The 134,785-nt window shown below is 38.0% G+C and overlaps 6 protein-coding genes across 11 annotated transcripts; 2 read left to right on the top strand and 4 right to left on the bottom strand.

Annotated features, from left to right (window-relative positions):
- Nucleotides 1-19,324: 19,324 nt before the first annotated feature.
- Nucleotides 19,325-24,328, bottom strand: LOC149814529 (umecyanin-like). Its single transcript, XM_089990378.1, has 2 exons — nucleotides 24,151-24,328; nucleotides 19,325-19,692 (listed from the first exon to the last, which is right to left on the bottom strand). The coding sequence occupies exons 1-2, from the start codon at nucleotides 24,326-24,328 to the stop codon at nucleotides 19,325-19,327; spliced, it is 546 nt and encodes a 181-aa protein (XP_089846504.1).
- An 8,521-nt stretch (nucleotides 24,329-32,849) lies between these two features.
- Nucleotides 32,850-61,447, top strand: ZEU1 (P-loop containing nucleoside triphosphate hydrolases superfamily protein). The gene is made up of 6 exons (XM_089989348.1): nucleotides 32,850-32,924; nucleotides 33,055-33,378; nucleotides 40,979-41,090; nucleotides 41,169-41,228; nucleotides 60,854-60,958; nucleotides 61,051-61,447. The coding sequence occupies exons 1-6, from the start codon at nucleotides 32,875-32,877 to the stop codon at nucleotides 61,168-61,170; spliced, it is 771 nt and encodes a 256-aa protein (XP_089845474.1). The 5' UTR covers nucleotides 32,850-32,874; the 3' UTR covers nucleotides 61,171-61,447.
- Nucleotides 61,448-67,157: 5,710 nt separating this feature from the next.
- Nucleotides 67,158-70,132, top strand: LOC149814527 (protein trichome birefringence-like 38). Its single transcript, XM_089990377.1, has 5 exons — nucleotides 67,158-67,546; nucleotides 68,025-68,289; nucleotides 69,020-69,210; nucleotides 69,546-69,704; nucleotides 69,796-70,132. The coding sequence occupies exons 1-5, from the start codon at nucleotides 67,158-67,160 to the stop codon at nucleotides 70,130-70,132; spliced, it is 1,341 nt and encodes a 446-aa protein (XP_089846503.1).
- A 322-nt stretch (nucleotides 70,133-70,454) lies between these two features.
- Nucleotides 70,455-77,222, bottom strand: LOC149814526 (uncharacterized). Of its 5 annotated transcripts, none has more exons than XM_089988567.1 (6): nucleotides 77,166-77,222; nucleotides 75,447-75,622; nucleotides 74,521-75,061; nucleotides 74,302-74,412; nucleotides 71,009-71,184; nucleotides 70,455-70,911 (listed from the first exon to the last, which is right to left on the bottom strand). In XM_089988567.1, the coding sequence occupies exons 2-6, from the start codon at nucleotides 75,603-75,605 to the stop codon at nucleotides 70,744-70,746; spliced, it is 1,155 nt and encodes a 384-aa protein (XP_089844693.1). In that variant the 5' UTR covers nucleotides 75,606-75,622; nucleotides 77,166-77,222; the 3' UTR covers nucleotides 70,455-70,743. The 5 variants fall into 5 exon arrangements, with proteins under 5 accessions (XP_089844693.1, XP_089844695.1, XP_089844694.1 ...); XM_089988569.1 differs by having other exon boundaries at nucleotides 70,455-70,908; XM_089988568.1 differs by lacking the exon at nucleotides 77,166-77,222 and adding an exon at nucleotides 77,006-77,156 and having other exon boundaries at nucleotides 70,455-70,908.
- Nucleotides 77,223-87,365: 10,143 nt separating this feature from the next.
- Nucleotides 87,366-101,019, bottom strand: LOC149814525 (UBP1-associated protein 2C-like). Of its 2 annotated transcripts, none has more exons than XM_089988387.1 (2): nucleotides 99,547-101,013; nucleotides 87,366-87,703 (listed from the first exon to the last, which is right to left on the bottom strand). In XM_089988387.1, the coding sequence occupies exon 1, from the start codon at nucleotides 100,816-100,818 to the stop codon at nucleotides 99,547-99,549; it is 1,272 nt and encodes a 423-aa protein (XP_089844513.1). In that variant the 5' UTR covers nucleotides 100,819-101,013; the 3' UTR covers nucleotides 87,366-87,703. The 2 variants fall into 2 exon arrangements, with proteins under 2 accessions (XP_089844513.1, XP_089844512.1); XM_089988386.1 differs by lacking the exon at nucleotides 87,366-87,703 and adding an exon at nucleotides 88,419-88,676 and having other exon boundaries at nucleotides 99,547-101,019.
- Nucleotides 101,020-116,997: 15,978 nt separating this feature from the next.
- LOC149814524 (U-box domain-containing protein 45-like) lies at nucleotides 116,998-126,744 on the bottom strand. Its single transcript, XM_089990376.1, has 2 exons — nucleotides 126,341-126,744; nucleotides 116,998-118,171 (listed from the first exon to the last, which is right to left on the bottom strand). The coding sequence occupies exons 1-2, from the start codon at nucleotides 126,742-126,744 to the stop codon at nucleotides 117,304-117,306; spliced, it is 1,272 nt and encodes a 423-aa protein (XP_089846502.1). The 3' UTR covers nucleotides 116,998-117,303.
- Between the last annotated feature and the right edge of the window lie 8,041 nt (nucleotides 126,745-134,785).

The following is a 134,785-nucleotide window of genomic DNA, read 5'->3' as shown; positions in this document are numbered from 1 at the left end:
ACTTGTTATTTTTAATCCCCACCATCTTACTTCTCCTTGTCAAGTTGTGACATAATCCCACAAATTGAAGGTATGGTTTTATGGTGGACCTGCTCTAGGCTCACACAAAAATTGGAAGATTGGGGCTGCATTAATATGAAAAAGTATATAGATGCATTGCAAGTGGAAGATGGCAAAGCCCCAAGGGATTTGGCCTAGTGGGTTGGGGTCTAGGCTACTAGGCGGGTGGTCTAGGTTCAAATCCCACGACCATCACTTCCTGCACAAGCCAAAGTGTGACGACTCCCAAGGGGCAAGCTCTTGGAGTTTTACGCTGCTAGGACAACGACAGTAAGTATGGCAGACAGAGCCAGCACAATTAGGTCAATGATCCTGGGGCGGTTTTCTGATAAAAAAAAATGTGGAAGATGGCAAGATGCTGTGAATTTCCTATAGAAGACTTTTTAATAAAACTTTGAAAAAATAGTCTTTTTCAAAATATCAGCAAAATGACTTTCTTCTGAGACAAAAAAGTTTAAAACAAAAAATTTTATGTTTAGAATAAGTACTTTTAAAAAAAGAAGAAGGTATGGATCTAATTTTATCTGATCTCAGGCACATTGACTTTTGAATTTAAATCCTGAAGTTCCTATACCCTACCTTGATTTTCAAGGGAATACATATATATTCTTTCTTTGACTTGTTTGATAAAATGAAAGCTAATTAAACCTGTATATTCTATTTTCTATTTTTTCTAACTTATTATGTACCCGTCTCTTTGAATGGAAAAGCTTTTTAGTCATGTGTTTTTACTTAACAAATTTTCCATTTTACGTGTTGCAAACTAAAAAAGCTCCATATATCTGTTAATTATTAAGAAGTTTTAAAACTAAGGAATTTAATAAAAATAGTTTTTGAAATGAAAATAAAAAACAAGAGGCAAGTTGTGGCAATCTTTACCAAGTTGAAACGCATAATTAATGTTGTGGTTAGATAATGTGGGGCCATGCGTGCATTATTGGACTTGGACAATTTGTCTTCAAGTGAACAGTAGCTTGAAAACATATTTTATGTTGAATAATGAAGCAACTTTCATCATTTTGTAAGGATCGTGACATCATAATGATAAGATATTCGAGACATGTGGGACCCGTTTTACTTAATTATCCAATCAAATAATTCAGCAAAAAAGTCTCCTTTTGTTTAAGATATTGACATGATTGTTCATTTTCATCCACCCAACGCGTGAGAACAAAGAGAAGCCACATTTTCTATTTTTCAGTTTTGTCCCGATTCAATTGATTATAAAGATAGGAGAATCCTTTTCTTCGAGTGACATAGCCTCCTCAGATCCATTTTTCTTATATCTATCTATCTATATATATATATATATATAAAAGGTGCTCCGGGAGAACCTACTCCCGCCTGCTAAATATCATAGTTTTATGTTGCATCTTCTCAATCAAACTTTATAGATGTATTTAATATAGATTTAATCATGGTTTGGATCATGTTTTTGTACATAAAAATGGGATTTTTTAAGTCAGAGAATTTTGGTACGAGATATATATTTTGAAGATCTTGAAAAACCTACATGTATAATAATAATTGTAGATCATATCTATAAGGTCTTGTCAACAAAAAAGCTCAAAAATTTTAAAAAATTGATGCTCCTATTAAATGGGACTAGGTACTATGGAAGCACCCTATCATTATGATAATTGCCTACCACTTTTTTACCCTAATGCCAGACTATGAGGATTTTGAAAATTTCATGCTTGATTTTATATCAACTATTAGATCATCCGATTTCAATGCACATGTAGGTTTTTATAAGGTTTAAAATTTGATGGTCTAAGATTTTTATAAATATTTACCTTTAAAATTTATATTTTTATCAAAAAAACATGATCCAAATGTTGTTTCCTAGCAAATCAGCCATGCTAAACACATATGCAGGGTCAAATTTGTAAAAAACAACTTAAAAACACTTGTTTGACAGCATTACTTAGGCTAGAAAAGTGATAGGCGGCTACCACTTTTTCCATATATATATATATATATTTATTGTACATGCAATCTAACAAATATCATTGTTTTCACTCATTTTTTATTTTTTCAAATATTAGTAATGTGATCAACATAGTTTTTATATATAAAATAGGTTTTTATTATGTTTTGCAACATGTAAGTCAGTTTTTTAAAAGCTTCAAAAATCAATGGCCCAGAATGTACTAAAAGCTTATGATTTAAAAAACCGTATTTTTGCATGATGATCCAAAGTGTTACCCATAGCAAATAAATGATGATAACACATCTATGAGGTCAAATTGAACCGAAAAGACTTGCACTAGCACTCATGATTTTCCTACATACAATAGGTATAAGTATATAAATATAGAGTAAAGTGCTTGAACATTATTTGCTTGTGATACCTGCTTGATGGGTTTTTCTACTCTTTAGTTGTTTTTTGTAGTTCTTACCCTATAAATGTGTTGCATGGTTGATTTAAGAGGAATCCACACCTGGATCATGTGTTTTTGATGAAAAAATTGATATTTAGAGCCTCAAAAATTACAAAGATTTTGTGCCATTGATTTTTTGAACCTTATAAAAACCCACCCATGTGTTGGAATCAAATACTTCAAGAGTTAGATCCCTATAAAATCAAGTACATAGATCATATTTGTACTGTCAAAAATTTAAAAATAAAGATGAAAAAACCCTTAAAGCCCCCATCAAGCACATATCCCAAGCACCTACACTCTACTCTTTATATATAGAGTAAGTGCTTGAACATTAGGTACTTGGGATACTTGCTGGATGGGTTTTTTTGCTCTTTCAGTATGTTTTCGCAATTCTGATCCCATAAATGATCCATTTATGAGGAATCCATACCTAGATCATGTGTTTTCAATAAAAAAATGATATTTGGAGCCTCAAAATTTATAAAGATTTTGGACCGTTGTTTTTTTCAAACCTTTAAAAAAACCCACCCATGTGTGCGAATCCAACACTTGAATCAAACACTTCAAGAGTTGATCCCTATAAAATCAAGTACATAGATCACATCTGTATGGTCAGAATTAAAAAAAACGAAAAAAAAAACATGAAAACCCATCAAGCACATATATATATAGTGTGTGTGCACTGAGGTGAGCAATGTCTTAACTTCTTCAGTCAGACTTCAAAAATGCGTTTTAACATGGTTTGTTAGTTTATCACACTTGGATCATATTTTTTGGAAATAAAATCATCACCTTTATATTAAAAAAATTTGTTATTGAGCCATTTATAAAACCCTTATTCTTTTGCATCACAATCACATGATAATAAATTATGTTCGGACAACATACATGTAGTATAATCGCACATTGTGGATGATCGGGTCGGAAGATCTCTTACATTTAGCTCCCTATCTTTTTGGTTGTAAAAATCATTGGTATATTTTAATTAGGAGTAATATTTGGTCATGTTGACCTGACCATATGAATGAGCCAGAAATCATAGGTGCTGGTTATGTCAACCAAATCGGACTTCGTAGATGGATTCAGCATGGTCCAAATGCTAGGAACCAGCTTTGCATCATGTTTCTTTGACGAAAAAATATGATTTTATGAGCTGAGAAAATATCACACATTTTAGGGTAATGATTTTTTCAAGGCTCATAAAATGGTGCATACATACCCGTAATTAAGCAATTCAAGAGCCAATTTTTACTAACCAAACCATGCTGATCACATCTGTAAGGTTAGTTTTATGAAAAACAACTAAAAAAGAGAGAGAGAGAGAGAAAAAAAAAACTCATTTGTACGTATGGTGATCTGACCATATGTTAACCCGTTAGATTTATGTGTAATGAGTTGAAATAAAAATTTGATTGGAACAAGTAAAAATGGATTAGATTTGGCCACACGTATGACCCTAGCTTGTAGCATTTGCATCACTATATGAATGGATAACTCTTGTTATATACCATACTACTGTAGCATGTTTCATTAGCTGATATAGTTCCCTTCTATTGCAGCATCTGCAGTCCCTTTTTTCTGTTTTTGAGTTTTCTTAGTATTTGATTTTGAGTTTTGGATCAATTTTTTTTTATATTTACACAGAGAAACCACCCTCAAGATCAGAGACCTAGTCGCACTGGCTTTGCCTGCCGTAGTTACAGTTACGGTCGCTATAAAACTCCGTGGGCTTTCCCTTTGCCCCAAGAGTGTCGCCATGCTTCAACTTGCACAAGGGGTGACGCCCATGAGGTCCACCTATAGATACGGCAGGTCAAGAGCAGCGCGGCTAGGTCTCCAATCCCTAGTGTGATTTCTCCATGTGATAAACGAAAAAAATGACTGACCATTGAAACTTTGGACTAGTAAGTTATGTTTGCATCTTGTTTTGACATTCTAAGATTAGGGAAACTTGGAGAGAGGAACAGGTTCAATGAATCTTGATCAGAAAACTGTCCCAAGGCACCTTGGATGCCATTAGTCATCAGGACAAATGGCATCCAAAATCCATCATAATGGTCCCCACAAGAATTTATGATGCTATTGAATTTTAAGATGAATGGCATCAGCAGTTGAGAAATGAATGGTAGAGATTCAATCAAATCATGAAGTTGTTGATGTCGTTCAGCTTGATGGCTAATGTCACCCAAAGTTTTCTGGGACAAGTTTCTGTTCAAGGCTCCTTGGACCTGATTGTCTTTCAAAAACTTCGGAACAATCTTGGGTATCCATCATAAAGACACCAAATAATTCCAAAATCCTAATGACAGTCCCCAGTGAAAGAATACTAGATACCCATGACACATCCCAATTCTTTTTGGGGAGAGGGAGTGAAAATGTATTATATGTATGATCATGCTAGATCCAAATTCAAATCCAAATTATCTGGAGTAGCCTATCCATTTAAGTGAGGTTATTTCTAGCCCAAGATGATTTAATAGTTAATATACTTAGTTAACCTTCCAAAAACTCCTTTCCTTATTTTAGATGTTCAAATAAAAAATAATTGTATTGTCCTTGGAAAATGGTGCATTCTCTGAAATGCCTCACAATTTGCCGAAATTCTCCTCATATCCAAAATATCTGATTATCAACTTTTTTAGAACATTTTTTCCCTCCATAAATATGGTACGGCATTTACAAATCATGTCACCCAAAATATACGAACCTCAGTTAATTAAATACTCTCAATGTGCATTCGCAAATATAATACGACATTCACAAATAATTTGTGCGAATCTCCCCAAAATATGTGAAGCTCCTTTAACTATATTTTTTGAAGTACGTATGCAAATACAATACGAACTTCATAAACATAGTTTGTGAATGTTTACAAATTGTGTGAACCTCCTTTGACTAAATTCTCCTAAGGCACGTCTACAAATACAATATGACCTTCACCAATAATTTGTACGAATGTCTCAAAAATCTGTGAACCTCCTTTAACTAAATACTTACATCCAAAAATATAGTATGACCTTCACAAATAATTTGTGTGAATGGCACCCAAAATATACGAACCACCTTTAACTATATTTTTTAAGGTACGTCCGCAAATATAGTATAACTTTCTCAAATATCCTCAAAATGTGTAAACCTTCTTTAACTAAATACTCTCAATGTATGTCTGCAAATATATATATATAACTTTCACAAATCATGTTTGCGCACATCCTCAAAATTTGTGAAGCTCTTTTAATTAAATACTCTCAATGTATGTTCACAAATATAGTACAACCTTCGCAAATATTTTTTGTGAATGCCACAAAAAATGTGCAAACCTCTTTCAACTATATTTTTCAATGTATATCCACAAATATAATACGACATTTGCAAATCATATTTATGAATATCACCCAAAATGTATGAACCTCTTTTAACTAAATACTCTCAACGTACATCCATAAATATAGTACGCCATTTGCAAATCATTTTTGTGAATATCACCCAAAATGTGTAAACCTTCTTTAACTAAATACTTATGTTTGTAAATATAGTATGACTTTCACAAATAATGTTTTTGAATGTCTTTATAATCTGTGAATCTTCTTTAACTAAATACTCATGTCTGCAAATATTGTGCGACCTTTGCAAAAACAATTTGTGAATGACCCCAAAGTCTATGAACCTTTGTATGCTTATTAAATGTGACGCTTTGTATGTTCAAAGGGTTAGGTTCGCATTTGAGGATAATTTTTGCATAAAATTTGAGTTTTTATGGTCCCCAATCTATTTTCTCCAATAATATTTTTGATGAATCTCTGACGAGTTTATCTCTGTCACATGGCGGCACATCATCGGTGATGAGATATTATAGTAAGCACATGTTTCACTCCCTGTAACAGTTGAATCAATGACATGGATTAGTTACTTTTTTAAACATTGGCATAAAACTATTGTTTGTGAAACAATTTCATGGTTCTCAAGTTATCTTTGAATGTTCAATAGCTTATTATATTTTTTTGTTTAATTCATTTTCATATGAGTCTCCTTTGCTTGCTTTTTCTCTTAATTTGGTATGCCTATATCCTCAAATTTGGCTATTTATTTATTGTTTATCTTGTATTATAAAGATGACTAACGAACACTTTCACGATTTTTAAGTTATTTTTGCATTTTCAATAGCCTATGTTGTTTATTTTCTATAATTCAATTTCATGTGAAATATCCTATTTCAATAGCCTATTTTGCTTACCTCTAACATCGGATTTTGTTTTTTAAAGAATTATTCATTTATTTATTATACAGAGACTATCATGGAGGCATCAATACCTACAAAGAAATAAAACAATGAAAAAACTATGTATTAGATGCATGATTCATCCTACTATGAAGTACGAAAGAAGCTTGACATGTGGATAGAAAATGAACCTACTCTCTGGCCAAGAGTATGGGTGGCCAACATATTCCACAAAAAAATGTAATATTAATTTGCAGAGGACGAGAATGCTGAGTAGTCAATGATAAAGAAGTGCAAGGAGTCATTGACATCTGAGTCTTCAAGAGTTGCTAACCTGTGTGCCCAGGTAGAAAAGCTGGAGATGTAGCCACCTACTGTGGTGAGATGGAGGGGGACAATATGGACACTATGAGGATGAAAAGGGTGGAGGAGGAACCTCAATAAAAAGAGGATGTCAATGCAAAGGTAGAGAAAACTGTGAAGAAGTGAGAAGAACTATCTCCATCCAACAAAGTGGTTGATGAGTGAAAAGAGAAAAAACATTATCAAATGGAGGAGTCGAAGGGTAAGGTGGAGTGTCAGAGTGTGGTCGACCAGAGGGCAAAGGAGGATACTCAGTAAAAGAAAGAGGTTGAAGTGGACATGATGAAGGATTCTTAAGGAGCAGAGGTAGACATGGCGAAGAAAAGTCAGGTGGAAAATCATCCCTTAAATGAGGAACTACATGCTTTGACGAAGAGGTCACAACGGCAAAGAAGGTTCAGTGCTCGTGGACAGGTACTTTCTTAATTTGTTAGTGTATGCAATATGTTTGTCAAATATTTGCAATCAATTTTAATGTTACATTTAAATACTGATTAAATTGTGATGTGTATGAAGCACATTTGTAAGATAACTAGTTTGAATATTATAATTCAATGATTAAATTGTGATGTGTGTGTAAAGTATGTTTGTAAGATAATCAATTTAAATATTGCAATTCAATAATTAAATTATGATATATATGTGAAGCATGTTTCTAAGATAATTAATTTGATTATTATAATTCATGTTATTATGATATTTTAGAAATGTATGTTATTTCCATAGGTGTTGTATGCCATGATAATATTTAAGCGTCACATATGATATTTGTGATAATTTTTCATGCATAGTGGATGCTCTCGGTCTGTTGCCCCCATCAAGGCTGGTTTTGTTGCTCGTGTTGCTCGCCGCAAAGCTGGAACTTAGGTGCATTATAAGGATGTCAATGTCAAGGCCAAAGCTTCGAGTTATATGAGCATTTTTGGTTTTGTATCTTATTTGTGAGGAATTTAATTAACACAGTAGATTTGGTAAATGACCGGTTCTAATTAAGTCTTTTAATGGTATGTTCCAGTTTTTTTTTTTACGTTCTTTTTATGGGTTTGCATGAATTCCAGTGTTGTCCACTTCAACTAGGTAGTTTCCATGTCATATTAGATTGTATACAAGATGTACCGAGGCTTCACTAAATCTTTCCATGTCATATTAGATTGTATACTTGTGCAAATTATTGATATTTTTGGATTGTGAAAAATATTGATTTATGTGTCAAAAATGATACATTAGCCTTGACAAATGTATTCGTGTGTGTGTGTGTGTGTGTGTGTGTGTGTGTGTGAGAGAGAGAGAGAGAGAGAGAGAGAGAGAGAGAGAGAGAGAGAGAGAGAGACTTTTCTGTCTATGGCTGCACATTTAGATGGAATTATTGAACTGTTGGATGGATGCCTGAATTACAGAGAGAGACTCGTCTCCATTATCGTAACTAGTGGTGGGCATCGGCCCGGTTTGGGCTGGCCCGTTGGAAAAAACCTGTCCCACAGCCCGCCGTTAGGCCCATGGGCCTAATCAGGCTGGGCCAGGCCTATTATATAATATATATTACATTAGATATAAAATATAACATATATTATTTATATAATGTATTATATTATATATAATATACGGGGTGGACCGGGTCAGGCCAGACCAGAGGCCCCGTTCAGGCTGAGCCAAGGACAAATATACTGGCGCAGGCCTGGCCCATGGCGGGCTGCCCGGCCCAGTGCCCATCTCTAATCGTAACAATCTTGAATAGAAATTCCATAGTTTCACATTATCAACTTTGTGTGCAGAAATGACAGTAATGGGGGCATGATGGCCTTAGATTCAAACAAAAAGGACGAAAAGGAAAACAAAAACCTCAATGCCATTTCAGGTCTCTTTTTATTTTTATCGTTAGGCAAGCTGGGGTTAGGCAGACCCCTACCAGTGTATTTCATGATAAAAAATCTGTACGTAGTCTTTACAAATTTCCAGTGAGGGGTGCCAGTCCGGAGGCTGGTCTTTCCAACAGCTCTTCAAGGAGCTGGCTGCTAAATCAGCAAGAATTTTCACTATGTTCCATTGTTTAGGAAGCTACTTGATTCTAAACTCCTGAAATCTACAACAAAAATTCAAAACATTCACAGGGAATATGTTTGTCCAATCTCTGCCCTCCTGCCCCATTTGAATCAGCTTGACAGTCTGCGTGAAAGATTCAAGGATGATATTGGAACTCGCAGAAATCTGTTCTGCTAACTTGCACGAATGCTCTCATTCCCTTTTGTTTAGGATGGATGAGCCCATGAACCATCCCACTTGCAGGAAACTACCCTCATGGTCTCTGATTGAGTAGCCGATATGCCAGCATTGTTGGAACACACTTAGCACATTGATCTTTGTCCATTGTCTTCTTCAATGTTCAAATGTGTGAATGTGAGAGTGCGTGCACGTTTCTTGATTAGGTGCTTGTGATATGTAACAAGAGATAGTCACAAAGATCCGTCATTTTTTATTATTAATTTTGCAATTTTATTGTGATGTTCAAAAGCTGTTATAATCTAGAAAAAAATCAATATTTTGGAAATATCACCTTTTATTGTGATATTATTGGGTTATTGATATGATATTTATATTTGGATGCTTCTATGATGGTATTGTACCAACATAGCTTCTGGTGGTACACACTTGATTTTTCATAGATCTAAGCTTCAAAAGCAAAATCTAAACATTGAATCATTTTAGCATATTTTATCTATTATTTTCATGTGTTAAAAACGACCCAAAAATGATGTTTTATATTAATTTTAAACCACCCTTATTTTCATGAATTGTGGGTCATTGATTTTCACCAACTCAAAAATGAAATCTTATAGTATATTAAACATGATAAAACCTTCTAATATACTAAATAAATCTTGTTAAATACATCTGTATGGTTAGATTTACCATTTGGTGGTTAGATCTATGCAAACAAGAGCGTGCGCCACCGTATGGTATCATAGTACATAACCACCATATATTTTTCTTGTATATTTTTGCCAAATTTTCTTTTAATTTTTTATATATTTTAAAATTTACATATGTAACTCCGCCTGTGTAGTTATACACTGCCGGTCCCAAGCCCGGATAAAGGAGGAGGGTTGCGGTAGGCCTGTGACAGCCAGCATAAAAACTTTGTCATATCCTATGAAAATGAACCAATATGAGAATTTTGTTGGGGCGTTCCCTACTGAGCGACGCGCTGTACTCTCTAGGCCCGGAGGCAGTGATAAATGTGCAAGGGTTGCTAGGTCGTCGCCCAGAAGCGACGCGTCACACCGGCGCCCGGGTGTGGTGTCAAATAGGCAAGGGTTCCCTCACTTTGTTGGACGGGTGGGGGTAAATAAGTTAGTCCAAGACCATAAAATTAGGTTAGCCACTTGGAACATAGGGTCTTTAACTGGTAAGTTGGTAGAGTTAGTAGATGTTATGTGTAGGAGAAAGATTGATATTTTATGTCTTCAAGAGACCAAATGGGTAGGTGAGAAAGCTAAAGTGATAGAACCTTGGGGATATAAGATTTGGTATACAGGAATAAATAGAAATAGAAATGGAGTAGGGATTGTTATGAGTCGTCAGTTTATAGATAATGTAGTTGAGGTCCGTAGGAAGGGTGATAGAATTTTACTTATTAAATTAGTATTAGGTACGGATATTATTAATATTATTAGTGTTTATGCACCTCTAGTAGGTTTAGATGATTTCATTAAGCATCAATTTTGGGAAGATTTAGATGGAGTAGTACAAGAGACATCTTATGGAGAAAAGCTTTTCATCGGCGGTGACCTTAATGGACATGTATGCATTAGTAGGGATGGATTTGAGAATATCCATGGAGGCTATGGTATAGGAGAAAGAAATGAAAGTGGAGAAAGGATTTTAGATTTTTGTTTGTCCTATGATATGATCTTAGCAAACACTTGGTTTAGGAAGAGGGAGTCTCACCTAGTAACATTTAAAAGTGGGGTTAATACGAGTCAGATAGATTTTTTCCTACTTAGAAAGAGAGATAGGGGTTGTTGCATCGATTGTAAGGTTATACCAGGAGAAAGTGTAGCTACACAACATAGAGTCTTAATTTTAGATCTTAGAATTAGACAATGCCGCAAAAGGGATAGACATAGGATAGATCCTAGAATTAAGTGGTGGGCACTGAAAGGAGCTAAACAAGGAATGTTTGTAGAGCAGGTAGTTAAGGAAGTTGATTGGTGTCTCGAGGAGGATTCAGAATCAATGTGGAATAAGATAGCGGGTGGTATGAGAAAAGTAGCTAAGGAGGTATTGGGTGAGTCTAAAGGCGGTGCACCACTAGGTAAGGATACATCATGGTGGAACGAGGATGTCAAATTAGCTATTAAGGTTAAAAGAGAGTGTTATAGAAATCTAAGTAAGAGTCGTGATAGTGAGAATTTGGAGAAGTATATGATAGCAAAGAAGGAAGCTAAAAAAGTTGTTCGAAACGCGAGGGCTAAGGTATATAAGGAGGTTTATGACAAGTTGGATACCAAAGAAGGCGAGAAGGATATTTATAGGCTTGCAAAGATGAGAGATAGGAAATCGAAGGATTTGGGTATGGTTAGATGTATCAAAGATGAAACGCAAAGGGTTTTAGTCAAAGATGAGGAGATTAAGGAGAGATGGAAAGATTATTTTGATAAGCTATTTAATGATAGTCATGCTCAAGATCTTGGAGACTTCTCCATTCCTTTTCATGAGATAAATCGTGACTTCATGCGCAAGATTCAAAAGAAAGAAATTGCAGAGGCTTTGAAGAAAATGAAATCAAGAAGGGCAGTTGGCCCAGATGGTATACCTATCGAGGCTTGGAAATGCTTGGGAGAGAAAGGTTTAGAATGGTTGACAAATCTTTTTAACTTGATTTGGCAAACAAATAAGATGCCTAATGAGTGGAGGAAGAGTACTTTGGTGCCTTTATATAAGAATAAGGGTGATATACAAGATTGCACAAACTATCGTGGTATAAAACTCATGAGTCATACTATGAAACTTTGGGAGAGGGTGATTGAGTCTAGGTTGAGGAAGGTTGTCATGATATCGGAGAATCAATTTGGTTTTATGCCTGGAAGATCAACTATGGAAGCTATACATCTTCTTAGACAACTTATTGAAAGATATAGAGAGAGGAACAAAGATTTGCATATGGTTTTTATTGATTTAGAGAAGGCATACGATAGAGTACCTAGGGACGTTCTCTGGTGGACAATGATGAAGAAAGGTGTTTCTCTCAAGTACATTAGTATAATTAAAGATATGTATGAAGGAGTAGTAACCAATGTCCGCACTTGTGGAGGGGTGACAACCAATTTTCCGATAACGGTTGGGTTACATCAAGGATCTGCTTTAAGCCCTTTCCTATTTGCGATAGTGATGGATGAGCTTACGAGATCAATTCAAGAAAATGTACCGTGGTGTATGTTGTTTGCTGATGATATTGTTTTGATTGATGAGTCTAGAGCTGGGGTTAATGCTAAGTTAGAATTATGGAGACAGACATTGGAAGCTAGAGGTTTTAAGTTGAGTAAGAGTAAGACTGAATATATGGAATGTCGGTTTAGTAAGCAACGAAGTAGTGATGGGAGTGTAGTGAAGCTTGGTGAGCAAGATATACCGGTGAATGATTATTTCAAATATTTGGGATCCATCATTCAAAAGTATGGAGAAATTGATGGAGATGTAAATCATAGGATAAAGGTTGGGTGGATGAAATGGAAAAGTGCTACTGGAGTGCTGTGCGATCGTAGAATGCCATTGCGGTTGAAGGGAAAGTTTTATAGGACGACTATTAGACCCGCTTTACTATATGGTACGGAATGTTGGGCTGCCAAGAGACATCATATTCAAAAAATGAGTGTAGCTGAGATGCGGATGCTTAGATGGATGTGTGGAAATACAATAAAAGATAAGATTCGGAACGAAGAGATACGTAAGAAGGTAGGTGTTGCACCCATTGAAAATAAGATGCGAGAGAATCGTTTACGGTGGTTTGGACATATTCGGCGAAGGCCTAATGATGCTCCAGTTAGAAGGTTGGAGAAATGGGAAAATATATTAGTTAAAAGAGGTCGGGGTAGGCCTAGGAAGACTTGGATGGAGATGATAGGAAAGGATATGAATGCTTTGAACCTCACCAAGGACATGGCGTTAGATAGAAATGATTGGAGGAAAAGGATTCATGTGGAAGACCCAAAATGAATTTCTTTTTTGGTTCATATCGCTGACCCCAATTGTTTTGGGATGAAGGCGTAGTTGTTGTTGTTTGTTGTTAAAATTTACATATGTGGGTATTTTCCCAAGACTTTATTGAGAAAAAAATTATCATGAGATTTTCCTTTGCTGACAAAATCCTGAAATCAAGATTTGTGACTATGGGATTGCCATGGTTGACACCAAACCTATTCAATGCTTAGGTCGTAAACTAGGCATTTATTGGGGATAGAGGGTACTTTCTAAAGGAACATGGCTTAAGAGTTCCCTTTGTTCGTTCTCAGAAGCATGTAGATGCTTCTAATTTGCTACAAATGAATCACATGTTGAAGTAATTCAGGCTCAACTTCCACAAACAAAAACAACTCTTCAAGTGCTACATTCGACGCTAATTTTCCATTCCAAATTGTGGACCAGCCATCTCCATCTATCGACCAACGCAATCTTACAAGATAGTGAAGTGTCACCATTGTCTAAGGGCGTAATTTTGGATATGGGGTTAACTGTAAAATTAGGTGGTTAATATTAAACGAAAAATAATTGTACTGTATGGTAAATTTGATGAATTTTCCTAAATGCCCTACAAATTTCAAAATCCGCTAAATGTTCAAATTTGCAGGTTCTTTACTTTTTTAGGACCGTTTTACCCCTAGAACATGCAGATCTTCTGAGTTTTGCTCGTTACGTCGCAATGCTCCTGACCCTGCTAAATATCACTAAAAAAGAATTTTGCATGATATTTATGCAAAAATTATAAATTTCACACACTATACTTGTAGAATTCACTCCTCACTTTCACAAAATCTCCACGATTTTTGAAGCTATGTTACGATAATCGCTACAACTCTTGTGAAAATCCCTTACATGCGAAATTCATCAAGATTTTTTCATGTATAGTTGCAAAAGTCAACTTTCAATATGAAATTCATGAAAAGTTGCAGAATTCAAGGAATTTCATATAATATCGACTTTAAGAGATGCGAGATTCCATTTTACTGTGCGAATTTCGTCAAGAGTTTCGTATTGGTAGTTGAAAAAGTTGACTTTTTATGCGAAATTCATGAAAAGTTTGAATAATTCAAAGAATTTCGCATGATAGGCACTTTAAGATATGCAAGATTATGTTTTACCTTGGAAATTTCTTTGTATATATATATAGGCAATTTTGGAAAGTGTGGTAACCCTTTTTTCCTCTAAAACCCTAATCCTTTTGTTTTGTATCTTTGCGGTGATTAATATGAAAGTTTTCTCGCTCCAATCCGATGCCCATCGACTTCTCTGGTTAGTTTTTTCGTTCAATTCCAGTGATTACCATTGTTGATGAAATATTTTAATTTTTTATAGACATGAGCAGTTAATATCCTTGTAGTGTTTTTGTTTATTTGTTGTTGTAGATGTATTTTTTTAGATGTATTATGTATCTTTTGGACGATGATGATGTAAAATCAATATTATATAGTGGTGATGTTTATGTACTTGCTAGTAAAAGTATATATGCTAGTAAAGGTAATCGACATGACTATTTGCGAAGTTAAGCACGAAGTTGTTGGTTGCAACGTTACACAAGAACTAGTCAGAAGTGATGTAAAAGAAGCAGGCATAAGCGATATACATGAAGCAGTTGATGAATGAAATGATGAGAATCTTATGGATAATGTCCAACTATCTCAAGTAGATTTATGTATCGACCTCACTCTTTTGTGTACATCTCACAGTCCCAAACAACTAACTATAAGAGGATCACTGCAGAAGATGTAGAACCACATGGGCAAACCAATACGGCTGATCTTCATCGCAGTAAGTTAAATGACATTTAGCCATCCAATGTAGATGACAAATCTTGGTAAAGGTGGTTGAACTTTCTAATTTATGCTTGAGCTTGAGGTGTTATATTTTATGTTAATCTTAAAAGTTGGAAATACAAGAATGATGCATGCATGAAAGCAAAGAAAGCGATAAATACGACAAATTTTGATTTAGTTTGTGCAGCTCATCAATCTATTTGGGGTAGTAGCAACGACAACCACAATGGAGAATCAATTGATAGCAATCATGATGACTATACCATGTCGGCTGAACATGAATCACAAATGATAGGAGAGGATCAAGCCAGTGATGAAACATTGAGACAAATAATGGTAGTTGAGAATGATGCATAAAAGATATTTGAGAAGCCAAACCCTTGGTTCTCATTTAATGGTTTCTCATTCAATGAATTGAAACCCATTGAGGCAAAAGATATTTGAGTTATATGACAAGTTGTGCAACAAAAAACTCAACAATGTACAAAGATGCATGGAGCATCATTCTTTGTAGTGATGAGGTATCAAAGAGAGCATACATGTGGCTCGTTGTAAAAAAGTGTCTTTCAAGTGGATTTCATGTGTTATTCACAGACACTTGCATGATAACTCAAAGATGACTCCAAAAGAAATCATGAATGACATAAGTCACAAACAAGGTATTAAGGTTAGTTACAAACAAACATGGTGTGGATGAAAATTGATTAGGGAGACAATATATGATTCATTCGAAGAGTCGTTTAGGATGCTTCTCCCTATTGCAATCATTTGATGACCGCTAACCCAGAATCACTAGGTTTCATTAAGACCGATCAGAGAGATCGATTTAAGTACTTGTTCTTATCCTTCTGTTCATGCATCAATGGATTTTTTAAAAGGATGTCATCTAGTTCTTTTGTTAGATGATACATTTCTAAAAGAAAAATACATGAGTATATTGTTGTCAACCCATAGTATTGATCCTAGACGGGACATGTTTCTTGTAGCATTTGCAAGGGACATGTTTCTTGTAGCATTTGCAATTGTAGATAAGGAGTCAAAGTATTTTTGGGCATGGATTCCCGAGCAGCCATGAGAGAATAATGTAATTATTTATCTTTAAGATTCGAGAGCAAGATGAAGTCACATACAAGTATGTGACTGAGGATGTGATCGAGAAACATTGGACTAACAATCAATTTACACAGGAAGGTATGGGTGCTTAACCTCTAATATAGTGGAGAGCTTCAATTCATGGATTCTCCTCATACATGACAAGCCTCTAGTGCCTATTATTGAGAAGCTTTGTCTCATGCTTATAAAACTTTATGAGAAAAGAAAGATTAGAAGGGAGAAGATGTCAGGTGTTATTGTGCATGAGGTAAAAGAAAAATTAGATATTCTTAAGAGAAAAGCACAACTACTAAGTGTGCAGGTAGTGCATTGCCTCCGACATCTATACAAAGGTAGCGATCGATCTCACGACTATTGTGTTTATCTTGAGAAGCAGACATGCTCTTGTGAAGAGTGGCAGGTTAACGAGATTCCATGCTCACATATGATCTCATGCATTTTGTACGAGGGCAAGCTACCAAAGGATTACTGCGATAAGTTTTTCACAGTTGAATCATATCGAGTTGCATATAGTATATATCCATTCTTTCCAATAGCAGATAACGTCCCACTTGTTGCTCCTTTGACCCTTATTCATGTGTATCCAATAAAAGTGAGACGTAAAGCAGGACGACATAAGGTTAAGGGACAAATAATAGAAAACAAAGATGATGTGTTCTACAAGTATAGTGTATGTGAGATTGAATACTACAAGCGAAAATACTAATAAAAGTATCTATGAGTATTCTATGCATTGGAAAAATATTTAGCTGCTTTTTTTAATGAATTGCTTCTTTATTAGTTGTATATTGTTTTTTAATGAACTGCTCCAATGTCTTATATATGTTGTGTATATCTTAGGCATCTTGTGATGTCTACTGTGTATAGACGTGACATAAGAAAGTCCAACAATCGCAGTTCACTGGCCCCAACGTCACCCTCATCCTTACCCCCAAGCAAAGACACAATTGAGGTAACTAATGTATAATTATTAATGTCTCAAGTTATGTGTGTATACAACTAATGATATTTGATATATGTGTTGATATTTAATTTCAATTGGCGATGAAACCAGTGTGATACGAATGAAGCAGGTATTCAGCAGCCAAAATATAGTAAAGTTCTTATGTTAAAAAAAATATTGTTGGTCAATGAAGTGAGTATATCATATGTACTTTTGTTGTTTGGTTGTTATGTTTGTATACGAACTCATTTAAATATAATATTAATGTATCACTTATCTTGATAATGCAGCACCTAGAAAGATTCATAGAGAGACTCTGAAAGTACCACATACAGCAAGAACAAACATGATGCAAAGTGCCAAAGACCATTCATTGTACCCTGTATGTCTCTGTGAGTCTTGAAGGCGATGTTTCTATTGTTTTTCTATCGTCTAATACAAACCAATCGATAAACATTGAAATTCTCAACAAATGCTCCATTTGCCAAAATATCAAGAAGGGACTCGCAATTGCTTGAAGATCAACCATTTATCTTATTCGTTTTGTGAATGTGATAAGGTATGCTTAACATTTATGTTTATATAACATAAATTTGTAGCTGCACAACAACCTTAAACTTTCATTTATGTTGCAGATCTTGATTCTTCTTAACTGGGCAATTAACATTGGGTTCTTTGGGTAATGAATATGAATGCAAAGGTGTTTATGTTGTAAAATGGTATGTGGTCTACAAAGCTTGCTAATCAAAACATTGTAGATATTATACGATAACATTGCTTATTCATTTGAAATGTTTATTTTTCTCAGGTACTCATTAATTTAAATGTTGTATTGCAGGTTCATTTTTTCACAAGGTGGTTTGGCTACAATGTTTACACTGATTGGAAGACCGTTATTGTGCAAGATATTCTTAAGCAAATGATTGAGTAATTACTTTGTTTCTGTTGGTTTTTTTTAATTCGTACATGTACCTATTCTTGACTTGGTATATGGTTGTTGCAGTTATGATTGCGAGATATTTGTCCAAATATACATGTAATATTTGGGCTTAGGCAAAAAAATAAATTTCACTTAGGTATGTTATATGAATTATGTTTTTTTTATGTAAGCTATTGTTAATTGTTTACTAATCCCTTTTTCAAGAAAATGTATTTATTTACAAAAAGCATTTGATAAAATTTTATAAATGTGAGAGGATGGTGAAAACACGTGTGGGCAGGAGACATTTTGTCCTGGTCCCACGTGTCTCTCTCTTGGCATCAGAAACAAAGAGGGGATCAGGTCCAAGGCAAATGGGTTTCACTCATCCCCTATGTCATCCCTAACTTCATAGATGTATGTTGTTTTGATCAAATGGGACTCTACATCATTCATTTAGTGAAGATTGACATTTAAATCGTCTAAATCCAACTTGGGTGCTGGATTTTTTGGTGAATAAAAAATCAACGGTTGGCAAAACAAAAAAAAATGTAACATAAAAAATCTTATTTTTTGTTAGAAAAATACGATTCAAGGACTGATTCTTATTAAATCGACCAAATCCATGTATATATAAGGTCAGATTTAATCAAAACAACTTGCATTTAAGGTTCAAGGGGCCTCGGAGAGAAAAGCGTCTAAGGTTCCTTTGGATTCATTCATCTCTGTGATGAGCGGCAGCTGTAAACCCTTAAAATGAATGGTCTCAAGCTGGATGGGCCCCCAACACCATTCAGTTTCTAGATCAACGGCATCCACAGTTGTAGCTGGGTTTTTTAGTATCCTTCATCCTGGAGATGAACGGCATCTAAGAAACCTTGGATGCTGCTTCCGTTCAAGGTTTTGGACTTGATCTGCTCTATATATCAGAAACATGCCTTGTGGAATCTCTCTCTCTCTCTCTCTCTCTCTCTCTCTCTCTCTCTCTCTCTCTCTATGATAGGGATTGTGTGATTCCAGTTTTCAGCATTTCATATAATTTAACTGTATTGTGGATTGTGTCTTTAACTAAATACAATTGGTCTGGACTCTGGATTCCAAGCTAACATAACAAGCAAAATTCGACCATAAACTCTTATCATTCAGAAACTTTGTTCTCAAAATGAAACTGCAAGTCTTTTCAGATATTATTATTCAATCAAAGACTAGCATTGTGAGATGGGTACACGGGTATCAAAGCAAGCATCTTTTCGGATCCTGAGACCCATCACGTGCCCAAGATCCAAGAGCCCGTTACACAAACAGGTGAGGCAGCAGCACCAAACCCAGAATGCCACCAAAGTAATTCAGCATACTTGCAGAAGATGAATCGGTTGGTGGTGATGGTGGAGATGCTATGCTTGACACGGAGCCGTCGTCGGGAAAACCGGGTCCGGGAGCAGTGGTGGATCCGGCTGTCTGGCCCACATTGATGGTGAGCTTCTGGCCTTGTTCACAGTGGGTTCCAATGCCACAGAAGAAGTAATGGGATCCTTCATTTGTAAGTGGGATGGTAGTGGGGCCTAAGTGGTGCATGCCGATCACATTATCCTGAGTGCAGGCAGCGAAGTCAGCTTCCGAGACTTCGATCACATTTTGCATAGCAGAGGTGAACAAGAACACTGGAGTTCAACATGCAAAAGTTTCATGAAAAATTATTAGAATTTGAGCCTGTACAGGGAACGTGGCAACAAGGGTTTTAAAGGTTCAACTTCAAATAAGGGTATCAAAGGCTCGGGTTTGATCTGGACCCGACCCGGTCCATATCAAACCCTATATGGTCAGGGTTTGGTGATAAAGAAGGAGGTCCGATTAAAAACTGGGTTGGATCAAAAGTTTCATGTAAAATACCAACAGGGGCTCCGCGTGGTTGGTAGGAGCTGTCTCCTTGTGGCGGGATGTTGCAGGTTCAAAACCCAGTGGTACATTGAATAGTAACTGGTGGGGGTCTGCCTAACATCAGCATGCCTTTCCGAAAAAAAAAAAGTTTCATGTGAAATGATTAGAATTTGAGTCTAGAGGGAACATGCCTTTGAAGGTTTCAAAGGTTAGAATAGGGGTGTCAAAGGGTTGGGTTTGACCTGGACCTGACCCATACCAAACCCTATCAGGTCAGGATTTGGTGATAAAGAAGGAGGTCCGATTAAAAACTGAGTTGGATCAAAAGTTTAATGTAAAATGATTAGAATTTGTGTCTCTAATGGGAACATGCCAACAAGGGTTTTAAAGGTTCGAATAGGGGTGTCAAAGGGTTGGGTTTGACCTGGACCCAATCCATACCAAACCTACAGGGTTAGGGTTAGGGTTAGGGTTTGGTTGGTGATAAAGAAGGCGGTCCAATTAAAAATCGGTTCAGATTCGAAGGGTCTGATTAGTATATAGAGCTGAGTATGGTTTGGGAAATTTCATACCAGACCGGCCGGAGTCTGACTCGAGTTCCAATTAAGACCCGTGATTTTTCAATAACAAAAAAAAAAGACAAAAAATATTATTTTACCAGGTATGGACTGGTCTGGTTCATGTAATCCTTACAGGACTAAGCTGTGTTTTTTATTACGGTGGACCTGATGGGACCTGGGTTCGGATTTGGTACCTGCACCTCAAAGTTAGATTCGGGTTTGGACTCACCTGGATCCGACCCATTGACACCCATCAGTTCAAAGATGGGGGACGGATCAGCCATCTTGCATTCCAACTAGGAAGAACAAGGATTAGTAGTCCTAGGGGTGTCAACTGGTCAGAACCCTGGTGGAGATGGGTGGGTAATTCAGACCTGGATCTGACTAGTAGGTGTCAGCATTGAATCTGGATGTGGGTCCAACAGACCTACCATAGGTAAAACTAAGGGTGTCAATGGGTCGGACTTCCATCAGAAATGTGTGGCTCCGACCCTGGGACCGATTAAGAGGTGCTGGCACTGAATCCAGAGCAGAGACCAATCGGATCTTTCATAGGAAAAACCACACCCAGGTCCAATTAGGATTACGTAAGCCAGACCTGGTCCATGCACGGTGAAAGAACATTATTTATACTTTTTACATTGAAAATTTATGGATCTTAATCAGAAGTTCAGAACTCAGGTCGGACCTGGGCTTGATATGAAAATTGATAAACCATACCCTGGTCTGTATGTTATTTGAATTTCATGGGTCCGAACCAGATAGCTATTTGGGCCGTTTTCTTTGTTACAAGGCCCTGACTCGAATGGATCCACAGGTTGGCAATGGGTCATATCCAACCCGTTTACACCCCAAGGTAAAACCATACCCAGGTCCAATTAGCATTAAATAAACCAGATCTGGCATATACCCAGTATTTTCAGTGTTTTATACATTGAAAAACTGTGGATCGTGATCAGAACTAGGGTCGGATCTGGGTCTGGTATGAAATCTTATAAACCATACCCAGCCCATATATTAATCAAACCCTATAGGTCCGACCCGAATTCTTAATCAGATGTGCTTCTTCCATACCAAACCCAGATCTTATCGGGCCATGTACAGGTTGGGATCGGGTCATGTCTGATCCGTTGACACCCCTAATCAGTGACCATCAGCCACAACAACTACGGTTGTAATCTGTTTGGGTACGGAGATGAAACCTGCCTGATCCAAATATAAATCTAAGTTTCAGTCAATCCAGATCCAGTCCGGATATAAATAAGATTTGATGATATCAGATTGAACCTGGATCCAAATATATATGATGACACAGAATCCAATAAAACAAGGCCGAAATCAAGTTTTCTACAAGTAAAATGTGCAAAGGGATTGGATTAGATCTGATATAAATCCAAATGTGGAAATCTGAATCTGGTCCAACTATCCGTTTGGATCTTACTTTAATGACCGCTCTCTGGAAATAGTGTTAGATTCAGATCAGGGTCCAACCAGTTGTAGAAAAAGAAGTAGAGGGTGGGCATTAGGTAGCTTTTATGCTCACAATTACAATATCCTAGGAAATAAGGAGATCATATATATATATGGGTCAGGAGACTGGGGACAAGGCTGATCCACATCCAAAATAAATTTTAAATGGTAATTTTAAATCCAAATCCGAACTAGATCTGCTGTAAGAAACTTTTAGTCAGAATTAAATTTTTAAGGCAATACTTGATCTGGTGAAAGAAGAGATTGAAACATGTCTACATGTAAAAGTCACAAACTAATTAAAATTGATCCGTATTTGGATACAGATCATATAGAATTTGTGTTCTATCAGGAAAGATTATGTTTTTTATTGCAACAGATAGGATTGTGCTGGATGGACTAGCAACGAGCTGATATGATTTCCAGCTAGGGATGCAAATGGATCTGGATTATTTTTTTATCCAGATAAATATTGTAAGATGGATCAAAATCCAATCCATTTGCATTTTCTACATGCAAATAACATGCTTTTCACTTTATTTTTTTTATGGGATCCAGTATTACCACATATAGTTCTGATTCAGATCCAACTTAATCGCATTAAATCTGATTCGGGTCTAAATGATCCTAACTGAATCCCAGCCAGACCTGATACACCATTTTTGCATTCATATCTAAAAGCAATAAAATTAGACCCAATAGAATAGAAATCCATCATAATCCTACTTTTAACAGCATCTATGTATTGCAAAAATATATGAATGAACATGGGAAAATTGGTTGCACCATGTTGTCCCCATTAATTTGTGGGTTTCCCCTACTAAAATAAGAAAGGATAAGAGAAAGTCCAGTTTGCAAAGCCCCTCTGACATATAGTATACAAAACAATGCTTATCAGAAAAAATTGGCTCATGTACTCTTACTCATAAAAGTACAGCAAAAGATTTTTTTCACAGTTTCAAATAAAAGCTTGAAATATTCTCTATGTTTTTTTCTATTTATAACCCGACGAAACCACAGTCGGCACGACGACCTGACCGCACTGGCTTAGCCTGCCATACTTACATTCGTCGTGCCAGCAGTGTAAAATTCCGAGGCTAGGACCCCTGCCCCTGGGGCCTATGCTATGCATTGGCTTGTGCAGAGGGGCGACGGCCATGAAAATCAAACCTTGACTGCCCGTCTAGCAGCCAAAGCCCCACCCCACTAAGCCAACCCCTCTTGGGCCTAAATATTCTCTATGTTGCGTTTTAACTATTAGAGTTGGTTCATGAACACAAAGGTGATTATTGGATTCACACTTATATATATATATATATATATATTGTTTTTTTATAGTATCAGATGGTACAAATCTTGTTCATGGACAAATATCTGAGAAAAATCTCGTGATATGTTAAAACTTTGAAAAAAAAGTCAGGAAAATATCGGATATATATATATGGGGTTTTCAGGATTTTTTTATGTTTTATTTTCAAATTTTAGCGGTAACGTGCTTGATTTTATACCCATCAGCACTTGGAGTGTTTAATTTTACACACGATTTGAAAAAATCAGTGGCTCAAAATCTTCTTAAAATTTTAAGGCTCCAAATATCGTTTTTTTTCATCTAAAAAGTATGGTTTGTGTGTCTGTTCTTGTAAATCAATCATACTGAACACATCTATTGGTTTAGAATTGCTAAAAAAACCATTTAGCATGTTTTTATCACTATACATAATGTGTGTGTATGCAGAAAAGTGCTTTTATTGCATAAGTAGTGTGTTATTTTTTAAAATAAGTGATATTTTGAATATATCGGAAAGTTTGTGCCAATCCATGTGTTATGGTTCATAGGGAGATCATGTAACATGAAATATATAATCCATACAACTTCTAGCTCCAAAAAATGACCAGATGCTATCTACTATGCAAAGGGCCGTGCATTTACTTTTCTTTTCTTTTTATGTCAAGGAACACTTGCTGAGAACCGGGTCACTTAATGGGCTCGCCCCTGCAAGTTAAACCCCGGTGGGATCATTGACACAGAAGCCCTTACGGAGCCTACCAATTAAAGGCATGCACCCACACATCTAGTGGGAGTTGAACTAGGAGAAAAAGGTCAGCACCTTCTCCCCAAGCCCGCTGCCACTCGAATGACCCGGGAGCGACCCCGGGCGGGTCTAAAGGGTCATTCAAATACAACCTTTGGAAATTTGAAGTGATACATACCTAATTTGTCGTTTAAATCAAAGGTTTTAGTTTTAGCCCATTCTTGGTAGAAGGTAGAATTTGGGGGTATTTTCCAGCCATAGCTCCCTCCAACAATGTGATCCATGGCAGAGGCATGCCCAAGAACAAGAGCAAAGGTGGCCATGATCAGCAATGGTGCTGCTATAGATGCTGCCATCTCTGGGCCTATGATGAAGAATCAGTGGATGATGGTAGTGGTAGGATTCTAGCAATTACATGTGCATCATCACCATCATCAATTCATTCATTTGTCCACCATGCACTATAATAGGTTTGGATGGCCTGAATTGTTGAGAAAAAAGTGGAGATTAACTTGAATTGATTGGCTTTGAATGGGTCGTGTGGTAAGTGTTGTTTGTCTTCTCATCATGACAACGACCTTTCTTTAATAAGCATGCCATGTATGGAAAGAGCCTGCATCTATGTCACAAAGACTACCAACCGCGAGTGCTGAGACTAGGTGCACAAACTTTTTAAGAAAGAGGACATGAGGACATGAATTTTTTATTATTAATTGAATTTGTTGATATTTTAATATGCAAAGATACGTTTACAATTAAAACATTATTAAAATTTAGGGTATTTTGCGAATTGGTCCCAGCCTTATTGGTGATTTGCAAAGTAGACTCTGCATGATCCCAATTTGCAAATCGGCCCTCGCCTTTTTCGCCATTAGTGCAAAATAGCCCTTCTGTTAGAATAGTGTCAAACTAACCATGGTCAGATTTTGTGGAAAATGATGATCTACTACGTCTCTTTGTTTTACACTCATGTTTTCTCTAACCCTCTCTTTTTTCCCATATTTAAATTGTGGAAACCTCCCATCGGTGCGGAGGCATAGTCGGCGTCCAGCTGCAGGAAAGGCTAGGGTTAGTACCTTGACCCCAGGTCAAATACTTGCTTCAGCTTATGCAGGAGGGATAACACCTGCGGGAATCGAAACCCAACTCTATGCTGTGGATCTCCAAATTTTGAAAACAAAAAGAGGATTTTTCAAAACAAGTTTTTAATTTGGATAAAAAACTAGATTTGAACATAAGAATAGTAGAAGTTGTGGGCTCCGCTCTTCAAGTTGTGTGTCTTTCCTCCTTTGTTGAATAGGGATCAGTCAGACTAAAAGCTCAAAATCTTCAATACAGGCTTCAACTTGTTGGTTCTCATACCTCATACTTAGGTCATAAAAAAAAGTGAGCTTGATGGTGTGGGGTACACACAAACAATATACAAACATTAGTAAAATCCACACTTATAAAATAAATAAAATGAACATAAAAAGAAAACTAAATCTTACCTCGGTCTTAGGTAGCCCTTTCACATGTTGTGATGAGTGCGGTGAAACTTGGATAGCACTCCGACTAGGCACGAGTTTCGAAGGTAGGTGAGATAGGGGGGTTTGGGTCCTAGGCTAAGCAAAGTAGGTTCAGTTAGGCTAAGAGGCTAAGTCTAGATAGGTATGAATTTCAATAAAGTGTAGACACAATCAGATCTCAAAAAAGATGAATTCTAGAATATCTCTAAAAAGGATAGAGAAATAGACTCAAAGACTTTACTCATCGAAAAACAATCAAAGGCTGATAAGATACCACCTGTTACAATTGTTCTAAGATATTTTCTAGCTACAAGCATCGAAAATAAAATCAAACAACAACAAAAATATATAAATATTGAGAAGCCAACTTTTCAATACCAGAATCACCTTGATCTGATGATCAGTCAGAAAGAAATGACTTCCGAAAGACAGATTGTCTGGCAGCTATCACTTGTAGGCCTGATTTTTATCCAAGATTTGTGACTCAGAAAAGAGGACCCTAGATTGGTTTTTGGTTCTGACAAAAAATAAAAAACTTTTAGATCTATGACTCAGCTTTCCAAGGACTATAAAAATACTTGTTTTTTATATTGGAGTGTTGAGATAAGATCTAAGAATTAGAAATGGGTCTCTAGAAAATAGTAAGAAAAGTGACAATATTCCCTATTTTTATGCATTTTTAAAGGCCTTAAAGGCATAATTCAAACTCATACAAAAAATTAGAATTGTAAATTCAATTTTCTATTTTTCAACGAGTTTTAGAATGTAAAAATATGACTTACGGATAGACAGATACGGCTCTGCCAACATGAAAAGGTCAAATAGAAAAGGAAGCAAATTAAAACATGGGTTTTGGGTTTGGGGTGGATCCAATACATAAAAATAAAAAAATTGTACAAACATCGCAGTGCTAAAGTTCTCAAAAATGTCAATTTTGAAGTCTAAACAAGCGGTCCCACCGTGATCGTCATTTTGTGGATCACCAATTTTTGAAAAGAACAAAAAGAGGGTTTTCCAAAAAAAGTTTTAAATTTGGATAAAAAATTGGATTTGAACTTAAGATTGATAGAAGTTGTGGGGGTACACTCTTCAAGTTTCATGCCTTTCCTTCTTCGTTAAACAAGAATCAAATGCACTAGGAATTGATATTCTTAAACATGAGCTTTAGCTTGCAAATTCTTATACCTCGTACATTGGTCCTAAAAAAGGCAAGCTCAATGGTGTGGGGTACCACCGAAGCTTGAAAAAGGCAAGAAACACAAACAATATATAAATGTTAGGAAAATCTATACTTATAAAATAAATAAAATGAACATAAAAAAAAACAAATCTCACATGAGGCTTAGGTAGCCTTTTCCTATGATGCAACACTCTGTCTAGGCACGAGCTCTAAAGGTGGGTGAAATAAGGGATCTGGGTCCTAAGCTAATCTAAGTAGGCTCAAGTAGGCTAGAAGGCTAAGTCTAGATAGGTAAGGATTTCAACATAGTGTAGCTGCAACTAGATCTCGAACTTCAGATGCTAGAATAAGGGGTGAGCCCATATTTATGGGATTTTTAGGTGGATTCTGGTGCAAATTTAGCAAATTTGTATCCGTCCAAGGATGGGTTGGCGGGATCCTATTGGTCGAAGTTTGAAAGGGCTTCTCTTATTGGTCAAGGGTTTTTATAGCCTAATATCTAGGGATTAGGTAGGGCAGATAGGATTTAGGGATTTAGGATTGGGCTAGATCCTATATCATGGTTTTGTGATATAGGGATAAGTCAATGGATGGTTTATCTCCAATATGGTGTGCATTTTTTAACAAAATGAGCTGCTAACGACACATGTTGCTAATGACATATGCTGCTAATGATATATTATAATTTGCTAACAATAATTCATCATTTTTTGACCTCTCTAATGACACATCAAAAGCGGCTAAGAACACTTCAAAATCTACTAATGACAATCCATATGTCGTTAGAAGTTTCCTAACAACAATCCAACTGTCATTAGCAAAACGGGCTAAAATAGGCCCAACATGTTAACTTATTTTGGCAATAAGTTTCTATTCGGATGTCCTTTTGAGGTTATTTTTAATGCATAAGAAAGTTAACATCCTCTACTTTAATTTATCTTTTAAGTGAGATCAAATTTGATCATTTTGGTAGTAAAAAATATATTCAAAGTGTGCTCTACTTGAAAAAGAAGATTTTTATTGAACAAGTCACCTTGTTTTGGTCATAATTTTTTACTTTGATGTTAGATTGACCTTATTTTTTGTTTGTTTGAAAGCTAAAATCCTCTAGTTTAATTTTTTTTTTTAAAGTTAAGAATATTGTTTTTGAGGCTAAAATTAAAGTTAAAGTTGACATAACTTTAAAATAAGCCAAAAACACTAGATTTTGGTATATGACTCATGATGTAGAATGCCTTAATCAAAATTAGGGTATTTATAGATGCCTCACTTTATTATTGAGTGTGCAAAGCTCAATCAATAAAAAAGAAAGTATACACACCAGTTTTAGAAATACCAAAGGATTTACTCTGATACTATGCTTTTCGAAAAAGACTTGTGAAAGACAATGACATTGAGGGAAAGTTGTGCGCTCCATAGCTAACGGTATATACATAACTCAACACGAGGGTCTTTGTATGATGCTTGTTTATATAGGTAGAGAGGTCTGGCAAAAAAAGGTTAGACCAAAGAGTAAGTCAGTACATTATTTCATACGAGGGCTTTCTCTTGAACTCAATATGATGAACAGGAAGTCGTTGTTGAGCAAGATCATACGAACGACAAAACAAGTACTTGTTGCGTAAGGTGTTTGTGGTTTGATCATGCCAATTCATAACAATTTGGTAGAAAAAAGATGTCTTGCCTCAACCGTGGGCGGCTATGGAATAAGATGTTTGTGGTTGATGCCTAATTGCGATCTCAAAAGGGTTGTGACCTAAGGCTTCACTTCTCTGGAGGTTGTAGCCAAACTGAGCAATATCAAGCAGCTCTGTCCAATTCTTTGATTAGCATTGACAAAGTGTCATAGATACTCTTCCAACATCTCACTGATGTGCTTTGTCTAACCATGTGTTTGTGGATGAAAGCTAGTAGAGAAGTGTAATTCAGATACCCGTAATCGAAAAACCTATCTTTGAAACTTACTCATGAAACGAGCATCACAAACACTGATAATACTTTCTTGGATGCTTGCATACTTTATTACATGCTTCACAAATAGTCAGGTAATGTCTTCAGCCAAGCAAGTGAATGGGGCATGTGTAAATGTCGTATACTTATAGAAACGATCAACCACTTTGGCAGCCTCATGATAAAATCCATTGATATGCTTTACCAAGGCCGACTTTGGATGGAAAATGACTAGCAATCCCACGGGCTTTTGATTTATAGCTTTATTTTGCAGATAGATCAAACAAATAAGCATATACCTATCTATTTCATCACATATTTGCGACCAATAGTAGACTCGCTTGATCAATGTCAAAGTTCTCTCATATCCTAAGTGCCCTGCCCATGAAGAATCATGGCAATCCTTCAGTACCTGTCATTGTAAGGATCCCCATCGGGGCACATATACCTGACTTCTAGTTTTCATCAGTAATCCATCTTGTTGCAAAGATTGTCTTGTCTTTCCTTATCTCACAAGAGAAAGGAGTTGTTGCACCATCGGGTCTTCTCGCATACCCTTGTGAATCCTATCGAGAAAGTCACTTTGAGGTTCTATAATTGAGGTATCCTTCCCAACTATGGATGTCAACTTGACCTTCTTACTCAAGACATTTGTCACCATATTAGTTTTGTCAGGCTTGTATTCTAGAATCACATCGAACTTTGCCAAGAACTCTTGCCATCGAGCTTGTTTAGGATTGAGTTTTTTGTTGCATCTAAAAGTAGCTCATGGTGTCATTGTCCATGTAGACGATAAATGAGGAACCCAAAAGGTATTGTAGCTAGGTGTGTAGGCAATGGATAATAACAGTGATCTCTCTTTCATGCACTATATATCATTGTTCGACATTATTCAATTTTCGACTTCATAGACGATGGGATGTTATCTTGCATCAACACACCCCCGATGCATAGCCGAAGGCAACCATGTACACTTCAAAGGGCTTCATGTGGTTGGGAAACTATAGTACTAGAACTTTTGCCATGACCTCTTTTAATGCCTCAAATGCCTTCTGGCACTCCTCCTACCACTCTCACTTCTAATCCTTCTTCAAGAGGTTAGTTAATGGCACCGCGATAGTCGAGTATCCTTCAATGAAATGATGATAGTAGTTAGAAAGAATGGAGTTCAGAAACCTTGGTTGGTGTCTCCGAATCCTGAATGGCCTTCACCTTTTGGTGGTCGATCATCATATGACCATTTCCAACTATGTGACTCAGAAAATTTAGCTCTTTTTGACCAAACAAACACTTCTCGTGCTTCACATAAAAGTTATCTTTTAAGGTCTGCAACAGCAAACTCAGATGCTGCACATGATCCTCCAGATTATCGCTATAAATGATGATGTCATCCAAGTAAACGACCACAAATCGATCCAAATACGGGTAGATGATCTAATTCATTAGAGTGGAGAAGGTTGCAGAAGAATTTGTCAAGTTGAAAGGCATTACCAAGAACTCAAAAACACCATATCGTATGACACAAGTTGTCTTTGGCTTATCTCCCTTTGTAATCCTGACTTGCCAATACCTTGACCACATGTTCAATTTTGAGAAAACTCATGCCTTCCCCAACTAATCAAATAAATTGTCAATTAAGGGCAAGGGGTTCTTGTTCTTTATGCTCAACTTCTTGAATGCCCTATAATCCACACATAAACGCTTGGACCCATCATGCTTGATATGAAACAACACTGGAGCACCAAAAGGCGCTTTTAATGGTTGAATGATCCTAGCTTCTAGCATATCATCAAGTTGTTTATAAAGCTCCTCTATTGGGTGGGTCTATTTTATATGATACCATGGCAGGTGGTCTTGCCCCTGGCATCAAGTCTATCTGATGATCAACTTTCCATCATCGTGGTAGTCTCCTTGGTAGTTTTGAGGGCATCACTTCTTGAAATTCTTCCAACATAATCATTATTATTAATGGGGTATTTTCAAGAGGTTTCATCTCTTCTTTCTCTAATAATGCCACTAAAAATGTTTGATCGTCTTGTTGGAGGCTTCTCTTGATTTGTAGAGCAAAAACTATGCAAGTTTTTGACCAAGGCGATGTCGACGCAGGGATCATGCACGGGAACTCCTCACCCATAAAATGAACAACATTTAGATGTGGCATCCACACTATTTTTTTTCATAAAAACTCCATGCCTAGGATCAACTTGAAATCGTCCAATGAAGCAATTAAGAAAATCAGTTTTTTCATCCACTTCTTGGCCTTGACTGCCACATATTCGAGATACTCCTAGGATGTGTCTCGTCTTCTTATTCCATCGCAAGCCAAGTTTTTTTGAATCTTCTTGGGTAATGAAGTTGTGCATGGCCCCGTGTCGATCATTTCTTGGGTAGCCCTCCTGTTGATGGTCACTTCTAAGTATGTTAATTCTTTATTAAATGCAGACACTATGGAGGTTGACCCATCTAGCGTGTTCACCCTCTGCAGGGCCTCGATCATCCATGTCGAATGACATCTCTTGAGATCCACTTCATGGATTGTGTTCAACTATCTGTTCTGCCATGACCAAATCCCTTGTCAAGTCGATCGGCTTCAACCTAGTTTAACTCCTGTTGAGCCCAAAACTTCAACCATTTATTGAAGAAGTATACACGGTCTCTCTCGGCCATGTCTTCAATATTATTGAGCATCAAAGGCGAGTAGGCCGTGACATACTCCTGAATATATAGTCTTTGTATGCTTCAAAGTTATTAACTTGTTACGAGCTATTTCCTCAGCATTCTACGAGAAAATATTCTTTTATTTCTCTCTCAAAGTCATCTCATGAGTCAATCATCAATCTTTCCCTTTCCGTGTTCTTACATTGTGTTCTCCACCATACCGAAGCTTTGTCTGTCAGATACCTGGCTGCAACGTATATACTTTCAACATCATCTTCAATCTCAACTTGGTCGAAGAACTATTTTGCATCTCAAATTCAGTTCTCAAAAGCCCTTGCCTCCCTTTCTCCTTTATACTTCGTCAGCTCTACCAATTTCAACTTGAGTTTTTCGTGATGAACTATCATAGTGTTCCTGCCATTCCCAACATTTTTTAAATTCTCAGCGTTACCAATATTGCCAATTTCATTCCCAAATAATCTTTTTAAGACTCTGTATCTCTCTCGAAGTTCACACAACCTGGTCTCTTGAGTACCAAACTCGTCTAGCAGCTCTCGGGTTGTGACCCTCAATCCCTCGACCTCCGTCTTTACTTCACCCTCCAGCTTAGCAAAACTGTTTTGTGCCCTATCGACGATACCAAAACTTGCTCGAACATCCACTGATAACTTTGCCAACTTTTTCTCTGTCTCTCGTCACCCATTGCTCTAATGGACTAGCCATTTTCTTTTGTCATAACCCTTCTATCGTCTCCACAATAACTTTATCTTTGCCTCCCTTCCTGCCCTTGTGGGCCTTCCCAAGGAATTCACTTATTTTCGAGTCAATGTCGAATCGAAACAACCATCAAGGGTTTTGATACCAATCATTCCTTTCTTTCCCTTCATCAACTCTCAAACAAACTATGATACCAGTTGTCACAGGCTTATTATTGAAAGCACCATGCAATACCTAGTGATCCCAAACTAGGTCATTCTGACGAGCCTAAAGAAACTACCACAAACATACAAAGACAAACACAAGGTCACAAAGGAGGAGCACAAATGCAGTCTTACAAGCACACACAAAGAATATCACATAAGCATAAAACAAGAACACAAATCACTTGAAGAAAACATATGTGCATTGAGAAACAATTGTATTAGTAGAAGACCTATATGCATTGAAGTTACTGCAAGTGCAATCGAGCTTCTACTAACGCAAGCATGTAGGCTTTTAAGTAGTCTAAAGACTCCACAAACAATGAAACACCCACTGCAGGCAGATCATTCTAAAAAAGAACAAAACACGAATTTACATCATATTTACAAGGCCGGAAGTCTCAACTAACTACGCAGGCCGCGGGTAAAGCTGTTCAGGGCCGGTGGTAGTGCAAAGGAGGGGGTCGGGTAGAACACTCGCATAACTTATTATTTTACGAGTTTAAACTTTAAACAAGCTCTTTACGAGACGAGCACGACCGGTTCGGCTTGTTTCGTAACCGGGAGATGGTCCGGTCCGGTCCCGTCCCGTCCCGTGAACAACGCCTAGAAATGGTGTTCCCGCCATTTCTACAGATGCCCCCAACAAACAAAAAGTGGAGATAGTGGGAGAGTAGGTGAGACTTATGGTAGCGACCCTCTCCCTTTCCCTTTCCCTCGTCAAAACCACCACCCTGTAAATCTCTCTCTCTCTCTCTCTCTCTCTCTCTCTCTCTCTCTCTCTCTCTCTCTCTCTCTTCAGCAACAACGTCAATGGATTAATCGGTTGGTTGGTTGGTTTCTTTTGGCTGATCTCCTGGCTGCAGGAGATTCGGAAGAGGAGGAGCAAGGGCACCATTTTCTCTCTGCTCCGCAGCATCTCCAGCGAGGACCGTAGGTATGGGCAGCAGCGGAGACGGCGGTCGCGGCGCTTTGATCGTGCTTGAAGGGCTGGATCGCTGCGGGAAGACCTCGCAATCCGCCCGGCTTCTATTCTTCTTGCAGGAACAAGGGTTTGCCGTCGAGTCGTGTCGCTTCCCCGATAGGACCACCTCCGTCGGTGGCGTCATCTCGTCGTACCTCGCCAACGCTTCCCATCTCGATGATCACACCGTCCATCTGCTCTTCAGTGCCAATCGTTGGGAGAAAAGGTGAATTGGCACCCTTAGTTCTTCGTTCTTATCTCTGTCACTCGTTAATTACACGAAGTTGTGCTCGCAATATCACGCCGGTGATCTTGGCCTAGGGTTTTTCCTTGTTTCTGATTTTTCTTGGGGGGCTTAATTTTCAGATATGGAAGATCTACATGATATTAATCTGTTTGATTTTTATGAATTCATATGGAATTTAGGCCTCCTTTGATGGGTTTGTTCATGGTATTTCAAGTGCTATTTGATTTGCTTTATCAGGTTGAAGTAGTTCCGATTCTTCTTGTATTTGAATTTCTTGGAAATTATAGAAACGAGGAGACAATTTCTAGATTCAGGGACTTTTCTTACATCTTAATTATCAAGCTGGGTCGTGGATGATTTGTGTTTGCAATTCATTGATGGGTTTATGGTGTCCAAAACTGGGATCTTTGGTTGGTGGGGGTGTTCTTTTCTACTTTGTAGCAGTAGTAGCACCAGTAATAAATCGTCACAACAACAATGACAGGATTAATCTATCTCGATTGGGAAAGAGAACGGGGAAATCCCATGTGATGATGGCTTAATTATTGCAGTATCAACACATTATACTTTATTGTTCATGTCTGATTGAGTCAGAATAGTGTTGAATATTTTATATGCCCTTGCATAACTTTTTAATGAAATCCATGAATAATCAAATATGGCCTTGATTATGTTTATGAATTGTTGTTCTGGTATTGCATGCAACTATGACACGGGAAAAAACCCTAGCCTTAGAACCTTGGATGCATTGCCTTTAATGTCTCACAAATCAGGCTAGGGGTATAAGTTTGAGTGAGTTGGGGTGATGTAGTGTATCTTATTCATTTTTTAGTAGGACTTTTTGAAGATGAGGTCGTCAAGAGATAGACCTATGCATAACACCAGTATGAGGAAATCACTCGAGAACCCGACATAGATTGTAAAGCATGCGACACATACTTATAGTAGGCTCAACATTGTCTCTCTGCTAGTTGGGCGATTTGATATGTGTGGGGGCATGTATCTCTACTGAGAGACAATGGTTAATAACCACACTCGTTAGTAGCCTTCAAGATAGGATTGACTATGCGAAATTCAGTCTTAGACAATAAGTGTATCTTATATTGGTATTGTATGTCTATGTACTAGGTAAGCAAAGTTTTTCTAATGCTCATAATAGTAACTAGCTTTTGCACATTATATTAAGGTCAGACCTCTAATATGTCTTTCAGTGTGGTCTCAGTTGGTGACATAGCTTCTGAGATCTTAAAATAAGACCCCAAAGAAATATTTTTAGACTCTGCATTCATGCCAAAATGGTCTAAGACCTTCTCAATATAACCCTTCTAAGTCATATACAACTTTCTTATATTTAGGTCTGTGTATTTCCATGCTAAAAATCCTCTTAGTTGTTCTCAGATCTTTCATCTCAAATTCAACACTTAATTGAGCTTTGGGCCTTTCAATCTCAAACATACTTTTGGCTGCAATAAGCATATTGTCAGCATAAAGTAACAAGTAGATGAAAGAACCATAAGATAGTTCTTTAAGGTACACAAAGTTGTGATTTGCTAAACAAGTTTTTTTGTAAATCTTGTTGTTAGGACATGTTTGTAATTATTTTGTTTGTTAAATTTTGTTTTTGGTATTCTGAAAATCTCTACAACTTTTAAAATCTTTAATTAAAAATATTACCTAATGAGAGATCATCCTATCAATTAAGAAAGTGTGCTTGGAGGTTGGCATCAATTGAGATTCCTCTTCTTGATGGGAGGCTAGAGTCTCCATACTCTATAAATAGAGGGTCTCACCTTAGGGAGGAACAATGAAAAAATCCTTTTGGGTAGCCTTGTACTATGTAGCTAAGAGGCAAACCTAGGTCTGTCCCATTTGGTGTGCTCCTAAACCTCGGGTGGACACAAAAGCTTGAACCCCTATGTCACAGGGATTCGGCTAGCAGGGTGCCGCACCAGCGTCGACGCGACTCGACGCGGGTGCGGGTGCGGCACCGGGTGCGGTCAACCCGATCCTGGGTGCGTTGACCGGACCCAGGATCATTTAGGTCCATTTTTTTTTGGATTTGTTTTTTAAAAAAATTTGCCCTATGAAATGGGCTGCGAAATTTTTTTAAAAAAAATTCTGCTGACAGCAGCTGTCAGCAGAAAAACCCGCGTCGGGGAACCCCCGACCCCCTTTATATATATATATATATATATATATATATATATATATATATATATATATATATATATATATATATATATATATATATATATATATATATTTACATTTACATTTTTGCCCCTGCCGCACCCCCGCACCCGGGTTTTTTGGAAGTGCCGAATCCCCGCGCCCGCACCCGCACCCATGTGACATAGTTGAACCCAATTCTCTTTTGATGGTGGTTCAAGTTAAAACAACTCGATCTAGCTTTGTGTCTTATTTTTTTTTTTCAATCAATATGGATGTGGGAGCTTTGGCTAGTGAGAAGTATGTTTTCTATTTCTCTCTTTCTTGATGTTATTATTAATTTATGTATATTATTTATTCAAATTCCTGCTTGGATTCTATACATATATTTGGGTTGGATCATAACTCAAAATCGGATAACACTTAACATAGCTTGCAGAAGCCATAACTTTGCAACATATTATCAAAATTCAGTGATTTTTGATGCATTAAAAAACTTATTCAATTATCTAAATTTCTCCTTTTTAAACCAAAAGCAAATTCCTCCTTTTTCATATCCGAAATTGCATGAAAGCCAAGCGGTTTATGTTTTGACAGATTCAATTCTTATTTAAATAAGCTTGATCTTATTCATGATCTTAACTAAAATCTTGTCGATGATTGTTGACTATAATTGTATGTTTGTTTCTAATTGCAAATATAGATTATTTGAAATTTGATTCATCTAGATATGCTTAAATATTTCAATTCATTATTTATGGTCTTATATACTAATTTAGAACATTAATTTGGTCATGGAGATTTTATTTGCTTATTTAAATATACATGTTATATGGATTATGTATAAAAGTATATAGCTTCTCTCATTACTGTGATTATTCAAATGAATAAAAAATAAAAAGGAGATGTGATTGTTTTTCATAAAACAAAGTAATGAAATTCTACACTTAATTGCCATCATATGCGGATATGCCATACCTGATTGATAATATTCATTATAGTATTTGAATTTTATAAAGTTTATAGGTTATTTTTAGTATCATGACCTACCACATTTTTCAACAAATAGATGAGCATGCGACAAGGTTTCACGCATTGGTACCAGAATATGTTGACTCTAATCATTAGTCCAAAGATGATTTATTGTTTGGAAAATAAAGGCCATGTTAGACTTGCACTTTTGATAGTATGACCATGAGCCTCTTTGTTATTGTTGTGCTTATTGTTCCTTTAGTACCTGTGTTGTTGTTGTGCAAGCCTACATTGCTTACTTTGTTCTCTCTTTTTCCTTTCATTAGTAGCAACTATAGTTCTTGATTTCAAACTAGGACTTCTCCTAAAGCAAGTGATAATTTTTGTATTTGCATAATGTGTGTGTGTTGGGATGGGGTGGGTGGGGGGTTGGTTCAACAAGCTTGCATATACGTGTGTGTGGGTGATGCTAATTTGCTTATCTTGTGTTGTTGGTATTGTTATTTTTCTTGCTGCTTTTAGTAACATTTATTGTGAGAAATAAAAAAAATCATATGTATCTGAACGCTTCCTGAACTTGCATTAGCTTGATTAGAGGATAAATATATCAGCTACAGGACATGGTTATACCTTTTTTTTTTCAAGGATAGTAGTCTCTCTTTAGTGCACGGGTTCTAATTTTTAGTGTGAATAAAAAATGCATAAATTAAAGGAATGATGTCCTTAAGAATTAATAGGTTTTTTTTCTTTCCGAGAGTGGAGATTGATAATAAATGATGAAAACAATTGTTTGAATTGTGATATGGAGCTCATCTATGAGAAATTGGTAGCAATAAAATATGAAAAATGAAACCTTCTAAGCAGATGAATAAGTTGATGCATAAGTTATGCCAACATTAATCTGCTTTACTAGAATAGCTTCAACACAAAAGCATGTGATTTTTATAGGTATCAATAAATGGAAACCAGAATAAGTTTCAAGATAGCCAGCTATAGCAAATCATGTTTCCTCACCAATTGCATGTTTCTATGCCTCTCCTAATCCTAGGTTATCATATTCATAGTCATGTGGCCCTAGTCTCTCCCAATGTGAAGTTCTCGTGGACCAGTGATCTGAGCATATATCACCTAGTGAGTTTAATCGCCTGGGTAGTCTTGGTTCATTTCAATTAATTTTTTCCTTTAATGATTGAAACCGTGTGTGAAGCAATCAAAACAAAAGATGCATGAAAACAAACAATACACAGAATGTGCCGATCACTTGTTTTGTTGAGAATACTAACCTAAATTACCTAATAGCATAAATCTAAATGTACATCATGGAGTATGATTAGATGATCAGCTCGTGATAACTATCTGTTTTTTCTGAACCTTACAAAATCACTCATCTTGGTTTCTATACTAAATGATTTTTAAGTTGGTCTTTGAATTCTAAGAATATCCTATTCTTCCTTTCATTTGGACTTGCTACAAAGCTTAGCAGATCGCTTGTACATTTTTGTCAGTCTATCAAGGAACTTGAGTTCAATAAGCGGACTAGCTATCTCTTACAGTGCAAGATTCAAGCATTGCATGTGTTATACTTTTTCTTCAAAAGAAATCATAGCATGGCATGTGTTATGAAGTATGAAAGATTCACTGCAAGATTTTTGTTCATCTTGGCATATAACATGTTCACCTGTTCTCTACTTTTTCAGTTTTTCTTCTTCTTTTTGATCTTATAGAATTCCTTTACATAAGAAGCTATGAAACTACCACATTTGATTTCCCAGACATGCGGTGCATTACTGGAATGATGCAAGATGGATCTCCAGGAGACACATATAGTTTGGACCTCATTAAGAAGTGCACCTTTGTTGTTCTGTCATCATTTTGTGGTGCCTCTAACATTGCCTTTTGAGCATTAACCCAAGAAATTATGCTTAGTGCATATTGAACTAGACAACCTAAAAGCCACTTGATGGGTTTTAGTCAAGGGATGCCAAGACCAAGCTCAGATTGGCCTAGGTCAATAAGCCCAGCAAGGATCATGTTTTTTGAGCTATAGTTATTTAACCTAGTTGTACAAATAAATTTTGCGTCTTCTAAATGAATTGAGTGTCTCAGCTCATCTTTTTAAGGTGCCAACATTTGCCCCCATTTTGTCTTGGAAATCTGTTAGCAATAACTGATAAATCCATTATTTATTGATAGTAATCCCATGTTGATATTTGGTATCACCTTTTTCTAAGTTTCATAAGTATTTTGTGAAGAACATTTTCTTAAAATGTCTTAGTTCATTTAATGCTGAGGTCCTTCAATATTTACAACTTTTTGTTGTTAATTAGACAGTCAGTTTATGCAAGGCCCCACACAGTTGCAATTTTCTATTGTCAAAAGTAAGTTTCCAATTTTTTTCAAATGCTTTCAATTTTGAAAGAGTGATCAACTTCCTCCTAAATAGTTTGGAAGCTTAAGTCTCTTACATTGTACTCAAACATTGATATTCTATTTTTATGAAGTTGTCTTATGAGCAATTTCAGTATCACTAATAAACCTCAACCTTGAGAACTATATTCCACATCATCATCATATACTTGAATGTCTTATTGCCTTTCCAGGGTGCTCACCTGGCTACTGGAAAAGAAAAAGAGGGTGTTTGGGAGGGCGGGTGTAGGTGGGGAGCGGTTCCGAAATGGGGCGCTTAGGATGGAGCATGTTGTGTGAAGATATCCTCACATCATGAGTTCGAACCTTGGGAAAAGCATTTCCTATTCCATAAGACAAAGCTGGGAGTACTGCCAGGGTGCGGTGGACCTTAAGGGCCTTATCGATGAAGACCTACACTAGGGTCGATCACGGCCGATGGGAGCCATGTAGTCCCCTGGCGTAACAAAAAAAAGAGTAATACCAAACTTGTACTTCAATTTTTTGAAAAACCACATCTCTTTGCCATGGAATTACTGGATAGATCTGAGGCAACCTTGCATTTATCTATTTGCTTTATTTAGCTCTTCCATTTTTGAGGGCTGGGTATCGGACTAGGCTGCCTGTGGTCAGTTTGTCTACAATGGAATTGAGCTGGTTTTCTGAATTATAGCCTGGCCCATTGGTGGGTCACAACCTGGACAGGCCCGTAATGGCCTTTCATTTAATTGGGATGCAACGCATCCCATATATGGGTCCCATTAGCTTGTTGCCCAGCAGACTTATTTCCACTATTTCTTTCTTTCTGTTTGGGCACATGTCAATTTTTTAAAGCATTTCTATGTGTTCTCCTATGTCACATGGGTGCGGGTGCGGGTGCGGGCGCGGGTGCGGGTGCAGGTGCGGGGATTCGGCACTTCCAAAAAACCCGGGTGCGGGGGTGCGGCAGGGGCAAAAATGTAATAAGTAATATATATATATATATATATATATATATATATATATATATATATATATATAAAGGGGGTTGGGGAATAGGTGGGGTTTTTTTTTAAAAAGGGGGTTGGGGAATAGGCGGGTTTTTTTTTTTAAACTTTGCAGCTGTCAGGCAGCTGCTGTCAGCAGCTGACAGGCAGCTGCTGCAGCTGTGCTGACAGCACAGCTGACAGCTGCTGTCAGCAGCTGTGCTGACAGCTGCTGTCAGCAGCTGTGCGTGAAAACTGAAAAACTTACTTTATGCTAGGCAGCTGACAGACTAGCATAAAGTTTTTTAAAAAAAAATTCGAAGCCCATTTGGGCAATTTTTTTTTTTAAAAATGGACATTAATGATCCTGGGTGCGGTCAACACACCCAGGATCGAGTTGACCGCACCCGGTGCGGCACCCGCACCCGCACCCGCGTCGAGTCGCGTCGACGCGGGTGCGGCACCCTCCTAGCCGAATCCCTGTGACATAGGTGTTCTCTCTTGGTGCATCTTTTTCATGGTGGATATTTAGTTCAATTTTTCATCTGCTCAATTTGTTGGGAACTTGGCTGGTTGTTTTGCTAGTGGATTCATTATTGAAGAACTCAAACCAAGTCAGTTTTAGGAAGAGTTTTACATGTGCAATCCTAACTTGGGAACAGTTTTTCTAGCTCTGTTTGTGCATGTTGTGAATATAATCAGACTATTAATGATTTCCGGACCCCTCATCCACCTACATCCACAATAATTTAAATGTGTATTATATGTTGTTGCATCCATGCTTGAAAATGTACATGAAAAATGGATAAACATAAGTATGTAGATGCACAAGTCCTAAAAGAATTATGGTTTGTCTACAAAAAATTCATGTTATTGGTTCCTAAAACCAACATTAGTGAAAACAACTCACAAGCACATACACAAACATACCCGGCCACCCATCCACACACATATCGGTAGACAGCATACTCAAGTCCATCCACGCATTCACTCACAAACACATAATCACATGTATGCTGGGACAGGTGAGAATTTATTGTGCTACTTTTGGAATTGTCTTTGTATAGGTCGCTAATGGAAAGCAAGCTAAGAAACAAAACCACAATTATTGTTGACCGGTATTCATATTCTGGTGTGGCTTTCTCAGCTGCTAAGGGACTTGATCTTGAATGGTGCAAGGTGCATACTGACTCAATTAAATATGTTTCATGCATGATTTTCTGTACCAAATTAAGGTTATGTGTTTTTCTCTTTCAGGCACCTGAAATTGGATTGCTTGCACCAGATCTTGTTCTTTACCTGGACATATCCCCAGAGGTACGTCGTGATCTTGTTCTGCCTATACTATTAATGGACCTATTGTAAATGCTGAAATGAAAACATCCTATCTCCCAAAAATAACTACTAGCTATTGAACACATGCCATTAGGATCCATTGACCATATTGGTATTGATGTATCTTTCCTAAGTCAGAATTCCATGATAATATGCCAAGAGGAAAGGGAAAAAATGAAGAGAAAATGGAAATCTCCTTATCAACTCCATACCAAATTTATTGCATGAGAATCTACTTATTTTTTAAACTAGATTATACTATGCTAGAAAGGTGAGGAACAAGTTGTTAGGTAAGATTAAAGGAGTAAAAGACAAGGGAATAATCACATATAAGAACATGACACCAGTACTGTTCCCACATGAGTTATCAACTGATGAAGCTATAGTTACATAGTATTGACATAAGAATTGGCTAAAATAGGCCTTGGCTTTCGAACTTCCTCTCAGCTTGGTTTATTAGTATATGTCATGCTGAACTTGGATACCACCTTGTGAATCCCATCTTTATTATTCCCTTTGTGAGAACATACATTACTTGCTATCGTGACTTAACAAGAGGGCTAGCAACAATTTGTATGGCCACATTATCTTTAACAAAATGACAATGAATCTGTGTATGTTTTGTTCTTTCTGAATGCAGGATTTAGTTGCAACATGTATTGTGATCACATCATCACTGTATATAGCTTACTGGGATGTTTTACTCTAAACCTAGCTCTTCTTGAATAAATGCTGCCTAAATGCCAATATTTATCTTAAGCTCTCGATCATTCTGATACAATGCTTGCCTGCTTTATTTAATTGATAGGATTCCACCTATAAATGTGCATATCCTGGTATTTATTTTTTACATAAAAAAGGCTGATATTGCTGTAAAGGAGATGACTTCTCAAAGCTCTCTTCAACTTATTTAACACTATCGACTGCTTCCACCTGTAGTTTCTTACTGTTATGGATAAACCAGTTGATCATGCTGAAGCACGGAAGATGATTTGAGTGATATCAAGATACATGAACCCACCTTTCAGATAGATATATCATCGTCCTCAACCTCATTTCATCCTTTTAGTTTCCAAGTGATTTTAGCTGCAAGCTCGATAATGAACACAACCTTCCTTTTAACAAGGACATATGATCATGTAACTTTCCTGATACATGAAGCTCCAACATATCCTCATCAAAACCATCCTCTTGGAAATTGTTTTAACCCATAAAAGCCCCTTTCCTTCTATAGTATTTTCCTTCCCCCTAAGAGAAAACTTGGGAGGTAATGATATGTACACTTCTTCTAGATCTTTATATAGGAGTGCATCTTTCTTGCATGACATGAAAAAAGTTTGGGGAAGGTAATTGTAAATGCACGTGAAACTCTCCTTTATGCCAATAGTATTGTGTTGAATCTATCCATCTGATTTTATATTAATAGCAAATGCACCAATTGCTTCCAATGCCTCACTTCTTAAGAAGCAGAGTACTTCATTGTCTTGTGCTTTTTTGAGATTTTCCATTCCTTTCATAACTCACAAACTTTATCTTGAAGATTGCACACGGGCAATATCTTTAAGGGAATATATATTTTTAAGGTATTCCCAAGCATTGTTAGCGTGCTCAAATTTATCAAGGCTATAACATTTTTTAATGTCCACACTATTGATAAACCAAGACAATCTTGACCTGTCCCATTCTCCCCTCTTTTCACTTTTTCTTGTAACTATCTATAGCTTTATTTTTCTCTTCATCAGAAAGTACTTCTTTCTCATTTTTCACCTTAGTGTGGATTAGTTTTGGTTCCGGATCGGATCCATCAACTAATCCTCACAACCCTTTTTCTTATATGTGATGCTTCATAATAGAAGCCCACATAACATAGTATTATTAAGTTTGATGGGCATTATGATGATATTATCTTTGTCATTCATTTTTACAAGGAAAAGAAGGATAGAAAGAAGAAGAGAGAGAAAAAGAGAAGTAGAGAGTAGACAAGAAATGAAACAGAAGCACTCCACCACAAATTTGGAGAAGATGCACCACCAAGCAAGCACCAAAAGGGATCACATGAATACTTGATAAAATACTTTCAAATGCACGACCATAATCACATATACTTGGATTTGAATCACCAACAAGCTTTATCACCAAGCTCTGATACCATGTAAAGAGCCAAATAGTCTTCAATCATAAACCAAAATGTCCACCAATATCAAGTGAACACACAAGTTTTCTCTAAGGAACACACTCACGTAAACCCACAAAGGAATACACACAAGAAGGCTTGCAATAAAAAAAATAGTATTTTATCGAGTATCACAAGTATGCAAGAAGCTTGCTTTTCCAGGAGGGGAAGACCCTTATTTATATACACAACAGGGAGAGAAGAGAGGGTTAAGAGAGTGAGAGAGAGAGAGAGACAAAGGAAAGAGGGAGATGGACCTCCTAACGGCTAGATTTCTAGCCGTCATTGGGGCCTAGTCAACTTAGGTGGACTAAGTCAAAAAGAAAGAAAGAAAAAAATATAATATATATATGTACATAAATACATATACATATATATAGGTATATATATATATATACACACACAGTTTTATATATACAATTTAACAGTTGAACCTAAACTTCATCACAGTTTTATATATACAATTTTACATGATAGTGATTTACTTCATCACAAAAGGAAAAAAAGAAAAAGCAAAGGAAAAAAGAGTTCATGTACTTTTCACCAGAGTTATCGGAAGCTTCTTAGATAGGTGGGAAGCTCGCTTCTCGGAAACTCGCTTCGGAAGTGCGATACTCCTCGCTTCCGTAACTTGATGAGAACATCGATCCCCCACGCTTCTCCTATGCTTTCCACATACTTCATCTATTCTTCTTATATATTCTCTTACTCAACTTTTCATGTTTTTATGTGTTTCCCTCACTCTTCTCACTCACTTCCATATGCTTTCTCTAAATTGGTGGTCATCATTTTTAGATTTTGTTAAAAATTTAATTTTTACACTAAAAAATCATAAAATTTAATATTAGTCACTTTTATTTTAGTTTTTATCTGTGTTTCATTTTTATTCTCTTTCAATTCTTATATTTATTTTTTTTATTCCTCGCTTCCCGCTTCTTATGAATTTTAAAATGCATCGATTCTCGCTTTTGCTTCCCGTATCATTTCCCGCTTCTGCTTCCTAATCCGCAACCTTGCTTTTCACCATACCATTCAACTCACTAGATATGAATATCCCTTGCTTTACACCATTTCTTCCAACTTATGCCATATGTCCATCCCTTGCTTTACACCATACTCACCAATATTGCAAAGATTTTGAGAATCTCATGATATTATCCTTGGGTATTCATTAGCTGTGAAAATTACAGATACTATCACAAGATTTTCAAAATCTCACCTAGCTTGAATATATCATATTACCATGGTTTTCTTTCTCATAAAACAATTTTTTTTTAAATCTTGGAAATTTTCTCTCATCAAGACTGATGACTACTTTACATGCACTTCCTAGCTCAACTTGAATATTTATAATTATCTAAAGATTGAAAATTGACAAATACCAAGTGGTCATGACACAAGGGGACAAAAGCATTAGCGAACATTACCTTGGCTTGTCCTCCTTATGGGAAGAGTTGGCTCTTCTAGAGCCTAAGTGGCATTGTTCCGAAAATATTAAGTTTTGGCTGAAGCAAATAGATGCAGAACATTTCTATCAATTCATTAATAGCTTGAGACCCGATTTTGAATCAACCAAAACAGCTCTCCTTCATAAGGGGAAAAGTTTCCTCTATTATAAATACCATTGAGGAATTAAGTATCGAAGAAAATTGTCTAAAGAAATGTATCTCCAAGAATGAAGATTATTCTATTTTGTCCATTTCAAGGTTGGGATCCTACTCTCGTACTTATAGACCACCTCACTTTGGGAGACAAGAAAATGAATATGACAAAAGAAAAGTCATTTGTCATTGGTGTCATGAATTGTGACATTTTAAACTTATGTGCCCTAAACTAAGTAGGGAGGATAAGAACTACATGAAAAAAGAGGCGGGTATGGTTGAAACACCTCAAGAGAATAAGGCGACGGTTATGGTTGGCAACTCTCAAGACACATCCATGAAAATAGCCAAATCCTTATCTCAACTAGTTTAAACTCTCAAACCTCTTGTTAGAGGATCGTCTTCTTCAATTAGAGCCCCAGTCTCATCTTACTCCAACCCTGGTAAAATCCCTTGGCTTCTTGATTCCGGTGCATCTTTTTACATGACCCCAAATTATGATATTTTATTCGAATGTTATAGCAACTTAAGTGTGTCAAAAGTTTTTATGGTCGATGGTACATCTCTTGAAATCAAAGGAATAGAAAATTTTGAAAAAGATCTTTCAAACTCCAAAAGGTTTCTTATTCCAAAAATTATATACATTCTTAAATTAAATTTAAACCTTTTATCCATCTCTCAAATATCCAATTATGGTTGTAATATCTCATTTTCAAATGAATGTTTGGTGCCAGATCGTCAGTCAGGAAAGCTGATTGGGCAAGGCCATAGAGAATGAGGTTTTTACCATGTGGATTTTTTGAAAATACCGAAAGATATTTTTTGTTGTAATGTCCAAAAATTGGATTTAAATTTGTGGCATAGAAGATTAGGACATCCAAATGTATCTAAAATCCAATATTTTCCAAGTTTGGAAAAATTTTGTAATATTAATGATTGTACTTGTGAACACTCTGTTCTTGGAAAATGAAAAGATGATCATTCAATGATAGAACTTTTATTTCATCTAGACCTTTTGAGTTAGTTCATTCATATGTTTGGGGTCCAACAACAATTTTGTCTAAAGGTGGATATGCATATTACATTATTTTTGTGGACGACTTTACTAGATATACTTGGATTACTTCTTTAAGCATAAATTTGAAGTTTTTTCTCACTTTCAAAACTTTCATAAGTTGGTTAAAAATAGGTTTGAAAATAAAAATTTTATATTTATACTGGTTTAGAGGAAGAATTTTTGTCAAATGAATTTAAAAATTATCTCAACTTACATGGCATCACTTATCAAAGATCTTGTCCACACACTACAAAAAAACGACTTAGTTGAGAAAAAACATAGGCATATTGTTGAAACTTCAAAAAATTTGCTTATTGCTAGCCATGTGCCTAAGGTTTTTTGGGCAGAAGTTGTCTTGACAGTTGTTTATCTTATAAACAAAATGCTATCTTCTTCTTTACACAATATTTCACTTGTTGAAATCTTTTTAAACTCACTCCTAATTATTCCAGATCATGAGTCTTTGGTTGCACATGTTTTATTTTAACCAATAAGAATGACAATTTTTTTCCTTGAGTTATCCCTTGTGCCTTCTTTGGCTATGCTGATAACCAAAAGGGATATAGGTGCTATGATTCTAAGAATGAAAAATTATATATCTCAAGAAATATAACTTTTTTGGAAAAGAAAATTTTCTTTGATAAGGATCAACCTAAGGAAGTAACCGAGTATTCATTTTTTTTATGTTGTTTTAAAACAAGAAATTAATGATTGCGATTGTGAGTATGATTTTGAGAACGTTATTGAACCAAGAGATATTGAATCTCTTGATAAATTGCCTCCTGATGATCAAACTTGTATACAATATTCTAGATGGAGAAATCAAAATCCTCCATGTGCACTTGAATTTTTTTTACCTTTAGTGAAGATGAACTGCAGATAGATCCTAGAATTAAGTGGTGGGCACTGAAAGGAGCTAAACAAGGAATGTTTGTAGAGCAGGTAGTTAAGGAAGTTGATTGGTGTCTCGAGGAGGATTCAGAATCAATGTGGAATAAGATAGCGGGTGGTATGAGAAAAGTAGCTAAGGAGGTATTGGGTGAGTCTAAAGGCGGTGCACCACTAGGTAAGGATACATCATGGTGGAACGAGGATGTCAAATTAGCTATTAAGGTTAAAAGAGAGTGTTATAGAAATCTAAGTAAGAGTCGTGATAGTGAGAATTTGGAGAAGTATATGATAGCAAAGAAGGAAGCTAAAAAAGTTGTTCGAAACGCGAGGGCTAAGGTATATAAGGAGGTTTATGACAAGTTGGATACCAAAGAAGGCGAGAAGGATATTTATAGGCTTGCAAAGATGAGAGATAGGAAATCGAAGGATTTGGGTATGGTTAGATGTATCAAAAATGAAACGCAAAGGGTTTTAGTCAAAGATGAGGAGATTAAGGAGAGATGGAAAGATTATTTTGATAAGCTATTTAATGATAGTCATGCTCAAGATCTTGGAGACTTCTCCATTCCTTTTCATGAGATAAATCGTGACTTCATGCGCAAGATTCAAAAGAAAGAAATTGCAGAGGCTTTGAAGAAAATGAAATCAAGAAGGGCAGTTGGCCCAGATGGTATACCTATCGAGGCTTGGAAATGCTTGGGAGAGAAAGGTTTAGAATGGTTGACAAATCTTTTTAACTTGATTTGGCGAACAAATAAGATGCCTAATGAGTGGAGGAAGAGTACTTTGGTGCCTTTATATAAGAATAAGGGTGATATACAAGATTGCACAAACTATCGTGGTATAAAACTCATGAGTCATACTATGAAACTTTGGGAGAGGGTGATTGAGTCTAGGTTGAGGAAGGTTGTCATGATATCGGAGAATCAATTTGGTTTTATGCCTGGAAGATCAACTATGGAAGCTATACATCTTCTTAGACAACTTATTGAAAGATATAGAGAGAGGAACAAAGATTTGCATATGGTTTTTATTGATTTAGAGAAGGCATACGATAGAGTACCTAGGGACGTTCTCTGGTGGACAATGATGAAGAAAGGTGTTTCTCTCAAGTACATTAGTATAATTAAAGATATGTATGAAGGAGTAGTAACCAATGTCCGCACTTGTGGAGGGGTGACAACCAATTTTCCGATAACGGTTGGGTTACATCAAGGATCTGCTTTAAGCCCTTTCCTATTTGCGATAGTGATGGATGAGCTTACGAGATCAATTCAAGAAAATGTACTGTGGTGTATGTTGTTTGCTGATGATATTGTTTTGATTGATGAGTCTAGAGCTAGGGTTAATGCTAAGTTAGAATTATGGAGACAGACATTGGAAGCTAGAGGTTTTAAGTTGAGTAAGAGTAAGACTGAATATATGGAATGTCGGTTTAGTAAGCAACGAAGTAGTGATGGGAGTGTAGTGAAGCTTGGTGAGCAAGAAATACCGGTGAATGATTATTTCAAATATTTGGGATCCATCATTCAAAAGTATGGAGAAATTGATGGAGATGTAAATCATAGGATAAAGGTTGGGTGGATGAAATAGAAAAGTGCAACTGGAGTGTTGTGCGATCGTAGAATGCCATTGCGGTTGAAGGGAAAGTTTTATAGGACGACTATTAGACCCGCTTTACTATATGGTACGGAATGTTGGGCTGCCAAGAGACATCATATTCAAAAAATGAGTGTAGCTGAGATGCAGATGCTTAGATGGATGTGTGGTAATACAATAAAAGATAAGATTCGGAACGAGGAGATACGTAAGAAGGTAGGTGTTGCACCCATTGAAAATAAGATGCGAGAGAATCGTTTACGGTGGTTTGGACATATTCGGCGAAGGCCTAATGATGCTCCAGTTAGAAGGTTGGAGAAATGGGAAAATATATTAGTTAAAAGAGGTCGGGGTAGGCCTAGGAAGACTTGGATGGAGATGATAGGAAAGGATATGAATGCTTTGAACCTCACCGAGGACATGGCATTGGATAGAAATGATTGGAGGAAAAGGATTCATGTGGAAGACCCAAAATGAATTTCTTTTTTGGTTCATATCGCTGACCCCAATTGTTTTGGGATGAAGGCGTAGTTGTTGTTGTTGTTGTTGTTGTAGTGAAGATGAACTGCAAATTAGGAAATCATCTAGAGTATCAAAACCTCCATCGAAATATGTATTATATGACTCTTTTTTCTCAAAATACCATGCATGCATAGCTCTAATTCATTCATATATAGAACCCTCATCTTATGCTCAGGCGAAAAAAACACTCAAAATGGGTTAAAGCAATGAAGGAAGAACTAGAAGCTTTGAAAAATGCTCAAACTTGGTCTATTCAAAATCTTCCACGGAGAAAGAAACCCATAGGTTGTAGGCGGGTATACAAGATAAAAACCAAGAGTGATGGGACCCTTGAGAGATATAAAGCTAGGCTAGTTGCCAAAAGATATTCACAAGAATATGACATAGATTATGAAGAAACCTTTGCACATGTTGCTTGTATGACCACAATTAGAATCCTTATTGCATTTGCTTCAATTAAAAATTGGTTCATATATCAAATGGATGTTAAAAATGCATTTTGAAATGAAAATCTTATGAAAGAAGTTTACATTGAGGTACTCACCGGTATAGGTATTCCTCAAGGGAAGGTTCTTCACCTACTTATATGGGTTAAAACAAACACCCAAAGCTTGGTATGATAGATGTTAAAAGAAAATATTTATGTGTTTGGGTAGCAATATGTAATTATGTCAAAATAGATTGGTTCTTTTTGTAAACTAATGTTAACTAATCCCTTTAAGAAGGGATTAGGAATGAATGAAAAGAATAACGACTTTCTCTCTCTCTCTATCTCGTTTTCCCTCTTTCTATCTGTGGGTTGGCTGGTCGCTGGATCTAGGTCTGGCGGTCAGATCTGGCGTGGGAACTGGTTGTGGATTAATGTGATGGAGTCAAACCAGATATCAGATCTGATATGACAGTAAGTCAGATCTGACGTGATTTTTTTTTCTATCGCAAATCAGATCTAGGTTGGTCTAAAAGTTTTTTTTAAGATTGTGATCAGATAAGACCAGAATCCCCTCTAGGGAGACTGTATACATGCAGGTTTTGTCTAGTGGCTGGTTGAGACTCAATAAATATGGCTGATCTGAAAAGGTAGCTTCTTGGCGAATATAAGGCATTTGCAAACCCTTTTTCTTATGGGTCTTCTGTCAAGCTAGATGACTCTAACTATGCAAGATGGTCCCGGACCTTTATGATGTCTGTTTCAGGTCATCGAAAAAAGCATATTCTATTAGAACAGGAACCAGTCGATAAATCAGGAAAATATAACACATGGGACGAAGATAACGATATTGTTATGTCTTGGATTATGAACAACGTATTGCTTCATATAGTTTACGGTCTTATTTACTATACCATCGCTAAACAGATCTGGGACAATCTTTGAGATACGTACTCCCACGAGACTAATGTTAGTTGCATCTTGCAAGTTGAGTAGGAGATTTATCAATTGCAGCAAGGAGATCAAACACTGGCTCAATATTATGCATATGTAAAATCTGCCTTTGAAAGGCTGAATGCACACAGGCCCCTATGTTGTACCAAGCAGAAGTCCCATTAGGAGCAAACCATGGTTGCAAGATTTATTACTGGGCTATCATCTGAATTTTCTGTTGCCAAGGTTCAGATGTTGATTGGATCTGATGTCCTGACTCTTGCCGAGGCCTACAACCGTCTGAGCAGATTAGCTATCACTCTTCTACAGACTCAGTCTGATCACCCCGGGTTGTGGAAGAGAAAATTTCCTAAATACTCGTGGAAGAGGTTGATGCAGAGGCATAGGAGGAAGAGGTAGACTTCAATGTACCTATTGTAGCAAATTGGGACATCTTGAAGACAGGTGTTGAGACAAAAATGGTTGACCCCCTTCTTCTTCTCAAACATCAAACATGAATAAGGCACAAGTTGCAAAGCTTGACATAGAGACTCTCACTTACTCCTCCAATGATTCGGTCACTCTTAGTCGTGCAGAGTACGAAGAATTGATAGCCACCCTTCTAGATCGGACGGAGTTACTCTCATTGCTGATGTTGCTTGCTTTGCAGGTGATGGATTAAATCACCAAGGTAGTAGATGGATTATTGATTCAGGTGCCTCTAGACACCTATGTGGGTCGTCTAAGAATTTTTCTAAGTTAGATCCCATGTGTGAACATCACAATGTTGTCCTTGTCGATGGGAGCTCATCACCCATTGTGGGTCAAGGAAATGTTTTCATATCTCCATTACTTCAGTTGACAAATGTGCTTCATGCTCCTTCCTTTCCTCAAAATTTATTATCAGTTAGCCGTATTGCAAAAGAGCACAATTGTAGAGTGATTTTTGATCCTTTGTGTTGCATGTTTCAGGATTTGCTGACAGGGAAGAGGATTGATGGAGGCTATGAAGGAGGAGGTGTCTACTATCTACATCAACCACTTGGAGTCGTGCACACCGTGTCTGAGTCATCCTCTAGTTCTTATCAATGGCATCTTCGTCTTGGTCATGTACTGTTGCCAAAACTTCGTAGACTTCTTCCCCAGCTTCTACCTTCTGCCTCGTTCTAATGTGAAGCCTGTCAGTTGGGTAAACACCACAAGAGTTCTTTTCCTTCCAGTGAGAGTCCATCGAGTCAAATGTTGTTTGAGCTTCTTCACGTTGATGTATGGGGGCCTAGTAGAGTTCCCAGTAGATCCCAGTGTCGTTATTACTTAGTCATTGTCGATGATTTTTCTAGATTGTCATGCGTGTTTTTAATAAAAGACAGATCGAAAGTTCCTTCGATCCTTATGTCTCTCATTATTGAAATAAAAACTCAGTTTGATTATCTTGTCAAGATTATTCGCACTGACAATGCTCTTGAGTTTAAAACCAATGAGTTACAACTGTTTTATAGAAATCATGGCATTCGACCTCAAACTACTTGTGCCCATACTTCTCAACAAAATGTGGTAGCTGAAAGGAAGCATAGGCATCTCCTAGATGTTGCACGCACCCTTATGTTACAATCAAGCATGCTTCCATCATATTGGGGAGATGCTATTCTTACATCATGCTACCTTATTAATCGCATGCTGTCTTCCTCGTTGGGAGAACAAATTCCCTTGAAAATCCTATATCCCAATGCACCTCTTTTCTCGATTTCCCCCAAGGTGTTTGGGTGTGTTTGCTTTATTCACAAACTAGGGCCTCATCGAGACAAATTGTCTACTCAACCCATAAAGTGTGTCTTTGTGGGTTATCCAAGAAACCAAAAGGGGTATTGGTGTTATGATCCCATTTCTCGTAGGGAGTATGTCAGTGCGGATGTATCTTTTTTTGAGTTTGTTCATTTCTTTTCAAGTATCGCCTCCAGATTACAATGTGATTACGAAGATGCTACGCCTTTACTTATCCCACCTCTTCCCTTGGAGTCAATTCCTATAAGCTTTCCTACCTCACACACTCGGACGCGGTATCATGACCCTCCTGTGGTATACTCTCGTAGATCTCTTCTAGAATCAGAACTTACACTACCTTCTTCCTCAAGTAAGTCCTCCTGCCACGACTGAAGTCTCTACTGTGGATGATGACTTGCCAATCGCTATCAAGAAAGGTAAAAGGCAATGTACTTTACATCCTGTTTCTAAGTTTGTTACAGATGCAAGACTTGGGAGTCACATGAAGAAGTTCATCATAGCTCTATCTGCTGCATCTCTACCGCTTAATCACCATTAGGCAATATTAGACCTCAAATGGAAAGTAGCTATGCAAGATGAAATGGATGCCTTAGTTTCACGGAATGCCTGGGAGTTGGTTACTTTTCCTGTCGATGTTGATATTGTCGGGTGTAAGTGGGTCTATACCATTAAGTACAATTCAGATGGCTCTATTGAACGTTACAAAGCCAGGTTGGTGGCAAAAGGGTATACACAGACGTACGGGGTAGACTTCTTTGAAACATTTTCTCCAATGGCTTGTCTTGGCACTATTCGGATTGTCATATCAATGGTTGTGCATAATGGATGGAGTTTATGCTAGTTGGATGTGAAGAACGCCTTTTTGTATGGTGATTTGTTTGAGACTGTGTATATGCAGCAACCTTTTGGGTTCGAGGTTCAGGGAGAGTGTTACCGGGTGTGCAAGTTAAAGAAAACAATATATGGTCTAAAGCAAAGTCCATGTGTGTGGTTTCAGAAGTTGTCTAAGAGTATGTCTGCATTTGGCTTCAACAGGTCAACATCAAATCACTCATTGTTTGTTAAGAAAACTCCTACGGGTGTTGTGGTTATGGTTGTGTATGTGGATGATATTATCCTCACAGGAAGCAATACAAAGGATATCTCAGATACCAAGGCTCGTCTTCAAAAGCACTTTGTTACCAAAAACTTTGGTCCTCTTAGATATTTCTTGGGTATAGAGATGGCTCGAAACAATGAGGGGTTAGTTCTATCACAGAGGAAGTATGTACTTGATTTGTTGCAGGAAACATGAATGTTAGGAGCCAAACCTGCTAACATTCCAATGGATCCTAAACTTCACATGTTTGATGAACAAGCAGAACCTGTGGACAGTAGAAGTTTCAGGTCTCTAGTTGGTAAACTCCTGTACATTACAGTGACAAGACCAAATATTCCTTAGTTGTGAGCAAGATAAGCCAGTTCATGGATAAACCAACCCAAGTGCATTGGCAGGTAACAATGTTGATTCTTAGGTATTTGAAATCTTTTCCAGGTAAAGGACTACTATACAAACCAAGCTCCTCTCTCGATATAGTTGCCTATTCTGATGTTGACTACGTTGGAGACATTAATGATAGAAAATCCACTACGGGGCTCTGTGTGTTTATTGGCAAAAATTTGATTACCTGGAGAAGTAAAAAGCAGACCGTAGTAGCCCGATCTAGTGCTGAGTCAGAATATAGAACCATGACTCAAACTGCAACCGAAATGATATGGGTTAGATTAGTTCTTAGAGACCTACAGGTAAAGACCTCAACGCCAATGGTGATGAGATGTGATAACATAGCAGCCACCTATATTGCTAGCAATCTGGTGTTTCATGAGAGGACAAAACACATTAAAGTTGATTGTCACTACATACGAGATCTAGTGCAGACAGGATAAATCTCTACTTGTCATGTTGCTTCAGAGGATCAAGTTGTTGATGTGTTTACTAAACCTCTTGCTAGTGTGGGCTTTCTTCGATGTTGTGACAAGCTGAGCATGATAAATATATATGCTTCAGCTTGAGGGGGGAGTGTTAAAGAAAATATTTGTGTTTGGGTAGCAATATGCAATTATGACAAAATAGATTGGTTCTTTTTGTAAACTAATTTTAACTAATCCCTTTAAGAAGGGATTAGAATGAATGAAAAGAATAACGACTCTCTCTCTCTCTCTCGTTTTCCCTCTTTCTGCCTGTGGGTCGGTTGGTCGCCAGATCTAGGTCTGGCGGCCAGGCTCTTTCAGGCCTGATTCAACAATAGATTTAACAAAGTTATGCTTAATATTGACTTTAGATCGTGTTTGACTGACACTGCTTTGTTTGTTAAAGATTCTAATGCAGGTACTATCATTTTGCTCCTCTATGTTGATGATATGATAATCACTGGAGGCGACAAAGATGAAGTTCAAAATATTAAAAAGATTTTTAAAACTAATTTTGAAATGACTGACTTGGGTTTTTTACGATACTTTCTAAGTATAGAGGTCGCTTATTCCCCTATAGGGTATTTATTATCTTAATCTAAATTTGCTTTTGTTATTGTTCTTAGGTATTGAATCACGAATGATAAAAAGGTTGACACTCTAGAAGTAACAAATGTCAAGTTAAAAATTGATGATGCAGAGCCTCTGGATGGCCCAACCTTTTATCAACAACTTATTGGGGCCCTTCCTTCTTTGTCAATTACTAGACCTGATATAGCACACGTACCCACAGCTAGTCAATTTTAGCATTTTCTCATATCTGTTCACATGAGAGATGTTTTGCGTATTATTAGATATCTTAAGAATTCTATCTCTAGTGGCTTGCATCTGCATTGGATTTACTTGCATATATTGATGCAGATTGAGGAGGTGATCCCAACAATAGGCACTCAACCATGGGTTTCTGTGTTTTCTTAGGTGAATCGTTAATCTCATGGAGGTGCAAAAAACAACAAATCTCTCTTTCCTCAAGTGAAGCTGATGATTGGACTATGACCACAACCACAGTCAAGGTGGTTTGGCTGAGAAGATTGTTGGTTGATATGAGAATCCAAATTTTACGAACTTAAAAGATGTGCTGCAACAATAAGAGTGCTATCTACATTGCCAGCAACCACACTTTTCTCGAAAGAACAAAGCATATTTAAATGAATTGCCACTATGTGCGAGAGGAATATCTTCAAGGAATCATTGATTTGGCTTATGTCATATCAAAGTACCAGTTGGTAGATTGCTTCTCCAAACCCCTCTCTACTCTTAGGTTTCACTTCCTCCTAGGCAAACTTTCGGTCATTCTATCATAAGTTTGAGGGAGAGTGTTAAATTGTGTGTATATATATATATATATATATATATATATATATTCATGTATATACAATATAATATATGTATATACATATATATATAGGTATATGTATTTATGTACATATATATAAAGATATATTTTATATTCTTTTTATTTTTCTTTCGTTCTTTTTGACTTAGTCAATCTAAGTTGACTAGACCCCAATGGCTAGATTTCTAGCCGTTGGACTAGGTCCAATGGCTAGAAATCTAGCCGGTTGGAAGGTCCCTAACCCTCTCTTCTCTCTCTCTTGTGTATACAAATAGGGGTCCTCCCTTCTTGTAAAAGCATGCTTCTTGCATACTTGTGATACTCAATAAAATACTATTTTTTATATTGTGAGCCTTCTTTTGTGTACTCCTTTGTGGGTTTATATATGTGTCTTCCTTAAAGAACACCTTTGTGTTGTTCACTTGATATTGGTCGACATTTTGGTTCGTGATCGAAGACTATTTGGTTTTTTACGTCAACAATAAGGTTACTTGATTTGATTGAATCTTGGCGATGGTAGTGGCGGAGATGGGTAATACTCCCCACCGAAATATGTTTTTATTTGCATATTCTACTCAGATCTATTTCTGTCTGCCTTGTGGAAATGGACTAAGTGGATATAAGTAGGGAAGCTTAGTTCATTTCTTCCATTTTTCCTTTCACTAATACTTTCTTTAGAAGAGACACAATGTCTTTAATAACATGACATCCATATAGATATCTTTTTCCCAATAATGGCATCAAACAATTGTGCGGTTTTCTGAAAGTGTGCTGTGAAGATAAACATGATTGTTCACAACCCAAGTTATTGTGTTCCCTGGTCTGTAAACCCATCTTAATCTACATGGTCTCAAGGAAAAGCTTCACCTTTAGGATGCAAAGTATGGAAGGGATATCTACCTCCAAGAACACTAGATGGTGAATGATTGATTACAAATGCAATGGTTACACTGAATTTAGACCACTAATACTAGGAACTTGGAAATTCATCCATAGATATGGCACTTAAATTATTAAGTATACTAATATGTAGCATAAACATATAATGCATATGCATACATAAGTACTTGCATATATATATATATATATATATATATATATATATATATATATATATATATATATATATATAGAGAGAGAGAGAGAGAGTAGAGCGTAGCTGCTGAATCCATGGCTGCTTAACCGCAGCTTAATCGTGTTGAGCATCTATTGTGTGTCGCAATGGACGCTTACTGTTTTTCTTATGAAAAATGTACTAAAGCATGCAAAATCACGAAAAAGGGGCTTTAGTGGCGCTTCAAAAGCATCGCTAATTCTAAAAAATGTGCAAAAAAGCATAATTTTGCACATTTTTTTATGCTGACCATCCATCATGCACGTGCGATGGACGACCAGTGTGCTTAAGCACGGGTTTAATAGGCATGTATTAAGCAGCTACGCTCTACTCCCTCTCTCACTCTCCGTGTATATATATATATATATATATATATATATATATATATATATATATATATATATATATATATATATATATATATATATATATATATATATATGTGTGTGTGTGTGTGTGTGTGTGCGCTAACACTTGGACAATTGTAAGTCCCCCCTTAAGAAAAAAGGCTATTGGATGTAGATGAGTTTATAAAATCAAAACTATGAGTGATGGGTCATTGAAAAGATACAAAACTAGGTTAGTGGTTAAAGGGTATACACAAAAATATGAAATTGATTATGAGAAAACCTTTGCTTCGATTGCTAGGGTGATTAGCGTAAGAACCTTAATAGCCTTAACATCCATTAAACAATGACCTATCTACTAATTAGACGCCAAAAATGCTTTTTTAAATGGGGACCTTTGTGAAGAAGTCTATATGGATCCTCCATCGGGTCTTGAGATTGGAAAAAAAAATTTGTTAAACTTAATAAAGATCTTTATGGTCTTAAACAAGCTCCAAAAGCTTGGTATGATCATTTTAGTAAAGTTGTTTTTATAGTGGTTTTACTTCTTGTTATACTGATACAGCTATTTTTGTTAAGAATGCAGGTGATCACATAACTATTTTATTGTTATATGTTGATGATATGATCATTATTGGGAATGATAAAAAGGGCATTGAGTTTATTAAAAATATTCTTAAAAACAATTTTGATATGTCTAACCTTGGATTTCTAAGGTAATTTTTAGGGATTGAAGTTGCATATTCTCCTCGGGGATATGTTTTGTCTCAAATGAAGCTTGCATAAGATATTGTTACTAAATCTGGTTTGACTGACGAAGAGAAAATGAAGACTCCAAAAGTAATTAATGTTAAGATGAGAGCTAATGATGGGTTTTGGGATGAAGGCGTAGTTGTTGTTGTTGTTGTTGTTGTATGAGAGCTAATGATGGGACTCCTTTAGAAGACCCAACTCCTTATCGTCAATTAATCGGATCTCTAATATATTTATCTATTACCAGGCCAGACATTATTCATGTTATACACAATGCAAGTCAGTTCCAGAATGCTCCTACTATTCACATGGCAGTTATGCAAATTAGCAAATATTTGTAGAAAACTATAACAAAAGGGTTATTCTTATTTTCTTTTTCATCTTCACATTTAATTGCTTATACTGATTCTAATTGGGGTAGAAACCCCAATGATGGTATTTTTCCATAGGTTATTGTGTTTTTCTTGGAGAATCGTTAATTTCTTGGAGATGTAAGAAGCAACAAAAGGTTTCTCTGTCTTCCACAAAAGCTAATATAGGGCAATGACGACCACTACAATTGAACTTGTTTGGTTAAGAAGTTTGCTCAAAGATAGAAGAGTTATCATCTCAAAGCTATGTTGCTACAACAAAAGTGTCATCTACATTGCTAGCAATCATATATTTCATGAACGGACAAAAATATTGAGATGAACTATCATTATGTTAGAGATGAGTTTTTATGAAGCACTATTGAACTTTTATACGTCACTTCAGAGTATCAGCTTATGAATTTCTTTACCCAAGCCTTACCACCCCTTAGGTTCTCCTTTCTTCTAAGCAAACTTTTGATGATCTCATCGTCAGTTTGAGGGGGTGTTAATATATATATATATATAAAATCTTTTTTTATATTTTGTCTTTTGTAATCCCCATTAGGGGAAATTTAGTCTTTTTCTTCATTGTCAAATATGCATGTGCATTGGGATTATTTTTTAGTTTCTTTTTTATTTTTCTTATTTTGTTTCTTACTTTTTAGTTAATTATTGTAAGGGGCCCACATTAGAGCTGTTGGGATACCCCAACGGTCACAAATGTGACCGTTGGGAGCCTCCCAACGACTTTATGGGACCCCCCCCCCCCGGTCCCATTCTTTGTATAAAAAAGGGGTGAGTCCCCCCTTTCATTCTCAATGCTTTTTCTTATATTTGCTCAATGCTTTTTCTTATATTTGTAGTTCTCTCCTCACTTTGTGTGTGTTTGGTTTTTGCCTTCTGTGGCACATTGTATTTGGTCCATTAGTATCATCTCATGCATTTGTGCCTCCTTGTAGTCACTTTGTGACATTTTTTTTGGCGCTTGTATTTCAGAAACTTGTTTCCGAGATCATCACTAGGCTTCATTAGATGGAGCTCCATTTTGAGTGGTCATTGGACAAGGATCCTAAAATTTCTTTGATTCTGATATAAACAAAAAGTGAGCAAGCAAGCACTCATGCATTACGATAGATTGTTCAAGGCTTTGTACACATGCTACTTATAATGTAAAATGTGCTCCGATGGTGTTTAGCAAGTCAATAAACATCACAGTTGATTTTGGCATGCATAATTTTTTTTATTCTGGACGGGGGAATTATGTCCATGACAGAAGTGTCATGATGAAGCTATTTCATTCTCTTCGTGAATCTTGTCCATTATTAACCATCAATAATATATTATGCTGCTCGGTTCCTTGAACAAGAGATGAGAAGAAGGCTAGTCATACTAGAACCATGACATTGACTCCAAACTCGAGGCAAGGTTACGAAAGGAGGAAGATCCTTTTTGTGCATGGTATAGATGTATGGGATTGTGCAGAAGATAAGCTAGATCATCATCTAATTGTTTAGGCAGTATTTGCAATTCTTGAAAATGGTGAGCATTTCCTTTCATTGAGATGAATCCTCATGAACATTTTCACTTGTGGTTGACATGTAGGCTCTATTAAGTTTTATTTTTCAGAAAGTAGACATTCCAAGGCTATCGTAGCAATTCATTTTCATATGCTTGCCCTTTCCTCGTATGCTTGAGTTTATCTTTTTCATCCCCAGTATTAGTCCCTGTTTTAAATTCTCCATTTTGTAATCTTTGTCCACCATTTCTTCATTTATAGTCTTCGATCTTTAATATCTACGCTTATGAGAAATCATAAATTTCCTTTTGGACTCCTATCATTAGAGAAGTGGAAATGTGGTGCCAGAAGAGGAGTGGTTTTTTGGTCTAGCCAGTTGGCCAAATTGCCATGTTTGGGATTTATTCCTCCAAATGGTCACGTGATTACTTTGCTCTGCTTACTAGACAGGGTGTTCAAGGGTTTGATTTCAGCTGAAACAAGTTCACACTACATAGAAAAGCAAGAGAGATAGTAATAATAAGAAGAAGAAGAGAGCAACAGAGGAAGGGAGCAGCGCTTTCTCAGTTATATACTATGTTACCTGGAAAATCCTATCGGTCAATTCTGTTCATGTTTGGCACTTGGCAACGCCAACACTTCAACACCCCAGTTTTTAGTTTTAATTTATTTAAAACTTTAAGCTTTCAATCTTTTAGTTGACATACTTGTTATGGTTAAATTTGGCAGAGAGAGAGAGAAAGAAGCTTAATTATGTAATATCTATGTTACCTGGATACTCCTGCCAATAAATTGTTCGTGCCTGAGACTTGTCTACATGAATGTGTCCACGCACTCTAGTTTTGAGTTCATTTTGTTTGCAAGTCTTTCTTAAAAACCTTAAGCTTTCTATTTTTGAACTTGAGTTGCTCTTTGTTCAATTTGCTAAATTTTTGTATTACGAGATGCAATGGTTATCCCCGTTTCAATTGGTAACAAATTATACTGCTGCCAACAAAGTCCATGAAGAACTTGCATTCCCATATAATGAAGCTTTTGCTTATTTATCCCTTTATCTTATCGAGAGCTTAATAAAATTTCCAAATTCATGGGGTTGTCCCTTTGAGAATCATTTAATTCATCATATTCATGTTTAATTTTTGTCAATGAAAAGCAAAAAAGGTAATACTTGAAACTCCCTCTGGCATTTTCAGAAAGCAGCAGAAAGAGGAGGCTATGGAAGGGAGAGATATGAACAGCTTGAGTTTCAAAGAGAAGTCATGAAACAATATCAAATCCTCCGTGATCCTACATGGAAGGTACACATTTGGGCCTCCTTATAATTGTTTTTCAATTGCTTTCTAAGGTGGGATGCTTCCATCTGATGACTGTTGGAACCTTCTGTCTTTAGATTATTGATGCATCCCTTCCCATGGAGAATGTGGAGAAACAGCTAAGGGATCTTTCACTGGACTGCATTGACACTTGCCAAAAAGGGAAACCCCTCTCTCAACTCTGGTTAAAGGAATAGATATCTGCTAAAGAAAAAGCTGAATCTATTGGGATGCACATGCCACCTCTCCATGGCTTCTTCCCCATATTCATGAGTGTTCCTCCTTTCCCAGTATTTAAACAAGCAGTAGCGCCTAAGGTGACAGAGACACAGCAGCCCTACATTTTATGCATCTTAAAGTTTATAAAGCATAACAGGAATGACGCTATACTAAGAAAGGTTGCAGTAGGCGAAAAGAAAAGTAGCTACTTCTATGGATGGTGACTGAAACAATTAAACCATGCTCTGTTCAATATTGTGTTACTTGATTAGTTGGGGAAAACACCTAAAGCAGGCCTGCTTTATTGGTGAAATACAACAATGGATCATTGAAAAACAAAAGATTCTGAAAAGAATTATTGGTTTCAAAAGCTTCTCAAAACCAAATTTATCTCACAAACTCAAAGTGGTCTTCTTGTGAAAACGCCATTCCTTTAATTTCATACTAATTACCATGTTTTGAGTTTAGGTAATCTATTACTTAGATTAGAAAAAAAAATGGTTTCTATCCTTGTATTTTCCTTTTACAAACTTTTCAAACTAAGCAATGGCAATATTTAGTCAAGTAATTTTCTATTTACAGTGGAGGGTTATAGTGTATCATCTGATCTATGGCTTAAATATGCATGATTTGGTCATGAACTGTTCGAAAAACAAATGCTTTGAACTTGAAAGTAATTTTAAAGGTTAGAGCCGTTCGGGGACCCATATAAGCTCACTTTATTTGCAGCAAATTTGCTTTAACAGAGACTGTAGCTTGATAAGAGCACCTTGAATAGCTGAATAGCTTTGGGAAAGAAAAGGAATGAGATAAAAGAGTTGAGATTTTGGAATTGTGGTTAGGGCCTAAAAAAAGATAAATTCTCAAATGGTTCACTAAGAATGGGTAAAAGGAAATTACAATAAACTCATCTTGAGTGTGTCGAAGGTCCTAAATGTTTATTACTTTTAATGGGAGTTGAAAAGGTTAAATTGAAAGATAAAAATTATTCCATCTACTCACACATGTGTATGCAAAGTCAAATGAATTCTGCGATAGGTCTATTTAACCCATGTGAGTTACTCCCATCAATTTAGGACTAATCTTGTTTTTGAATTAAATGAAAAAAAAGCAAATTTTATCTCCAGAATCCATAAAGCAAAACCAAATAAAAGGACTTGTGCATCTCATTTTACACGGCTTAACAGAAACAATTTTGAGACAGTCGACATATATGAGCATGATTCTGCAGAAGTAATAAGAGGCTTTTTTTTCTTGGAAATTAAAATATATATATATAGTATTTACTGTTACAATTGAAATTTCACTGTTATGACTGTTTTATCGTTGGGAAGCAAGCTCTTAGCATGTTAATACCACATGTATGGTTAAAAGGCTCGAAAATGAGGCAACCTTTCAAAAGAATTTCTTGAAATTAAGACGGCAAATTTCTCAGGTTTCAGAGTATACATTCTCTCTTATCTCTCGAGTCAATAATCCATTGTTTTCAGCTTGATATTAATTGATCCTCATGCAATTAAATTAAGCCAGATCTTAAACCAAATCGTGTATGATCAAGTTCTAAAATTTTATTTTGAGAATCTCCATGCTCGTAGGCCCCTCTAAACAAGCCTAAAGAGTAGTAGCTGCATGCTGCATTTTGTTGTTTGTTTATTGCAAGACTTTGCCAAAAAAATTGATAGTCAAGCTGGGGAATGTCATCAATAATAATATATGATGGAGTTTATCAGGTGTCATGTTTGACCAAGCCTTCTTAGGAATTGAATTTATAGTCCTAGACCAACTCTTTTATAGACTTGGTTCAAGCCAGAGTTCAACTTGAATTCAGATCCATTTACATGCCTATAAAAGTGTGACTGGTAGGGTGGTTTGGGTTTGATCATTTGATGTAGATGCACATAGGCTGTGTTGTTGAACCTCCATTTATACAAAGATGGGAATATGCATGGAATAGACAAAAAGATGAAAACATGAAAAAGAATTAAAGGGCCTGACCCAACCTGACTTGGACCAAGCCCGACCAGCCCCAGGTTGAGCCAGAATCCAACAATGATTGGGTCAGGCTTTCAGTGGGTCAGCATCTGGGTCAGTCCTATTGGTCCATAACATGGGCTGGTCCGATCCAATCCTCAAGTACTCTACTCGTGTCTGATCCAATTGACAAGTACTCTACTCTGATCTAAACCCGGCCTGTTGAATTCCCATATGTCCAAAACGGTCCAATATGAGGTGGGTTTCAGGTCTTACATAGATGTGATTGCTAAGCTTATAAAATCCATCAAGAAACAGTATGCCTGGTCTTATCTCAGGCTTAGGCAAGATCCAATTAGGACTATCAACGGGTCGCCCCAGCACGATCGGTGTTTGACAAGACCTGTATCTTGGTCCACAGCATGTGGGTCCACTGGGTCTGACCTGAATCCTAGAATGTAGGAAGATGAAAAGGCTGCATTGCCTTCCATATAAATCCAGCTTAACCTTGATACCCGAAGAGTGAGGGCCTCCAACGCTATAGAGGCCTCCCTAATGTTATCAAAATCGTATCGATCCCTGAATCGAGTTTCAAATTGATTCAGGAATCGGCTGATTCTGATTCTGAACTGTTTCGGTCAATTTTTAACCAGCAAATGACATGTGTCACAAATATATATATTAAAATAATATTAACATAAAAAATAATTTAAATCATTTTTAAAAATATTTAAAAGTAAGCCGAATCAGCTTAGTTTCGTATCTATTTCTGCAGACACAAAAGCGAATTGGCCGATTCGGATCCATACTGACAACATTGGACCTCCCATCTAATGGGTGGCCCTTCATCCATCTTGCATCAGCTGGTTGTACATAAAAAAACATTCCTCTTAGAGTCTAAGTCCTGATCATTGGATAAGTCTACACGCTTCTAACCTTCAATTAGTAGAAACCATACAGCATCGGCTCCTGTCCGTTGCTCTCTGCTATGGATTTCCCTACTTAGAATGGGCACTTTTATCTTTTGTTCCAAGTCAGACTGTTAGATGTCCTCTTCTGAAAAATGATGAAAATAAAGCTCTTTTCTTTCTTTCTTTCTTTCTTTCTTTCTTTTTTTCTTTAGGGAGAAACCGCCCCAGGCGCAGAGACTTGGCCTTGCTGGTTCAGCCTGCCGTACTTACGGTCGCTGTCCTGTCATCATAAAACTCCGAAGGCTTACTCTTCAACCCCAGGGAGTCGCCAATCTTTGGCTTACGCAGGGGGGTGACAACCATGGGATTTGAACTTAGGCTGCCCCGTCAAACCGGCCTAGGCCCCATCCCACTACGCCAAACCCCTTGAGTCTGAAAATAAAGCCCTTTTCACACAAACAGGTATGCATTCTTGCTAAACCTATAAAGTGTAGACCCTCTGATGAAAAAAAAAACATTTTTTAATTACCAAGGGCTCCATTAAAACCAACCTAGTCTAGCATCCAGCTCAAAGCTGCCATTTTTAGTCCTCATGCTCAGAATTTACGGTAATTGGTTCAACTGTGCAGGACCAAGCTTAGCATGGTTCTGAATATGAAACTGACATAAAGAGTAAAGGAATACACACATGGGAGGTTTTATCCTCTATGGAAATATGTGTTGACAATGCATTGTCAAATTTCTCAAAGCAGCTATACTCCCAAAGTGAGTTTGAACATTGGTCCTTAGGCTTCCTTTGTGTCATGTCACTGTCTGTGCAACATATATTTACAGACCTCATCATCAAAAAAAGATATATAGAGACCCGTTTTGAGCATTTCTTAGGGCCATTTTTCCTTGGTGAATGGCCATATCAGCAAGCCTTTGTCATGCTGTTAACCTTTAATACACAAAGTGCCTACAAAGCAACGGGAGTGATGATATTCCTTGCGTCATCTTTGTGGGAGTAGAGATCTTTATTGGCCTTTGTTGCTAAGTTTAGTCAACTAGGAAAGTTATCATCTTTGTGGTAGTACAGATCTTTATTGGCCTTTGTTGCTAAGTTTAGTCAACTAGGAAAGTTGTTATTACAAGAATGGGAAATATATTATTTCTTGACTGAACCATGATTTGGGTCCAATCAATATTGTCAGTATAGGTGCGTATCGGCCTGTACGTATAGTATCGGCAGAAAATCAATAGGCTTCACCCCTGATTCGGCTATTTTTTTAATAAATGTAAAAAATACTTAATATTATTTTAATGGATTTAATACGTGTCACAGTCTGATTGGCACGTAATATTTTTTAATTGCTTTTTGGCAGATTCAGAACGACTCACTTATTGGTATCAGCCGATTCACCTGAATTGTTGGCCAAAGGAGGGGCCCGATACCTATACTGACTAGGGGTGGGCAACGGGCCGGGGGCCCGCCATGGGCCGGGTTTGGGTCAAGGTTTTAGGCCTGGGCTCATTAGCTACCGGACCAAAACCCAGACCGTTATATGTGTGGGCCGAGTTTGGGTCGGCCTGTAGGCTACCAGGCCGGCTCGATGGGCTTAAGCTATTTATTAATTATTAATAATATAAAATTTAGAAAAAATAATTAATTCCATAGTAACTTGGTAACTATTATTATTTACATAATTAGTTGCATTATTTTTATAAAGATAATTAGTTGGGTTAATGGTAACCTGTTATTTATTTATTATTTATCTAATTAGTTTCACCAATTGATTGGGTTTGAGCCGGACCGGTTCTGCTTCACATTGGCCCATTGGGCTAATGCCTAATGGGCAGGGTCATGATCTTTTCTTCAAACCTGAAACCATTAAGAGCCGGGCCATCTCCGGGCCGGGCCACACTTAAAGCCCGGCAGGCTGAGATCTAAATGGGTCCGGGCTGGCCCGATGCCCACCCCTACTGACAACATTGGATCCAATTTTTAATGACTTGTCCACTCCTGACCTTACAGCTATACCACAAGACTTCCAGTTTCACCTGAGGTTGGCTTGTGGTTTTGAGGAGCTTCTTAGGACAAGTCGGGCCTGATAGGATATAAAGCCCAGTTGGACCTGGATAGGATACTTTCAAAATTCTAGGGTTCATTCGATTATGCTTGACTTTGGTTGCGGCCCGTATCTGACTGGGTCCTGACCTGATAGCGGCTGGATGAATCTGGATACACACCTGGTCAAAGAAATCTAGACCCATCTGACCGAGTCTAGTCTCAGATTGGAAAAACGAAACAAAGGCCAAGCACAAAACTTTGCTATCATAGTGAACTACATAAGATCTACAATTGTGTTTTTCTGTCAGTGAATAACTTAGGTGCCACCAAAAACCCAGAATACCAACTACCAAAACCCAATCGGCAGTTTATAATTTGGCAGAAGACCTTAATCTTTTCCAACAATTTGACAATGCTGCCGAAATGGTTCACCTGCTGCATTAGCACAAGGAATGAAAGGTAAACTTAATCACAACCTAATGTGGAATAATTAGGAACTTGAAATGAAAAAAAGGGCACCATATACTGAAGTCCTTCACAACAAATGTGGAACATGACAAATATGTCCTTGAAAGAGTTGGACAACCAGCTAAAAATTGCTTGACCATGATTCCGAGTAAGCTCTTTAGTGGTTGAGCCAATGAAAATATAAGGTGCAACTCTCAAACCTACTGCCACTAGTCAGTAAACAACCATTAGATGCCTTGGTTGGTAAAGACTGCATCAGAACCATCAGTTAACAAGTCCATTCATTCTCACATGCAATGACATTTAAAGCATCTTACTGCACCACTCATGTAGAATTCCTTTAGAAATGGATGCACCATGCTCAAACCAAACCTCAAAGATATAGTCTTCACCTTTGTTTTCTTGATTTTTGGCTAGCCAAGGGAATCCCCTCCCTCTTCTTCCCCAATCATTGACCACGCATTGGCTGGCCTCCTGTTGGTAAACCTTTGAGGTCCCTCCTGCCCACTGGAGAGTACACTACCTTTTTTTTTTGTAACATAAAGAATAAGCTCTCACAGTAGCCATGGAGGCTGCCAGCCTTGTCAGCAGAAAATGGACACTATGCATCATTGCAAGCTTTCTTGGTTTCATCCTTCTTCTCTGCTACCTTGATCACGTTCGGGAATTCATGTTGGTGGAGGACTTACCTACACAGGTCAGAAAAGCCACTGCAATGAATGATAACTCCACAGATCTATTACTACCAGGCAACAAAGCCATGAGGATAAATCCAGTGCCAGCAAAGTGTGATATCTTCGATGGAAAATGGGTTTACGATCCACAGTCATATCCTCTGTACTCTTCATCTGATTGCCCATTCCTTAGTGACCAAGTGAATTGTCAGAACAATGGCCGGTCCGACTCAGACTACCAAAGGTGGAGGTGGGAGGCTAGAAACTGTCATACACCTAGGTACGTGACTCTAACCATATCAATTCAAGTGGTCTAGAAACTCAAGTTCCCCACTCCCATGTCTCATGTCCTGAGTCCTGAGTATGAACTTGACCAAGAGTATTCATGTGTTTTCTTTTCTGTTTCATGAAGTATACCCTTTGGTATCATGTAGAAGGTGATCAGGTTGATTAACTCAAACATTAGTACTGCTAGATTTTGGAGTTCACAAACTTGATCAAAGGTGGCACCAAGTAGTACACATAAGATCCAGTGACATCTTTTGTCAGCTTAGTCATATATGATTAGCCCATGTCATTCTATGTTATTGGCCAGTGAAGTACATTTCAGCCCCAATGCTGATCTCAGCCAGTTGTTAACTGGAAAGTGTTGTGATGAGGTGTTGCCTGACATGAATATGTTTACATCATTGTCATAATTATGTTCATCTTGATATTGATCTCTTTGTTGGTGGTGTGATTTTGGATGACCAATCAAGATTCAATGGAAGAGACATGCTAGAGAGGCTTAGAGGGAAGAGGGTGGCGATAGTTGGGGATTCACTCAACAGGAACCAATGGGAGTCTCTCGCCTGCCTTCTTTATTCTCAGATTCCATCATCTCGGGCATATGTTAGCGCCGAGAATGGCCTGCACAAGGTGTTCCAAGCAAAGGTACCAAATTATGCCTTTGATGCGGTCAGGGAAGCATCTGAGGCCTGTTTGACATGTCTGAAAAATGACCAAGTTCATGAACTTGTTCAGGTTTCACCTCATGCCTAGACATGCCTTGAATCCAGTCGGGGAAGAATCTGGGGTTGGTTTGGCATCTTCAGAAACATGGCCAAGTTCATGAACTTAATCACATTTCAGATAACGGGTGGGGTAAAACCAACCATCAGCATATGGATGTAAGTGGTTCAGAGTTGGTTAGTGTGCAAATAAATTCATTGCTGGAATGGGTTTGAGCAATAACTCCAATGAGACTCCTTGCGAGATCTATTATTCATGTATTGCTGCAAAAAACCAAATCCCAAAGATTTGAGGGCCTAGCATTTCCCTTACTATAACCAGAGGCCTTCAACGTTTTGTTGTTTTGGTGCCTAACATGTAGCATCAGTACAACACCCAAGTCCAAAATGTTGATTGCCAAGGCTACCTGGACAAAATATGAGTCATGTAAGAGCTGCTACTCAAGATGTTGGCTGCTGCACTGATGATCCAATTATACTTTCCAATGGCTTGTGGACCTTGTTTTGATTGCCTCAACCTTTCTGGAGTCAGTTCAAGCACCATCTTTTTAGCAAGCCCGACCACCCTCCAATGTCCTGCAAGGTTGGAGAGAGTGCTAGGCTCCTCGAACATGACAAGCAAATTGCGGTTGAAATCTGAACCATCTCTTTTAGCAATTTGCTGCAGAAACAGGAGATAATTTGGGAGTACGTTCCCTTTGGGGACATGGCTAATGAGAAGTTATTTTTTCTGCATTGTGCAGGACTACAATTGCACTGTGGAGTTCTTCTGGAGTCCATTTCTTGTAGAACTGCAGAACCAGAGGCAGAAACGGAGAACATTGAAAGTATTAAAGCTCGGCACCATTTCAGACTCAGCTAAGCACTGGAAGGGAGCTGATGTTATGGTATTCAACACAGGTCACTGGTGGTTGCACAAGGGAAAGCTCAAAGCGTAAGCTCCGCATAAGCTTCAATGAATAAAGGACATAAATACACACAGTAATTCCGATACATATCATGAAATCTTACTGCACTGGCAATGAATACATGAACACATGAGCACATTATCCAGACACATTCTGCATGCATCCAGTGCACATGCATACATGCATGAATATATTTAAAAGCAGATGCAAGTACATCCTTCTTATACGTTTAAATATTATCTGGTTTCAGCAGAACTTCTATATGTGATTTCAAATTACACACATGCAACAATAGATACATTCATACTCTAGAGTTTTTAGGCGCAATAAGACAGGTATTAACATACAATGTCCAAAACAGGTGGAATTTCTTAGAAAAAGAGGGAAAACTTGTTAAAGACATGGATGAGAAAGAGGCATTCGAGATGGGCATGCAGACATGGGCACAGTGGATTGATGGCAATGTAAATGCCTCTGAGACCACGGTATTTTTCCGAAGCATCTCACCTGAACACAAAGGGTATGTAGAAACTTCTCTCTAAATGATACAATACCTATAAAACATAATATGATTCTGACAAGGATCATGGGTTATGATAAAAAAAATGCAGTGGGAAGCAATGGTGCTACAACCAAACAAGACCACACACGGATGAATCTTACATTGTGCAATTCACAACACCAACAACAGCTCTTATAGAGAAAATCATTCAAGATATGAAGATTCCTGTTAAATACCTGAATATCACCAGATTGTCACAGTACCGAGTAGATGCACACACGTCTGTGTACACAGAGAGGCGAGGAAGTCTGTTAACGGAGGAACAACGTCAAAAACCTGATGCCTATGCTGATTGCAGCCATTGGTGTTTACCTGGGCTCCCTGATACTTGGAATGAGCTACTGTATGAATCTTTAGTACTACAAGACACGCACCATATTTTGTAATAATATCCTATCAAACGTTCACTGTAAATCATCATACAATTCCAACTCAGAGAACAGGAAACTTTTTTAGTGTTGGTCCATCTTTGCACATATAACATGGTATCAAAGCTACGCTTGTTATGTTGTTATATACACTTGTTTAATGCGACCACCACACACATGCAGACATGCATACATGGTTTGTAGTACCATCAGGCAATCGGTTCACCAGAATAAGATGGCATTGGACATTGTCGCCAGTACCATATTATATCAGTTTTCATCCAACCACAGATTTACACAAACATCTTAGTGAATTTGTAGTGGGATAAACAAAGCACTCTACTGCAAAGTTTAAGAAATTATATATACCAGAAAAACTGTTCCAAAAACAAAAATGTTACATTAGACGGATGATCTATATTTTTGTTATAGATCCACCAACTTTTTCCTTCATCTTCCTTGGGTAATCTCAACTTATCAGATCCTTTATTTCGTATATAAGTGCATTCATAAACAAAGCAGCAATGTCAACACCACTTCAAGTGCGTGTTTATAATAAACCAAGATGCCTACTTCAGCTGGAGTGAGAACAGCAGACTTTATTTACAGCATCAGCTCTTTTTCGAACTTCAGAGTAACTCCCAGTCAGAGTCACAGTTATCAACACTCACAAATTTCCCCATGTGTGGATCATGGATTAGGTTGATAGGTGAAATGCCCTTTCTATACTTCGTCTCCGAATCAATGCCCCAATACCAGTATGCTACCTGCTCATAATCATCATCCTCAACTGGCTGCTACTTTAGCATAAAAGTATCCATTATTTCTATAATCATGAAGAAAAAATACTGAGGAAAAATGCATGTATGCATGAGAGAGAGAGAGAGAGAGCACCTGGTGAAAGCAAACTTTATCTGCAGACCGTGAAGCAGCATGGATAGCTTTGATACTCATTTCTGCACTGTTTCCATTTTGTGAAGCTTTAATATTCAAGCAATTGTGGGCCCCAATTTTCTTATCACACCCTGTGGCTTTGTCTGTGTTCATATTCTCTAAGATTACAGTAAAACCTGCAGGAATTAGATATCATGTATCCAATGGCCATCCAATAACACAAGGAACCACAACTGCTATTGCATGCTGTAGATACAGGATAAGTACATAAAGTCGTAATCTCATTATGGGTGAAATGGACCACCACCGAGTGCATGCTCAACATTGCCAATCACATTTGTGCTCAAAGCAAATAAGAGGAAACATATATTTTAGGACGCCTATTGTTGATGATTGTGAAACTCCACGGTGACATATTTGAAGATGCTAATATTTCACTGATTATGATAGTATTAATATTTCTAAATAACATAGTATTGTTTACCATTTGCAAGTGACTTCTACAATTCCTTTTGATATTTTTGGACTCAGTATGTGAGCTTTCACGAGCTGGCTTGTTTTCTAAAAAAATATTTTTTAAAGCTTGATAATGTATAAAATACATATAATATATGTATAAAACATATATAAGATGCATATTATTGTAATGAAGTAATAATAAAAATAATATAATCCGATATTATCGTTTTTGATAGAATTATCAAAAACGATAATTGATGTCATTTGCTATCTTTAGTTGTTTTGTTATTCTATCTAACTGTGTAAGTCGGCATTCTAGAACTTTGTATTCTAAACATTGTAAAACTCTATTATGCTTATAAATAGAATACTCGACCTCTCGGTGGACAAGAGAGTGAAAATCGAGTTTATTATCCTGTTCGTAGTTCTTTCAGATATTTTGTAATCTTTTATTCTCCTATAGTCTTCTTATGTAATCTGAAGATTATAATCTATTGAATGCTCTTCGATTGCATATGATGCATTATGTTGTGGAAGACGAATACTTCTTATTCAATCAGAAACATGTGCAACGTGAATTCCCTGACCCCTCCACATGCTTCTCAACAAAAAATTGATGTGAAGCAGTCATACATGGAACTATATATATATGAGCTTTCACGAGCCGAACAGAGCTTTATAAGCCGATCGCGAGCTGGCTTGTTTTCTAAAAAAATATTTTTTAAAGCTTGATAACGTATAAAATACATAAAATATATGTATAAGACATATATAAGATGCATATTATTGTAATGAAGTAATAATAAAAACAATATAATGCCACCAAGGGCCACAAGAGAGCATAAATACACAAAGACCACTAGTGGGTCAAATAAGATCTCACAATGGAGACAATCACCACATACAAATCACACAAGAAGCACAATGTAAAAATATAAACTTTATATAATCACAAATGTGCTTGTAAAAGCATACATTACAACATAGAGGATGACCCTATATATAGAGCCAAGAGACAGGGGAGGCAGTCCAACTAGTCGTTGGACTGCCCCAACAGTCATATTGACTGAAACAGTAAAAAATAAAATAACAAAAAAAAAACGGAAAATAAAATAAGAACAAAAATAAAAAAACACTTACAGATTTTTTTTAAAATTTTTAATATAGACCTTAATATGGATCCACCTATGACGAGATTTTAATATAGACCTTACAGATTTTAATATAGACCCTCATTTTTTGAAATTACCGTGTCGTACCCTCCGTACCTGTAGCGCCCGTACAAGTACCAATGTGACATAGCTAGTACTATATCATCTGTAACAAAGTGCATGTTGCAGAGATGCAAATGCAAAATTTTGACTCTTTTTATTTATGCACGTTAAAAAACTTCTTAAATGCTTCCTAGACACTTATTGCTTTCCACTTCACATGTATCTATAAACCACTAGTTTCCCACTTCTACTCCCTATATCATTTCTGGATTGTACCTTCCCAGGCACGCACACACCCACGTGTGTGTGTGTGTGTGTGTGTGTGTGTGTGTGTGTGTGTGTGTGTGTGTGTGTGTGTGTGTGGCACACATTTGGCTGGCAGACAACAAGGATGCTTCCATGCCCTCAGTTTCAGAAAAGTTGATACATGAATGGTGTGAGTCAGAGGGCTAATGTTTACTACATATTGAAACTAAAACAATAGTTACCGAAAGTGCCTCCCTAAGGGGGGAAGCATGCATTTGAAGCGGGAAGCGCTACTTTTCACCCAAGTGGGAGAAACTCACTTTTTAAATCTCATCCCCTTTGTTTCCCACTCATTTCCCCCGTGCTTGCCACTCACTTCTCCCTTGTTTCCCCATCGCTTCCCCTTTTTTGTGTTTTTCATGTTATTATTTATTTTTTTTCGCTTCTCCCTTGCTCCCCCCTCGCTTCATGCTTCATACTAATTTTAAACACTCACTTATGCTTCACACATCACTTCCCATATCCATTTCACTTCCTGGTAACTATGCCTAAAACTAACAAAGCTGCAAAGTCAAACTGAGAACTGGAACCATGCCCTTGACAAGTTCAGTCACTTTTTGAACTATGCTTTTACTATTAGGAAAACATCAAAACATGTATGCATGTGTAAGTCAATGAGAGGACATAACACGTTCCTGCCCTTCCTCTTTTTGCATAACACTACCTTTGGCCGAACACCAGAGTGGAACCAGGTTACCTAAACACCAGGGCCACATTCTCATACTCTAAAAGAAGACGGGCAATGGTTATGACTTTGGTGAAGCAATGGCTAAGACTTTGGTGCAGAGAGACCAGAAATTGGCATGGTGTCAACACTGTCCATGTTACAAGATGGCACCTGCACCAGCTACACACACGCACATCAATATGGAAGATTTAGACAAAGTTAACCAAATCATTGTCAAAATCATTCTTTAAGTGATACCATATCAGGTCAAGCTCCAAATATAAACATTGCAAATAGCTCATGAAGCTCAGTCCAACTAGCCCTAGAGATGGCTGAGATGACACAAACTGAGGAGAGTATGATGGCTAAGCCTATAAAATTGTAATTGAAGCATTTGAGCCTACACATGTGGAGACATTAATGAGCGTGCATGATGATAGATCTAAGGCTACCAATTGAGAGTAAATATTTGAATTATGCAACAAAAAACATTATATATCACCAATAAAGTCGTCAGAATGTCAAGAAGTTCACAAGGAAATGTACAAGAAATTTTGTGTTCAATCTTACAGAGATACATAGAAATTATCCAACAGAGAGATGAGAAAAATAGACACGCAATAAGTGAAACTTCGCTGAGTAAGTACCAGAATTTGCGGTCTGTAAAATATCTTGCGGCAGGATGGACTGCTCCTGCTGCTCAATAATATTAGATGAAACATCCACTGGATGTGCCACACTTGAAGATGCCTGTATGGCTGTATAGCAGTGAGAGGGAATTATGTAAACAGCAGCAATAAGTTGCACACAAGCAAACTAATTATTCCAACAGAACCAAAGACCTAAGTCACAAAAATTATGTTTACCAGATTCTGAGGGCAAAGAAGCAACAAGTACATCTGATGCATTCTCTTGTGAAGTAGATTTTTCCATCAACTTGTTAGAAGGAGTTGAAGGCGAAAGAGGATGATCCGAAAAGCACTTGGAGCACGGGATTGTATCAGAAGTTTGGATTGGATTTTTAACTCCTTTAGATTGACATTCACATAGAATTCGTGGTTGAGATGGGGGATCATTGTTGGCTGTATCACATGTTTCTCCAGAATTAGTTTCTCTACTTCCATCAGATGAAGAATTGTGACAAAGATCTTTTCCAATATCAGCACGGGTATCCAGTTCTTTAGGCTTAGACAGCTCTTCATCCAAGGGACAAAACCTTTCCAGACCTTCCTTTACTTTCCCATAATTCTCAATATCATCACCATAGGTCAAGGACAAATCAGTAAGTGGCCCTTTGACAGGATGCTCCGAGGATGAAGCAAGGAGTTCTTGCACAAATTCAGCACAAAATTTCCTAACATTTAATCCAACTGACTGCACCTGGCTCTCCACAAATTTGCTAGTCTCCTGTGAAGCAAAATGAACTTATTAATTTCTTGTTATGCAACCAATGTTGTAAGAATTGTCGTTTTCCAAACGATTCAGGTGAATTGAGTGATACGGATTCGGAGCTGAATCGATCTGAATTGGCCAACTTTTAACCAAAGAATGACAGGTATCAAAGAAAATATTTAAATATTAAAAAATACATATTTCTGATTTATTTGAAAATTAGCAGATTCAGGTCAGTTTTGCATTGATTTTACGCCGATACTATACAGGTTGATTCATAACGATAATGACAACATTGTATACAACCAATACAAGCTTCATAAGCTAAAGATGAGGTCTGTTATAGCATACTAAATACGACAGGTATCAAAGTTTATATACAAACAGAATCAAGAGGCACCTGAAGAAGTTTGTTATCATCAACCCCCTTGTATATAACCCCAAACTTCTGGCACATGTTGTCGACCCATGTAACTCCTTTGCTGGACTTTGAATCCATGTTAAATATGGATAAACCCTCTTCAAATATATTCTCCAGTTTCTTCTCAACAGTTGACATCCGGAGTGGCTATGCTCCTGCATACACAAGAAATTAGTTGTCCTCTTCTAAATCCTACAAAGAAATAAAAGACAAACAGATGTATTTGATGCATAAGTAATCATAATTCATAACCAACTATTCAAGAATCATGGCAAACTATCAAAAGCTTAAAAATAAATGAGTTAAAAGAAAATCTTGCTATGCTAACAAACACGTTTGGTGGTCTAATTCTAGAAAACTGCAAATAAATGTTTATATAATAACCACATGACCGAGGCCTAACAGGATCGACTGTAATGATCCTAAGATAGCAAAGTCTTGGTGCATATAGTCATGCACCCTGTACCATAAGGCAAACTCTTAGAAGTAGAACAGAGAGAATTCAAATCCCCGGGCCCAAGGAACGTCTATTGAAGAGGCACTAGTTTTGGCTTGCAAAAGTAAGCCATAATTTTAGGATATGCATAATGCATGATGCTTCTTATTCAATGAAAAATACAAAGTTCCAATTTTAATTATTCAGTTAGTGGTGGATGCCAATACTAAGAATCAGAAACATTGGAAACTTTTGATTAGCACACAATAGAAATCAAAAGTATTTATCAAAAACGAAGAAAGCAACCAAAAAAGGAACCAAAATTCAGGTCAATCAGGCCTTGCTTAGAGAACGCCCTCAGGAAGAAATACCAAAGAGAGAATGAATGCAATGAAGATCGTTCTTATAGGAAAGACTGAGGAAGGGGAGAAACAAGAGAAAGGATAGAGCTCAACGGTAATAGCTGGTTCCAGACAGCTTTGAACAACGTGAAAATATAGAAAGCTAAACCATGAGTAGAAACCATATTCAAGTATAAAAAAAAGGGGGGGAAATCAGAAACACCATAATCGCGGATCAATCAGCAATAAATACCAATTTGATAATATAAACAGCAACAAAAAGTATGAGCACAAACTGATCAATAAAGAAGGAAGGAAACGATCCCATTAAACTAAACGCAGCCAATAATCTAAGAAAATCATAGAGAAGCAAAAAGCAAAAGAATAAGTAGCAAAAAGTCGCACTCATATAATCACAGTTCCATAAAAGAATAGTAGCAAGAAGCACAATAACGAGAGAGAGAGAGAGAGAGGGAGAGCATGGTTTCACAATCCAACCAATACCCAACAAAAACAGCAGAAAAAAAAAATCAGAACGATCAAACCCATCAAAGAAAGGCAACTCAAAACACCAAATTTTATAGCACCCAGTTGATAAAAACCAAAAAGGAAAACGGACAACAGGAAAAAAGAGAGCCCCAAAAATTGAATTCCTGTTTCCCACACCTCTAAGGAAAAACAACCACCAACCACAGTTAAAAGAGAGGCAGAAAAGCGGAAGAAAACGAATATACCAACACACAGAACAACGCTAATCAAACCTTTATCCAAGTAAGCTGAAATTAAAAACCACCAGAGAGAGAGAGAGAGATTCCTTCTTCCCAGAAAGGGACGCTGAGGAAAGATGAGTCTTAGGGTTTTGGGTTTACCAAAAAAAAAGGTATAATCTAACAGGCCAACAAAACAAACTCAATCCGTTACCTTACTTCCATGCCATTTAATACGAGAACATGATTCCCACGCCTACCGCATTCAGTTGATAACATTTGACGATAATATGATGTGATAAAAACAGGTGGGGGCCGTTTACCAACTAGGTTACTCCAAAAAGGAAACGTCATTAACATCCCAATCAACGACGGCGGGATCGCCCGTGTGGCCAGCGGGGGTGGTTGTGACGGAGACCCCAGATCAAACCTCACTGGTGCATGGGGTGTGTTCCAAGTTTTTAGATGTGTGACGTAAGGCAGGGTGGTCGTGGGTCCCATTCACTTCGGTTGGGTTTCTCATCATTAAAAAAATATCATGATCAATTTTGAACCTTGACTATTATTGTCAACGACCAAATGGCCTAGACGTAGGTAGGGGTGGGCATGGGCCCTTTTAGAACTCAGCTCATCCGGTTTTAAGTGTGGTCGAGCTCGAAGATAACCTGCTTTTTAACGGGCTTGGTTTTGGGGCTTGGGTTTGAAGAGCAACTCATGACCCAGCCCATTGGCCCAACATGCCAATGTTCAGCAGGTCCGTCCGCCAAAACCTATTTGTAGGTTATTTTTTAATGAAGTTCAGAACATAATTTTTATAATACCAAAAACAATGAATTAAATGAAAAATTAATGCACCTAGCTAATTATCTTTTTATTTTTCATAAAACTAATGTAATTAATTAGGTAAATAGTAATAGTTAACAACTTCTCATGTGTCCAACTAATTCTATTTCTAGTTTCCATAAAATTAATACAACTAAATAGGTAAATAATAATAGTTACCAAGTTACTATGCAACCAGATACTAAAAAATTAATTAGATAGCTCAGGCTCATCCACCCGGGCCCGGCTTATTTATATAACGGGCCGGTTTCATTCCGGTAGCCAATGGGTCAGGGCCTAAAACCTTCACCCAAACCCGGCCCATGGTGGGCTGGGTCGCATGGCCCATTGCCCACCCCTACACATAGGGTTGCAAACAGACAAGATATGGTCCGATACCCCATCTAAATTTTACATGTTTTTTGAGTATGAATTTTTTAAGCAAAATCTGAATGTTGATTCAGATATGTCCAATCGGATAAATTTTATATTCAGATCAGCATTTTAAGTCAGATATGGGGTTTATCTGAAATAAAATCCGATCAATATGCATTTTTTACATAGCTTGTTTGGTTCTATTTTTTTTGGATCCAGCATTACCATATGTATTTCAGATTTGGATTCAATCTAACTTCTATGGATCTGATTTAGATCCGTATCCAAATTTAAATCTACTGTTTGCATTTCAGATTTAGATTCAGATCTGACAGGATCCATCCCAAATCTGACCTGTTCATGCCCATATAGGACTGGGCATCAGTCCAGCTGAGCTTGAATTGGGCCCAGTTTCTTTTAATAGATTGAGTCAAACCAGTACTAGGCCCGACCCGCTGCAAAACCTGGCTGAGCTTGACCAACTCATGTCATGTCAATGGGTCGGTCAAACCCGACAGTGCAGTTCTTTGTTTTTATTTTTCTTTTGGGGGGTTAGGCTAAGGGAAAACCCTCAATCAGGGATTGTACATTAGCTGCCCTCTGGTTGATAAAACCCTTGAGGTCTCTCTGCTCGCCCAACTTCTACCTTGTGGCAAGGGACATTTTCTATGGGTTTCGAACTCATGATATCCCATCAATTTGGTGACACTCACAAGTCTCCCCTGCCAGATGAGTGGAAGCCCTGCGGGCTATTTTTAATTTATTTTTAACTGGGCAGCCCGCAACCTATCTTGGCTAAGCCCCAGTTAAGTTTTTCTTTTATTAAAGAACTAAGCCAACGCTGGAAGAGTGTGGACAGTCTACCACGTAAGCAGTGAGTCAAATATCTGCAATATTTTAAAAGTATTTTATAATAAATATGAAATTCTGATCACCAATTTAAATGCCAAAATATTGCAATGTTTTCAAAAATTGAAATTTTTTTGTTAGACTTGAAAATCATGGTTTTACAACAATATTTATATATTTATCAGTTTTTATTACAATATAGAGTATTTATATTTATTTATTAATTTACTTTCCCTTACAAATATGTTTTTTATTTTTTACACGCAAAAGATCAACTATGGAAGCTATACATCTTCTTAGACAACTTATTGAAAGATATAGAGAGAGGAACAAAGATTTGCATAGGGTTTTTATTGATTTAGAGAAGGCATACGATAGAGTACCTAGGGACGTTCTCTGGTGGACAATGATGAAGAAAGGTGTTTCTCTCAAGTACATTAGTATAATTAAAGATATGTATGAAGGAGTAGTAACCAATGTCCGCACTTGTGGAGGGGTGACAACCAATTTTCCGATAACGGTTGGGTTACATCAAGGATCTGCTTTAAGCCCTTTCCTATTTGCGATAGTGATGGATGAGCTTACGAGATCAATTCAAGAAAATGTACCGTGGTGTATGTTGTTTGCTGATGATATTGTTTTGATTGATGAGTCTAGAGCTGGGGTTAATGCTAAGTTAGAATTATGGAGACAGACATTAGAAGCTAGAGGTTTTAAGTTGAGTAAGAGTAAGACTGAATATATGGAATGTCGGTTTAGTAAGCAACGAAGTAGTGATGGGAGTGTAGTGAAGCTTGGTGAGCAAGATATACCGGTGAATGATTATTTCAAATATTTGGGATCCATCATTCAAAAGTATGGAGAAATTGATGGAGATGTAAATCATAGGATAAAGGTTGGGTGGATGAAATGGAAAAGTGCTACTGGAGTGCTGTGCGATCGTAGAATGCCATTGCGGTTGAAGGGAAAGTTTTATAGGACGACTATTAGACCCGCTTTACTATATGGTACGAAATGTTGGGCTGCCAAGAGACATCATATTCAAAAAATGAGTGTAGCTGAGATGCGGATGCTTAGATGGATGTGTGGAAATACAATAAAAGATAAGATTCGGAACGAAGAGATACGTAAGAAGGTAGGTGTTGCACCCATTGAAAATAAGATGAGAGAGAATCGTTTACGGTGGTTTGGACATATTCGGCGAAGGCCTAATGATGCTCCAGTTAGAAGGTTGGAGAAATGGGAAAATATATTAGTTAAAAGAGGTCGGGGTAGGCCTAGGAAGACTTGGATGGAGATGATAGGAAAGGATATGAATGCTTTGAACCTCACCGAGGACATGACGTTGGATAGAAATGATTGGAGGAAAAGGATTCATGTGGAAGACCCAAAATGAATTTCTTTTTTGGTTCATATCGCTGACCCCAATTGTTTTGGGATGAAGGCGTAGTTGTTGTTGTTGTTGTTGTACACGCAAAAGATGAAAATTTGCAATTTCTCATGAATACTTGGATGCCGTTATTTTGAGTTTTTACAACAGTTTTTTACTACACCATTGTAAACAGTCTCTAACCCCTTTTCTTTTTTGGATGATGAGAAACCCTTGATGAAGCGAGGGAAAACCACGGGAGGGACCCCGTGAACTGAAAGCTACGAACACACCCATCCACCAGTGGGATTTGATCCAAGGTTTTCAACTCAACACCTTCACAACCACCCCAACCCCACTGGTGCAACGTCCATTGGGTTTTGAACCTGCAACGTCCCAACACAAGGTGACGTGCACTAGCTGCTCCTACCAGGCAAGCGGAGTCCCCCTTGGTAATTGCATACTCGTACACTTACAATTACTGTAAATGTATTCTGAATTTTCTGGCTGCATGTACTTCACCTTTTTTCCAAATGGCTAAATAACTTGACCAACTCTTTGGCACCATCCCTCATGCCTAACCGATCATATCTTCTTCAATTTGCAAATAAACTTACCCAAATTTAAATGGGAGCATATTGTAGATCACATCATTATGATTGAATAAGTTTGAGTTAATTAAAGGGTTTATCTGGATCAAGTAATGTTTATCAATTTAAGAAGCTGAAATTTGTTAGAATTAGAAATTCTCTTCTATTAATGGATGACTGGTTTAGGAATTCAACAGAGAACCAAAAAATCATTATAGATTTATCTCCTTTATTTTTTTATTTCAATTTTTTTTATTAGATGCTTAACATAGCATATAGTATAAGTAGATCATAATTTGGTAGATAGCAGATTTCCACAATCTCATACAAAGTTGCATCTCAAATACATGAATAAGAACAAGTAATTGTACTAGTTGCACTTCAAATGGTTTTTGTCGTATTAAAACTTTTGCAATAAAAAACAGATCACATTTGTTGTACACCTTAACTTAGGCAAACCCCAAGTTAAGACATAATACAAGGATTAAAATGCCCTTGAATGAGATAATGATGTCTTTCCTAAACCCTGAACTCTATTCCCCCTACTTCCTCCTCCATTCTCACTAGGGATGTAAATGGTTTGAGTGCAACCCGATACCCGACCTGAAAACAAGTCCATTGTGCAGGCTTGGTAGCCAAATCTGGATCAGATTAATAATTGGATCCGGGGTTGGTATTAAGTTTGCAATAAAATCCGAATCCAAACCTGATTTTAAGCTAGTTTGATTAAGGTTTGGTTTTATCTTTATCCAACTCTGAACCCTATCAGGCCAAACTTGATTAAGTTGGACTTGGTAATGCCTAGATCCAACCCGAATCCGAACAGTTTACATCCCTAATTCTCACTCTTTCTAATTGCATTGGGTGACACCTTAAGCTTTCCATCAAGTGCCATGGACAGCCAGACCTTATCTAACAATCGTAAAACATCTTTTGTTGATTGGAAAGCACAAAACCAGCAAGATAATTAATGGCCTTTGATTGCTACTAGGGCTGGTAAACAAGCCAAGAAGACCGAATATAAAGTGTTCAAGCTTGGTTTATTTTTGTAGTCAAGCACAAGACAAGCTCGAGTTGACTGTAAACCTATTTTTTGCAACCAAAAACACTTGGTTATTCATTTCACACTACATAATATTAAATAAAGTAATCTAAAACATACTTATTTACTAATTGACAAGTCTGTACAAGCCCAACTGAACACCTATTTCTTTATTCGGCTTGCAAAGGCTAATTTACAAGTTCACAAAAAGTTTTTTTACTAGCCAACCGATTAATAGCTCATCAAAAGAAAGATAAAAATTACAAGCTACCTTTCCTCACATGTACCAACCATACTATTTGACTTCGGTTCTGGTTATTTTCTCCAAAACTCCATGCATATGATGCCTCATTGAGGGAATGGGACTTTTAAATGTTGAATTACAAGCTCCAGGGTATATTTACCTCAACGGCATATTTTACACCGCAATAAAACCGTCTTTGGATTTGGGTAATAGTTATTGTTAAAAATGACTTTATCTTTTATATTTCAAGAAACGTGACATTTCTTAAAGAACAAAATAAATACCACCTTAAAAAACCAAGAGGTTGATTAATATTTTTTATTTGATAAAAAATTTAATAATACTTTTTGTGATGACAATTCACATCAAAATGATGAATGAAAATCGCAATGACATCCATGAGTATATTCGGCACAAGAAAAATGAACACATATACTTACAAAACATTTCCTTCAACAAATCTTTTTCCCAGACAGAAAGAAAAAAACTCAACACCAACTCGAGCGAAGAAGGTTATTCTTCAGTGTTTGATGGCATGCATGGGAAACTTTCTAACACCATCAAACAACCCGTAAAAGGATGACCCTCTCCCCTCACCATCAATCTGATTTTCCCCGACTTTTTTTTATGAGGCTTACAAAAGAACCAAAAGAGAGCCAACATAATTTGGGGTAAAAAGAAACCCACGATTCTCTCGCAGGATCAAACACCCTAAGAGATTGATTTTTTCAAAATCACTTTTCATCCATGACATGAAATAATAGTTGCAGAACTACCATCTGTCAATTGAATGGATATTAATAATATAGGATGAAGCGTTTGGACAGAACTGGAAACCAAACTTCATGGCCGCAAAGCTGTTCGTTTGGGCTAATTCTGGGCAAAATTTTGCGATAAAGCTCAGCCAGAAAAATCTTAGCCTAGCATGGCCCATATTGAAATGGGCAGACGGAACACTCAGCAAGCACAAGCGATCTCAATATATTAAGCCCAAGCACGCGATTAGGAAGCATGAAAAACGAAAAGATCAAATATGAGACTTTAGGGTACGTTTGATTAGAGAACTAACTATTCAAGACAACTGGTACAGTACAAGCTTGTGTTAAGACAGGCTTGTCTTGAACAAGCTCACCAAAACTAGTTTTTGTTCCTCCTTGATTTGATAGAACAATTAGATTTGAAGAAATTAATCATTGTTTCAGTTGCCAGAAAAAAGTCAGGGAAATTTTGCCAAAGAAATCACGTTTGAACATTTATAGACTGTGTTAAATCTGGATTCATTTACAAAAAAAATAGACTTGAATCCAAGTGTATCAAATCCAACACAATCAACTTATTTTAGAATCTGATTTTTTTAAATTTAAAAATTAAAATATAAAAAAAATATAAAAATAAAAATTACAAAAATTAAGAAATAAATTTCAAAAAAATCATTAAAAGGAGGAATTGGCCTGTTTAAAAAGAATAAACATTCAAAAAATTATGTTTCAAAAAGATCACAATGTTTTTTAAAATAAATAAAATTAAGGAAAAATAAAATAAAAAATACAACAATTAAAGACAATTTTTAAAAACATTAAAATCAAGAGGAATCATCCAATTTCAAAATATTTTCATTTAAAATACTTTGATTTTTTTAACAAATAAATTTAAGAAAAAATAAGAAAAAAGGTAAAAAATATAAAATTGCATGCACCTTATTTAGGAGAATACTAACGAAAATCATGCATATCATATTCAGATTTTCGTATCTAATGGATCACATTGTATCTATCTTATGTAATGCAGGAAGTGTGAAAAAATCTCATAAGAAAAGTTTAGATGATGTAAAAAATTCTTATATGAAAACTTTTCTATATAAAAATTTTTATATTGTTGTGTCGAGAAAATCAGGTAAAAAAACGATTAAATTCAGAATACAGAACATCTACTTTGGCAAAACCAAAATTGTTTACGGAGACATATCAACAAACTATCGGAAGGTACCAACCCGTTCTTTCTCCATCATCATAATTTGAGAGACAATGGTATCATCCATACACAAATCCACAGAATATTCTCAAGTTCAGCTCATCCATTGAGAATGGCAGAGAAGATGCTAATAGTCATCTCCATAAACTGAATGCATAAACCATTATTAATTCAGCTTATGTAGTTCTGAGGAAAGATAGTACAAGTTAAGAAGATAAAATGGTGATATCCATAAGCTGAATATGTAACTGAATAAGCTACTCTGAACAGCAGCAAACGATTGAAGCAATTTGAGAATTACAATGGTTAGAGAGAGAGAGAACCTACTGGTCGAAGACTGCACGCAACACCGGAGATGGCTAGCAGCAGCACCAAAAGCGTTATACGGCGATAGATCTTAGTTGACCATGGTGAAAGAGGACAAGGGAAAGGTCTGGGTGGGGGTTGGTTTTGTCCAATTGTTGTTCAAAGCGAGTTCGCATCCCCTTAATGCAACTTGCAACTAAAGAACTTTGTACCAAAATTTTTAGAACGTTTGTCCCGTGTTTGATTGCCCACCTGGCCAATGAACGGTTTCAGGACTCTGCCATTCTTGGGTGGAATTCATCCTGCAAATCAAACGCACCCTTGCTGTATTGCAAATTTGGTCATTTGCCAAAAACTAACCCTAAAGTATGATTTCGAACCCCCAAAAAAATTCTAAAAGATAATTTATAGCATGGAGAGCAAGGATTTTTTTTGCAAGTTCAAATGACCGGGTAATCTTCCGCACGACAAAATACGAATGACCAGATTTCGCCACCCCTCTAATTAGGGCAACACAAGACCGTACAGGTGCATTGTGAAGTAAAGCCAGCTATACGTTGTGAACAGATGAGAGAGAGAGAGAGAGACTACTTGTACCCGTAAAAGATTGGCCTTTATACAGAACAGTAGCACGTCCGATACATCAATTTTAGCATACGAACAGCATAGCGACGTGGATCAAAGGGAACACTGCACACGGTCCTTAGACACGGCCAGTACATGCATCACAACCACAGAGACCTCTCATGTCGTTAATGCAAAAGCAGGCAGAATAAGCAAGAATTTACCACTTTACAAGGGAAAGACAAAACCGCTGCAACAGAGAAAACTTGCTTCATATCGCCCTTGATGACATCATAGACATTTGCAAATTCATAAAGCAAATATTTACATAAAAAATATGACAAACATAAGGGTGACCATGAAACGCTCTGAACCAAGGAAAAATAAATTCACTCACCACACGCATAATGACAATTCGGAGTGGATTAGAAAACCAAATTGTTAGTGAGAATAAAAACATTATGACAAGGACCCCATGTCACCATACCTCTTCCTGCTAGTAATGAAGAGATTGACCCAGATTCTGAATTATGAAGAAAAGAAAGGTAGGATATCCCTGGTGAAGGTGAAAGACTTCACATGGTACCATAATATCTATGCAGATGACGCATTATCTTTGATGAGTAATTTTGAAAAGCAATCTGAGCACCAGGTCTGCGACGACAATCTATAGTTGATTGGTTGGCAGGCTAAGAGACCCAAATACATATCTGGGCCTACCCATGTTTAATGGGACACTAAGAGCATTGTGTGAAAAGTTGGAGAAATTTCAAGTAAAGCTGGAATAATGGAGCGGCATGCTGTCAGCAATGACAACAAGAATTGTGATAATTAATTCAGTGTTCATCGATGAAATGGAGAGAATCAACTTCTTTTGGCATTATAGTGAGAATTTCAAACACTCAGATCCTGAGTCGGGATCAAGTGTGCAAGCTTAAAATGAAAGAGTTTCGATAGAAGAGGCCAATAGAGCTGCGATATAAAAGTTAGACTGTCATAATGAAGCCACCCCATGCGCCTCCATAGTGAGAATTAAATACTTCCAAAAGGAATTCTTGTGACTTCCTGAGAAGCTCCAAGATATGCCCCATGAATGGAGGGGGCACAATAGTAGAGAAGGAAGAAACAGCTTTTTGGTTTGATCCTAGGATGGAAACATTTGCTCCCCAACTCTCAACGCATCTTGTATAACAAAATCCATGGGATCCACATAAAGTTAGGACACATAATCTCCCGAACATGAAACTCAGTGATACAAGGTCAGGATACCCCCATTGATCAAGTGGGATGTTGAAAAGCAAACTTGACAATAAGGATTAAAGATGAGATCCAGTGAAAATCGGCAAATGGTTTCTCTAAGAGAAATGCTTGGAACTGCATTAGAAGAGGGCAGTGAAACAGTATTTTTAAGGAAGTTAGCACAAAACATCTCTCCCCCTAGAGAGGCCATCGCCCTCGTACTAACCACTGAAGGTAGGTAAACTCAAAACCAGCAAAGAAGATTAGGCATCAAAATACCTAACATATGCAAATTTTGCAAAAGAAAAGATGAATACAAGGCACACCTGTTCGTATGGTGCCCTTGGGTGGTTCATGTGTGGAAACTGGTAGCACATCCCTTTGGAAGGCATTGGAGACCAGGGACAAGTGTGAAAGAGTATCAAATGAGGTGATAGAGGAGAACGTTCAAAGAAAAGTTCTAGGGAGATAACCTTCTATGTCATGGTATGGATGATTTGGAACTAAATGAGAAGATTTTGGAGCCACCAAACGAAACACGACAAAGGTAATGCAAGATATCATTCAAGTGACAAGGGATCAAATAATGCTCATTTTCCAAACCTGTGGGCATGGGACCCACCTCCTTTAGGATTGGTGAAACTCAACATTAACAGCAGATATAGAGTCAGTTGGCATGTTGGGTTCACGGTGCTAGGATGCTATAAGTTCAACGGGCATTGCGAGAAGGGTATTATAGAGTCCGGTAGAGCAGACTTGGACACGATATTACACAGTTTTTGGGAGGGGACCCACCAAGAATGTTACGTATCTTTATTAGCAAACTGTACAGTTTTGACAGACTACAGATAAACTTTAATTACAGCAAATCTGTTTTTTTAGTAGATCTCTAGCAAAACTTGCTCGGGGGGGGGGGGGGGGGGGGTAACTAACATGGAAAGATCCTCCCTACTGGAACCTCCAGTCCAAAGGGTGATTTTGAATACAGATTTTCTGTAATTACTTATTTTCATTGAGCTGGTAGGGGGTCTGCCTAACCCCCAGCTTGACCATCCAAAAAAAAACCATTATCACAAACTATGACCTGATGGCACAATCTTGGACTTCACAGTCTTAAGTTAAACCAATATCCACTTACAGCGCAAGGGCATTTAGCAAATGAACTCCCGTGGGACAAACACCAACTAATCCTCTTTATGATTAATTCATCTCAGCAATATTTTGAATTCGAAAAAAATAACAAAAGAAAATGAACTTGAGAAGAGTTTTGACAAATAAATGTGGCACTACATTGCCATCAGTATTCAATGTGCAAACCAATTGCATAGTGAAGGAATCAATTTTCCCAGGGGAATCTAACAAAAAGTTAAGAGCTCGTTCCCTGAAGACAACAAAGTGGGCCAGACATCATCTACATCACAAATTTTTCAACGAAAACAGGAAGAAAGTGCACTAGAACAATAATATAATCTAGTCAAAGACTTTCAGGTGCTATATCGCAACATACAAAGAAATCTTTTGCAGAATACATCAATCTATTGTTAGTCTTGCGACCACCTACCAGAGCTTAAGGGAAAAAAATTATCATAACAAGGCAGCAATTACAGAAATCCACACATTTCCTCAATTCACTCCTAAAAGCTAAAAGACAATTTTAGAGGCTAATCAGCTTTCGTAAGATCACATACTGATGACTAATAGTCTAATATGGATAACAGCAGCACTTAAAGAACAAGAGCATAATATCCACATTGCCTAAATAAGTGTTATGGTCCCGATGATCTCTCTCTCTCTCCCTCTCTCTGCTAAAAACCAACAGGAAAGCTTTCAATTAATGCAGAAGCAACAAAATAAACAAAAGCACCGGCAAGGCTGAAAGAAGCGAAAAATTTGTAAAAATGGTTTGTGTACGGATTCAATAGAACACACAAAAAGATTGCACACATGCAAGCATGAAACACGCACATAAAAACATCAAGACAAAACAAACATATGAGTAACTTACAGCAGTCACAGGCAACCAACCAAGTGATGAAGAGAAAGACAAAATAAGGAAAAGCAAAGCCACCACCACCACCACCACATCACAAGCATCAGAACAACTAAAATAAGCCTTCAGAAAACATTAAAGTAGACATAATAAACTTCCTTCTTATAGATCATTAAACAGATATGCGCATTTGTAGGTTCCTTAGTCATCCCCATAAATACCACTTATAAAAAAACAAGCCGCATCTGTAAAGAGTTCAGAGCAGAGAAGCCACATAGTTTGCTAAACCATTCATCAAACCAGATACATGTCTGCATTCACCACAACCATACAAAGCAATTCGCGCCCAAGAGCTTTCATACACCTGAATCGAATACATCATTCCAGATCAAACAGGCAGGCAGAAAAGAAAATCAGACATGAACTAACAAATAAAACAAAAACAAATTTACCAACCCAGAAAGCTAGCTTATATGATGGTACCAATCAACAAAGATTAAAACCAAAGCTCACATTCAAGCAACTAAGATTTGGAAAGACAAACCAAGTTCAAATAGCCAGAACGAAAGCAAACAAGCAACAAGCATAAAAAAAGCATCTCTGCTTCAGTTTAAAGCATCAAGTGCAAAGTATGGTTTTAGAGAAAAAAAGGGGCATTTGTCAGGATTACTCCAAACAACAATCTGCATCACTGTTCATGCATCACGGAAATCTGTAGCTTGAAAACAAAAAGATGGTGATCAGGAGGTATTTGGTGATTGAAGGAAAACAAAAAAAAACAGATTGGCAACTTCTGAAAAATGTACAAGCCTGACCAAAAAGCAATCAACTCATATCGCAGTCGATGGTACTGCAAGTTATAAAACACACACAGATATATATATATAGAGACACACACACACGTGCACACAAAATTGTTTGGATGTTCCATTTTTATCATACAGATATGGTCCACATTCTATTCAGCAGAAAACATGGTTTGGATCATGTAGCTAACAAAGCTTCAAAAATCACTGGCCGACAAATACCAAAATTTTATGATTCAAGAATCATCTTTTAACATCAAAATGACACAGTCGAAAGTGCAATCGACAAAAAACCACACTAAAGGCGACTCCAGGGTCAGCTGGGTAGATAAAGCCTGCAGCCATGATTTTGACACAACAGGATGGACAGAGTTGACCTGAGAACACACACGTGCATGCACAGTTGCACGTACACACACACACAACTCAAACTTCTAATAATCAATGTGACAGTGTCACACTTAATAGAAGCATACACACTAGGAAACTATCACTGTCTAAATGTCAGGGTGACCACTGGTACAACTTTACATGATTTCATATAAAGAGCAAAATAATGGTTGTGAAAAATATGATATCATATCTTCTTCATAGAAAGCTATTTTTGCCTTCAAAATAAAAGTGCATGTATGGTCCAAAAACCAATTTTGTTTTCGACAGAAGTCAAACCCAAAAAACTACCAACACCTCAGGTGGCTTCAAATACCATCACAGTTGCAAGCACAAATGTCTGACAAACTATAAGCCTAATTCATATACTAAATAAATTAGGGAATAGAACAAGTCAAGAAGCAATGTAGAATGCCATGGTTAGGACAAACTGAATATTTCACAAAGAAGGTTTACAAGCATGTATGTTCAAAACATTCAAGGTAGAAACCATTGAACAATAAAAAAAGTGGATGTCCACACATTAACGGTTATGAGAAATATATGTATTATAACAAGAGAAAGCAAACAAACAACAAAAATTGCCATATGGCCAGCAAAACTCACCACCCAATTAACATAAAAACCATGGTTGGTAAGCTAGCTGAGTTGACCTGTGACTTGATCAACCAATCTGATTCACAGGGCAACCAAGCCAACATGTCAGGTTTAGGTAGGTTTGCACCTAACCTCAGTAAAATATTGATCCAACAAGGTAGCAAAAACAATTTTGACTCGGTTAACATGCCAGATTTTCCTCTTGTTAATTACTATTTCTATAAAAGATTATTGTACCATTTAAATGGCCACTACATCAAGAAACTAAGCCCTTTTTCATTCAACTATCATCATGTCTCCTTAAAGTTTATACCCAATGGGAGATATCCCCCTTCCTCGCTTCCTTCCCTCTCTTTACACATCTTGCCAACAACAACTAGGCACACCAGCTAGAGGGGAGATCAGGTGGGAGGGCCCTTGCATCTGCTCATGAATTGACAAACCCTGACTGGCCTGTTGGCCTGTTCTCTTCAGAATCAATAGTTCAGCCCATGGTTGACAATCTCAGAAATCAGTTTCCGATCAGCCAAGCTTGATCCTGTGACCTGCACAAGATTACTCGGTGGCGCAGGGGTGTCGTAGTTTTATATTTAATTTACAATAACACTTATAAATCTAAGTTTCACAACAAAAATAAATAAACCTAAGTCAAATTTATGCAAAACAAAAATCAAATTAAATCACATAAACCTATTCTCACATAAAATTATAGTAAAAAGAAAACTATACCCTATAAAAGACCCAAAAAAATCTTTAAACCCCCCCTCAAACATTTACTTCAAGAAAACCCCTTGAAGTAATTATATTTATATAAAAATAAAATCAAAATAAGAACTAATAAAAGGAGATACGAAACCGTCGGGGAGAGAGAGAGAGAGAGAATCACCAAAAGGTGATCGTATTTCATAGTAAAAACAAATGAAAGGACAATAAAACCGATGTACTTCGATTTGTGGCTCAAGACACTTGAATCCTCACCAGCAAGAGAGCGAGAGAGAGGGGCTTTGGCTAAGTCGAAGAGAGGAATCTTTGATCTGAGCAGATGCCAGGTGGCTCGGGCAAGTTGAGCTTGGCAGGTCAAAGATGCAGACTCTCACGATAAATTTATCTCTGTCAAAAATGGAATAAGAACAGCAGGGGAGACAATGTGAAGTGGCAATCCTTAATACCTAACAGGTGTTGAAAAAATTGACTATTTGGAGCATTTAAGCAAAGAGAGAGGAACGGATGGGATCCAAAAAGACGTGTCTCTAGACAAATGAGATATTGAACTTGGTTGAAACATCGCTAACTTGTGACCCAGCCAAGTCAAAAGAAAAAATTGGGTGATTTTAGTATAAAACAAGTTATGATGAATTTGTGAATCGGAAATGGTCCAAACCAAAGTGACTGGATTGATTCCCGAGTCAACTCACCAAGTTTTCCAACCACAGTTCAGCCTCCCTCTCTAGCATTCCCTCTTTTATTTCTTATTCATTAGAAAGAATAGCACTTGCTAATCAAGAGTGAAGAGATGGAGGGAACCAAAGTGAGTAATTAGGGTTGGCAGATTTAACAAAAGCATGCATGTGATCCACTAAAAAGTAGTGCCACACCAATGTCAAGGGCACCACCAAGCCAAAAACATCTCATAGTGACAATCAAATATGCATACTGCACAATCAACATTATGCCTATCACTTCATCTATCACGGGCTTACTTTTTCAATAAGCCAGTGCGGCACGACGGTTCTTCCTTACCAGCGCAAGCCTTCCCATCGCTCTGTCACAGGCATAGAATTTCTTGCAAACCCACGGCGCGCCAAGCAGCCCTCTCTGAACAGCCTAACAACCAAAGTCTGCGCACCAACACTTTTCCATGTACTGAATCATTTCATTAGCCCTGTGCACCACCTTGTGCGCGGCTACCTAGCGAAAGTTGATCAAGCGCATTTTCAAATGTGAATTCTATCTAGTCTATGTCGCTTAGTGCATAGTCGTCTCATACCAACTATCACTTCTGTAAGGGGCACAAACTTGCCTTAGCCTTGCGTGACATGGAACGTATTACAGTTTTATGTGCACGCTACAGCAAAACCTCACCACTGAAGGAACAAGACCTTGCGGGCCCCAATTCACAGACCAGTTGATGATTGAACACCATAGCAAAGAGCACCACTCATACTCATTAGTTGGCGGCTAGGTATTCACTCGGCTAGCCCCGAGTCACCATACTCGGTTAGAATCACCTAATGTGGTCCTTGGAGAAATTATCCTTAACCCACACGCACCCCTGTGCGTCCAACCGCTAAGCGCAAAAACTCTTGCAAGTCGAGAGGTCTTTAACAAAAAAACGCTCCACGTTTGTGACGCCATACAACGATGCACTAACGACAATACAGTTGTGATGCAGTGAGGGCACGATATTCTCACAGTAATGGGTACCCAAAGGACGCTCTTCGATGCAGCCACAGGGAAACAAACCAGCACGTGATAGCTCGGTTGTTGTCGTGTGGATGCCAAAGTGGTGCAGAACTGTATTTCAGTGAACGTCAATCAAACAACTAATGAGACTTCAATCGAACAACCAGATGAACAGTCTAAAGGAAAAGAATGGAGGTCACCGTGAAAATACACGACTGTTTATTTTCACTAACCAAGCAATCAATAGTTGAATGCAATAACAATTAGGAAAAAGAAAACAAGAGGAATTACAGTGAAAGTTGTTGCAAAAAGCTGAACGTGACAGAGGAATAATAGAAGTAAAACTACAAAGGACGTGCGGCTGAAAAGAAAACCATAACAGGGAAAACTAAAGCAGAAAAAAAAACAAAAGGCTGAAACAAAAAGCTGCGTTGAAACTTTTTCATCCCCGCACAAAACCCTAGTAGTGGTTTTTTTAAAGGCCTCATCCGGATCCGGGTCTCAGGTCCGGTCCTGGACCCGAGACAGCTCTTGTTTCCTGCTGGATCTGGGACATGCTCTGCATCAAGTTGTCTATCGTGTGTCATGCTACCACCACACGTCACCAATCAAGCCAACACACACCACGCGTTCCTACAGTTGATGCATTTTCCACTCATTAGAGCTTCGCACTGCAACAGACCCATTCTGAAGGATCGGACCGAGACATCATCCATGTTTCATTTAAATGTTACAAGTATGGTCCGATTGGATTAACAACTCAATGATATACACATCCACAACAACTCAGCAACACATATGCATATGTGTGTGGGTGTGCCATTGTCCTACTTCTGTCCTAATTCTTATAAATTTGTTGTGCCTGTTTCCTGCTGGATCTGGGACGTGCTCTACATCAAGTTGTCTATCGTGTGTCATGCTACCACCACACATCACCAATCAAGCCAACACACACCACACGTTCCTACAGTCGATGCATTTTCCACTCAGTAGAGCTTCGCACTGCAACAGGCCCATTTCGAAGGATCGGACCCATATCAACCATGTTTCATTTAAATGTTACAAGTATTGATTAGGTTTCCATGGTTCTAGTATCTTAGACAACTTGTTATTGGTCCAAGTCTGATTGGATTAACCACTCAATGATATACACATCCACAACAACTCAGCAACACATATGCATGTGTGTGGGTGTGCCATTGCCCTACTTCTGTCCTAATTCTTATAAATCTGTTGTGCTTGTTGTATATTTGCAATGCACACACATGCCCATCTCCATTTGGCTTATGATTATTACAATGGACCTAGGAAGACTACAAGCTAAAATTATGCCATGTCCTACTTCTGTCCTAATTCTTATAAATCTGTTGTGCTTGTTGTATACTTGAAATGCACCCACATGCCCATCACCATTTGGCTTATGATTATTACAATGGACCTAGGAAGACTACAAGCTAAAATTATACCATGTGACCGTAAAGCATCAAAAGTCAGGATTGTACAGATATGTTGAACCCAAGGTTGCAAGTATCTTATTGTAACCTGTATTGGTCGCGCCCAAAATAAGATTGTTATCGTATCGTATCATAAAAAATAGTAAATTTTGAAAAAAAAAAGTAAAAAAATCTAACCAAAAATAGCAAAAAGCCTAAAAATTCATCACAAGAAACAATAATGAAATGCACAAAATGCAATCATAAAATCACATACAAGGAAATTATGTCTCTATGAGCTGTATAAAACATCAAACATCAATTATCTTACAAGAAAAATGCAAAATATTAAATATCTTGCAATTAAGAACATAGCACAAGACTCGTACTTTTATAAACAAAAATATTATGGCAATGGTTGCACTCGATTTTCAATTGGTTTTCACTCGTTACTTGAGTGCCTATTTCCATGTCGAATCATCTGAAGCCATCTTTGTTGGACCATGGAGCCTGATTTATACCTTGATATAAATCTCTAATTTTCGCAGATTGATAAGTTGGTGAGGGGTTGTAGGGGCAGCGCCTCTCAAGGCAAACATTTATTTTAAGGGTAGCTTTGCAATTTTACTCATAATAAAGATTTTTTACCATAACTCACTTCCTTGAGTGGAAAAATGGTGAAAATGCACTTCAGCAAATTGCAGAAGTATTCTCCCTCGCACATGGATATGCCCCCAAATCACTCACAAGACCTAGGGTGTGTGGATACCTCTCTAATGGCTTCTACACAAATGAGAGAGCCGGCCCCAAAACTGAAAAATTATGATTTAACCATTTTCTAAGTGTTCCAACCATGTATCGTACGATACATACGATACTAGTGCATATCATATCGATATTCACTATAGTAACAATATGTATTGTATTGTATTGTATTGTATTGTATTGTATTGTATTGTATTGTATTGTATTGTATTGTGAGATACGGCACGATATGTACAACATTGGTTGCACCCACATGCCTCACATGCAATCCAAAAAAGATTCCTAATGTCAATGAGCCATACATGAGTAGCACAAGCTAAAGGATGACGCAAACAATGATAAATAATGAACATAAAATGCTTTGCACCGCCTACTAACTGTGTACCTCAGGCAGAAGGTGCAAGTGGAAATGGTGTCATAAATCCTACAAAATCGGCTTGTTATGAACAATGAAAGGTAAGTGGAAATATCAAGCTAGAAAGGTCAATCATATGCAGAATTATCACAGAAAATGCAAACAAGCATATCATCATGTACACACCACTAATTACTGCACATTAAGATACCAATCTTGCAGTACATCATTAGTTCTCATCAACCACTTCAAACACATTGTTATATGCACACCGCCTCATACTGAACAGTAACATATCAATCCTGTAGTACATCATTAGTTTATCATCAACCACTCCAAAGTCCAAATACTAATGACTTTTTGTCACCAGCATCTAATAGCAACAAAAATCATAACCTTCATCGAATAGCTTCCCATGCCCACAAATAAACGACTGCATAACAGACCAGTCATGGCAAGATCGAGACATAGTATGTTAACTGAAGCTAATGGCCACCTAAAGAGTCTTATTTGCATACTAGCATGCATAACAGCATGCATCATTATGATATTGTAACCCTCACCTAAAGCTCGAAAATGCTATACGCAATGGATAAAGTTAGTCAAAAGCCACATGCCAAATATGAGATACTGTCATATCTTAATTCCAAGATTTTGGGCCAATAACTATACGTGAAGTTGACTTTCATCCCAAACAAAGTCAGTTTCCCGTGACGCTAACATATCTAAACTTGCACGCTTAGCATCAGTGGCAACAACACCAACCAGATAAAATTGTAGTGCACATCAAGTCACACAACAGAAGTACATGACCTGGGCAACGAAGGTTCTTCAGATCTAAAGCTACATTCAAAATTTGGAATGGCTGCACTAGAAAGAAGACAAAGACTGCACCATCTAAAATCCAGTTCCAGTTCCACTGTCATATCTAAACTTACACATAAGAAAGTTGACAAACATCAGTTGCAACCATACAAGCAGATATTGTTCGGGTGTACATCAAGTCAACCAGCAGAAGCATCTGATTTTGGCATCAGTTCAAGGTTTTCGCATCTAAAGCTAGACTGGAATGGCAGCACTAGAAAGAACTCAGAGAAGCCCCACCCACGTATTTTTCAGGCCCCCTTTATTTAGCAAAACATCAGGAATACAACATCCTTGTTTTTATAAATACATTTCAATGCCACCAAGGCAAAAAAATTGGATAATAAATTCCATGGAGTTTTAGTACCACAGAATTCAAGCAAAAGAGAGAACATGAATTGAAAGCATGTGCTTTAAAAAGAATTTATAGGAAATAAACCAGCATGATCCTCAGAAATGGTAGAGAGAGTACGCAAAATCAATTCATCCAAAGGCGCAAGGTGACCTCACATACATCTGAATACAAAAGACAACAGGTTTTGACAAATAAAGAGAATGGCAGAGTTGTTTATATCACTGTCACCAATATCGCCGATATTTTGAAAATATCGCGATATTTTCATAATATCACCAGAGACAAAATATCTTGGTATTTTTTGAGAAAAAATATTTTTTTAAAGTTTGCATTTCCTATTTTCTCTTTATTTTATATTTTAAAACCTTTAAAACATGTTTCTTTATATTTTTGAAAGAAAAATAATAAAAAATATATAGCTTTTTTGTTGTTATTTATATTTTTTCAATTTTTAAACTCGCAAGATTTTCCCAATATATTCCCATGATTTATCAACTTTTGAAAATCTCTCCGAGAAATTGCCTTTAATGATACAAGTGACTGGTTTATATTTTCTCCAATGAAAGAAGTGTAAAACAGGAATTCAAAGGAAAGAAGTGAGTAGCATGGGAGAGTTGTCCAAGAAAAGAGCTATAAGCCTTCAACCAAACACCATTTTTAAAATAAAAATAAAAAAAAGAGAACTTCTGTGCAATTGAGAACCGGGAGATTGGATTGGCGGGTGGATAATACCAGATCTGAGCAATTCAAATATAGGAATCATTTTTTTAACGTAAACTCACAGACCTCGCCACAGCTGAAGGGTTTAGCCAGAGAATAGTGAATCTAATCCTTGGTTCTCTAGCCCAAACTGGGGCATCAGGCCAGACATATGTGAATCTTGAAACATTGGTTTTCAAATCTGATCATCAAATTTAGGAACTGAAGCATTTAGACACACCCTAATGGACACATAGAAACAAAAGCAACATACCAGCATAACCAACACTTAAAAAATGTTATTAGCATTAAAGCATGCTTCACAGCACAGAGCTAAAAGAGAAATACATGTGGTCCTCTGGAAAGTTTACATAAAAGGCATCAAGCTAACATGAACAACATAAGTCTAGCACAGCCAACAAATGTTACCATCTATTAGTTGGCAAGTATCAACAACCTAAAGGAAATGAAGCATATTTGAGTATATTCAGAGAAAAAGGGACATAAAACCCTCAACATAGGCCCTCCATAATGAACATAAAATCCAACAAACCCCATGGCGATGAAAATATTCACATGACCTGCAGCTCAGCCACACACACACAGAACATGTTCAAGCCAACAAGATCATGTCCCATGGCAATTTCATAACAAACATGTGCGCACACATGCCACAAGACATCTCAAACAGGTGAGCCTAAACTTATCATACTTTAGAAATAAGATCCAAAACACAAAATGTTTGACAATCAAACCCCAGAAGCCTTTCCAAGACACACAAGTTCAAGAAAGCTACAAATACATCAACCAAACAATGGAATACATGCTCCATCCCCATTCTAAGCCATCGATAGGAAGAAAGGCAGTGCAGGGTGGAAGACAGAGATCGAACAGACCCAAAATAAAGTGCCCAACTTTTGAACCTTATAAAGACAATGAAAACAAACTCTGATAGACAGAAAATGCAAAAACAGCATCTTACTCCACGTCAAAATGGATAATGATTACTCCTAACAATAAAATGGCAACCTTTATAATAAAAACTAGCATCATAAAGATTAGAATAACATGATCAACCTTACAAACATGCAGGCAAATTGATACAGTCACAAGGATCAGCCTAGTACATGTCAATCAAAACAGCAAGAATAGCTATAAGTGAGATAAACAATACCATGGCAAGATAAACAAAGAGATGACAGACAAAAGGTCCAGCCAAGAGAATGCCAGTCAAAACACTGATAACAGTTACAAGTGAGATATACATTACCATGGCAAGAGAAACATAGTACTACTGTGATGACATTTCATCCACGGCAGCATGTCAAAGGCAGAAAAATGATATACAGGAATCCTAATACAATAGACACCTTGTTCATAGGCATAGTACTCTATACAATGCATAGACCGTCATCTGGATTTTCCAAACACTAAGACCTACTGAATTTAATTTTCACATTTCATTTTATAAAGGTTGAAGCATTTCAATTTGTGACTGCATACCAAATTCACATTTCATTTTTTTCCTTCATTGAAGCATTTAAGTTTCACATATAAATAATTGAAACAGTTGAGTGAAATAGTGCCATTTTTTTACATGCACAAACCACAAAATGAAACCTGCTGTCAAGCAACAGAAAATATCTCAACTTTTCACCCATGCCCAGTTATCCAGGAATTCTAGATGGGAGCTTTATCTTATAGAATAAGATAACCACAGAAAATATTGCCCACACAATATTTCAATGACAAAATTGTGACAGTAACGGAACACAAAAATATATGCATGACATGTTGGCTTATGGCATTCTCATGCCAACAACCTTTTGTATCCATAGAAAGAGATAGAAAGCGGGAAACTACATGGCCCAAAGAAAAGCAGCCAGAACATACTTCCACAGAATGGCCTCCATTAAACGGAACAGAAATCTCCAATTGGATGTCAAGGAAAGACTATGTATGAAAATGGTGACAACAACCAAAAAAACAACAGAAGGAACCTGAGTAACGTGGATATAGAACCCCATATCCTACTATATCTATCGATCCTAGCATGAAACAGTTCAAAAAAATAATAATACAAATGAACCAAGCCAAAAAATACCAACCAAATGAGGAAGGATGACATGAGGAACACAAAAACAAAGCCCTAACAATATGAAGGAAAAGCATCAATAAATTGCAAATAAAAACCAAGGAATTTCACATAAAAAACCCAACAGTTAACCTGTTTGTGACTTGAAAGTAAAGAATGCAAACAGGAACCAAAACCAAGAGCAGCACCACACATCTACACAAAGTTGCATAAAAACACACATGATTCATGCATCGACTAATATTCAAGCGTAGACAATTGTGTACATAAAAAACTATATTAGAAATGAGATCTTTCCACTTTACCAGCTACATAACTATACAACTTCCAAAGGAATTCATGTACAGCACATCCATTCATACAATTCAAAAATAAATAGCAAAAACCAGCAACACCCAAATGAAAATGACAAAAGAATATGAAAAAGAAAAGAGTTACAAATAAAATGAAGATTCGCACAGGAAGCACTCACCTAATAATACGGTGGAATGCTGCTCTGGTACATCCCACCAGAGGGAACCCGCGGCACCGGAGATGTTCCAGAAGGCTGGTGATGCTGGCTCGGGTAAGATGAACCGGATGACAACCCATAGTGACCAGATTCTGGATAACCACCAGACGTTGGAACGCCTCCACCAACGGGTGTCGGCTGCATCCTATACAAGGATGACCCACCTCCAATTGCTCCATAGCCACCCGCTCCAGGTACACTGTATTGTGAACCACCATACTGCGTTGCACCGGAACCGTACCCACCAGCACCCAACCCGCCACCATATCCACTGCCCAGAGACGACGAAACCTGGCCTGAAACCCCCAATAGACTGGGGTTCACAGAAGACGGCAAGGATGAATTGAGAGCATGGTGGCCGGCTGCAATCGCAGTCGGAGGCGGGTGGCTCGGGTGACCGCCCATCCCACCGTAACCTGCCACACCACCATACTGCATTCCACCAGGGTTTCCAGGGATAGGATTCGCACCCAGACCACCGGGGTGCACCTCTGGCATGCCGTCTGGCACACCTCCAGGACCAGGCTTCCCCTTCCTCCCCTCAACAGCGAGCTTGCACAGGAGCTGGTGCCCATCGATGACCTTCGTCGGCTCGACCAAAGCCGCCCTGGACGCTTCGGCCGTCTTGTAGACAAAGAGGGCATAACCCCTTGATTTTCCCGTCTGCTTGTCGTAGCCGAGCGGGCCCTCCTCGATCTCACCGTACTGGAGGAAGTGTAAGAGCAAGCGGTCGGCGGGCATGTCGATGGGGACGTTACCGATGAAGATCTTGCGGGCGGAGACGTCGAGGGCGGCGGAGGCGGGCTGGTTGCCGGCAGCAGCGAGCTGGGTGACAGTCATGCGGCCGTCGATCTTCTTGCTGGGCTCCTTGAGGGCGTTGATGGCGCCGTCGATGTGCTTGAATGTGATGAAGCCGTAGCCCTTGGACTTGCCCGTGGCCTTGTCGAGGATGACAACGGCCTCCTCGAGCTGGCCGTAGGCGGAGAAGATGGTGCGGAGACCGTCCGTGGTGGTGTCCCACCCGAGGCCGCGGATGAAAAGCTTTCGCTGGGTGGCGTCGTTGTCGGCGACGGCACGGACGGCGTCGAGGACGTCCGGGTGCTTGACGGTGGCCTCCTGGAGGATGTCCAGCAGCTGCTCCCGCGTGAAGGGCTCCAGGATCTTGCGGGCGTCCTCCACAGTTAGATCCGCCGTCCCGTTCTCCTCCGCCTTCCTCTTCTTCGTCACCTCCATTCCTTCTTCTCCTTGTCCTTACTTCTGATCGATCGGTGGGTAGATGGGGAAGCTAGGGCCTTTGCTTTCTGCTTCTTCTTAGGGTTTTCTAGAGTCGCAGAGGGGCGAGAGAGAAAGGGCAAAAAACTAGGGTTTTTACGTTTACTTGGGTGCTTAGCGTTGGTTGGCTTCCTTTTTTAGGGGCCCGAGAAAGAAAAGGCTGAGATTTTCGGCCTAGGGTTTCCTTATTTATGGTCGGTTTCGGTGCCAATAACACCTCTCTCTCTCGGATCGAATCTCGACCCGGTTATGACTTTGAGGTACTGCACCGGGTTTGGACCCAGACCCGATCTGGTTCACCACAAGAACCAACCCATACCCAGTAAAATAATACTTTTTTATCTTTTTTATATTGAAAAAAACACAGGTTTTAAGTATAATTCAGGTCAGCCCCGAGTCTGGAATGAAATTTCATAAATCATTCTCGGATCCATATACAAATCGGACCCTTTGGGTTTGACCCGGTTTTTAATTGAAACCATATAGAGTTTGGTATGGGTCTTGTTCGAAACAAATCGGACCCATGGACAGCAGTAAATATCTGGTACTAATGAAGGTACATAACTATAACTATTGAGTAAAAATCACTTTCATTTTATTTTATTTTTTGTTTTATTAGATTAGACCCTCTGATGTGATTTATATGGTGTGTTTAATAGAGAACAGGTTTTGAATTACGAGATTATAACATGTAATTAGGTTTTCCTTAGGCTTTAAAAATCGATGGACTGTAGCTAAAAATATGGAATTTTTACATTAAAAAAAACAATATGAGGTCTTATTCTTAGCAAACAAATCATGTTGAACGCGCATATATATATATATATATATATATATATATATATATATATAACAACAACTACAACTACAACTACGCCTTTATCCCAAAACAATTGGGGTCGGCGATATGAACCAACAAAGAAAATCATTATGGGTCTTCCAAATGAATCCTTCTCCTCCATTCATTTCTATCCAATGTCATGTCCTCGGTGAGGTTCAAAGCATTCATATCCTTTCTTATCACCTCCATCCATGTCTTCCTAGGCCTACCCTGACCTCTTTTAACTAATATATTTTCTCATTTCTCCATTCTTCTAACTGGAGCATCATTAGGCCTTCGTCGAATATGTCCAAACCACTGTAAATGATTCTCTCTCATCTTATTTTCAATGGGTGCAACGCCTACCATCTTACGTATCTCCTCGTTCTGAATCTTATCTTTTATTGTATTCCACACATCCATCTCAGCATACGCATCTCAGTTACACTCATTTTTTGAATATGATGTCTCTTGGCAGCCCAACATTCCGTACCATATAGTAAAGCGGGCCTAATGGTCGTCCTATAAAACTTTCTCTTCAACCGCAATGGCATTCTACGATCGCACAACACTCCAGTTGCACTTTTTCATTTCATCCACCCAACCTTTATCCTATGATTTACATCTCCATCAATTTCTCCATACTTTTCAATGATAGATCCCAAATATTTGAAAGAATCATCCACCGGTATTTCGTGCTCACCAAGCTTCACTACACTCCCATCACTACTTCGTTGCTTACTAAATCGACATTCCATGTATTGTGTCTTACTCTTACTCAACTTAAAACCTCTTGCTTCCAATGTCTGTCTCCATAATTCTAACTTAGCATTAACCCCAGCTCTAGACTCATCAATCAAAACAATATCATCAGCAAACAACATACACCACAACACATTTTCTTGAATTGATCTCGTAAGCTCATTCATCACTATAGCAAATAGGAAAGGGCTTAAAGCAAATCCTTGATGTAACCCAACTGTTATAGGAAAATTGGTTGTCACCACTCCACAAGTGCGGACATTGGTTATTACTCCTTCATACATATCTTTAATTATACTAATGTACTTGAGAGAAACACCTTTCTTTATCATTGTCCACTAGAGAACGTCCCTAGGTACTCTATCGTAAGCCTTCTCCAAATCAATAAAAACCATATGCAAATCTTTGTTCCTCTCTCTATTTCTCTCAATAAGTTGTCTAAGAAGATGTATAGCTTCCATAGTTGATCTTCCAGGCATAAAACCAAATTGATTCTTCGATATCATGACAATCTTCCTCAACCTAGACTCAATCACCCTCTCCCAAAGTTTCATAGTATGACTCATGAGTTTTATACCACGATAGTTTGTGCAATCTTGTATATCACCCTTATTCTTATATAGAGGCACCAAAGTACTCTTCCTCCACTCATTAGGCATCTTATTTGTCCGCCAAATCTTGTTAAAAAGATTTGTCAACCATTCTAAACCTTTCTCTCCTAAGCATTTCCAAGCCTCGATAGGTATACCATCTGGGCCAACTGTCCTTCTTGATTTCATTTTCTTCAAAGCCTCTGCAATTTCTCTATTTTGAATCTTGCGCATGAAGTCACGATTCATCTCATGAAAATGAATGGAGAAGTCTCCAAGATCCTGAGCATGACTTTCATTAAATAGCTTATCAAAATAATCTTTTCATCTCTCCTTGGTCTCCTCATATTTGACTAAAACCCTTTGTGTTTCATCTTTGATACATCTAACCATACCCAGATCCCTCAATTTTCTATCTCTCCTCTTTGCAAGCCTATAAATATCTTTCTCGCCCTCTTTGGTATCCAACTTATCATAAACCGCCTTATATACCTTATCCCTTGCGTTTCGAACTACTTTTTTAGCTTCCTTCTTTGCTATCATATACTTCTCCAAATTCTCATTATCACGATTTTTACTTAGATTTGTATAACACTCTCTTTTAACCTTAATAGCTAATTTGACATCCTCGTTCCACCACGATGTATCCTTGCCTAGCAGTGCACCGCCTTTAGACTCACCCAATACCTCCTTAGCCACCTTTCTCGTGCCACCCGCTATCTTATTCCATATATATATATATATGAGCCAACCCTTTGGTTTTGAAGACAAGAATTACCTTAATTTTGTGTGCAAGTTGAATCATGTCACCTATGGCTTGAAACAAGCTCCTCAAACATGGTTCGAGAGACTTCTTGTGTACTTTAAAAAGTGGGGGATATGTGTCCAAGGTTGATGGTATTTTAAAAGTAAGTTTATATGGGTCAACCCCTTAGCTTTGAAAATAAGCATCCTAATTTTGTATGTAAGTTGAATTGTGCCATCTATGGACTAAAACAGGATCCTCGAACTTGGTTTGAGAGACTTTGTGTGTACTTAGAGAAACTAGGGTTCATTGAGTACAGAGTTGATGCATCACTGTTTATCTGCCATAAGAATGGTTTTCATATGTTTGTTCTCATATATGTTGACAACGAAAAACTCATATGAGAATGCTAGACAAGTTATCCACGATTTTGGCAATGGATTTTCTATCAAGGACTTGGTCCCTCTTTATTACTTTGTGGTTGTCAATTGATTTGCAGACATGCTGCACAATATGAAGACTGTAGCAAGAAAAGCATCTGGCGGGATAGATGATTCACTGCAGTGGAAGGGCCATGGACCTCCTACTAAGAAACCAGATGTTTGGGATGCAATATGCGACAAGTGGGTGGGGCATGAATTTTGAAACTGCTTAATGAAGGCTACACAAAACCGAGCGAAGATGCCCGATACCCATCTACACACAGGTGGATCTAGGACTTTTAGGAGCCACCTGAAGAAAATGGTAACTTATCAATATATATATTGTCAATTTTATAAGTATTGTTGCATACCAGTTAAATAATTTTTTTATCATTTAACTTCGCATATAGCTAAAACGAGTTTTCTTTTCTTTTTAGTAAAAGCACAATAATGACATTCCTCAAAGTCCCCATTGTCCTCAGCAGTGAAGGAAACATTGTTCCTCCTCTCTAGTGTTCTCCTTCTTTCTCTCAATTTTTGTTATAGAGAGAAGGTTTTTTATGCTCTTTTGTTTTGTTAGAGTTTTGCAATGATCTCATCGTGTAAATACGAGCTTGAGCAATGTGGATGTCTAAACTTAAAAAATACACACATGTCCACATTCACACACATAGAGGATACCATGGTTCTGCATGCTTGGATACACCTGACTGGCAGCTCATGGTGAGGCCTAGACTCAGTGGCAGAGCCAGGGGTGGGCAAGGGTGGGTGGTCGCCCACCCTAGAATTTGAAACTGAGTCGACTCGGGACTTGGGAAACTGAGTCAACTCAGGACCCAGGCTCTCGATGAGTCTAGAGCTTGCATCTTAAAGACGCAGGCCAAAAAGGGTGAGGGGTAAAACCCTCGTCACTTTTCTGCTCTCCTTTGTGCGCTGCTCCTCCATTCCGGCGTTCCCCATCTGTCATCGACAACCCCATTCACCGGCTCTCCTCTCCTATGCTCTGCAGCCAACGACGACTGTGCCGTCGGCCTCCCTTCAATGAACCCACAGTGCTGGTGCCCCCCTTTGAGCTTCTCCCTCTCTGTTGCAAGCTCCGGCGATGCGAGCCACCAGTGTCACAGTCGGACCTTCCTCCTCCTTTGCCATATTTCTTTCGCCGACGACCATCACTATCGGCCGACCGTCGCATTGTGGCAGGTAACCTCCTTACCCCCTCGCTCTTGAATCTTGATGTTGTTCGGCAGGGGGCTTCACTCCCCCCTGCATGTGTTGTTTCTCGACAGGGGGCTCTGCCCCCTGACCCCTTGTTTCCCAACCCCTTCCCTCTTATGTTTTCTAGCAGGGGGCTCTGCCCCCTGCCTCCTTGATGTTTTTTCTGGCAGAGGGCAAAGACCCCTGCCTCCTTGATGTTTCCCGGCAGGGGGCGCCCCCTGCCTTCTTGTGTTTCCCTGCCCCCTCCCCCCTTCCTTCTTATGTTTTCCGGCAGGGGGCTCTGCCCGTTGCCTGCCTCCTTGATGTTTTTCTGGCCCTGCCTGGCTGCCTGTGTTATTTTACGACAAGGGGCTCCGCCCCCTGACCCCTTGTTTCCCGACGGGGGGGCGAGGCTTCCCCTTCCCTCTTATGTTTTCCGGCAGGGGGCTCTGCTCCCTGCCTCCTTGATGTTTTTACGACAGGGGGTGGAGCCCCCTGCCTCCTTGATGTTTCCCGGCAAAGGCTTCGTCCTCTACCTTCTTGTGTTTCCCGACGGGGGGCGACCCCCCCCCCCCCCCTCTTATGTTTTCCAACTGCCTTCTTGATGTTTTCCCTCTGCCTTCTTGTGTTTCCCAGCAATCATCATAGCCCCCTGCCTTCTTGTGTTTCCCAGTAGTCATCATAGCCCCCTGCCTTCTTGTGAAGCCCCCCCTGATAATTCGACAGAGGCCGAAGTCCTTTGGCCTTGCCTCGTGGTTGTTTGCTGGCAGGGGGTTCCATCCCTTGCCTCTTTTTTCCCGACAGGGGGGCGGTCCCCCTGCCTCGGCTGGTGTTTTCGACAAGGGGCTTCACCCCCCTTGCCTATGCGAGCCCTTCCTAACAGGGGGCTTTGCCCCCTGTCTGGTAGAGGCTTTGCTTCCACTGCCTCCTCTGATTGCCAACAGGGGCTTCACTCCTTGTTTTATTATTGTTCTTGTTGTCATTTCATTTTGCTTGATCCTTTTTTGCAATGAGATTTGGCTCATATAACATTGTCATATTTTTTTTTTCGTTGCGTAGAAATGAATAAGTTTATAATGAAAAGATTAATCTTTGATAAATCTTCTCTAACTCGAAAAGGAGAACCAAGTCAGAAAATAATCAAAACTGAAATTGATGAATCAGAGTTACCTGCAGACCCTGCACTTGGTCCTTCTATTTTTAATTATCATCCTAATATCCAAGACAATGTTCGTAGAGCATATATGATCTGAGGTCCTTGTCAACCTTGAGATTGTACGTTTCAACTAAACCACCAAAAAATGAAGGTTCATTCCAGCTTGGTATGATGAGTATAAGGATTGGTTGGAGTATAATACAAGTAAGCATAAAGCATATTGTTTGTAGTGTTCTCTTTTTAGGCCAAAAAGCACATAGAAGATTGGTGTAGAGGCATCTGTATCTGAAGGATTTGATAACTAGAAAGACAAGAAGAGGTTTGATAAACATATTGGAAGCTCTGGCAGTTTTCACAATTCAACATGAAAGAAGTGTCAAAATTTGATCCAACAAAAACAATATATTGATGCTATACTTTATCAACAAAGTGTTCGACAAAAAGTTGAATATAGACTTCGCCTTTGGGCAACTGCTAATGCAATCAGATACTTGTTAAGTCAAGGATTGGCATTTCGAGGGTATGATAAAGCTGAAGAATCTCTTAATAGAGAAAATTTTATTGAGCTATTGAAGATATTTGCAAAGATCAATGATGACATAAATAAAGTTATATTAAAAAGTGCTCCAGAAAATAACAAATTGATATCTCCTGATATACAGAAAGATATTGTCAAGGTTGCTTCTATACAAACCACAAATGCTATTGTCATGGAACTTGGAGATACTTATTTTTTCTATTTTACTTGATGATTCTCGTGATGTATCAACTAAATAACAAATGACTATTGTTTTACGGTTTGTTAATGAAAAAGGTCGAGTGGTTGAGCGATTTCTTACTCTTGTGCATGTTCTTAAAACAAGTTCTATGTCACTCAAACAAGCAGTTGAAGAGGCATTTTGTAAGAATAAATTAAGCATATCAAGTTTGTGTGGACAGGGTTATGATGGAGCAAATAATATGAGAGGAGAGTTTAATGGATTGAAAAGTCTTATATTACATGAAAATGGATCTGCACATTATATTCATTGTTTTGCACATCAACTTCAATTGGCATTAGTTGATGTTGCTAAAAAATTTTTATTGCTTGATGTGTTTTTCAATATATTAGGTAGGTTGTTAACTTTTGTCTTCATTTCATGCAAAAGATCTAAGCTTATTCAAGAAGCATAATTTATGCGAATTGTTGAAGCACTTGCATTGGGTGAACTTGAAACAGGACGGGGATTAAATCAAGAAATAAGTTTCAAACGACCTGGTGATACTCGGTGGGGTTCTCATTACGATGCTTTGGTTAATTTACTTAGTATGTATTCTTCTGTTATTCAAGTGTTAGATTTCATTGCAGAAGATACATATTTAGGAAAAAGTTTAGATGCAATTATTTTATATCATTAGTTGCAAGATTTTAAATTTGTTTTTTGCTTACATTTGATGTTGTAAAGTTTTGAGAATAATTGATGATCTTTCACAAGCACTTCAGCGAAAAGATCAAGACATTGTGAATGTTATGAGTTTAGTCACTATATCAAAACAGTGCCTTCAAGGTCTGAGAGACAATGGATGAGACTCTCTCATAAATAAAGTGTTCATATTTTGTAAAAGATTTGATATTTTGATTCCTAATCTAGGAAACTCATATACATCTCAAGTACGACCAAGACGTAAGGTTGAAAAGATCATTACATCGCATCATTATCGTATTGATGTGTTTTATGCTATTATTGATTTGCAACTTCAAGAGTTGAATGATCGTTTCACTGAAGCAAATACAGAGCTCCTCCTTTCAATGGCATTTTTTAGTCCAAAGAATTCTTTTTATGCTTTTGATAAAGATAAGTTGATCGTCTTGCTGAACTTTACCCTAAAGACTTTTCTAAAGTAAACATAAATAAACTTGAAAATCAATTGGATATATATATTGCAGACATGCGAAACAATGATCAGTTTTCAAGTTTAAAATCTTTAGCAGAGCTAACAGAGATGATGGTAGAAACTCAAAAGTGCATTGTATTTTCTCATGTGTATCTATTGATTAAGTTGGCATTAACTTTGCCAATTGCAACATCAAGTGTTGAAAGAGCATTTTCAGCTATGAACAATATCAAAAGTCATCTACGTAATAGAATGGGAGATGAATGGATCAATGATGCTTTGGCTACTTACATAGAGAAAGAGACATTTGATACCATCAGTGATGATGCAATTATGAATTGTTTTCAAAATAAGAAAAATAGAAGATGCCAATTGTAAAATTTTCATGAATTTAGTTGTTTGTATTTCTTAAGTGAACAATCTTTATTTTAGTTTAAAAGTATAATTTAAGGTTTTATCTTATTATGTTCATAAATTTAGTTGTTTGTGTTTGTAAGAATTGTTATTTTAATTCAAAGACTTGTTTAAGTTTTATCTCTCTACGAACGGCTGTTCCTCCAATGATTTTTTTTTGGCTCCGCCACTGGTCCGAATAAATGGATCATCCTTCAAGACCATAGCATTGTCCCCGAGACCCGAAGTCTACCCACCCAACGAAAAACTTCTGGCTCTGCCGCCTAGTATTGGGGTCCGCACTAGATGTAACTAGGGGTGTCAACGGGTCGGGTTTGGTTTGAACATAGTGAAACCAAACTTTGCCTCAATTTTCGGGTATGGTATCGGGTCCAGACTTGGGTATAATTAGACTCACCATAAGAGAAATTAACCATAGCCGAACTCGATAAGAATTACATGAACCAGACTTGGGTCATACCTGGTACAATAATATATATATATATATATATTATCTTTTTTACATTAAAAAATTATGGGTCTTAATCGGAACTTGGGTCAAGTCCGGTTCTAGTAAAAATTTCACGAACTATACCCGGCTCCTTGTATCAATCGGTCCTCCGAGTCCAGACCCGGGTCTTAATCGAGTCTTCTTATTTATTATCATACCTGGACCTTATAGGGTTTGGTATGGGTCGGATCCAGGTAAAGCCGACTCGTTGACAATCCTAGATCTAACCATAGTGACAAACTTTTTTTTCGTCAAAATCTTGTTTTTCAAAAGCTCGAAAGAAATTGATTTTTTTTCATAAATCTCATATTTTTTTGGCAAAATCTTGTCAATAAAAAAATAAATTTAAAAATAAATCAATAATATTTTTATAAGGAAATATTAATAAAAACTATTTTAAAATAAAAATACACAAATTTTCATGATAAATATTCGTTTAAAACATAAATATCATGTTTAAATCACAGTATTTATGGTTTTTCATAAATCTCGTGATATTTTGAAAATCTCATGAGAAATTGCCATTTTAAACTTTCAGGCAATTTCTCGCGATACTACGCGATATTTAAATCTCGTTATATTTGTCACTATGGATCTGACCCTCATGCAAATGGGGAATCTATCCGGGTTATGTCTTCTAAGATTCGGGGATCTCATATCCCTGGTTTTTTAAATCACTTATGATCTGACATGCCAAGCAAATAGGAATGTAAACCATCCAGATTTAGTCTGGATGTGGCCAATACCAGTTCCCGCTGGTTAGATATTGGTTAAAAGGATTTAGATTTGGATTCAGATGATTAAAAGCTCTTAGTTAAATCAGGATATTCGTCAGATTGGGCAGCGAACCACCAAAACCATATCCATGTACTAAATCTAACTAAATGTTGACATATTAGGTTAGATATTTAACTTTTATGTTAGAATAAGTAACAATTTGCTTATTATTGCCTTACGATGACTTTGTTCATCTGGTAGGGGTGATGTCACAAGTTCAAAACCCATGAGTGAATGAAGTACTCGACCTCAAGCATTTGACCAACAGGAGGCCAGTCAATGTGCGGTAGGTGTTGGGTTTTTTCTCTTGATTTTTCAAAAAAGCATTTTGCTTATTATTTTTTCATCTTGCTTATTATTCTTTGGTCAAATTTTGTTGCCACTTCCACATTGCCAATATTTAAAGGTAGACCATGGCATATGGTTTAGCCTGATTTGGAATCGAGACTTAGACTTAGGTTACGTTTGGAAGAGAGAAAAACTTTCATAGAAAAAAAAAGTTTTGCCTATAAGAATTTTTTATATGAGAAGTTCTCCAAAAGAATTTTTTCGCTTGTTTGTGTAATGTGAGAAAAAGAGTGAAAAAATATAAAAAATGACAGAGAGGAGGAGGGTGGTGAGATGGGTGGTGGAGAGTGTAAAAATAAAATTTTCTTGGTAGGAAACATTCCGCCACCACCTCTCATGGAGGAATGTTTCTTATCAAAAAATGCACTTTTTAGAAAAACTCTAAGCAAAAAAGTCTCTCTCATTTGGAAAGGCCCTAAGAATTTTTAGTTTTGCATCAATTTTCTTTCATCTTTCTCTCCCAAACGTTCCCTTAGAGGTGCTTTGTCACCATTCTATATTAACACATTTATTTTATAGCTTTCTATTTCCCCCAAGCAACCTACACGTAGGAAAGGTTATGAGAAAAAATACATTAGACAATTTATGGGACAATCTTAGAGGAAGGATCAGGTGCAATCTAATGGTTGGTATTCTCGAGACTTGGTCTCAGATCGACCATGCTTGACTAGCGAGTCAATTTGGTGATTCAGACATGACAAATTTTTTTATTTAATTTATTAAAGATAACTAATAAATATACTTTATACATATAAAAAGATTTTTCTAACTTAAACTTCAAACTTTTAGTTTTAAAGTATGGCTTTGATAAAAAAAAACTCAAAAACAACTTGAATTTAAATAGGACATTAAAGAAGGGAAGGCAAATTGGATGTAAAGGTCTTCATATATGAGGCGTGTAAAATTATTAAAAAAAAGGCTTGTTAATTAAACTTAATAAAAAAGTAAAACTACTTAAAAAATCATGAAAATGCAATAAAAAAAGTAAAGCCATTAAAGAACCCGTCCTCTATAGGGTATGAGGACCCGTGCCTAAATTTCTTAAAAGTAATGGATTGATTAAACTTAATTAAGAAAGTAACTCTTGCTAAAAAAAATGAAAATTGCATGCCTAATATAAAGTAAGTTTTTAATGGGGAGTAAGGGACCGTTACTGATTAAAATTCTTAAATGCATTTAATTAGTCATTATTAAAAAAGTATATGAGACTCGGCTGACTCGGGTGAGTCTCAACAAAACCCGGCTGAGTCGGTCGATTATCTACTAACTCGGCCGAGTTTAGCCCAGACCGAGTTGTACTGAATTTTTTATTCAGTGAAAGGGCGATACGAGACAACTCGACAGAGTTTTGCCAATTATGAATTATACACTTTTAATGTGTTGCTGCACGTAGGGATAGTAGTGGACCGGGGCGGGTGCAAGGGACAAGATCTCCACCCCTGCCCTGTCTTAAAATTTTACCTGATCAATTTTGATTTTAACCTTCATTCCTGGTTCATTCTTCGTTTCATGTCCTTCATCCCCGATCCAAATGGGGTGAGGCGGGGTGGAACTCTGCAGTCCTTCTGCTGCTATCGCCTTCTACTGTTAGAGGAAGGAGATGAACGATTGGAGAGAAATGAGAGTTTGGGCAGCTCGTTAGAGGAAAGAGGAGAGATAAGAGATTCGAGAAAGGGTTCTATGTTAGGGTTAGGAATATATATAAGAGTATAATAATATTTTTTTTAACAAAGATCAGGGCCAGGCAGGGGCAAGAGTAAGTTAATTCAGGCACGGGTTTTGATTTTAACCTGCATTCCCGATCCATTCTCCATTTCATGCCCTCCATCTTCGGTCCAAATGGGGCGAGGCAGGGTAGGGCCCCATTTCCCCACAGGCTGTATACCAAAGATGGAGGGCATGTAGCAGCACAATAAAAATGTGCAATAACATTGCACCTGATCCTCCCTCGAATGTTATGGTCTTCGACTTGGCGTGCACCATTGGTTTTTTTTTGCTCTTTCATTTTCTAGGCCTCGTCGTTTTTCCATCATCTTGTCCTCTGCCCTTTAGTATGACATGAAAATGGAAGCAGATCAGGTCATGCTGAACATGAGCGTTTTTGCTCATGCCAACATCGTGGCCGTCTGTTTGCATTTTGGATGAATGCCACGTGGTTTTGTTGACTTTTTTAGCTTTTTAAAATGCAAATCGGATGGCCACGATGTCGGCATGAGCAAAAATGCTCATGTTCAGCATGACCTGATCTGCTTCCGATGGAAATTGGTCACAAGGAACCAAACCAACGGGGCTCCATGTGGTTGGTAGGAGCTGTCAGTGCAAGTATCCTTGTGGTGAGAAGTTGCAGATTCAAAACCCAGTGGTAATCAAGTTGAATAATAACTGGTGGGGTCTGCTTAGCCTAACCCCTTATTGCCTTTCCAAAAAAGAAAAAATAGTCACAAGGAACAATTGTCAAAGTTGTATGCTAGCCATGACTTAAAAGGATGACCCCATGAATCGGCTGCAAAATGAGATGAGCTGCTCGTGGGCTCAATTTGTTCGACTCCCACAAAGTTTGTTTGGACTCATAAAGTGAGCCTAGTATATATTATATATTTTATACATATATTTTTTATAAGTTATGTTAATTTGTATACATATATCATATATATTATAAATTAAAAAAATAATTAGAATTTTTATTTTTAGAAAACAAGTCAACTCGAAATCAATTTTGGACTTGTCTCGTCTAATGACAAGTTCATGAGCAAAGCCCAAACAACCTAAGCTCAGCTTAATTATTCGGATCTTTTAGTAGCCCTACCCAGGATGTATGTGTGGATTGAGTTTCTCTATCCCAGCAAATGTACCTCAGTAGAAGTAGTAGGCAGCCTAAATTACAATATGAGAACAGGAAATATGAGAACTAACGTGTGAACGGTGATTTTTATGATTTTTTTATTCTTTTTCTCTTGAATCTAACCATACGGATGTGATCTACATGCTTGGTTTTATAATAACCATCCGATTATGATGCATAAATGAGATTTTTTTAAGGCTTTAAAATCAATGACTCATAATATTCAAGCATTCAAAAATGATATTTTCCATTGAAAATACACTGATCCAATGGTTTATTCCTAGCAAATTCACTGTGCCAAGTATTTGGATTTGCAAAAAAAGTGTTCCAAGTGCCCTTATTTCTAGTGACTGTGAATCGTATCTATCAAGTGCAGTAATTCTACCATGAACTTTCTGGAGTTGTATAAGGCACAGCTGCAACTCTTTCCTAGCATTTGCCACTATTTATGCTTTGCATGGTTAGTGGTAAAAGTGAAATTTGTAATTATGTTTTTTTTTTTCATAAACGACGGAGAAACCGTCCCCAAAGTAAGAGACCTGACCGTGCTGGACTTATGCCTGCCAAACCTATGGTCCCTTCTCTGACGACATAAAAAGTTAGCTCACCCATCTGGTGGCCTAGGCCCCATCCCACTAAGCCAAACCCCACTATGTTTTAGAGAGGAATTTTTTAACAAGTTCATGATTTGTTATCTTGAGTCTTTGATAGACTTCAAAAGTTTCCAGCATGTCAATGTCAATGTCGCTAGTCTGCATAAAGTAACGTGTGTTTGTTTCTAAAGAAAAGCTTGAAGACTTTTTGGAGAAACCTTCAAGCCAGAATATCATTTTTTTATTTTCCCAATTTACAAGTGATACTTAGAATATGGAATTTGGATTCGACCAAAGCAGCTTTTTGTTTGACATTTCACTCTGTTTGTCTACCTTTTCTTTCTTAGTTTTTCCTATTAAAATGAAGAAAGGAAATCATGAGTTTAGAGGGCACAATTTAAAACTGCCAAGTTTAAAATGGTAATCGTCTTCCAGCTTATTGAGTTCAAATTGATATAAAAGGAAATGGTGTCAACTTCACTTTCAGGATAACCAAGTTCAGCCTTAGGCCTGTATGAGTGAGGATTGCACTTTTCTTTTTTTTGAAAGGCAAGCTGAGGTTAGGCAGACCCCTACCAGTTATACAATTATACCATTGGGTTTGAACCTGCAACGTCCCGACTCTTACCAGACAATCCGAGCCCCTGTCGGTGTGAGGATTGCACACATGGTACTAATTATGAGGCACAGTGAACCAAGTCGATTTTTTTTTTAAATAGTTGGAAAAAAATACCTCACTCGCATGCAAGCTCATTGACGTAAAACGCTCAGTCTCCTTTGCCGACTTGGGAGTAGACACCTAGCTTTGCCTTTGCAGTAAGGGTCGCACCCATGGGTTTTGAAATTGTGACGCCCCTTTAACATAGTAACCTTCACGAGTTTCCCCTACCAGATGAGTAAAGTAGAGCCCCCATGAGTAAAGTAGAGCCCCCATGGGCGTGAATCAAGTCAATCTTTTTTTTTTTTTTTGGACAGAGAAAGCTGGGGTTAGGCAGACCCCTACCAGTTAATACAACCGTACCATTGGGATTTGAACTTGCTACGTCCCAACACAAGCACCGATGGTAGTGGCCTTGGGGGAGATGGGGCCCGCCTCACCTCGCCCCATTTGGATCGGGAATGGAGGACATGAAACAAGGAATAGACCGAGGATGAAGGTTAAAATCAAAACCCGTGCGGGGATAGACTTACTCTTGCCCTGCCCCGCCCTACCTCACTTTGCCTTTTCCCGGTTTTTGTTAAGGAAATTACTATTATACCCGTATACATATTATAAAATCTTATATATATATATATAACTCTTTCTCGAATCTCTCCTTTTTCTTTCCTCTCATTTCTCTAACGAGTTGTGCGAGCTTCCATTTATCTTCTTTCATTCCTCTCTTTCTTCTAACAGTAGAAGGCTGCAACAACAAAAGGATTGAGAAAATGGAGTCCTCTCCTGCCTCACCTTGTTTGGACCAGGGATGGAGGACATGAAACAGGGAATAGACCAAGGATGAAGGTTAAAATAAAAACCCGTGAGAGGATGAGGATGAAGGGCATAATTTTGAGACAATGCGGGGGTGGTGACCTTGTCCCCTTCCCTGGTCCACTGCCATCCTTAAACACAAGGTGACATGCACTAATTGCTCTTGCCAGACAACGAGCCCCCCTCCCCCCCCAGTTGGTGAACAAAGTCAATCTTGCTCTCAAGATAATAAGACTAAACTAGTTTTAGGGCACATTTGGAAGTGAGAAAAACTCTCGTAGGAAAGGAAAGTTTTGTCTATAAGAGTTTTTGATATGAAAAGCTTTTCAAAAGAAAGTTTTTCGCTTGTTTGTGTAGCATGAGAAAATGTAAAAAAATGAGAGAGGAAGAGGAGGGTGGTGGGGGAGTGAAAGTAAATTTTTTTTGGTAAGAAACATTCCTCCACCCTCCATGGAGGAATGTTTCCTATAAAAATGTGTAGTTTTTAGAAAACTCTCAGAAAAAAAAGTCTCTCTGATTTGGAAGGGTCAGATTTACACTTTGCTTCACTTTTCCTACATCTTTCTCGCTTCCAAACGTGCCCTTAGGTAAAGAAAGGTTTAAAATGAAATGAAAGTATATATTACATCTGTACAACCCTAGTGGAGACAATTACAAGCCTCCAAGTCATAAGTTTTGGCCCAAGTTTACGATAATAACTTTATAGGTAAGGTGTCCCATTAATCATTCGCTAAAAGGTGTATTTGATACACGGGACACACCGGTGTGGGTAGGTATAGTCCCTGACTGGGCGCTGTCCTGCGTTTGATAGGCAGGGCACACTGAATTCAAGACAGCACAAAGCAAGTCTTGTGCAGGCTCTTTATGAAGTTCTGCCCAGGACGTTTCAAGTCCAGGACAAGCGCCACCCGTTATGCCAGTGTGGCCTTCGTCTTGCCATTCAAACACCTTCTAAGTGTACCTTATATTCATTTTATTGATCCATTAAGGGTGCGTTTGAGAGCACGAATCACATATTCAAGATACAGTGCTCATGCTCATGCTCAGATACAGTGCTACTCAAATGAGGCATTTCAAATCATGGATTTGAAATCCCTTTTATAAAGGGAAAAGGGGTCAGATCCTCAGACTTGAGGACAGATCGGGGAGGGTCCGTTTTCAAATACTCAGATCTCCCTCAAATTTGGGATCCTTTCAAATAGTAATAATATCCATAAACTCCTAAAAATGAAAACATTCAATCTAACAGGCTATATGCGAGAAATAACCCTATAAGGTCAACTATTTATAGATATACAACGTAAAAGTTCATGAATATAACTTGTAATGCATATGCATGTGCATGCCCTTGGATCAAGTCAACCAGATCTAAGATCCATATATGAATAATTCCAAAATAAGATTCATCAATGAATGATCTAAACCAAGATTCAGTTTTGAAACTAACACCACTGGCTTATACATGTGGCTACAAAACATATTGGTTCATCCTTTTAAACCTATCAAAAAGGAACTTTTCTCAGAGAGCAAAGACAAGACAACCATGGTTCATTATTTTAGTTTTTCTAAGTTCTTTATTCTTTTCTATCTTATCATATCAGCATTTTGACTATAAACAACAAACACCAAAATCTCTGAGTCAAAGGCAATAAACAATATATTTTTCTATTCCCCATAATCTGTTGCAGAAGTCAAAGATGCTCAAAACAATTTTTGTTTGTTTATTTCCCCTCCATGTTCCTGATTCATGAGTCCAGTTACCTGATTCAAAGGCTAGATATTTAGGTTTATTTATTCTTTCTTCTTCCTTTGTACACCTTTGCTCTCATTGACATTTTTTTGAATTCACACAGCTTTTGCTATGCATTGCCAAGAAGAGTATAATCCTAATGACACTTGAGCATCACAAAGCTACCTGCCCAATTCTTGTTCACACAGTTAGGACTTTTAATAAGGCAAGCTCTTGGAGCTTGTACTAATCACAAAAGCCTTCATTGTTGAAGCAGCAGGAGGGTTGGTACAATTTGCTTTAGCCCTCTTCATAATGGATTCCATGTTCTTATTAAGACTCTCTTGCACCATCTTTCTGATAGCTCTTCTTCCTTCCTTCATTTCTTGCAGACTCAATGGTGATCCTGGTTGTAATATCTCAGCCATTTGTGGCCCTGAGTGTGGGGCTGTGCTTGTTAGCTTCCCATCCTTGAACCAACCCAATATCCTCAATGCCCTTTTCTGAGCCAATGGGCTTCCCAATAGTGATACTTCTAGGAGAACAGGAATTATGCCAGCCTCTGCCATCTTGTCCCTTTGAAGTGGGCTCCTATGTGCAAGAATCATCAATATGTAAGCAACCAACTCCTGGCACCTGGGTTTATTTTCCCATGACATCACCTCTATCAGCCTATGAGGCACCAGGGGATGGCTCGCTATTGCACTCTTCCCAGACACAGTCACAACCAAGTTGCCCAAAGTGGCTAGGGCCCTTTCCGCACAGTCTTCTTGGGACAATAACTTCATTAGAGTGGGGACTGCACCATTACACACTAGAGCTTCTGAATTGTCCAGAATGGTGGAGACATTGTATAAGGATGCCAGGCATGCCTGCATTGTTTTTTCGTCGACCGCCTTCGAATCGAGCATGTCTACTAGGAACAAGAGGATCGGAGTCGATGCCATCGAGCTTTGAGCATCAGCAAGTGTGGAAATTGATAGCAGGAGGGTTGCTATCTCTTGCTTCCATAGTAGGTCCCGCTCTTCCTGGAGAAGCTCTGATAGCTTAGCAAGGATTCCAGCCACCACCATTAGAGCTTTATTCCTGTAATTTGCAGTTGGTGTTTACAGATATCATTCAAACAACTAATTACAAAACGCCCATAATTAAAACAAACTACCAGACAATCCAAATGTAGTACCACAAAAACTGTAACTTGTAATTTCTTCTTGTGGCTATATGGCTTCCTTGGTTATAAAAGAAGGGAACCGAGGTTATGTATCTTTTAAGAGTAGGGTTATTTAGTATGAACTGAGGCATTCATTGAGGTGGACTAACAAATTCTTTCATTTCTTGTTATGCAACCGCAAGCAAAATGAAGCACAAACAAGATAAAGAAAAGGGATAAAAGAGAAGACAAGATTTACGTGATTCAATCTCAAGCCTGCACCTACGGGTGAAGGAGCAGAAAATCTATTAACAAAAATGAGCAATACAATGCCAACAAAAGAACTCTCAAAGGCCCCAAAAACACCCAATATATTCAAATTTCTTATAACTCGAAGAAGACGATTCTCCATTATAAAGGAAGAAAATTTGGAATGACATGTAAGAAAAAAATATAGCTTACCGGCTAATGCCTCTTATACCACCATAAACCTTATTGAAAATTCTTATAGTATGATATTCAAAAAAGATTTTGTTGGATTAGATCATGTACTGGAGCGGGTCAGGAATTCAAGATACCCATATCATTTCTGAAACTGCCATGATCATTATAATGCAGGGTTTAACAAAGGGATTCATAAGTTGACCGGAACAAGTGTTTGTGATTTCTTCAAGAAATGGTTGGACAAGCTATAACACAACTTGAATGAATTTGCTTTCTGAGGCTATGTACAAACTGCAATGGGCAGAATTGAATTTAAACAATGGTTACAGGAGTTTCTCTGTTCGGTTAGGAAGAGCACAAGTTTACAGGAACTCGTATTCAACTTTCTATTTTTTGGATAGTCCAAGGAAAAAAGAAACCCATCACTGACCCCACATTGGCTGGCTTCCGATTGGTAAAACCCTTAAGGTCTCCCCTATCCACCGGAGAGTACTTCGACTAGTAATTCTACCAGTAGACTTCGAAGTTGTGATCTCCCATCAACTTGGTGACATTTACAAGTTGCCCAACTTTGATTTTTGAAAAACGCATAAAACAACGGACACCCACTTAAGCGCTTGCTATAAATGAGCCTATTTACAACCAGTGTTGTGAGAGGCGAACGCCTCAGTACCTGAAGTGTATGCCTCAGAGGCGAAGCGCAAGCTCAAGGAACCGAGGCACTGTAGTGAGGCGTTTGCAGGCTCGAAGCACACGCCTCACATCAAGGCGCGCTTCGCTTCTAAGGCGTACGCATCATGTTACTGTAAAGCCCACGAAAATAAAAAACACGAGGGGGAAGGGGTTTCTTTTAAACCTTCATCCCCCCCCCCCGCCCCCACACACACACACACCCACACACCCACACCCACATTCCCTCCTTTCCCCTATGCAAGTAAGGAAACCCCCTTGGGGTTTCCCTTTTCGTGCCTCCCCCAACCCTCTTTAAAAATCGCAGAGGGGAGGGAGGACTTTCTCAGCCTGCGCCTTCCTCCTCCTCTCCTCTCCTCGTCTCTCGCTCCCAGTGCTGACGACTTCATGTCTAATGCCTCTCAGGGAAGTCGATGCTACCTCCTCCCTCGTGTTCTGATCAACACTGCCGCCGCCATCACCGAAAGCCTCAAAGGTACGCACCCTCTCTACCTCTGTCTTCTTCATCTCCTTCTCCCCCTTTCTTCTGTGTTCGTCGGGAGGCTAGCAGGAGGTCGACGCCCCTCTGTCGCGCCTCCCCTCTCTCTCTGCATACGTCGAAGGGGCGGTAGGAGGTCAACGACCTCTTGCCATGCCTTCCACCTCTCTCTCCCTTTCTGTTTTCGGCAGGCAGGGGCTTGCCCTCTGCCGCCTCTGGGATCCTGACACAGGCAGAGGTGACGCCCCTGCCGCTTCTCTGTTTCTGACAGGCAGGGGCGATGCCCCTGCCACCCTTTTGTTTCTGGGCAGGCAGGAGACGCTCCTGCCGCCTCTCTATTGATTGCAGACAGGGACTTGCCCCCTGTCGCCTCTCTGTTTTCGACAGACATGGGCGATGCCCCAGCCGCCTCTCTATTGATGGTAGACAAGGACTCGCCCCCTGCCACCTCTTTGTTTTCGACAGGCAGGGGCATATTGTTTTTGGGCAGGCAGGGGATGCTTCTGTCGCCTCTCTATTGATGGCAGAGACTCGCCTTCTGCCGCCTCTCTATTTTTGACAGACAGGGGCGATGCCCCTGCCACCCTTTTGGTTTCTGGGCAAGCAGAAGACGCTCCTACCACCTCTCTATTGATGGCAGAGACTCGCCCTCTGCCGTCTCTCTGTTTTTGACAGACATGGGCGATACCCCTGCCACCTTTTTGTTTCTATGTAGGCAGGGGACGCCCCTGTCGCCTCTCTATTGATGGCAGGCAAGGACTCGCCCCTTGCCGCCTCTCTGATTTCTGCTAGCAGGGGCACGCCTCTGTCGCATCTCTTTTTCGATCGACAAGCAGAGGTGATGCCTCTGCCTCTGCCTGATTCTCTATTCTGCCTCTCTATTGATGGCAAGCAGGGACTAGTGCATCAAATGTTTTAATAAAATCCACTGCCTTATAAGAGTATGGTTTAAGAATACTCTTATAATTTTTTTTAGAAAACTTAAGAATAGTCCTGTATTGAGCATGATTTTGTAAATTTTTTTTATTATTATGCATGGGTACTATTTGGATTGGATGATAGAGATGCTTTTAAATATATGTTTTCTTGCTTATGGATTATATTGTTTAAAAAAATCTAATTTTGTGCATGTGGTTGTTTATCTTCAAAAAAAAAAATGACAAGGACAAATCTCACTTTGAAGCATTGTTTTGAAGAAGATTTGAATGATAAGGAAAAAAAGAGAAAATTTGGTATGTAAGTATTATAAGGTAGTTTATAAAGGTTGTGTAGCAAGAATAAAAGAGCATCTAGCTGGAACTCATAAGGGTGCTAAACCATGTGATCGTGAACCAATTCAGGTGGCACAATTTTTTGCAAAAGAAGAAAAAAGAAAAAAACTAGAAAAAAATATATTACAAAGTGGTATGAATGAAAGCTTTACTCAAGGACTGATGAGTGGTGAACTTTCTTCTCCAACTACTAGTAGAGTTGAAAGTTTACAAACAGAAGGCCTTATGGATCAATTTGTGAGTTCAAAAGCTCGTCAAACAACGATAAATAATGCATTAAAAAAAGAAGTATGTTATGCTATTGGGCGATTCTTTTTTGCAAATGCGTTATCATTTAATTTGTGCAATAATCAATATTTTGAATCCATGTATGAAGCTATTGCCAATTATGGTAGAGGATTTAAACCACCAAGTTATCATGAGATGAGAACTTGGATTTTAAAAGATGAAGTGGATAAAACTCAAATTATGTTGGAGGACTACAAAAAGACATGGGCAAAAACTAGTTGTACTATAATGGCAGATGGTTGGCCAGATGGTAAAAGTAGAAATTTGATTAATTTTCTTGTGAACAATCCTTCAGGTACAGTCTTTTTGAAGTCTTGTGATATTAGTGGAATAAGAAAGACAACTCATAATTTGGTAAAGTTATTTAGTGAAATTATTAAAGAAGTCGGAGAACACAATGTAGTACAAGTAGTTACAGAAAATGCAACAAATTACAAGGCTGCAAGTTTGAAGTTAAAAGATATTGAAGGTTTTCAACATATTTTTTGGACACCTTGTGCAGCACATTGTATAGATTTGATACTTGAATACATTGGCAAGATATATTTGCATAAACGACTATGAGAAAAAGCAAAGATTGTAACTACATTTATATATGGACATGCATGACTTTTAAATTTGATGAGAAAATATATAAATGGTAAAGAGCTCTTACGGCCAACTATTACTCATTTTGCAACTTCTTATCTTACTCTTCAAAGTATTGGTGTAAACAAAAATGCATTAAAGAATACGTTCTTATCTCCAGAATTTCAAGATAGTGAGTATTATATCAAAAATCCAAAAGGTAAAGAAGTAAAACACATTGTCACTGAAGATAAAAAATTTTAGAAGACAATTGTTTATATAATCAAAGTTACATTACCTTTGGTGAAAGTATTGAGAAGGGTTGATTTAGATGGTAAACCAGTTATGGGATTTTTGTTTAATGATATGAGAATGGAAAAGAAAAAAATAACTCATTATGTAGGCAATGATAAGAGCAACTATATAGAAATTTGGGATATTATTGACAAGAGGTGGGATAATCAAATGCATCATTGTTCACATTCTGCAGGGTATTTTCTAAAGCCACACTTTCATTATGATGATGATTGTGTAAAAGATAAAAAAATTAAAAATGGGTTTATGGAATATTTAGAAAAGATAGTGCCCAATATAGAAGAACGTTGTGAGATTTTGATTCAACTTGATACATATGAAAATGCAATTGGTTTGTTTGGTAGACCAGAGTCAATTGGCACAAGAAAGAGAAAAAATCCATGTATATATTTTTCTTTATATTGTCTTAATTTCAATTCTAATTGATCTAGTTTTTTTCTTACTAATATTTTTTTTCTTAGCTGATTGGTGGAATACATTTGGTGATGAAACAAAAGAATTGAAAACTTTGCAATGCGAGTGCTGAATCTCATATGTAGTGCATCAGGATGTGAGCGTAATTGGAGCACTTTTTCTTTGGTAAATAAAGATATTTTCATATTATTGATTATTCATTGTTGCATAATATATTGCAGATTTGTAATTATATAAATTTTTAATTTATAGGTACATACAAAAAGGCGAAATCACCTTGAGCAAGAAAAACTCAATGCTTTGGTGTTTATCATATACAATATGAAGTTGAAAGAAAGAGATATGAGAAGGAAGATAGTTGATGATCCTTTGCGTCTTGAAAGTATTGATTCTGATGATGAGTGGATTATAGAAAAAGAAGATCCAGTTTTGTCACAAGATGCATTAAAAGATTCTTGGTTGGATCCAACTTTTAATTTGGATGATATAGATGTTACTCCTTTTGAGACTTCACCAAGCTCAACTAAGAAATGTAAAAAAGATCCATCTTCAAACAAGATGCATGCTAATAAAGGTATGTCTTGTATTTTATAAATCTTATACTTTTTGAATTCTAAATATTAATTTTGTTAATATTTTGGAATGAAGGTAAAAGAAAACAAGTAGAAGATTCAGAAAATGAGAGTGCGGATAATGAAGAAACTGAAGATGAAGAAGAAACTGTCCCATATATGGATGATTCAAATGAAGATGAGCTATCTAGTCCTAGTGAAGACAATTTTGTTGAAAATATTTAATATTGTTTAAGGCTTATGACTTGTTAAATATTTGATATTATTTAAGACTTGTGGCATTGAAAAGATTCGACTTTATGTTATTTGCCTTTAATGAGACATTTAAGACTTATGACTTGTTAAATATTTGATGTTATTTAACTTGAAGAGGTATCTTGTTTACATTTTGTTAAATATTTGAAGAGATATTTTTAATTTTATTTATTCATTTGTGATTATGTGAATGTTAGTTTTGTACAATAGTGGAGGAATTAACTTATTTTATATTAATTGTGCATTTGAACTCTATTATTACAACAAAAATTTTGTGCATAGAAAGTATTTCTAGAACAGGTTGATTTGGAGATGGCCCCATATGTATTCAATATGATTTCATGATTGTAGATATAACTTGTTTTATATTGTAATATGAGTCTAACTTAATTGTGGGTTACATGTGCATGCATATAAGAAAATGAATAATATGAGTTAATTATAGGAACATAGTATTTATTTTATACTATCATTTATTAGTAGTTCTTATTTAAATTTTTTATTATTTTATTAATATTATATATTTTATTATTTTGATCATGAAGCTTACGCTTCAACGCCTTGAGGCTTACGCCTCGCTTCATAACAGGCTCAACACCTCGCTTCGCCTCATCACATTTAACAACCTTGTTTACAACAACGTGGTCATCAAGTACCATTGAACTCCATCCAGCGAATGCGTGACCAGCACCAAATCCAAACAAGCACCTGAAGACACGTTCGATTGGGGACAGTGGTGTCTACCATCCTCGCAATGCAAGGGGCCTACATGTGTTGGCCGGCACGCAAACACGGGATGCACGGACATAATAGGGGTGCTTTTGAAAGAGTCACTTTGGGTTACTTTTTCGTGTCGAGGAGTGTTCCTTCCCCCTTAATCCCCCCCCCCAAGGAAAGAACAAAACACCCTGAGCACTTTTGAAAAAAAAAATTGGTGTCTGCCATCCGTGTTCAGGACTGTCTGAGGACAAGACAGGACCGAACATGACTTTCCGTGAATCAAATGCCATCTGAAGACAAATGACAACATGTTCTTCTTTCTTGTGACATGTACGATCCTTACACGTAATTGCACAAAGATGCTCTAGGGTTGCTTGCATGGCATACGACCAATGTTGTCTGTTTCAGTTGTATCGGCAGAAAATCGATACGATACTAACCTGAATAGGATATTTTTTAATAAATATAAAATATGCTTAAAATGATTTTTTTAATATTTCTTTAATGGTTTTAACATGTGTCACGTTTTGATTGACAAGAAATATTTTTTAATTATTTTTTAACCCAATTTACTTGAGAATCGGTACCCGCCGATTCACCTGAATCACTGGCGAAACAATTCAGGGCCGATAAGGATACTGACAACATTGCAGACCACTCCTTGGCAGTCCACCATATGAGTGGCACCAAACGCTAGCAATAGCATACCACCTGTGGACCCAATTCATAATGGCAACGAGGATGGTGCATTTCCTCATGGGTCCATGCAGGGCAGGTGGTGGGCAGGGCCAGCTGGCCTCTTTGAGATTTGAGGCCATCGAGTACTATATATAGGGCCTCAATTGAAAATGAAAAATATAACGCTTATATTTCACATGTTGAGGGCCTCTAATGAAACATGGCACATGCTGAGAGCCTTCAATAAAAAAAATAAAATAAAGAAATATGAGCCTCCATTGAAATATGCCTAAGGCCTCAACTTCAAACCTTTCATTCCTCTTTCTAATAAGTTGTTAGCACCCATCAAACTTTGAAATTCCCTCAAAGTGTTGCTCATTGTTGAGAAAGTCAGGCTCCTACTTGACTTTCAAGCACGGCACCAAACCCATCAATGATGGTGCTCAATATATAAATTTCCTCACTTGGGGACCCCACTTTAGAGAGAGAGAGAGAGAGAGTCAATTTTGTCTACTCTCGGTGCCTTGACCCGAAAGTCCAACAGCCGTATGGGTCAGAGTCAGTCATTTTGTCTAGTCTTGATTGATTTTTGAGTTTGGACAATTCTGGTGAAATATATCTTATAGCCCCACTTGGGTATGGTTCACGTGGAGATATATAACGTGAAAAGATTTTGTGCAATATGATTGCATAAATATTTGTGCATTAAGCATCTGATTAGTACCCTCCATGCCTGATGAAGGGCAATCAGGTGCTTAATGCACAATTTTTGTGCCGTATGATTGCACCCGATGCTGACTCGCATATACCTAGTTCATAGCCCTATGAGATAAACCAAACACTTTGACCCAGTGACCGGAACTTAGCTCATAGAGACTTACAGCCCCTCAAGCCCATATATACTGTCGAGCCCGAGACATCTGGAGCTACCAAACAACATACAACCACTGTAAGTATATGACTGGCAAAAGACCTGCACGATCAGGTTTGCCATTTCAAGTGCTGTATTTGTGTGTAATAAGTTGAAAAAAAAAATACATCTCTTTACGTGACCATGGTAAAGGAAAATGGCCAAAAGGGGGTTGGCTAGTGGTGTAGGGCCTTAGCGACTAGATGGGCACTGAATGTTGCTGTGTGCGAGCCGCAGGCTGAGCCAAGGCGATCAGGTCTTTGTGCCGAGCAGAGATCCAGAGAGCTGCTAAGTGCCATGGCTATTTGACACAGGCAATCACGTTGACAACATTTCATGTGGGGCCTGAACTATGTCACTGTAGGCCTCATGCAATACTGTCATGTGATTGGCTAGTGTTACATACCTATGGCACTTAGCCGCTCCTTTCTGCCGGGTGTTATTTCTTTAGATTATAAATAAAATAGGTGGAAAGAAAAACAGCAAACTAAACAAAGACTTACGTGTAATTGCCATTACCAATCTCGATCAACGCCTGCAAGGCCGAAGTCCGGTGGCCGGAAAACTTTGAGCCTAACATCTCTATGAGCGGCGGTATGACTCCGAGAACAGCGAGGGACCTCCTCATCTGCAGATCCACCTTAGCCAGCTTGCTGATCACGAGGGCTGCTCTCTCCTTCTCCTCCGGATCGCCAAAGTGGAGCTGTTTCACCGATCTCTGCAACTCAGCCGACCCGTCATCAGCAGGAACTTCCTCAGCTTCTTCTTCTTCCTTCCTCTCTTGGCCTTGGCTGGTGCTCTCCTGCTCCGGCATGGTTGGTTGGGAGGCACAGTAGGTGGTCTTGGCGGCCGCTTTATTCCGAATGAAGCTGCGCATGCGTCTGAAGAACCGTAGCTTGATATACATCCTTCAATTTTGATCTGAGAAATTTGTTTCCTCTCGAAAAACTTGGATAGGGGATTGAAACAGGAACGAGAGAGAGAGAGAGATGTATCTTGGTCTAAGAACAGGGGATCTAACTCTAAAGTTTGAGAGAGAGAGAGAGAGAGAGAGAGAGAGAGAAAGAGGTTGTATTAATGGTCTAAGAAACAGACGGAATCTCGACTCTCAAGTCACGAACATATATGCTTTGGAGAGAGAGAGAGAGAGAGAGAGAGAGAGTATTGTAAGAAAGAAACAGCAGGGGAATCTAAGGTCTCAAGGCACAAACATATATGCTCTCCGCTGTTTCCAAGAGGCAAAAAACAAACCAAGTGGAACAGGAATTGCAGAAATCACATGCACAAACGCAGTTTTAAAATCTCAAACAGAGATTTGTAATTAAGACCCAGGGATTTCCCACTGAATGCATATAATATATGAGAGAGATTCATACACATGCTATGGTTTTGAAAATGACCAACATATCCATGAATATTTTTTAATGACTAAACCATCCATGAGGACAACCCCTATGGGGTTTGGCACAGTGGGGGTGGAGAGCCAAGGCTGTTATAAGGGCGTACCATTCGAAGTTTGATTTCTGCGAGTGTCACTTGGGGTGATGGTTCTAGGCTCGGAGTTTTACTCCTCTAGACTGACAACCTTTAACTATGGTTGAGCCACAGCACAATCAGGTCTTGGAGCACAAACATGATTTCTTTGGGTGTGATAAAAAAATAGTCCCTCACTAAAAATGCCTTACTTGAGAGAAGGCCTATGGATTCATCTCATTGGTCACTAGGGCTTGTAAATGAGCCGAGCCGAGCCGAGCCGAGCCATGCTCAAGCCTACAACCGGGTCCAGCTAAAAGAACCAAGCATGAGCTGACTTGTTTAGGAAAAAAGTCACATCGTTTCGAAGCTGCAAGTAATAAGATTTAAACTCCTAGATCTTTTGCGCCAACCTTGAATTGGCTTGTTTATAAAAAAATGCATCATTTCAAAGTTAAGAATAATAGAATTTGAACTCTAAACCCATTGCTTAGAAACCAAACACTAACTCTGCAATGTAAATATGTTTAAATTATCTTGATTACTTGTTAATAAGCCTAAATCACATGAGCCAAGTGCTTCTTGTTCATGTTTGGCTTGTCCAACCTATTTTACAAGTTTGAAATGAGCTCTTTAAGAGCTGAACCACAAGCAGCTCATGAAGTTTCCCAGCCCCATTAGACACATTCCCAACCCAAGATTCATCTTATACATCCCATTCATGGTTTGCTAAGATCAAACATAAGCAGAAGTCTATGAGCTCATTGAGCCGCAAATCCTAACTAATTAAGTTCAACCTGTCTGTTTAAAACTTTGGACGGAGCTCGGTGCCACTTGGGTGAAACTTTTTTTTCAACAGATGAAGCTGGGATTAGGCATACCCCTACCAGTTATACAACTATACCATTGGGATTCGAACTTGCATCTTTCCAACATAAGGTGACGTGCACTACCAGTTCCTACCAGACAAACGGAGCCCCGGTTGGTGACTTGGCTTGGCTGAAACTTACATTTCTCTTGCTATTTTTTCTTTTTGGTCTCATAACATAAATATAAATAAAATAAAAGAGTTTTTTGAGGTAGTTTTTATTTTAACCTAGGAGCATAGGACTGAAAATCTCCGTGTCACCGGTTCGAATCTGGTTCCTGCCATATCATATAGGTATCTTGCATACCGCCAGGAGCGAGAAAAAAAAATGGATAAGGGATCAATTCTTGGTTGACCCAAGTGGGTATCGCCTATTGTTGTAAGAATCATTGTGATTCGGCCTGAATCAGCCCATTTTTATCGAGTCCGGCTGAAATTTGATTCTACAAAAGGCCGATTTGGTTTAAAAAATTGACCGATTTGGATAGATTTGGTTGGATTCAAAATCGGCCGATTCTCTGAATTCGTTTTCAAAATCAATTCAGATCCGAAACCGATTCTGATAACATTGGCTTGGCGATAACCCAGCAGACTCTCTCTCTCTCTCTAGTAATGTGAAATAAATGAATCATGAATAAAACTCACTTAAAATCATGAGTCATGTTGGTCAGGAGTTTGCCTTAGGGGGTTAAAAATGGCATTCTGGGATAAGCATGGTGGGGTGCTGTATGGTTGATGACTTTTCCTGGAAAGGCTATCATATCCCAAAGTAAATCTATGGGGAGTACGGTCCATTTGAGTGTACTGTACGCCTTTCCTCTCTTAGTGGTCAGGGGCCGTGAACAAGACAATATTCCCATTGATCACTTCAAACCAAACTCAACCTGAATTTAGGTTGGTGGCCACTTCGACCCTCACTTTTTTGTTGACCACACATTGCACCTTCTAAGTAAAAGCTCTTCAAACCATTGCCTCTTTGGCGAACAAGAACAAAAAGTTTTTTTTTTTGTTTTTGTAAACAAGTTGGCTCGAACTTAATTAGTTCAATTCGTTATATAAGAACGAGCTAGGCTTGAACACTCTCTGTTCGATTCATTGAGCTCATCTTTTTTAGAAAGGCAAGCTGGGGTTAGTCTGATCCCCACCAGTTCCAGTTATTATTCAAAGGTACCACTGGGTTTTGAACCTGTAACATCCCACCACAAGGAGACGTGCACTGACAGCTCCTTGGTCAATTCATTCGGTTCATTTAGCCAACCTACACACACATAAGGCTTCAAGTAGGGATGCCAACAGGTTGGACCTAGGCATTACCGAATCCGACTTCATCAGATCTGACCTAATCGGATTAAGAGTGGGATGACAAAAAGATAAAATAAAAATCCGGATCCAGCTACCTTAAAATCCGATATTTATAATACTTAATCGGATTCGGGTTTCAGTCGGTTTCAATTTTAATCGGATTTGGGTTCAATGAAAAACTCAATACTGAACCTGAATCCAATTTTGAATGGGATCCAAATTTGGCTACCAAATCCAACTAACCAGATTTGGATTCGGGTTACATCCGACCCCCTTGACACCGTTAGTTTCGAGTCCTTGAAGTCAAATAGTAAATTGAGGAGGCCCTTTTTGTCTATAAATTTAAACCGTGTACTTTTTAGTAATTTTGGTACCAATTGAGGAGGGGGCCTACCGTCCGGCAGTTGGGCGGTGGACCGGGATATTATGGGTCAGACGGGGCGAAAAATGTGTGGTTGTTGTGCGCTGCAACGTGTCCCACACCGTCCTCCGACCTCTCTCAAACAGTCCGTTTTAGGTCAACCGTACACTCCCTTTTCCACGTTGATCGAACCGGATCATCGAACCGATTCTTTTTCGGAAAAAAACCGGTTTGGGTTCCGCTGGGCCTTATTGAAATGAAAATATACGGCTGGTAAACGAGTCCGATAGGAGCGTTCAGTCTTGCCTTATCTTTGTGACAAGCCAATTTGAGATTCAACTAGCTCATTTAGATTTTTTTTTAAATTAAAAATAATAAAATTTGATCTTTGAACCTACTGAGCTCAAGCTAGCTCGTTTACGAACTAAATATATTATTTGAGAGCTGTAAGCAATAGTGTAATAACCCAAAATTTTGAGAAATTTTAAGCATTTTGGGTCCAAGATCCCTTATCGGATCCAAAAGAATATATATATAATAAAAGATTTGGGTAATTGGGGTTGGACTCAAATAGATCCAACCTGTGGATCCACCATCCACTTCAGACCCGGACCCACGTTCCTTGTGGATCCAGCATCAGAGAATCAACCCGGATCCATTTGGATCCTCATTTTAGGTTGACCCGGATCTATGTTAGGATGGACCCAACACTATAAAGCCGACCCGGATCCACGTTAGAGTGGATCCGGCATTGCGGGTCACGGTTCGGACCCAGACCCGATTGCGTTATGATTAATAACAGGATTCAAGAATCGTGCCTAGGGCACGATTCTTGCAAAACAAGAAATTCAAGAGGGGGCGTAACCGCGGGTCTCATCTCGTTAAAAGGGGGGGAAAGCAGGTCTCATCTCTCTTCCTCCTCTCGGCTCTTCCCTCCCACCTCGCTGGAGCCCTTCTCCTCGCCGGCGGCTATCCTGCGCTTGCTGGCAGAAGCACCGACACCGGAGGAAGCCGACCACCTGTTGCCGCCAGCAACCAATGTCGCCGACGACCTCCTTCTCTCGGCAAGCGAGGAACCGACGCCAGAAAACCTTCTCTCGCTGCAACAACCTCCTCCAGTCGCCGAAAAAAGGTAGGATCAGTAACTTTTCTTGTGGGTTACTGACCGGGTTTGGGTGTGCTTGGGTTGGTCAAGGGAACACCTTCGAATGATTAAGGCCATTGCTAACCCAAAACCGAGAACCCCAATTTCTTGGATTTGGGGGTTTCGAGTTCTTAATTTAAGAAAGGCTTTTAGGAAACCCCAAATCGTTCGATTTGGGGATCTTGACTGTCAATGGGAGATCTTGACAGTCAAGAATGGGGGGTTTTATCAACCTTAATCCGAAAACCCCAAATCTATGATTTGGGGGTTTCAGATTTCCTTTGTGAAGGGGGAGTGTCTGATCGAATGTTTGTTCTCTATTGCTACTAAGGAGAATGTCAGATTTAATGTTCGATTTATATCACTGCGAAAAGGGGAATGCCTGATTGAAAAGTATGATTTCGACTGGTGCCAAATCAGTAAACAAAGGATTTTTCTTGCTAAACCAAAAATTTTCAAATCCAATCGGTTGGGGGTTTCTTGATAAACCCTAACTCGGCAATAGCTACTCACCTCGTTTGGGGAGAGGGGTTTATCTTGTTAAATCCTTGTTTCTGATCTTGCATCCATTTCTTTTAACCGTACATAAGGATGTTTACGTTCTTTACTGTTAGCCGTATATATCTAATTTCATTTGGTGAACACATCATATTATGTTAGAGCCCTATTTTTTTGATCTTGCATCTGTTTCTTTTAAACTGTACATACGCACACTAAGTTCTTTACTATTAGCCGAATGTGTCAGTTGCATTCTGACAAACAAGAGCATCCTTTTGTTAATTCTTGACAGCCGATTGTGTCAGTTGATGTTAATTGTACATAGAAACTGCTCCAGTTCATGGATGGAATGAGGATATGCACATGTCTGAGTAGTTATTAGATTCCATCTTATTTTTTGTATGAATGATTATGGATCGTGTATTGTCTGATACAGTGGTATTAGAATTTTTATCGATATTTCCTAAAATTTGTTGTACTTAACTGCACCTTATACTGGACAGTCAAATGCATGTGGTACTACATTTCTTTTGATTTCAAAATTCGGTTAAAGAGGGTATGCAGTTTAATATGAATTTGCACATGGATCTGATGCTGCTGCCTATTGTGAGAATACTCGGTGATCATGAGAAACTGCATAGTAACTTGATGTTAGTATGGTTGGTCATTTTGTGGGCACTTAAACACATGCTAGGTTGCATCTCAACTTGTTATTTAATATGTTTCTGGCTATTCAAATAAATATTCAGCTGTGCACAAACATGGATATATATAAACTACCCAGCACCATATACTGTTATTGTTATCATTGATTTGGCTGAAATGTATCATATACTGCTCATCAACAGCCTGCTTAGAAACAGAGTAAGTGTTCATGAGGTTTACTATTTAACTATGCATAAGACTGATATGTGTATAAACTGGTTATAACACCATTATGATTACATGGTATTATTCTCAAATGATCTATTGGGTTTACATAACACATAGGTACCCAATGCAGGTACTTGAGGCTCATAAATTGTGTACAATGGAAAGTAGTCATGACAAGAGAACTTAAACTCAATGGTTGTGTGCTTGACTGGGTTAAAGGCACCGAAGCACTCTGAGTGGGTTACGAAATCAATATGAAAAAATGATGGGATTGTTTATACACCTTGGTAAAACGACTAAGGTTGGGATCTACTGCTATGGCAGTAGAAGGAAGTTGAGAAATGCCCTAAACTTTGGGAAAATGATTAACTAATGAAACCAGTTTTTGAGGCTTACCTTGGAGAGGGTAGGTGGTACAAAACTTCGAGGACTTGTGTTGTGTTTCGAGCGTGAAGCGGCTCGTTGGTCCCCATCCTCAAAGTTAGGGATCAGGACTACCTATGTGTCCTAGGTGGTAGTTCCATGTCTTCTGCAGAAGTTAGGGATGTATCCTGTCTTGAGTTGAGCCCTTGGGAGATTGTCTCGGCTATTGGTCGCTCCCTTGGGGATTCAGTCTCAGTTAGAATGTTTGGGTTAATAAAATACTCTTGAATAACATACCCCCGAACGTTCTCTTCTGAGATGGTCACCTGTGCCCGTGTGTACCCGCGGGGTAAGATAATTTAAACACAATTTTAGAGAAGTTAGGTATCACAGTGAGTGAAAATACTGGAGGTATGTGTTTATGTTCTTTAACATGCTTTATATTCTGAGCTTGTGATGATATAAAATTGTGAAATGTGTAGATATGAGGTAGTTGAAGAATTATCCGAGAGTTGTACATGTTATTGTTATGACTGTTGCAATACACATTCACTTGCTTATTAATGTTGCACATGATACTTTACCTGCTCAGTTATGGTTGTTGGATAACTATTTACATGCTCATGTGTATGAATGTTAGTTTTTGTGGCATAAGCTGCTTACTTATTTAAATATATGTCGAGAACCACCTTTGACACCCACATCACATGCTAGATTCATGATATACCTGTATTAAAAGTTACAGTTGTCCTACTTAGACGTGGTAGTCTAATTCCTATAATTTTTCCCATTTTCAGGTAAACGAGTAGACTTATGAGCGGTTGCGGGATGAGGCATTAGATCTAGATTGTTGATTTACTGTTCCAATGATTCCTTGGGTTTATGGTAATTTAAATGTTCATATCATAATAAAATGAAATATATGTATTGAGTTTTCTCTCAAATGTAATGTTCCGAATTGCTTAACCCTATATTGGTTATTCTTTCCGCTGCTATAAAAAAAATCACATAAATTTGGGTTAAAAATTTTGGGGCGTTACAAATAGGATTTGAATGATAAATGTGTTGCCCGACAGAGAAACGCTTCGACCGGTAAAATTCATATATGAAATATATGTAAATATAATTACAGTTAAGCCGACTGAACACTTGCTGTTCATGTTTGGCATTTTACAAGTTGAACACTATCAGAGCCACGAACTGCTCATCTTGTTTTCCAGCCCTACGTATCACCAATCAAGTCAGTTTTTTTAATTAAATAGTCAAAATGTAAAAAAAAAAATTCAAAAGTTTTTAATTTTTTATTTGTGACAAAGAACCGTCACCGGTTATCACTTAATTGAGCCCGCTTCCCTGCAACAATTTTTTTTAACTTGTTGGTTTGGCATTGTCTATAGGGCGAATCGACGAGGCCATGGATAGAGATGGCAGTGGACCAGAGGAAAAAGGTGCCCCGCACTGCCTCTCTCCATTTGAACTGGGGATGAAGGACATGAAATATGAATGAAGGCGCAGATGAAGGTTAAAATCAAAACCCGTGCGGGGATGGAGGCAGGAATGGACTTACGCTTTCCTATGCCCCGCGCCCTTGATCCCCCTTATTAAAATAACTAAAATACCTTTAAGGATGACAGTGGAGAGGAGAGAATGGGGCCTCATCACGCCTTGCTCCGTTTAAACCAAGGATGAAGGACATGAAACCTGGATGAAGGCGGGGATGGAAGGCAGAATTTTGAGACAAGGTGGAAGTGAAGACCTTGTCCCCCCCCCCCGCCGCCGTTCACTGCCATCCCTACCCATGGACCTAACCAGAATGATGAAGCCCAAAGAAAAGTGACCAACCGAGCCATGGAACATCCCGGATGGGTTTTAAGTTGAGTCCGATACGTTTCATAGCAGGAGATGAAACGCAGGTAAAACTGAAAAAAAAAATCAAGAAACGGGAAGCTAACGTGGCGTGACAGCTCACATCCCACTCACATAATCGATCGGACGGCAGAGATTGCGGTGCGGTCGCACGGGCACGAGGATGATCGACACGTGAAAGAAAGCTTCGCTTATGCTGG

Source organism: Nuphar pumila, chromosome 15 (assembly GCF_984573655.1).
Source record: "Nuphar pumila chromosome 15, dmNupPumi1.hap1.1, whole genome shotgun sequence".
Taxonomy (NCBI): Eukaryota; Viridiplantae; Streptophyta; class Magnoliopsida; order Nymphaeales; family Nymphaeaceae; genus Nuphar; species Nuphar pumila.
This window is presented reverse-complemented; position numbering and strand designations above follow the sequence as displayed.

What these genes read in the sequence shown, in the direction of transcription:
- LOC149814529 (XM_089990378.1), bottom strand. Translation starts at nt 24,328, where the DNA reads ATGGCAGCATCTATAGCAGCACCATTGCTGATCATGGCCACCTTTGCT. An exon ending in TGATTTAAACGACAAATTAG is followed by an intron (nt 19,693 to 24,150) that starts GTATGTATCACT and finishes GTTGAACTCCAG; the next exon opens with TGTTCTTGTTCACCTCTGCT.
- ZEU1 (XM_089989348.1), top strand. Translation starts at nt 32,875, where the DNA reads ATGGTAGCGACCCTCTCCCTTTCCCTTTCCCTCGTCAAAACCACCACC. An exon ending in GCCAATCGTTGGGAGAAAAG is followed by an intron (nt 33,379 to 40,978) that starts GTGAATTGGCAC and finishes GTCTTTGTATAG; the next exon opens with GTCGCTAATGGAAAGCAAGC. An exon ending in TTGATCTTGAATGGTGCAAG is followed by an intron (nt 41,091 to 41,168) that starts GTGCATACTGAC and finishes TTTCTCTTTCAG; the next exon opens with GCACCTGAAATTGGATTGCT.
- LOC149814527 (XM_089990377.1), top strand. Translation starts at nt 67,158, where the DNA reads ATGGAGGCTGCCAGCCTTGTCAGCAGAAAATGGACACTATGCATCATT. An exon ending in AGAAACTGTCATACACCTAG is followed by an intron (nt 67,547 to 68,024) that starts GTACGTGACTCT and finishes TGACCAATCAAG; the next exon opens with ATTCAATGGAAGAGACATGC. An exon ending in ATCTCACCTGAACACAAAGG is followed by an intron (nt 69,705 to 69,795) that starts GTATGTAGAAAC and finishes AAAAAAATGCAG; the next exon opens with TGGGAAGCAATGGTGCTACA.
- LOC149814526 (XM_089988567.1), bottom strand. Translation starts at nt 75,605, where the DNA reads ATGTCAACTGTTGAGAAGAAACTGGAGAATATATTTGAAGAGGGTTTA. An exon ending in ATGATAACAAACTTCTTCAG is followed by an intron (nt 75,062 to 75,446) that starts GTGCCTCTTGAT and finishes TTTGCTTCACAG; the next exon opens with GAGACTAGCAAATTTGTGGA. An exon ending in ATAAAGTTTGCTTTCACCAG is followed by an intron (nt 70,912 to 71,008) that starts GTGCTCTCTCTC and finishes ATGCTAAAGTAG; the next exon opens with CAGCCAGTTGAGGATGATGA.
- LOC149814525 (XM_089988386.1), bottom strand. Translation starts at nt 100,818, where the DNA reads ATGGAGGTGACGAAGAAGAGGAAGGCGGAGGAGAACGGGACGGCGGAT.
- LOC149814524 (XM_089990376.1), bottom strand. Translation starts at nt 126,744, where the DNA reads ATGTATATCAAGCTACGGTTCTTCAGACGCATGCGCAGCTTCATTCGG. An exon ending in ATTGGTAATGGCAATTACAC is followed by an intron (nt 118,172 to 126,340) that starts GTAAGTCTTTGT and finishes TGCAAATTACAG; the next exon opens with GAATAAAGCTCTAATGGTGG.